Here is a 144179-nt window from a genome sequence, read left to right on the forward strand (position 1 = left end):
TTTCCCGTAAAATAGGGTGTACCCAATGTTTTCTTTTATTTTGCCTTCTATTAAGATACCACCACAACACAACAATTTCGTCGTCCATTGTGCGCGCAGGTCCAAATTCAACTGAGGACTGTCTGAATTTCTTCCGGGATCCGATGTAATGTGAACACTCTGTCCGGTGTCCGGTTTTCGGCAGATCTGCCGGTCCGGCGTAGTGGGAACGCTGCCTAAGGTCACTTTCACTGGCTGCAGCTTTCACGCGAAAGCTTATTTATTATTGTAACCTATTTTAGTGTTTAAGCTTTTCCTAGCTTGATCATCTATGTAGTTAACTTATGAGCTTTATGAAGGTTTCTGGAACCACCCCAGTCGCAATAAGTGAGTAAGTATTAAGTTTTGCATCATCCTGTATTAATATCAGCAAAAGTTTCAGATATGACAATAATTTCCATGAGTTGTGACTAATTCATGCTTTATACCTAATAAGGTAAGGTAGGTAGGTAATGTAATGAATGTTCTAAAAAATCAGCGAACCCTTTACATTTAAAATCAAAAATTCAGAAATTTTTCAGGGAAGCACAGAATTGCAGATGTAAAAATAGAATCCCACTGAAAGTTACAGCGTGAACTGTTCCTAGCGTAGCATTACGCCACATTCTTTTCCAAGTTAAAATAATCTAGATTCAAACAAATGCTCGCAAGAAGTGCTCTCTGCCCAGTTTGGAGTAAATTACCTTGTCTGCTGCAGCTGCCTCTGACTATTTCGCACAAACTTACAATCTCTCAATTCAACTTAAAAATTCGCTCGGCCACAAAAAATACAAGACCAAATACCGAGATTCCGATTGTCTTACTTATCCGTCCTCAATCAGTGTTTACATGTTGAGGCGGCGCGATCCACGTCAAAATAATGTCCCTATTAGAGTACAAAGCGAGATTTTCGAAGAAGCCACAGGCAAAAAATGTCAAAATCATCGGTCGCAGAGATTAGAGGAGCATCTGTGGATATCGAGACCGTCTCGCACGAGATAGCTTATCGCACCATCTCGGCAAGATTCTGACGAGAACGAAGAAAAGACTCACATTTTTATAGACGAGCCATAGAGCACCGAGCTTTACTTCGAACACAACCATGATTTGAATTTCCATTGTTTATGGTGGCAGACATGTGTCAAAGTTCGATTGGAATTTGAATTCGGCTCCTTTGTTGTGTTGTTCGTTTTGTCGACTTGTAAACATTGTGCGGTGATGTTACAATTCCGTTCTCAGTCCGCTGATGGAAGCTTGTATCTACGACGTTTTTTGTTTGTTGCACGAATGATACTTAGTTTCGAGGCTGGTATTCGACGAATAATTACAAATCATGCTCCCATACGAATTATTGGACAGTCTTACATAGGTACTCGTATAATCTTCACTGACATAACTGAAAACTGTTTAAATAGGTATATCATATACAATTGTTTATTACATAAGTACTTTAGTAAAAAGAAGAAGTAAAAACAAACATCAAAGTTCACTAAGCATCTGCTAAATTAACAAACTGAAAGCATCGGAGTGGGGGAAGAACACAAAACAATCCGACATTTTGTTCCGACACTTTTCAAAATTGGAACGTGACGGTTGCAAGCGCTCTCTGCACACAGACAATGACATGAAAAGGAAAAATGTAAACGGCCCTTTATTTTAAATAGGAGAATTGCGGCGTGGAATATTTTATATATTTTCTGCCCGTATGACAAAATGACCCCTAAGAGATTCAGTTTTAAGGTCTTCAATAGCGTGGTGGCAGTGTGTGATTAAGGATGTTTTGGTACAGACGGTAGTTAATTTAAAAGTGCGTTCTTGAACCCTTTCAGAGCATTGTATCTTTGTGCTCTTTGTACGTAGAGATGGTTTATCAGCGTCGCCGGTACATAAGTGCTGTTTTTTCATTCCGTAATGCTTTTACATTTCAAAGGGGTTAAGCGTTATTCAGACTGTCTGTCTGTTTAGAAAATGAGTGGGTGTCGGTTTAAATAGACTATTTTGGGCGGGTTAACTAATTTTGGTTAGAGGGAGCTTGATGTAATGATTTCAGATGCAATCAGGGGCCGCATTGCTTGCTGGTGTTTGTTTTTAATTAAAATATTTCCATTACTGAAAGAGATGTAGAGTTTAAAGCCTATGTGGAGATAAACATCTCTGAAGGACACCTGACGACGCCTTTGATATTTATTAGTATTTATAGTAAATTCAGTTATTAACAAATATAGGTTTGTACTAAAATTACTCGGATAACCATTCCTATTTCCTTCACTGCGGAGGCGGAGAGATTCAAGAGTCGCACTGGGGGGCTACTCTCGCTTGAAGAATATTGAAGTTTCCGAGAGCTGGCACCGTCACTTTTAATGCACCTAGATAGAGTCATTTAGATCTCTCTGAAACTTCGTCATTCGTCAACTAATAGCTATTCTTTGAATCGACAAAGTGCTATAAATGTATTCAAATTCAAATTCAAATAATTTATTTCGTAAAATTACATACTAGTTACAATAGTTGATGGGGAATCCTTTTAAGTATAAAGTACCTGTGCCAGGAAACCCCGCTCTTCCATATAACTACTAAGTACATTTTAAAAAGTTTACGACAGTTTCAGACTATGTAGTTATTTACATTCAAAATTAGACTATAAAGTAAAGAAGAAAAGAAAACAAAAAAAAAGCAAGTAACAATCTTTCTCATGTATGTGATGGATAAATGTGGCATAATATATAATAATAATAATAGGTAGAGTAAAGCTTTTATATGATATATATTGTGCATTATGCAGGGTGGTTCCCACATCAGTTCCATAATTCATATCTGAGATCCTTGCCAAATGCGTTGTGAACTTAGCACTAACTTTGGCGCTGCAACTCTGACCTTTGCTTATCTTATGCGGTAATTCTCACATTTAATATTTCAATATTTTTTATTACTAATGTATGATATTTATAAGTAGTTTTAGTTAAAACTTGTAAAAAGAAATTTTCTTCAGGTCCTTCAAAGTCCTTATCAAGTTAATTTTTATTGTGCACCACAAAGCAACATTAAATAAAAAAATATTTAATAACGTTAAACGTAGGTAATTTAATAACGTATGTAAAACGAAGTTAGTTGTTATTTTGGCAGAAATACCCCCTGTAGATAAGTACTACCTACTTATTTGTAAAATTCGTCACGTAACGTACAGAGAACATTAAAAAAACGTTTATATTTAATACGAGCTTAAGATTGTACGCTTCAAGAGATCACAAACCCAACACAAAGTGTTCTAGTAGAAGCCTTCTAGTGTGCCCGAGAACAACATTATAGAGCTAACTCGCGGCTGATAGATTAATAGCAGAGTAAATCACGCGGCCACTGTCTCGAGACACTTTCAGAACTAGCAGCCTCCATTCTGCTATGCGCTTTCAATATTCTATCTTAGGATACATATAGACACGAACAGGCAAACGCAGCGTGGGACGCCCTCCTGCCCGCTGGACTGACGACCTAAGGCGGGTAGCCGGTAGTGGTTGGATGAGGAAGGCCGAAGACCGAGTGTTGTGGCGCTCCTTGGGAGAGGCCTAGGTATGCCCAGCAGTGGATGATTATTGGCTGATGATGATGATGATGATGATGATGATGATGATGATGATACATACATATAGCTACTGGGGGTACAGCTCGGTTCAAACAACTTGATAGATCTGAAGTCGGCAGTGATTACGCACTGTACTGACAACAATGAAATGGTTTGGACCGAACTGTATGAAGTAAGCACCTATCCATTTAGAAGTTTGTTCATTTTACTTTGGATCTTAAAATTTATAATATTCTTAAATGTATCTAGTTCTTAAATGTATTTAAGTGTAACTTGTTTATTGTATATAGTAAGTAGGTGTCTGAATTTCGTATTAAACAGTAACGGATAACTTATGTTTCACTTGTTAGAGTTTTCAATCGAGACAGGATCAGGCCAAAAAAATGTAATTTTTATCGTATGTCAACAGGATTTAACATTATTTTTAATATACAGTAGGTCCCTTTATTGTTCTGGGTCACTCCAATGATTCATCTTTATTTAGCGGACATGTACCTTACTCTACTATGCTAACGGAAACGACGGTAGCTTTTATGTAGCTTGGCGTAATGGCGTTATATCGTTATATTCAGTAGGGTTACTTTAGATATACAAAAAAACTAACGATAGAGAGCTGTAATGCAATCGGTACATTAAATACAGTATAGATAGAGTCGTGTTTAGCGTAGCAACGGTAATGAAACTTAGTTTTTCGTAAGCCAGAGTGACCCCTTGTATATGATGAGTGTAAGATTTGATAACTGATACGTACAAACGGAATATTATTAGGTACCTAATTAATACATGTTTTTTTAATAAAAAAATAATTTTTAATAGGAAAAAATGTGAGAGTTAGGTACTTTTGGAGGGACATTATTAATAAGTACTTATGTCAACTGCTATTTATCTTCTGTTATTCGTTTTGCCATATTGACCTGGACATAAATATTATTGGGAACAACTTTGTATAGTTAAAAAAATATATATAAAAGGTAAGTACTTACTTACTACATAGCTTCAAAGTAAAATTAACAACTTTTATCCGTTGAAAAAAATGCGTTATTGTTCTCTAACCGAGTCCATATATTTCTTATCACTAACCGCAATAATATGAAATCTTTACATACCTACAGGCAGACACACATAATGTTCCTATATGTACGTATGTAATGGCAGCAAAGTTTCCCCTTCAGAGAGATTTATGTGCGGGGAGTAAATCACGGGGCTTCCCGGACAGTTCTAGGGACCGCTCGGCTTGTTACGTAGGTTCTATAGCTAATATGTATCTACTTTAGTGATGGGCCGAATGTGGTTTGAACCGAAGTTCGGCTTCGGCCGAACATTCGGTTAAAATGAAAAGTTCGGCCGAACATTCGGTATTTTTTTTACTTTTGTTATTGGCAGGGAAATGTACCCAAAATACTGAACAACTTCATAAATTGTCGCTGACATCCAAATACAGCTGTTTTATAAATTTTCGTTTGTCAAGAGGGAAGTATACCAAGGGAAATAGGTATTTAGGAAAACATTTGCTATCACTTGTGCATTCATGCCCCAAGATCAATGCAGTTCGCGACTGACAATATGTACTTTTCTTGGTGAAATTTTAATTTCGGAAGAAAACGGTTTTTGACGTAGGTACTTAAAAAAATATCTTTGATTTTGATGTTTTTTTTAAATACATTGTTTTTGTTCAGCAATGACTTGATTCCACACACAGTTGACCAAACTACTTTCATACAACCTTACATAGGTATTTTACGAAATTCCAGACACAGTTTTGATGGCCATAATTACGTTATTTGAGGTGCCTAAAAAAGTTTGAATCTTTAGCAAATTTTGAAAAAAGAAAAAACTATAAACCTAGTACTTAATTCGATATGTCGGTGAAAATTCTAAAAAATCATGGAGTTTGGATAATATTTAGTACTTAGGTTGTAGAAAAAAGTTTTCTCTTTTTTTTGGCCGAGCAAGTGCTTCCTACTTAATCACGTATAAGTATTTAACTTTACTATGAAAAACAGCTGTGTTTTTCGCCATTTCAAAGCGGTACAAAAAGTGTCCATGCATTACGGTTAGAAACACCCGCCAACACAAACGTTGCAATCAAAATTCCACAATGTATTTCATACAAAATTGTAGAAAAAGATGTGCCGAATGTTCGGCATTTGAACCGAATTTCGGCCGAATACCGAAGTTCGGTTAAACCTGCCGAAGTTCGGTTCAACCGAATGTCTACCGAATTTCGGCCCATCCCTAATCTACTTTCATCTACAATCGGGAGGTTGACTGGAAGAGATTGCTTTTTGGCTTTGGGTCCGACTGTAAGTACGTTTAGGTACTGTGTTAAAAATAATATCTTATTGTAAGTATTGTACTTACCTAAATCATTTAGGTGCCTACCTGTATGTGCAATACCTACAATGTTCTGAAATAAATACGACGTTACTACCAAACCATCATCAGTAATTGTCCACTGCTGGCCTCATCCACGGAGCGCCAAAATACTCTGTCCAAGACTTTTCGTATCCATAATTGATGAGTATTTAAATAGCTAAACATACCTACAATATAATATTAATGGTGTTCTAATTGAAGAAATATATTAATACAAAAATACACTATACATTAGGTAGTGCAGAAATGCAATATAGAGAAGGTAAAGTAACTTAAGACCAAACATAACAGAGTGTGACATGAAATGTGTATATTTACCACACATATTTTTTATACATATATTTCTATCTTTAAGTATAATATTATAATATAATAATAATTATATGTTATATTTATAATGTTAATATTTTAAGATATGTTTCTTTTATATTAGGTAGGTAAGGTAATTTAACGTAAGTGTATATTTTTACTAGGATATTATTTTTTATTTAATGAACCTATAAAACAATACCCATCTACTTACTTAATTAGGTATTATGAATTATGCTTTGTAAGTACCTACAGATTGCCTACAATCTCAGCGATCAGTTACAAAATTGTAATTTATAACTAGGTAGGATAATATTGAGTTTATGTTAGCATGCTTGCACCTCTAACAGCTTAATTACACTTTCCCCATTAGTTTATAGAGCAATTGCTATCCAATATGAAAATAGAACAGAAGGGACGCTAGGCAGACCGCCATCCATAATAAATACAAAAATGCTTCCATTGTGGCAAAGACTACAATCCATCAAGCGCGGGCCGCGGCGACTGAGCGCACGCACACTACCGCACGCTCGCCCGCCCAAAAAGAGAAAAAGAAAATTTAAAAAGAGAACACTCCCATTATCATGGTAAGCCCCGCCCTAACCGCCGCCCGCCGCTCCTCTCGACCAATGAGAACGCTGCGAGTGCCGAGCGGCCGGCGGCGTTTCCGAGCACGCCCGGGGAAGGCCGAGCGAGCGCGTTCACAACAAAAAGTCACACAACTAGTTTAGTGTCGGGTTGCGTCCCATCGGCGTCGCTTCGTGTGTCACGGGTTTCCACGCAGCTGTGCCGTGCGCTTGCGCAAATAACATGGACGCTGTTTTGGACCGATAATAATACGTTTTCACACAATCATACGCGATTTTTATCATATTTGCTTAGTTATTTTAAAACTTTACGTCGAGTTTAAAGCGGTCCTCACGATAAAGTGTACTGTGCATTCATTGAAAAATGAACCAAATACCGGGATGGAGCTCATGATTTCAGTGTGTTATTGGCTTTACACAACATTTTCAGTGATAAATAGTGATAGTGATCGTCATTTAAGTGATAACCAACAGATACGGACAATTAAGGTACGCCTAGTTTTTACTTGTTAACACAACTAATAGATACACAAGGATAGTAAGATCATAATATTATTATTATAAGTAAAATAGAAAACAATGTATTATGTGGGTAGATAACAATATTTGTTGTGTAAATATGCTTGAATTTTCACTGTAGGTAAGTATATCCTAGGTACTTTTCCTAGGGCTATAAGATTGTATTTTAAATTTAGCCATTATCAATTTGATAGAGATGATATCATATCAGAACCTAAACACATAGGAATAATAGTATAGTAGTAAAAATATAGGTATTTTTGTTGATAAAATATAAATAAGAGTGATAGGTACCTAGTACCTACTCACTTACAGAATAATGTGATTAGGTACAACTGAAAGTACAAAGATCTTATATATTATTATATCACCTAGGTAGTCTAGGTACTCAAGTTACCGTCGGTTCGCATCTTCGGCTCCCTATTTAAATTAAATAATAAATAAAAAAATATCAGATACCTAGTTACCATTATTTAGGTTAGGTTACATTTTCTAGGCACCAAACCTAGTCAGTTATTATTTTTAGCACATTATTTTATAGGTAAACACGTGTGTTTTATTAATAAGTAGATCAGGTGGCCGATATTAATAAAATATTGTTACATAGGGTATACTTATCTGATTATCAAAAAGTTTAATTATATTTAAAATTATTTTTTGTCATCCGGCGCATTTATACATAATAATATAATTTACCTTCTTAATATACTTACCTATTTAATCAAATATTTGGTTTTGAATATACTATTATATTGTAATGCGATATTTTAGTGGTAGTGTCAATTCAATCATCATCATAAATCAGTAAAGACGGTGTAATAATATAATAAAAATAAATATACGTTATAGTCATAATATATATTTAAAAAATATATATCGAAGCGAACAAAGGAATCTCAAGATGAACGACCAGCTGAATAGAAATAATCATTATTATGCGCTTATATTGGTAGGTATTATCTAACTGTTTTATTTTCCTAACAAATAACTTCATTAATTTGTTACATATAAAATAAATGTAGTACCCACCTACCTGATACTTACACAAGCCATTAAACCCTTAATTTTTAAAATGATTATAATGTATAAAAACAACTTAACATTTTGTTGTGTTATTTGACGTGTATTTTAAAAGGCATCGATCAAACCCCGATCGGGAATCCATGACTGTAAAAAAACTAAAATAGTCATGTTGAACCTACCTAACTTGTGCCTTCCCAGCATAGCTTAAAATTTATCTCGGTTTAAGGTCACTAAATATATTTTGTTTGGTTTTTTAATGTATACTTCTTAGTAAGTATAGACTTTAGGAGATTATCACTTGGGATGATGGTTAAATCCTACTTAACTTAGCTTGACAGTAGAGTGAGGCTGAGTAATGGACACTCTTTTATTTTTCAAGAAAATGCAAGATATTACTTTTAAGAAATAATGTAATATACCCGATATAAAAAAAAAATCGGTTATGAAATTTAAATCCATAAGTGGGCATAAATTTTTATACAATAGGAGAGATAAAAAACTAAATAGCTTTATACATATTTTTGTCTCATAATCATAATGTTAAATGTACCTAATGGTGTATGTAGTTTGATACTTTCTGTATATTTATATCCTTCTATCACAGGTATCACAAGTAATCTTTTATTAGGCCTACGTCCACCCGTTTAAGATAAGACGCTATACGTGCTCAGTTTTGTTGGACATGGAGGTTTTTTTATTTATTTTTTGTTTTTATTTTCGGCCAGTGTTGGAGGTCTCGTAGAATCAATTATCTTAATTGGACCCCAACTTAATAAGTTGGGAGATAGATAACCGCAGCTTATGTGTGAATTGCACTTGTTCATGAGTGATTTATAACTTGTTTATTTATAATGGAAGATAAACATTTTATAAATTTTGATTATTCTCATCGAAAATATAGTAGGTAGGTAAAAATACCGATATAGGCCTACAATTGTATTGAAAAAAATAGAAAGATACTTATATTTTTCATTAAATTATTCAATTATAAATGTTATTATTATGAATATGTACTTAAACCCGATATACCAGTCTTTTAGATTATAGCCGATATTATTAGCATAAATATAATAATTGAATGAGCGTCGTGTGAGAGTAACAATGTTTACCATTGCTCTGAAGTTATAGGCAATCAGCGATGATTTATCATCAAGATGACTTCGATTGGAAGCTCCCAGCCTGCCTTGTGATCCAGATCATGATAGTCATTCGTTCAGAAGGTACAGTGGCAAGGCATTGACACAGTTTTGAAAAGTATACAAGTATTTCCCAGAATTTGACTCTGCTTACAATATATATACATTTTTATTGAGTTAAAATATTATGACCAAATAAGGAACAGTAGATAGTACTTACATATATAAATAAATCAAAAAATGTAAAACCAGCAAAAAAACTTGAAGCTGGTTTCACAGCAGTGCATGGACTGTACCTCCTGTACACCGAGGATTATCTGCGCACACGCATCGATCACCGCTCGGCCTATCAGCGGCCGTTGCGTGGATCACTCCAACCTGTCCCACTCGTTTCATACGCAAATAGACTTCAAGCTAATTTAACTTATTTTTTTTCTTTAAAAATATTTTTACTAACATAGAATTTTGGGCAAAAATATAGATTTCAAGCTAATTTTATCTTATTTTTTCTGTAAAAATATCGTTTTATTTTTTTTGGCAAAAATCGGATTGAGTACTTACATCTACCATGCACCAGTGATGAACTACTGTAGGTAAAACGTATTACTATAAGTAGGTACTTATAAGTAGGTACAAAAGCTAGTAGCCACGGTTGTTGATTTCTTCAGCGGCGGAAATGATAAAAACTTTGATTTTGGGAACTAATTATACCTACCTATTGATAAAAAGGTGGCGTGATTTTTTGAGTTTCTTGATAACATTTTATTCAATAATTATGCTAGCTATTAGGTAATACATAAAAAAATAAATATAACGTTCCTATGTGACACTATGTTAGCCGTAGAGTAGACCTACATTATTTTTTTCACATAAAATTACATAGCTTTTAAAATTACATAGGATTTGTTTGAGCAGATTTTCTTAATATTTTCGTGGTTTACTTGTCTAAGATATATTCATATAGTTATGATAGTAGAGCTACTCTAGGCCTTTAATGTAAGTATAAATTTGGATAGACATCCTGCCGGTTTCACAACTCATAGAAAGCGTCAGGTTAAATAGAACTGTGTATTATGCAGTTTATATGTATCTATATTCGTGTATATCACTAGTGCTTATGACATAGAGCGCTGTAATTGGAAGAATTGACAATTAGCAGGTTTTAAGTTCATGCTAAGATAGATTAACTGAAAGAGAAACTGGGTCTTATTCAATTAAAGTTACTTTATTAATTATGTACTTACTAATCAGGCATTCCTACTCCATTCAATCATGCGTGCCTTCATAATTAACTAGGTATTGGTGGTATTAAAACTACATATTTATAAATAAAAAAACTGAATACTATTCAATGTAGGATCATTTGAAATCTTAAATTCTTATCCTATTGATACAAATCTATCGGACATTGTGTATTATGCTAACTTAATGCATATTATTATCATAGCACAGACCACAAGTCTTATCCTCTGCTGGATATGCCTCTCCTATATATCAGGCCTCTTCGTCCTCACTCTTCCTCATGAAGTAACTACCTATTTCTACTTGCAATCTTTCTACAGAATGGACTCCACTCCATGTTTTCATGCTACAAGTTTGGCCTATCTTATCGGCTCCTAATCTAAAAACCAGGTCTCAAGTATTAAGATAAAAGCGTAAGTCTTATTAAATGCGCTATCTCTATTTATCGCTGAAGTTTCACTGATATTGCCGAAAAATCACTAAAGTGGACGTAATTTGTGATAAATAAAAAATCTAAATATCGTGATTTTTTCAAGCGATATTACAGTTATCGGCAAATCGTTGGTCTGATCGAACGATTGCCGGCTAGTGGTAGTAGTTGATTGTGTACTTCTGCTACTTGCTTGTAATAGATTTGTGATATTTGTCTATTCTTCTATCGCTGGGATAAAGATCTTAAGTTTGGTGAGAGTTTATTTATACCTACTTGCTCGTTTATCTGTTACATACATGATCATAATAATTGAATTTTATTTGAAATAAAATGGTAGGCTCAATATAATGTTTTTATTTATTGCCTAGTGGTAAAATTTAAGCATTTCTATGGAATCCTTTTAGAGTAGAGTTAGATTTAACGAAGGAAAAAAATGTGGGTAGAATAGATTAAAATATAAATATAACAATAAATTTTGAAAAAAAATGTGTTCTATCGATAATTTAATTTAATTTTACAAAAAGCTTCTGAAGAATGAATTACCTTAGTGTAAAGTACATTTGCAGCGATAATTATTTATGCAGGTTCTTATTTGAAATTTGGTTTAGCATGAACTTATGTACTGCAAAATTACAGAGATATGTCAATGTCTAAGCAAAATTACAAAATTGCGCCAATAAAATGAAAATGAACAAAACAGCGCTACATCTCATGCTGAAGTTAGTGCTTAACTTCAGATTTTCAGTTGTGAAACTGTAGGTTTGCCTGTGACTTATTATGTAACTTTATAGGAACTTGTGAAATAAATCATAGGTGCTAAAGTTTATACATTATGCACTAATGTAGATAGGTATCCTACCTTTAAAGTGTACAGTGAATGTGCGTATTCCCTATCTCGCCTGGCTACAGCGACGTTCGGCCGGCGGACGTGCGTCAGACTGACTCACAATGACGCAAAAACTGATTATTTTTCCTCACAATGATGTTGATAATTTGGTAGTAACGAAAATGCAGTAGGTACGATTCAAGTAATGCCAAGATAGATAGATAGATAGAATATTCTTTATTTGTACACACACATAAAAGACTTAGTTATTTTAATAAAAAATTTATACTTACCTATACTTAGGTACCAGTAGATATCATTTGTTTATGTTTAAAAAACCTGTAGCTACCCATACGTACAAGGTAGTCAGCTGGGAAGGTATCTAAGATAGTCTTACGTAAAAGTAAAAAAATTAAGCTAACGCATTTATACTTTTCTTACATATTTTCGTTCCTAAATCTGTTTGCATGCAATAATATAAAATGGGCACTTCAACAAATCACATTGGTAAGCCCCCAATTAAATAATTTAGCTTATGTTTGATATCGATATGATAAATCGAGTGGCGTTGTCGCGATGTTATCACAATAAATATGGATTAGTTAAGAAATCGTTTTATCAGCAACAGGCGGCAAGTGGTTTTGATAAATGTTAATATTTTAAGCTTTAATACTTATTGATTTTTTGTATTACTTAGGTAAGTATTTTATGTAAGTACTTACTTATTCTTTCGAAGGTTAGTAGAAGTAGGTGTGATAATAATGTAACGGTAAATAAAATCCATCTAGGTAAAGGCAATTAAATTAACAATGATTATTCAATGAATATAATCCTTCGGTATTACTACCTACTAATTATAAAATATTGTTTTAGTCTATAGTTAATTGGTTATGAATTTATGATCTATATTTTCTTTTCCTACAATAGTTTCTCTTACACTTTATTTTTAATATTTCCTTGGCCCCCATCTGAATAGGTATGTTACACATTTTTTCTATATTATTATATTTTTTAATAAATCCTACACAATTATGATATTTCGGAACTCATTATAACGTACCTATTTGAATTTAATTAACGTCCTACTAAGTATCACAACAATAACCTATACAATTTTAGCAGAAGCATAAATATTTTTTAAATAAAATAGCATAATTTAGCACGTTTACGGCGGTACGGCAGCAGATTTTTCTTGTTAACATGTGAAGCGTAAGTAAAATGATAACAACTTAGTAGACTGAAATATCTTTATATGCAGACGAATTAAGTGAGGCCTTCTAAGTGCATTTTTTGTGATTAACTTGTTAAATTCGCATATATGTATTATAATTTATTAGACCGCATGATGAATACTTAAAAGTTCAGATCTATTAAGTATAAAGTAATTAACATTGGCCAAGTAGGTAGGTACCAACAACTACAAATAAAGTAATAAAGTAACAAAACATAGCAATATTTGACCAATCTAAATGATAGGCCTACACTACATATAAGTATATACCTACCTAGGTACTTTTCTTTAACTTTTCCGTAATTTTTGCTAATTTTATCAGCTAATCGAATTCAGAACGAACTTGTATCATGTATGATATACTATTGATACTGCAGTGATACGCACATTATATTCTTGTGATTATTATCAGTTTGGCCTTCTGATATGACAGGCTTAGGTATGTTTGCGATTTACCAAAAAAACACCGCTTTATGATAAAAATAGATTTTACTTTTTGACTGTACCTATGTACCTACTGAAAATAAAAATTATCACTTTATTTACTAGTAAATTATAAAATACTTTTGTACACTTATACGATAACTTATGTAGGTATGGGGTAGTTGATATAAGACTATAATAGGAAAGCTGGTCTAATACCTACTGTGTTTATGTATATACATGAAACCCATTAGGGCATTTTTCCCAACAATAAATGTAACGACATCCTAAAAATCAAACACATACCTACTTATATAATATTTTGTGTGTGTGGATTATTTTGTTATTAAATATTTGTAACTAATATTTTGTTTTTCTTTTCAGATCTCAAAATCATGAGCCCGCGCAGATAAACATCAAAAAAATCAAAATTAGAATGCCGGTAAAAAACTATGTGGCCAGTGACTTTTAGTGTTGTACCATAAAGGCGATGCATGGTTTGTGAGGCCGAAGCAGTCATGGACATGAGCGGTGAGGGGGGCGCGGGGGGCGCGGGCACGGCGCTGCAGCAGCGCTGGTACGAGAACCGGGTGAACGGGAGCCCCGCCGGGGGGGAGGGCAGCGACGTCAACGGCGACGGGTTCTTCCACTCGCCGCTGGAGGGCGGGCACCACAGCCGCGCCAGATACTACCACCAGCAGATGCACGCGCCCTACTCGTCCGCCGTCGGCTCGCACGGTTAGTTTTTTTCTGAAGTTTTTCTTTGTGGCCAGTGTTTGTGCAGAAGTTTGCGATGGTTACAACCTCATTGGTATGCTTTTTAGGATGAGTACAAGTTTTGGGCCATTTTGGTAGGTATAGGATATTTCAAAATTAAGAATATTATAGCTTCGCAACAATGTTTGCTACTGAAAATCTACATTTGTTATACGAAAAATATCTTAAATTAATTTACAGGTAAGCGGCATAGACATACAAAGGCTGTTAACTGTGTCCCTGCTGTATAAAAGGGCCTAGGGAGTTTGAACGCCAATGCTGCGGCGATTCCAACTCACATACAATATATTGCATTATGGAGGGCTACTTAATAAACCGAGAGATTGATAATTATGAAGTATTACAAGATTATATTATGTTGATTCTTGAGATAACGAACATTACGAGTATTTGGATTCACGGGTTTAATCTTAAGTATCTTGAAGTCATAACAATTTTATATCCTCTGTCGACCTCTAGTCCGCCGGCTAAACTGTCAGCTTAAGCAAATTGCTCACTCGAAACGGTAGGCAGAGGCTGTCCACCACTCGTTATCTCCACATCGGGTGATCCTCTGAGCTCCACAATTAATTCTCGGAGCGACCAGTCAAAATTGCCATTCTCGAGGTGACAGCTTAGGTAAACACGCTCCAAAATGAGCCCGGGCCGGAAAAAAACTAAAAAGTCATCTATACCTTTTTGTTTTTCTTTTGAGGTTTAAATTTTATAGCCCCCATAAAGTTTTTCATGGAGACAGGTGGCTCTTCTTTATATTTTAACTACTCGGGCGAATGCGCCGGAGTGTGGGTATATAAGGGTCGGTTCGGCGTGGCCGGTCGCCGGAATGATTAGAATTTATTTAGCCGAGCGTCGGTAGTGATGTGACACTTAAGTAACTGTGTCATTTCTCGGAATCGGAACTGGGAATTGATTTGGTGGGATTGGGCAGTAACGTGCGTGGTTTATGTGCTGCGCGGCGGTGTGGGTACGTTTGTAAGCCGCTATCTGCCGTGTCGGGTATCAGCTTCTTGCCTCGTGATGGTATCGGCTGGTGAATTCATTTGTTGGGAACACGGCAGCAACTCCATTACACACTATATTACCTAAAGTTCTGATAGCGATGTAAAGATTATGCTCAAGTTTTTATGTCAAAGATTGAGTTTACTTTTTGAAACTTGAACAGAAATTATAAGTGACTAATTATTTTTATCGTTAACAATATGTATACCAGGTTTCAGGTATGTAAAAGAAAAACAACGGTTTTAGTTTTTAATACTTATCTCTATATTCATAGAAAATATAGTTTTCCATGTTAGTTTACCTAACATGACTAATTATATTATGGCACGGCGTCATTTTGTAGCATTAATCATAATAAAACTATTCAAATCAGCTACTTTGTTTAGGAGATAAGCAAGTTAAGAAAAAATAGGTATGTAGAGGCATGAAAGCCTACCTCTAATGTATAGGTTTCCTTTTCTATTAAGGTTGCACTTGCAATATTCTTATGTAGTAGTCCTACGCAATCAGCTAAGAAGCATGTTACCCATCCGTGTTTAGATATATAAACATCTTTCGTGGAGTTAGAACAGACGAGGACGTGGCGGGCTCGTAACTCGATAGTCGCTGGAGTTAGAGTTAATTTATACTCGCGCCCGTGACGCGCCCGAATTGATGACGGATACAAAATTATTTATACCAATGCCCCTCACAGACAGCTTTTATTATTTCCCATTTTATTGCCTTTTGTGAGACCAAAATATTGAGTTGCAAACCGTTGTTTTGGAGAGGCTCGTGAGAAGTGCGCTCACAAATTCAGAAAACTTGCCCAACTTCAATAAATTTCAATTATTTATCACGTGCATCTCGGAACAAACCCGCTTTTCATACACAATTTATACTTTTGTTGGCGAAAAAATAAGAGTTGCGCCATTTTCTTTAGCCGGGCACAGCATTGTCTCGTATCGTCATTACATAATGGCGGCGCGATGGACACGCAAAAACAACGACAAAAACGGACATAATTCAATCGAGGCATTCGCACTCGTATCGCCAGCATATCGACAATTTCACACCTATTGAGCAATGACAATATCGGCCAGACTTCTGCCCCCGCTTCATTGGAGGAATTAACACCTAACGACCATTGTAACACGGACTGTTTTCGAATAGCACGTGAGAGGTTAACAAGTTGAAAGTTGATCGTATTCGGTTGTATTGGAGACATTTCTGTATCTACGGCTAAGTTAATAAAGTAGGTTGGTTAAGTATTTTGAAATTCAGGGTTTAATAAAGGTACCGTGTTATTATGCTTTAATACTTATAGTTCAATCGAATCCAGTAATCTTATACAGAACTTACCTATACCTAACAGGCAAAAATAGCTTTAAGCAGACACAATACACAGTCATGTAGCTACCAAATCAACCTAAAAGGTAAGTAGGTATAGGAAGGAAATGCTTAAATAAATTCATTTCATTGATTATTATTATGACAAAGCCTGTACTCATTTCTATGCTCTTTTTCTTTCGTCTGCCGCTCGTAAGTTCTAAAGTTTACGCACAAAGGAGTGCTGGCGGACGCAAATGAGATTTTTCCAATTACCGTCGTTCTGTTCGCAAAAGGTACAATAAATAGGGACAAGTCGGGGACATCACTACACGTTATTAAACTGGTTCGGGGATCGTTTTGCTCTAATGTCCCGTCCGCCATTCGCTTGATAGACCCGCCCGGGATGGGCCATTCCACCGCCATCGCCATTCCTGAAGTAGGAGCCCAGACAATAGACGGGGTAATGTAATGTATCTCTGTGCGATAATAGTGTTGAGTATTATGTTCTGTGTAAAATAATGCCAACATTAAAAGCTTGATTTTCATTTGACAACACGGCAGCTTTGTTTCGAATAACAAAACACTTAGCATAGCCATTAGAGAAGAAAACTAATCTTCCAATTTGTTAGCAATTTATTGTGGATGCGTGTGTCACCGCACGCACGCGGCGCGCCTGTGTGCGTGCGAGGCGCCACGCAGATTGGCGCAATTAGCCGCGGGGGCGGGGCCTGCGCGCGCGCAGACGTCGCCTCCTAAACACACACTAATACTGACACAGAATGGTGACACAGGAAAGTAATTAAACAAATCCGCAGCTAATAAAGCTATAAACCTAACGGACAAAAATAATGAAACGGAAAAATATGGATCGTGTCCCAACTTCGTCAAGAAATGAAGTCATGTAATGAATGCCAATTAAACAGGCGTGCTTTTAAAGGCATTTCAAGAATAACAAAGCAAAAACGAGCAGCAAAGTGTGCTGTAGGCTTTTTTCCCTACCATGAAACTGAATGGCTCAACATTCAAAGAATTCCTTTCCAATAGCTCTCCATGAACAAACATAAACAAAGCTATAATGAAATAATGGAAACTCGCTAAAACACATGTATATTTTAAGTTAGCCCAACAATACGCAGCAGTGCTTGAACAAACTTTGCCTATTATTTTGGGTACAGTCACCGAGCCAAGTGGTTTACCAAACAATTTGAACTTTGATTGCACGTGCCAGATTGATTTACACTACGGATATTTGCTTATAGATACCATGTTATGTGTTTGTGTTCGTAAGTTTATATACAAGTAATTTTACCTATATTATTTTCGGTTATTTTAAACTTATGTACAGAACATTTTTTAAATTGAATCCCTTTAATATGTATTCACTTTCTTTAAAATAATTTAGTAAATAAATTCCTCTAAGCATTTCTCCTCCAGCATGTACCGGGTACAGGCGAGTCCACACGCGACAGCGCTGGCTCGGAAATGGAATATTGGCGCGGTGGAACTTTCCAGACGCACACCAGTTTTCAACCTCCGCCTATTGTTTCAAATTCGAATTTAGAACTCTTTTTGGGAGCTGAAACCTTCTAGAACGTTCGAACGTATCTAACTATTGGAATGGAATACTTAACACTAATCTTATGGTTAGTGTAAATTGATATGGCATTAAATATCGACCGTACCTATAACATATTTATGCTTTGAAATTTTTATCTTAAAATCTAATACCTAGTGATTTTATAACTGCAAGCTAGTTTCATAACATTCGTGATGAGAAAATGTGGTTAGGTACCGACAGTAAATCGGAAGTGAGCATGTTAATGAGAGAGGAGCACATAGTAATTAATGAAGTCAAACACTACCGTTATCCATTAGATAGAGCGGTCGGTCCGTTTGTTCGTCACAATACATTTAACATCGTACAAATCTACGCGGAGTTAGGAGAACGTGACGTAATCTAACAATTTGATATTGTTTCTCCTATAATGTACTTAGATAGGTACTTATTTTGTTTTTTAAGTTAAATACCTATGTTTGTTAATATTAAAACTGACAGCATTATAACTAGGTTTCAAAAGAATAGAAGTAAGTACCTAATAAACAATAATTTCAATTCCAATCCAATTCTTCGAAAATAACAAAGACTATAATTTGTAAATTGTAAAATTAACGACATTTTGATCGAACTTCATGCATATTTATTTCTGTCCACTTATATCGATTAGTAGCACGAACTAGAAGCTATAGTCCAGTAGAGAGTGGGTAAAAGCGACGCTAGAAGCAAAATCGATGCCCTCCTACAATCCTGAACAACTTTTTGTTTTAGTTTTACAGCTGTTGTTTACTTACTTTACGAGTGCTGTTAAAAATTTGTGTTCTAATTCTAACGCTATCGATCGCAACTGCCTTCGAACACGAAGAGTTGACCTAATTACTTTTTAAATTAGAGTCTTCGATGAAAAAGCTATCCTATTTTTAAACTGCCGCCCAGGGAATCGAGGGGCGTTCTATTAATAGCTAATTAATAACTAGAGTTGCCTACGTCATGACGATGTACTTAATGTAGAATGTACGCACACGAGTTCCCATCTAGTTTTTTTTGTAATCGGTCATTATTAGGTCCAACAATAAAAAAGATCCCCAGTACAGCGCGCTCGAGTGGCCCCGACGCCAGCTCGTCAAAGAACTTAATGTATTCATTTTGCTTTTATATCTTTCGCGTGATTAACTATGATTGATTGCATCCAAATATTGATATTTGATATTAAAATCTGGCGATCGCGTTAGAGGGAGCGGGCGCTATGCAAGTCATAGAGTAAAAAGGAGAGGGAAAGCGCTTTCCGCTTCGTTTGCATGATAATGGGTAATTACGCGTTGGCGACATATTCGGACACGAATTCCCGCGCTTTTATTTTAGGCTCATGAATAATATTCGGGCATAATAAGTAACAATACCAAACCTATGGAGAAAACGTAATTTGCTACAAATTGCATTCGTAACATAGCTTGTTCAAAATCAAAATATTATACCAACTCAACTCTCCTGTATGTGCATTTTCCGTAAACGTCTGTTTCTTGGTACCAGTAACTTGACCAGATTTTTGTGGCCGAAATTCCGTTTAATTATTGTCTTTGCCTAATTCGAAGGTTCGTGAGGGTCGGCTGTGTTTCCGGTCGGCTGGCACAGTGACGCTGATACGCGTCGAGCTTGATGGATGAAGGCAGCCCCGGCATGCGGGGGCTACATTCCTTCCCCACAATCTCTACCACCAACGAAATAGAGACTACTATCCCGATGCTCTGCTAAGTAAAGTTAGGTAACCGAAGATTTAGTAATTTTGCCTTGCGGACGGAAAAGTTAACTATGTACCAGAAATTTACTTTGACGTAGATGGTGGCGCCACGGTAGGGCAACATGGTTTTTTGTTCATTAGTAATTATAAACTATATCTGAGTTCTCTATTGCTAGAGTTTTAAGGTTCACATTATTGATTGAATTAAAGTGTAGATGAGTCGGTGGTTTTGTCTCGATTTGTCATACATGCTGCGGTTGCCTGGACCCCGATGGGAATAACCGCAGTTATTCTTAGTTAAGCAGATGCTATGACAAAAATGTCTTGGGAACGCTCGGTCAGCCTTTTTAATTGATCAGGTCTCGGTTCGATCTCGTATCGAGATACGGGTTTAACATTCATATCTGGTCAGAGTCAAGATAATTAGATCTTGAACTTCAGATATACATGAACCGTCCTAAAAACGATTAATGGATTAATTCATGAAAACTTCACAAATGCAATCAAACAATTATTACGTTTGCATCTACCCACTACAGCTAATGGGCTCTAATGCCAGCATGCAAAGGCGTCAAAACCATTTTTCCTATTTTTTGTGGAACATTAGTGCGTCGCGTCGCTTACGGTGGCGCTTTCGTTTCGAGTGGAAGCCTATTTTCGCAGCACATTACCGAGGATGAATGATTTCCTGAACCAACATGATTTATGCCCACCGCCCGCGCTGGCTACCAGCGACATAGAGCTATAGTAGCAAGCTACTAAAGAATGGACACTCGTTTGCTTTGTAAAACAGTAATTTGTCTCTCTTTGTTGCGAGAGAGCTGGTTGGTATGCAATGTTTCTGGTTAGCGTCGAATTTTTATTTTACACCAAGTTTGTGCGCCAATTCTTCCAATGAAATTGCCCCCCTAACAAACGATAGTGATAACATTGATATTTTATATAGGTAGGTACGGTGCCCTGCGCCGAAAAGTATACAGGCGGAGTTTTTAAAATAGCGATCCCTGATGATGAAGGGATCAGCTACATCTGTTATAAATCCGGGGACGTGTTGTGTGTGATGTGTGTAGCAGTGGTGTTTAAATGTGGATGTGCTTGAGCAACATGTGAGCTAGAGATCGCTATTTTAAAAACTCCGCCTGTATACTTTTAGGCGCAGGCCATTTATAAAAAAGTAACATTATTGAATTAAACAATATAAAAGGACGAAACTTTGATTGATATTTTAAAAATATCTATTTTGCGTAATATTAATTTGGCGCCCTAGTTCTAACATGGGTTGTGCATCTAAGCCCCAAGTTTGGGCGCCAATTATTACCATAAAATTGGCACCCAAACTAGGGACCACTAAAGATTTTTTTCTATATAGAATAAAATTTTAATATGAAAACTACATAATTGAATAAATATAAACAAAAAACTATAAATCAAGAAAACCTATGATAAGTATCTTTTTTGGCGCCCCAACATGGAATTCGTAGACCATGTTAGGGCGCCAATTTGAAAAAAAAAACATTGAGTTGGCCTGACTGAAAAGGGACCGAAAATTTAATATTGCGAGAGAATAATCATAATAACACATAAATATAATAAGTCTTAAAATGTAGTGCCTAGATTAATAAACCACTTTATTAATAGATGAATACATTAAATAATGAAGAGTAGATCAGATAAAAATATCAGCAGCAACTATTAGCGTCATATTAGAACATAAAATTATTCACAACATGCTCACTACAAGTACCTACCTAATTCATGGTAGCGTAGAAACGAGGTATTCTCGTAAAGTTGGTCGTATTTGTCTGTTTCTGGCTGGTAAATCCGTCCGTATGCTAATCTAACTAATCTTTGACGTAACCATACTGCCACGGTCGCATGCTCGCCTAGTAAAGTCTCGCTATATTGTGGACTCTACAGAGGTTGAAATAAATGTACATTTATTTAAACATTTACCAAACTGTTTTAAATTGAGCCAGCTACAATATTTAGCTTCACTTGTTTCAATGTTATGTTGTCACCGAAATTATGATTTCGTAGATTCAGTCAAAGCATTGTACTTACTTTTAAAATGTATTGTTTTAAACATTGGTCATCTTCATAATATAGTACCTATACTTACATAATATTTATACCTATAGGCTTTGAATTTGAATATCACAAAATCCATACCAAATACAAAATTAGGTATCTGTAACGAAAATTGATTTGAAACCACACCTTATGTTTTATCAAACCAAGTCGTCTTTTTGCTAGCTCCTGGGTAAATTCTGCTTACAATTTTTCCCGGAATACCTTTACAATATTTCGCATAGGTGACCATAATTTTCCTTAACAAAGCAGCAGTGGACCCCAAGGGTAAGATTACGGCACAGTATCTGTTCCGGGACGGCCGACCTTCTAGCTCCTATCTTGTTCGTAACCTGACGATATCTATCGAGCGGACAAAATCACGGAGTTATCTTTCTGATAACAAGTAAATTGTGTTTGCGCGGAACTGCTCTTTGTTTGTTTTACGATGTTTAAGTTATCTTTAAATATGTCATTTTATTTGCTACCTACTTATTTATTTTTTACAACAATTTAGGTTTTTCAATTTAATGTCAGTTCTAACAATCAGAGATCTTGGTTTAAAGCTTATTTTGTGGATAGCTTTTATATTGTCGATGTTGACGACGTTTTTGATTTATTTAAATGCGGTGGTGGTTGTAGGAGCTCTATAGAAGTGCGCACGCTCGGTACTAGGCGCGCAGATCGCCGGGGAGTAGTTTACGAGACGGCTGCGCTGAGCCAAATACCCGTCATCAGAGTGACCGTCTGCTGCAGGTGCATTCCGCCATCTAACGCCTTTACAACCGCCAATTTTTATTATGATTAGTTACTTAAAGCTACATGAATTTCGAGACGGTTGTTCTTTGCGACTTTAATTCCTTATTTATTACTGACGAAGACAGTTATTACGATTATGATGCGAAGGTTATCGCTCTTTAATACAGCTATTTCAAAGGAATATCCACCGGCTAAAGTGTTATGTTTTACTTTTCCAGTGGTGTAGCTTGATTTTATTAAAAGACTATTAGGACCTATTAGGGTTAGCCGGCGTTAGCCTTCATAGCGACGGTTGTAAATTTATTACGTTTATACATTCATACATACATAGAGAAGGTAATAAAAGCGTATTAGATAATAACAAAAAAGTAATTTACACTGCCTATACATCACGATAATGTGAGTCAATGGCTCGAACTATGCCGACAGGCATCTAATGTAACATTATAATCTGAGACAATAAATCAGAGACAACATTATTACTTACTTAGTGGATATTTTAATCAATATTATTGCGCTCGCGGTGACAGATCGCCGCAATCAGCAGCTGGGCGAACGCAATCAATATACCCTGTGGAAGTATTCGATGAAGATATAACTTATAAGTCTATAAACTTATGAATTCAATTTAAATTTAACTTTAAGTAGGTAGACAAGCATCGCATGGTCGAGGTGAAACACTTTTTCCCAAGCATGCAGTTCATAGTTAGTGGCCGAGGCAGTAAGTGGGATTAAGTTATAGGTTGTCGACGAGCCGTGAACGGGTTTACGCTCATACCCGGGGAGCGGATTTGTGCCTCGATGCTCAATTAATGTGCGCGGAAATATGTGCATGCATTAACTAGAAATATGCATTTTTTCCAACAAAGAGAATTAATGCAAAGTGTTTTATTGGTTTATAAATAGCGAACAGCTTCAATTACGTTATCTTCCTAATTTATTGATACAGAATGGTTCCTCACGAGTGGTCAGCGGATTGGCCGCGGTCGCTCGCGTGCCTCGTTACTTTAAATACCATTTCTATCCTTCCTTAGTCGCGAACGGTTAATTGAAACCAGATATTTGCAATCTTGTATTTTCTCTTAATTAAATTTAGTATTCAGAGTAAATTACTGCGCTGCCTGTTTTGGTAATAAATAGTTAGGAATATTTCTGAGACAGATTGGATTTCACTTTTGCAACTTGTGTGTCAGCTGAGGAATTTGTGTAAAAAGTGAGAATAGTTCAGCGGGCTAATTAAATGCATTGGATTGGCACATGTTGGACTCCGAGATGTAATAATAGTGCAATATGGATCAGGTTACTTGTAGTTGTCCTAGCGGAGGCTGCCTCGCGCGGTACCTCGTATTTTTGTGCCGGCCGGTAATGCGCGAGTCACGAGCGGTTATGTAAGCAGGCTGCCGGCGCGGCGTCATTATAGGCATTATTACAGAAACACTCCGTCGCGGGCGCAGCCATTGTCAAGATTGCGGGGTCAGCCGGACCCGGGAACGCTAACAAACTTGTAATTTCGCAACAAACTATTCCTATGTCCAATAAATCGTACCTTGTAAAACAATTTACCTGGACAAAGAGTTTCAGTTGAGACGGCTCGGTCGGTTATTTCTTAGAACACGTTTACCGATACTCGTCGTGACCTGACACATACTTATTTATTAATTATGGAAATTATTCAGACGACTCACATATTGTGCTCATATCGTGTCCTCTGACATTAATAGCTATGTTTGCTCAATGAATAATTTAAGATGATCCTGACTTAATGTTGGCATGGTTACGTTATTTTTTGATTTATTCGTGTTATTATCTGGCGATTATATTACCAATTAGAATATAATCAGACGATCTATCATCGGTGGCATGTAGAGTCGTACCATAAATAATGTAAAGCACCATCAGTTGGCAATATCTGAGCCGGTGAAACAATCATCAATAAGAGCTACGGCCGCTGACAATCTTAAAAAATCAATCATAGTCGCGGGAGAGAGTGTGCGATCACGCGCCGGTACAAGTGGCCCGGGTCATCCATCAGCTGATAACTAGCACCTCGTGTCGCCTATGTACTGCATTAACATATCACTGAGAACTTTACCAGTACCTGGTCGCGATGACGTTATGGGGCACATTACCGAGACCTCTATATCCACAATATGATCTTGAACAACCCGATATTTATTGTGCCGTCGTCGAGTGCTGTGAGCTCGAGAATAATTGATCTTAGCATGCAGTAAGTTAATGTTAATTTGCAATGTAGTTAGAAGTCCGCAACAGTAGATTTGTGTCCGAGTCCGGCCCTGTCGCGTGATATATTGGTCCTAGCGACAGGTATTATTGCCGTCTTAGTTCATAATTTACTCGGAAGCTGCATTCGCATATGATTAAATTAGTAGTAGTTTATTACATTTTAAAAGTTGAGTAAGTAGTTGGAGTTCAGTGAACCGTGCGACTCATCGGCTGTCAGCGGAGATGTAGTGGTATTTTTTATAAGGCAGGTTGTTTTCGTGCTATTGCGCGTACGCAGGCGGCATAGTAAGAAGTGGTCCGGGTTTGATGGCGGCGGCGGCTTTGATCCGGTGAATCACAAGTGTAGCGTGACATATCCGCCGCGCTGGTGCACCGGGCACATACCGCGATGAGGCCAACCATTTTGTGCCTCGTTGTTTTTCTATGGCTGAGGGCTCTCCATGTAATAACTAGTTACAATTAATTCGCCTCGAAGAACAAAGCCGTTCGAGGCATCGGGTCAATATAAAACTTGCCTAACCAAATTTAAAACCGATAAATTCGTTCTAAGATCCGGTTTCCTTCCTCCATACTTGGAATTGATTCGAGAGGGCCATTGACGAGCCCTAAACAATGAAAATTTATTAAAATGCAATAACAATAAAATTCGTGTCCGGACATTATTGATGTAAAGTTATTCTCCAAACGCCACTTAATGAGAAGTGATGGGTTCGTAAGAAAAATAAAAATACTCACATAGTTGTTACCCGGCCGCGGGTTCCAATGAGCTGCATTGCGTATGCGCATCACACGCACTTGAAATTACATGTCCTGTATGCACGGACATTCTTTTCACGGAGAGGAGAAACTGTCGTATCATCTTGTTACAGAGAGAGCGGCCACTAGTTATGAAGACGCGATAGCGCGGACTCGGGTTTCTTAGTTGGACGTAAAACTTTATTTTTCTTATGCTGCCGCCGACCGCCTAACAATATCTGCCGCATTTTATGAACTGGTTTAGTGATGTGTGCAGTTCATATACGGCGGGTAATTTAATTTATTAACAGAGTAGAGGCTACGAGTTTAACTGGTGTCATCGGTAGCTGCGCCCGCGCCACCGTAAATCATCGAGACACCCACGTCGCCATTCGAATGTGATTGGACTGCTCAAACGCTAATCCTTCAAGATGGGCGAGCAGAGTCATTTGAATTTATACGATGTATAGGTGCAGCACAATAACACCATTTAGTTTGGAAGATTCATCTAAGTGACTGTCAAGTTGAGTGGTTTTAATCTGTTGCGCTGTTGCACTGTGGGAAAAAGACTCATCGATATACTTATTTGTAATTGAAATCTATAATGATTTATAAGTATCTGCACAAAATCAATTTAGGTGAGTAAGCGCAACGAACACGTACAGTCTTCCCTTTGAAAAAACCCAGTGAAAGTATCGAATACCTACAGGTAGTAAGTATATAGAGACTCGTACGTATACTCGTAGGCATTTCAGGCTTGTAACAGAAACCCACATGTCGTGTGCAGTGGTAAATAAAACGCATCACTCGGGCCCCGTCGAAGTATCGACAGGTCTTCCGACGCGACGCCTCACTCGTTGATATTCCCCGCGCCTGCCAACGACACTCGGTAGCCGTCATATAATAATAAGAAACGTAATACAAAAGCATTATAATCCAATCAGAACGTATCATGGCCCTGCCCGCCTGCGAGATCGATTTACTATTCCCGACGTGACACTCGTAAAATATTTTTGGACACCCAAAACGAATTATTTAGAAGTGGGCAGTCAAAATTCTCGTTTAAATAGCAATTATTTTGACTATTCAAGGTGGTTCTTTGTTTTGTGAGTAATGTACGTTGTGCTTGGTGGTAGGTAAATAGTGTTTTAATTTACATACGTTCGTGGCTGTTCGATACACAACCTACTTGCAAATTGCCTCAGCGAAAAATGGCTCTAGTTAAAACAAAGCCTTAGTATTTCTCATTACTTACTCGCAAAGAAGGAAATAACTTTGGAAGTTTTCCTACCCATGTTGTGTTTGAATGCCTTGTTACCTACTTACGACGGTAACTGTTACATTTCGCAAGAGCGGCAAACAGTAGCTAAAAAATTACATATGATATACTTGGGACAATAGCAAATGTATACGTTTTTAGTTCCCAAACAACAAAAAGACATTCATGGTTCGTTAAAAACATATTTGCAACGTTTTGGCAACTTTATTCGGTCATAAATTAACAGTTTTAAAGAAATTAACAAAAATATGATCATATCATTTCACCATCTATGAGGTAGCCTACTAGCTGTAAGAATTTAGACTTGCATAATTCCCACGTTATAAACGTATTAAATTTAAATACATTAAGCAGAAAACTTGAATTGGTAATAGGAATTGAAATGCGGGTTGTTTTGTACGAGGAATTTGAAGAATAAATATAAAGGAACTCTCCAAGTGTCTTCTGCACTTACTTCGGATGCAAAATGCAACTGGAACTATTAATTTTATCATTTTTAAACACTGTGATTATACCCATCTACATGAATGACGCACTTCTCAGCAATAAGCACGTGACGTGACTATTTGTATAGTAATCTTCTGAAGTTAAAGGTTTTAAAAAGGATAACCCGTAGATATCAAAGAACAATTTTAAGCTAAGCGAGCGATGCAAACGTTTGGGCACCTAAAATACTCAGCGTCGATACGGCGATCAATAAATTAAAATTAATTCGGCGTGCGAACGGCAAGATCCGATACGCGATACCGACGCCTACATTTATCATTCGCTAACACGTCGGACATTTCACAGGGGACGCTGGCCAGCCAAATACAGGCCCTCTGGTTATGAGGATAGAGGTCACGCTTAAGGTGATGGTATAGCACATAATGATCCAGTGGATGGACAGAGAATAACATGTCTAAAGACAATGCGAAGAAGGGATAAGTTGGTGTGTGTTTGGAGTGAGGCGTTAGGACGTGCAGAGACGCTGTTTGCATGAGGATGCGCTGATGTCACAGTGCAAATATACCAGCAGACGGAACGACGCGCGCCGGCCGCGGCCTTGGCAGTCGCAGTTCTCACGAGCCCGCGCCGCGCCGCGAATCAAACGATCAAAACTGCTGCACCATATTTGGGCGCCACAATAATACATAGACTCAGAAGAATGATGCTAACATGGCTGTAACCGGAAGGCGTCCTGCGGCGTACACCGGGTACATTACGCACATATGCGCCAGTTACGTGGCAGTTTATCGAAAGGGGCAATTTTCGCCTCGGGCCCGTTTGAATATTATAAAGAAGGGTGCTCACTTTCGATTTGACCACGCCTTAATGCTTTTGTGATGCCTTAAGTAAGCCCTTTAATGCGGTGGAGGCAATTTTATATTTTAAAAAAAGTTGTCAAGTAATGCTATTTAGTCTACCAAGGTAATGGAAAAATAAACACATTAATTACATTAGTCATCCATGTTGTGGCAAGAAAGGTTGACTTGCTCTCCTGGAGAATAATGAGGCAGACAGTAGTAGTATAGTGGCAGATGAAATAGATTTTCTCGCGGCAGCTGTCAGCGAATTGAAAAATTTTAGTTGCAACAAAGAGCAAGGGTTGCATAAAAACCGTTACAGCGAGTAAACAAGCCCGGTGGGAGAGTCGTCGTGAATTTGAACAACACTTGCAGCTCCCCGCCGCGACCTGATAAGATCTGACGCTGCATCTGCCGAGGGGAGGGGCGGGGAGGGAAGGGGAGGGGGGGGCAGGTCAGGGGTTCAATTCCGGTGTTTTGTCTCGGTGAGAACACTCGTCCAGATGAGTCCCCGCCGTGATTGGTTCATCATTTCATGTGTAATTTAATTTCGACCGGCAAATTAGATTCGGATTTGACATTTGCCGTCCAAGGAAAACTGCTTCATTTGGCTTATCTGCTCCTTTGAGTCCAATCTGAGTGGTAGATGAAGAGATAGGCCGAAGAGTACATAATTCAATTTCCGCTGCATTTACGTGTTTGTTTTCTAATCCTGCCGGCAAACACGAAATCCCCGAACAATCAGGGCTTAGTGACACACAAGCGTATCTAGTACAATGGCCAAAACAGGCGGCCTCTAATGAATAAAAAGCCGGTGGCCAGGTAGGCCATGTGGTGAGATGGCGCGATAAGGGGAATTATTCATACGCGCGTTATCGGCTCGCCATCGCCGGGGTATTGTGGGCCTCGGAGGGGTGGTAGAGCGCGCCCCGTGTGCACGGAGCCTAATGTCGCAGCCGAATCGATTATTGTTTTATAGTTTTCATAATATTTTACATCGTCTAATCTGAGGCTAAAGTTAACAATGTTATCTTAGTTGTGCCCAGATTAATTTACCTAATTTTATTCGATTTTTAACTTTTACTAAGTGCTAAACCTATTCCTTACAAGAACCTACAACATACCACTATCCACCCTGTCAATAAACAATTAATTGACAAACACTACGCATTGTTTGCTCTAAGTTCAGTCCCCTAGTCGCGTATAGTACGGGTGCCCTTGCGATACGGATCGCGGATGGCGATGCGATGCGATACGCGTAGTATCGAGCAGTGCGATCGGCACCTGGATCGATGTTGATGCGGGTAGTAGTGGCTCCCAGCACGACTGGCACTGACTTATGTTGCCTGCTGGTTGAGGTTTAGTCCGAACTTGTGCGTAACTGATGTACTTTGGGTTCAAGTGCTTTTTAGATTTGATAACTTGTACTTAATTTATAAATAAAGGTACCTAGGTGCTTAAGCCCAAATGAACGAAGACCAAAGTATAAAACTCTCACCCATTATACTAATTTAACCGTCTCTACTATACAGCGCTTGCCAATCAACGAACGTAAATTCGAAACACCCGTAATTTTCGCAGTCGGTTGACTGTAAATAAGTAACCATTAACTACCCGCAGGGTTCCGTACAATTGTCCTCATTGAACCGAAGGGATGGCCCCCTTCTAAACCGACCAATAGAGAAGCAGCTCAGACAGAAATCATTAACATGGGCACCCTACTGACGCACATATGTTTGCTTTCACTCTTTAAATAATAATTGTCGAAATGATTTTATAAAGGGTGGGGGTGATAGTTTATTGGTTGTTCGTACTTCTTGGCGTGGTTTATGGTATTCGTGTTTTTAGAAACAGATATTCCTTAGTAACATTGTTTTGCCGGTTATTGACTCTGTAGACCACCCAAGTAGGTACATTTCTAAACTTCCTACCGAATGTATGGTAATGTTCAGTTAGGTGAGTTGAGCAAGTATATCACAACGCACGTCCATGAACAAATTATCACGGTGTAGTCAAAACTGGCCCCATTATTGTTGGTAATTAATGAAATTTCCAGCTGGCCTACAATTTTAATTGTTCCATGTTATGACATGGCGCTTTTGAAACGATTTCGGAAAACTGAGCAGCGTTTCACGGCCCACGCTTCCATTCAACGTTGCACGAAACCAAACGCTGCTATTATTTGTTTATCAAATACGCATTAGTCTCATGAATATTACCCATTTTCATAGATGATGAAGATGTCGTGTGAAAGATTAGTGAGATAACCATGATATTAATTTGAATGAAACAGCGGGCGGGACAAAAACAGCCGAAATAGGGGCCTAATGGTCGCGGCTAACACTTAGTGGCCGCTGCTGTAATCAAGTCTTCCGTTTACATCTTTATCGCAGATGATGGTCACTTATTAAGTGCTTGTCATGTTACAATGCAATGACACAAACTTAATAAGAGCTCTTTGCTTTGATAAGTGACTTGCGATTATCTTTTGTGTTATCTTGCAGGATGGAAGGTTGACTGGAAGGTAACAGCGACTGAAAATCTGTTGCAGCATTCGGTATCATTGAAGGCTTTTCGCCGCTACCCACCACTTCAGACTCGCCGTGCTTGTACTTTTGTGTTTTTATTTAACCTTTGACCCAGTTCAATTTATTTTTAAATTGTGTCTAAAATATTTGTGTTGTATTGTTGCAGGCCGCAGCCTAGGCGGCGGCGGCGGGCAGGTGTGCCGGCCGCACTTCCACACGCCGCTGCACCCGTGGCTGGAGTCCAAGGCGCTGGGCGGCTCGTGGGGCGGCGGCTTCCAGCAGGACGCGGCGGGCGACAAGCCGCTCTCCCCCGCGCAGCACCCGCACCCGCACCCCCTCTTCTCCTTCCCCCCGACGCCGCCCAAGGACTCCACGCCCGACAGCGTGGCGGCCGCGGCGCTCGGGCAGCAGGACTACCAGGCCGCCGTCGCGCACGCCACCGCCATGAGCGTCGCCTTCATGCAGCAGCAGCAGGACCTGCCCCTGTGCGGCGACGTGAAGCCCATGATGGGCGCGCCGCCCAGCAAGCAGCGCGAAGGTGCGGCGGGCGACGGCTGCCCGCAGGAGACCAGCCAGCCCTCCGGGGAGTACAACGCGCAGTATAACGCGGGGGGCGACTACTACGGCTACCAGGGGAAGGGGTTTAGTGGGTCGCAGCAGCAGAGCAAGCCGCGGCCCAACAAGACGCGCACCAGCGCCGGTGAGTCCGCGCCCCCACCCCCCCCGCACTCGCCGCGCTTACCCGACCACTGACCGCTCCATTACCATGCGTATTCCATAAAACTGAAATACTAGCATAGACAAGATACGTCATTGTGGGACGTATAGATCAGCTTTCACTCGATAAATTGAATCAATCTGTGGCAAAATCAAATATCTCGAGCGCCGTTTCAAGGCTCGTTAATCTACAAGTTTACAAAACGGCCGCTGCAGCCACTCGAATAATTAGAATCTCACAGTGGATTGTCCCGGCGACAATAGCGATTTATTAATTTGATAAAGTGATAGTAATCTGGAATTTGATATTTTTAAATGTCATTGTCGAATAGTAATAATTAGGAGGAGATGTGGTCTGATAAGCGCCGGTCCGCTGTTCGTTGTCACTGGGTGTCGGCACTACTCAGCTACTCACTACTAACACGGGGTACTCGGTGTTGTCGCTTGTGCAGACTTATTGCCTGGTGGAGGTGGACTAACTGCACTGTTTCACTCACGATTAACATACCTCATATAAACTCTCTCAGGCTGTGATTGTTACTGATGACTATTTTAACAACGTGCTTCCTCATATAAAAAAGAAATTACTAACCGTTATAGTCTGTAAATAATTTTCTAAGCGGTGGCTTTCTCACATAATTTACGTCGGAACGAATATACTTAGGAAAATAATAAGTTAGCCGAGTGATCTTGTACGGGAGATTAAAAGGTGTCAGATAATAGGAGGTAATTCGGCGGTTCGGCTTGTTTACATGTTGGTCAAATGCAAATTAACTTTCGTTTCAATTTAGTTGTTTTATATGAAGTTCCTTGAGACCGGTTGATTACGCGGCCATTGTTCGGCGCTCGGTGGCTGTGAACCGAGCTTTAAGAGATGACCAAGTTAGTGAACGTTTCTCATTCTCTAATTGTAACCTCTATTGTTATTACCATAACAAAATAAACGTCTTAAGTGGATTTCTAATAAATCCGCACATTAAAAGTAAATGACTTGTAGAGTAGGTTTAAAATGTTTAAATAGATGTTGTCTTAAATCTTTTAGATGTGCTTTTGATAAGACAATGCCATAGTTCATAAATAAAATAATAATTTGGTATTTAATGTACTTACTAAACATATGAAAATGCATGCATATAGTATACATTCTGAAATAGGATATCAAATATGTTGCAATCGGTCACAGGCAGAAATGATATTTGAAATTATGAATACATCGCCTACGATTCAAGCAAACATTGTGTTTCGACCTTTATGAAGTTTACCTCGAGTATTGTTAAACCTGCATTGAATGAACATTTTGCAATCAAAAGTTGCCAGATATTTTAGCGCGTAGCGAGCAACAAAGCGTTGGCCAACCGTAATCGCATTAGCGTAATGCGAGCGCCTTTGTTTTAATATTTTTAATATAATGACTACTCTCATAGTTATGTCGGCGGGAGGGAACTGCGGTAGCCGTCACTCATTGTGTCTCAGTATAATATAATGAGACTAAAGTGTAAAGAATGGCTTTTAATATTGATTACATTATTTATTTCGCGACACGTTTTTTCCTGAATCAACGCGTTCACATTCGTCTCACGAAAAGTTGCGACGTCATCTTTGTCTTATTATTATGCAAAGATTCTCCAGATTAACTGCTTTCTAATCATAATGATACTTACGTTTGGATTTCACTTCTCAGATTAAGAAACAATTAGCTGATTCTCCAAGCATATTACAACAAAACATCTAAAACCGTGAACATAGCTATAGGCTCTATCTTTAATTTGAACCCCTGCCTGTCTGCTACAACGAACAATAAAAGAGCATTGGTCAGTAAAGCCTCGGCCCAGTTTTTCCTCCATCGAGAGGAGACGCGACAAGAATTTCACTCCTCCGTCCAATTCCTCGCTCAATAACACTCGGGCTGATTAAACGAATACCTTTAGGATGTAGCGAGTAATTGATTGTGTGTTTACAAGCGAACGTACAGAACCAATTTACACAGCGTTTAAGCGTCGTTAGCCGCTTTTTGTTCTAAGTATAATTATTGTAAAAACGTTAATAGTTCTTAATACGCATATGTGATATGTGCCTATTAGCTGATCAATTTAATCTGTTCCAAGTTGCAGCGCTAATGGAGTGTGCCGCTGCTAAACGGTCAAAGCTATCTGTGGAAAAAACTTGTGAAATTATTTAAGATAGCTTAGCGTCTTCTAATCCGGACTGCGTGATTAAATTTATTCTCGGAGCTATCTTTGGGATCTAGGTGTTTAATGTGTAATAGCCAGTAACAATAGCAAGGTTTTAAATGGTCGTAGAATCAAGGTGTATTTATAATTATGGGGCAGCAGCGTGTAAGAGCGAGTAGCAGGCAGTTCCTCTTCAGTGGAAGCAATATGGTAATGTGGCCTACCGGATGTTGCCCATTCCATTGTTGGGTGACCTCGGGCTCCTCGCCGCTCTACCGACATATTTCTGCTTTATAGCGAGGTTTTATGGAGTAGGCTGTATAGTGTATGGCGGCCTGCTCGACGGTGTAGCTCTAGGCATTGAAATAGGTGTGCTGTTCTAGCGTTATGGAATAAAGGGGTATAATTGCAGGCAGCTGTTTATATACTTAAGTAGCTTTATCATATTTAATTTTAGGCTTTTACAACGAATCGTGGGATGTCTCTGCATTTCATGTACCCAGTACTTTTTTTAAACAATACTGTCCGTTTAATTATAACGTTTGAAGAGCAATTTGTGCGCGCCGCACACGGTCTTGGCAAAAACGTGCGGAATATTTTGGCGTTTTCGGTTCCAAAGCGAGCAGGAAGTCGAGGGCATTACGCACAAGCGTCACGTGCCCGTGGCGGCTCAGATGCGATCCTGATGCGAGGCTGGGGGGTCACTCTATATGAAGAAAAGCGAAGTTTCGTAGCGCTGCTGCGTGAGCTGCGACTGTCTCGTTGTATTAAACGTGCCGTTCGTTAGTTTTTCGTCAGTATAGAGTAACCCTCGTGTTGCGATCTGCATGCGGGCCACGTCGGCTGCGTCTACGCGTTGGGCCAATTAGTGCGAACAGTGGACGCTGCTCTTAACGTAGTCGGTTAGAATTTAACTTTTATGACATTGGTATTAAGAATCGATGAATTGTAAAACACAATGTTGTCTAAAAAAATACTACTTTACTTATGTCTACACAGAAATATGAAAGGATTTTCCATCTAGCTAGGGTGTTCAATTACCAACTGTGCTATGTTTATATAAGGGAGAGAGACCTAGCGATCCAATAATAAAATTAATAATTTTATTGAAACTTATTGACACGTTTTTTAACACAGCAAATTAATAAGTTTCTAATCCTAACTTAATATTATAAATGCGAAAGTAACTGTGTCTGTCTATCTGTCTGTCTGTCTGTTACTCTTTCACGCCAAAACTACTGGACGGATTTGAATGAAATTTGGTATACATACGGTCTAGACCCTGGGAAAGAGCATAGGCTACTTTTTATCCCGGAATTCCCACGGGAAAACTTTTTAAGGCGAAGCGAAGCGCGCGGGAACAGCTAGTTTATTATATTCGTAATGTACAAAATCTAAGATGCAATTTTAAACTCACTGAAATATGCAATCGCACAGTAATAATAACATATCACTGGAAATATGCATATAACTTCAAAACTAACTACGCATATTTCTGGTTTTATATTTTAAAGTAAGTAACTTGGCAAAACTCTTTCATATATCAGCGGGCGGGTTTCTGCGAAGCGTCTTGTGAGCAGTTGCACTCGCCTGTACCTAGGTACTTTGTACCTACGTGCTACGTGGCACGCCAGTATGTATGAATTATTGCCTAATACCTACCTAACCTACCTAATACAATTTATATAATTTGTATGCTCGAGTATTTTTTTAGACCTACGATAATGTTTTTTTTGGTAATAAAAACTAGGTAGATAATTAGATTTAATAAAAAAATATGAAAGAAAACAAAATTTCAACTCAATCTACTTATTATAAGTAATTCAGTATGAAGAACTCTTTTAGAATAGAATAGAATAGAAAACGTTTATTATCATACAAAGTCTTTACGTAAGTAAACTACTGTGCATATGACTGACGTGCCAGGTATCCTAGAAATCTAGCGGAAATCATAAAAGTAATTTACTTTATGTCTATAAAAATTCTAGACAGCACGTAATTGCAATAAATAACAATTCGTAACTAACCATAACTATTCCAGGCAAGTGCTTAGGTAGTTGGTACCTACTTACATCTATGAAACTTTAAATCATTATTATTTACCACTCTTAAATTCGCAATGTGTTGGAGCTGTCAAAGATTCAGAAGCAAAAGACTAATGAGTAGTTCTCTACTTTTCTAATTTTCATACGTTCGCGGTGAATGCATCTAAGTAGCTTAGGAACTAAATATAGTGGCGGTCTAGGTAATCGTTAAGCTTAGAATTTATATAGTTCTTATTAGGTGAGTCATAAGAGTTAAATTCTGCCAGTATGATGTTGAGTCTGGCGTCCACAGTACGGCGACTAGTATACGAATCTCGTCACGGTCTGGCGGCGTCCACAATGTGGGATACCTACTACATACAATTGCATTTAAAATTTGCATTTTACGTCGCACTGCTCCGTGCTTAATTAAAATTATACCGACATTTATTAGGGGACGTTGGACCTTGTTGCACTTCAACCGATTTTGTTTCTGAAATTCTGAAATGTGCAACAAAAAACGGGAGTTTTGCTTTTAAACCGGGGCACTAATTGCACGGCGGCCATGCAATTCTGTGAGTCGTTTCAACGCGTGGTAATTACCGCGAGTCATATGCTAATGGCGAATGCAAATATCCACAAATATGAGCCACGCCGATGGCCGGCCACCGTGGAAAATGACTTCATTTCTACCGGACACTATCTCTTCTTATCATCTGTCCTATTTAACGCTATTAGAGTATACGCTGTGCATAATTTGTACACTCTAATAGCAACATCGTAATAGCTATGCTACCGACTAATATATGCGGCTGTCAAAAATGTTTAGTGCTAATAAAAATGTGCTCAAATGGTACTGTTCCAACTTCAGCCAAGGACTGTTTGCACATGTGTAATTTTAAAGTTAATATCTGAATAACATTGAAGAAGAGCAAGCACGCCGCAGCGTCCATTAAAGTGATTTCTATTTGCATACAGGCATGTAATTAAGGCGTAATAACGGCCGCTTCTGTGGCGCAACAAAGAATAACTTTTGAACAATAATTTAATGGTTTGTATGCAAAATAGCCCCATTCGCCGTTACGCCGTTGATGGGCTGATGCACTTAGTGAGAGCCGTCACGGTCAGTCCTTCATTTAAATGACCACAGTACGTGAACTACGTGTCGGGTTTTAATTCAATTAAGGTGCAAATTATCGAGCGCTAGTGTGAACAGCGAGGGTGAGGTCAACAGCGCTCGAGCGAGCTCCCATGACAAACTGCAAACGTCGCGAGAACACACCCGCCACCACGAGACCTTCAGTCTATTTCTGTATCCTACCGTTTGCCGGTAAAGGTCTCTGTATACCTACAGCGACTATAGGGTAGAGCGTATCCGGAACAATGTGTAGGGCTGCGTGGTACGCGGGCGACATCGAGTTGTTTTCCCGCGCGGGAGCCGTGTGAAAACTGCGCGCACTCGACTCTACCCAGAGGGCACTGGAGAGTGGCTCGAAAAATAAAAACCGCCCACTCGGCAACGTAAATATGGCAGATGAAAATCTTTTATCGCGGTCACGTCGCGCCCGTCACGACCGCACGTCACTGGAAGCAATAAAGAGCGAACACCATTCTAATTTTGAATAAACGCTCTGGAATTTTTCGCTTATCCTACCCTTTCTCCTAAAATGTTCAGTTACATGTTGATGTGTATCGTCGGCTCGAGGCGCACGAGCGGCCTCCGACTGTCGGCTTTCAACAAAATAGTCATCGGCACGATTGAACCGGATTGAACAATTAACACAACATAGTAATTAATCACAAATAGTGTTCTCTTTAATAATACGTGTAATGTCGATGTAAGAGGCTGGCCTGCTGTAAATCTGCCCGCGGCGGCGCTTTCACAGCACTAGATAGAGTCGTCGTCACAGAGACACGCGTTCATAAACCATCCATCCGCCACTTCTCCTGTTATTTCCTCCTAATAATCGTTATTGGTGTTTATTTATTACTAACTTCGGAACAAATTACAGGCTTTATCGACTAAAAAACAAGAACTAAAGAGTTAACCCAAAAAGTGAGTCGTCGGGTCGATCGCAATAACTTTTCGATAAGGCTCGACCAATTTAATTGCTGGTTCTGATCTGTTTTTCCATAAAAAAGATGAATGGGGTCGTCTGTCTAAAGATTAAAACGATTTTTTGTCGTTTAACTTAGTTTTTCTGTAGATTTTGGACACTTTCACCTGCAACGTCATCATTTATAAGATCCTTCATGTGTCGTACAAAATACGTCGTTATTCATTCAATCATGTCATGACATTATTCGAGGAAAGCGAGTAAGAATATAGTCCAGAAAGAAACAGATTGAGCTGCTTGAAATGACTTATCAGTATGCACTGAGATATCACACGCCGATATTATGTTATCAAGCTACTTCATAAAATCGTCAATGCCAATATTTTTTGGTACCAATTTAGAGTAGGTATTATGTATGTATTTAAATTATACATAAAATCAGAATATTGGTTCCGTTAAAGTTCATTTTAAATGTGACCTATGATGTATGATGATGTTCCTAATACCTACATAATTTCGTACGTAATTATTTATATTTTTTACATTTCAAATCGAATAGCCTCAAGTTCTCACGGTCGTTAACAAAGTAGCCAATATGTTTAGGGAGATTCAATAAGTTCTTAAGTGAGGATGCGAAAACGTAACGAGATTAAATTTTAAATTCGATCTCGGTAAATCATCCGTCAGTAATTGAGTTTAGAGGCTGTAGCGGAGACGGGGGCGGGGGCGGGGGCGGCGCGCTTCCCAGCTGTATCGCCTGCGCTTGCGCAAGAGGATGCTCAAAAACATCGGAAATTACACGATTAATTACAATCTATTTGTCAAAATTCCATTTTTATATTTTCAAGGGCGTTTATTTTCCCGGAGGAAGGCTCGTCTCGTGCGGTCAGGTTTTTAATCATTGCATGATAATAGAGTTCCGTTCATTGAATAATAATAATGTAGCATGTCCATTGAGTGTCGGTGACGCATGAGAATTAGTTACATTTCGCTTTCTTTGTACGAATTCGTAGATCTACAGTGCCTATTATAGTCGAATATGTTTCGCATTGACATTTTCCATAATCAGTTTTGATAATTTTAATGTAAAGTAGCGTACCTATAAATAAAGACATATTTAAGTATATTATTCTCATTATATTACAGGTAGTTAAAGCATGTTAAGTTTTTATCTAATTTTTAAAACTCATCTTTGATCAAAAAATGCAGTCTTCTTGCCCAAGGGTTTAATTAGAGTAACGTAACTTTGCGGATGATATGATTTGTGTTGAATATTGTTTTTTTTACTTTATCTAAAACAACATAGTGTTGCGAAAATGATTAGCATGTTCGTACATTAGTTTATTACTCTGTTCCGCTCTGGTTGTCCGGCGTACGATCTCAGACATTTTTGTAATCACCATTTATTTTTATAGTAATTCGCTTTATTGTTGGTGCAGTCTAGGAATTTGGAATTCATTTTTAATGCATTATTGAAAGTGAATATTATCGCCTCCCTATTATTTAGAGTTACCCATTAGGTTGATTATAAAATGCAATTGAAAAAAATGTGGACACTCACAAGTTTTGAATAACCAGTAATTTAAGTAACCAGTAAATTATTTAAAGGTGTTAAGTATTAAAAAAATCATTCGTATATACAGGTACCTTCGTTTGGAAGGTACTTTTATAGACCTAAAATAATAATTATTAAAAAGGTTCTATAAAAGTACAGTTTATTGCAATTAAAACAGAAGATTAAATCACGGCCCTTTCTCTACATTTCACTAATATTGTAATTTCAATATTATAATGTTCTCTCTGTCTTTTTCAGTTCGTTTCATATTACGTATTTTCAACTAACTACACCTTAAATTGCACAAAGCACAATCCAGTTTTATGAAATACCTAAGTTACATTTTCCTTTGCCAATCAATCAGTTAAGTTAAAGTTAAATTTATGCTTGAAATATAAATATTCATATTATTAATATTTTTCAATGTTGTATGGGTAGGTGGAGATGGAACCATGCCCCATTTTAAGTAACCCTAACAAGAAAAAAATATTTCTATACAATAAAAGAGCATATTGCAGTTGGTAGATTAGGATTACTTATATCATTAGGATTACATATAATAAACTTATAAGGTATTTATTATATTATTATGTGTTTAAGCTTGATTGCTCCGACTGTAATGCGCATGTCTAGATGTTGAACTTTGATTGGTACTTGTTTCTGAATGTGTTTTGTCATCTTCCGCAGCCTGCCAGGAGACAGGTAACTCACTGATAATGCCATCATCACAAATATTACTATTATTTCCGCCATTTTGATATATTTTTTGGTTCACACTGGTGTTGGTTTTGTTTTATTTGCTGTATTTTTTATGGTGTTGGAGTTCAATCTTTCCCCTAAGACACACATTAAGATATACAATTATACATACGTAATGCTTCATTTTCATAATCCTTTTTATAAGCAAAACCTTTATGTAAATTACCTACTATCCTTATACTTTACTTAAAAACACCAACAGAGAAACGAAAACGCTCGAACAACATCCAATTTAGTGAGTCAGGCATTTTCCTTTCACGACTATCTTAGCCCTTATAGCTTACGAAGTGCTCGAGTTTTTCCTCAACTAATTTTGGACTTTATCCGATGTGCAGAGGGTCGAGAATGCGTGAACTGCGGCGCGACGAGCACCCCACTCTGGCGGCGGGACGGCACGGGGCACTATCTCTGCAACGCGTGCGGACTCTACTACAAGATGAACGGCCAGAATAGACCCCTGATCAAGCCTAAACGAAGATTGGTGAGTGTAAGAATCCGACCAATTTGTCTCTTCCTCGGGGTTTCTTTCACAGTTAAATCGGACAAAGCAAAAGTCAAATTAAACGGTCACTGTGAAATAAGCCCCACTATTGGTTAGTCATTCACAAATTACTTATATCTTAGGCTTAAGTTTTTAATCTATGTAAGTCGCTTTGCATTACTCTGCACTAAAACGCCAGCATTGGATTAGCTAATCTAAATTCAATCTAATGTTAATGCTCAAGATAAGGCACCTAAAAGGCCTTATGAAATTCTGAGACCTCAAATTCTTTTACTCAAACGAGGGGATTCTCAGAAGTGGAGGCAGTTACATAATTTGTGGCCGGGACCATTCTAGGTGTCGTTGAAATAAAACGGGCAGTGAGAGGCGGGGGCTCACGACGCTCCGGCCACGGCGCTGGAGCGCTTCGCCGAAAAACCAGTACCTAGTCACACGAGCGCCATAAATAACCAGTGCGCTTAATCTGACCACAGATAAACAATGTGACATTCGGCCATCACGTGACGGCGGCTCTAACGAGTGGCCCGTGCGCACAATTGTACAATTTACCTTAATGCCCTTCTCACAGACATAAACTAGCGGAATGGCACCGGAATGGCCCAGAATATTTGCCTTTTGTTGGCCAAATTACGTAATACAGCGCACGTTATGGTTTCATTCGCCGCAGCACAGTCCGGCCCATGCCCGCGTCTGTTCCATGTTCATCGTCACGCCTCTTAAAACTGCATTATGCGACCCTACACATAACAAATATGCCGCTTAAATTTACATAATAGTAATGAAGGCTATTTGTAGCTATAATATTTCGAACAAACAGACATAATTTCAGTCCTGTTTCGCGGCGCTCGTACCCGGATGCTCGGCGGTGAAGTCGGCACGGTATAAAAATGCCGTTAGAGTGGAATGAAGAAGATTGAATTATAACTTTTATTTTCACTGTGGGAAATGCCGAACAATGAGCGCTCTCCGCTAATCCCTCCTTCGTGATACTTAATCCTTAAGAAAGTGCTCGCTCTCTGACTGAAAAACGCTGCGATCACTTCTTTTGGAGTACACCGCGGTAGAAAATAGTTGTTTCTTTCCATTAGAAAATAACATCTCATTTGCAATATGACGTCACTGAAACGCGTTGCGTTAAGGTTTAAGTTAATTAAAAGTTCAAATTTGTCTCGGCAATTAAGCGTCCGTTAAGAAACGGCGACCTTGTCTAAGACAGACAGTAATTAGGCGACTACTGCAGTGAGCTAAAACAAAGAAATTTAAGGTTTACCTCTATTTATAATAATTAGACTAGCCCAATTACCAGAGCGCACTTGACACCAATTATAAATATGAAGTGGGAACTTTCTCGACAATACAAAAATTGTGGAGTTTATTCGTCTAGGTAATTCAAGCTTTAATAAATATTTTCAAATTGTGATAATCAGTAGCAATAAGACTGAAGTAAGGACGGAAGTAGAGTCCATATTGGTCGACAGTAAACTTACCTCCATGGTTTCAGTGTAAATGTTTATAGCTGGCAGCGCTGAGCGTCGGGCGCGCGATTATGCGATAACAGTTTTATTTTCGTGCATAAAATTTATATATTCGCAAAACTGACCGAGTGAGCGCTCGTAATCTTAAAAGTTTTAGCATTTCTTTAAACAGTTGTTACAATCGTACATAAAACGTTTAGCTTATTAGCAGTAAGAACTCAACTAGAAGTAGTTCTTATGTAATTATGACAGGATATAAAATAATGATGTAGATATGGGAAGAACGAAAATTCTTGAATCCAGTTCTGCATTAGACCATCAACATAAGTTGGTGAGTCAAAGACGATTGCCTCAACAACGCATTTCTATAAACAGTTTAAATAAATGATTCCGTAAAACAAAGAGTTATTGAAGCGTGAAGTGCTCGGACAAGCAGTCTGGTAGCGGGTAGGCTGGCAGGTCGGCTGTAGATCGTAAACCGGCGGCTGCGCCCGCGCTACACAGGCTATGCGATATGACTGCGCTTCGATCATAATTTCGTTTCTCGCCTTACAACAAACTAAACATATTTTTTGGCGTCTTCATTTTAATTTTAAATACAAATAAGCAAGTAGGTATTATATATGGAAAAAAAATGTTAATTAAAATATGTTGAATTTATACTAATAATTAAACAAATAATCATCTATTATAAAATATGATAACCTACCAATAACGCCAAAATTAAAGTAAGTACCTTATTATTCAATTTTAAATAAATAAAAAAACTCAAAATTTTCTTTAGGTACCAATTTTGAGAAGTTTCATACAAAAGACATCAACGCGTTTCAAGTTCAGTAAGTTCTGCGAATGCCTACAGATTTACATTTTAATTTCTTACATGTAAAATGCCTTCTTAATTTTGTTTGAATATTCAAATCATCACGTTTGATTCACGATGCTAATAGGGGTCAAGGAACTTATCTAGTTGGTTTTCAACAGCTATCCTAGCACCAAATAAATTATTACAATAAGAATTCTGTATCCCTAAAATGTTTGCAGAAACAAAGTCCCACACTGTCTGGCGGAATTAATTTGTAATCCATTACGTCATTCTATTGGAGTGTATGTGTATATTAATTAACAGGGTATAAAGTTTTAAACATCGCAGTATAATCGACTTTCCAGCCAGTACTCCTAACCTAACCTTATATCTAACCTTTTTCTTAAAAAGAATATCGACGGTCGGGTTATTTTTGAATTTGGAACAGCAGCGGTAGTGTTGTCGAGGTTCGAGCGACAACTCGCACCGGCCATCGATCACGGGGTGTCGTCGAATAAATCGAATGAAATTGCGGTCATGGCCCGAAACGCACCACACACGTCTTATTAGCCGAATGTGAATCATTCTTTTGCTGTGGCTGTTTACATTTCGTTCGCGGTTTTGCGGTCATCGTAAAGAATAAATAATATCACATTTTGACCCATCGCGTTATAATTTAATAAAAGCACACAACAGGTTATTTGGAAGTGATTTACGTGGGAACTAAGACATACGAAAGGTTACTTTGTGTGCTCGTAACAAAATTCGTGACCTGTAGATTAGCATTTTAATTTAGATTCTTTTACATAAATATTTAGAGTGAGTATATTTAACTACGTCTATTTGAGTACCGTAGATAAGCTTATGCTATTTATATCCCAGCTTTTCCTAACCCAAATATGCAATGAAGCAATTTCTCGAAAGCCCACTAATATTTTGGATATTTTGACCAGAGACCTCCAGGAGTTTTTTTTTTTCACAAAAAAACACTAACAAGTACATCACTAGTGTCCCACCGTCGTCGTGAGTGACATACGAACTGTATCTTCTCCGCGGGGAGCCACGACGTAACATTTTTACTATCCCCGAGGCTTGCCTACCTGACGCAGACTTATGTGGCACCGAGCTACAGGTGGACCGTGAGACAGGTTGTAGGTTTGACTCCCGGGGGACTTCTGAGTCATTTAAAAAGTCATATTTGAAATGTTTTGATTTTTATCAAAAACTTATTTAAAACGTTGCTATTCTATTTTTATGATTCGTACCTATGGTACAGATTTACCGTTAGTAGTAGTTTAGTAGGTTTTAGATGCTGTTTCCGCAATGCTACTAAGCGTGTACAAAAGCCATGCATATTCAGTATAAATCTACTGAGAACTATGGCGTCCCACAGCGCAGGCTCAGTTTTATTGCATTTTCATAAACACGGTCCGTTTTTTCCTCCCACAGTCTCGGCGCGAGGGAAAAAAACAAGCACTTTTGTCAACGCCTTGATTGATTCGGTAACCTTCCCTTGTTTTAGCAATAACCCAACTCCTCGTTTTTTTTCTCCCAACGCTTCCCTCGTACATTTTTATTTGCCACGTCGAAAAGGTTTGACATATCACTAAATTCTGTAAGAAAAATTACAATTCTTAGGATTTTTATACCGGTGGTCGGGCTACGGGAGGTGTTATAAATTTTAAATGTTTTTTTCTTCCGAGTCACCGTTCATTGTGTAAGGAATTGTACGTTTTTGTGTACGTATTTTTATAGTTTGAGGGTTCTACCTGGTCTAGGCGCCATGGCCAGTGGCTGTGACATTTATGGCCAGGATATTGGGACAGCATTAATGTCGATATTAATAACGAGGAAACAAACCCACGGGCGATCATAAATTCTAGCGTTGTGGCAGTTGTGCTTGTTTTATACTCTTGTCAAAATATAATCTGACATGCTTTTGTTTTTTTCTTCATAACCATTTTGAAGAACGTGACTTATAAGAAATGTGAACATAAAAACCAAAAGGCAATACATTACGGATTTAATGTTTATTAGTGAATAATAAGCGTGTGATAGTCGGCCGGATGAGTTTGTTAATTTAGAGACGGTAGCTGTAATAGAATGAGCTTGTACACATTAAAAGTAGGCGCGCTAATCGAATGAAGCGGGGCGAGTGGCGAGTACACGGCGATCGATGCCGCGCGCCCGATTTCACGCGATCCGCGGAGAATCGATGCATCGCCGCCGCCGCCGCCGCCGCCGCCCCTACTTCCTATACTCACCTGATTAATTTAGTTGTTCTGCCGTGAGATCAGCTCACCGCTTTATAAATACGGCAGATGAGATTGCAGCTGTTAAGTATCATGTCTCGCCGATGAAGTTTATCGGGAATTCGAATTGGAAGGGCTCTCAACTGCACTTGCAATTCAACCTGCAATGTTTAAATAATTCGATACACACACGCCAACACCATAAAGAGTAGTATCTCGAATGAATGTCTCGGATACAATGACGAATTGAGGGTATAAAAAGCGAAGTACGCAACCGAGGGGCTCTCGTGTCCCGAGGCATATGTTCGATATCAAATATTGAAATGCGAGCTTATTAAATATGCTTATAACAGTGGCAATGCGTTCAGGAGAGGCAGCGTCATTAGTTACAGAGACACTGGCCACGTAAGCCAACAATTTGAGCGAGCCGCGAACGCCTCAGTAATTGCTGCCTGCCACCTCGCACCGCCGTTTATTTATTTCTATTTATAAAGCATTCGAGCGCTAATTATATTGGTTGTGGTAAAGCGTGATTTGTGCCGAGCTTTTCGGCTGCGGAACAGTTGGTGTTGGGGCTCCCGGCGCTGACGGGCTAATGACAGCGGCGGCTTCCTGCATGTTAATTGTGCAGAGGAAGTGCCTCCGATGGCGCACCGCATTATTTATTAGATCGACTTTTGGTGGTTCTGTTTTAGTTACGTCACGAGCCACTTACCCGTCTGTCACTCAGCCGCTTCGAGCCCACAGATTATAACGTAATACGGTAGTTTGCTCGCTGCTTATGCCATTTAGAATTTTAATGCCTTTAATTGCTCTGATGGGTCAGTCGAGAAGAAATAACGAACCTACATCAGGGCTCGAGAGAGCTGCTTTATGTATCTGTCTCAAAAGGTTGACAGCACAAACTTGCAGGCTTACCATGAATCAATTTAAAAAGTGTGCTCGATACAGTCAAAAAGAGAAATGTGAAGTCGACTTTATGAGCCGGGGTCCACTAAATCACTGCATCGCTGGTGTTGATTGTACACGGCGCGCAACGAACGCTACACTTCGTATTTCTGAACTGCAATTTGAGGCTTTAAATCAAAGAGGACATCTTCCGTCCGCGCGCGGCTACCGATAAATTAACTGTTCAGAAACAAGAAATTAAACAGCAATACGACCAATTCAATGGACATAATTTCATGTTTAAGGGCGAAGAGATTCCGGTACTTCTCTCGTCCTAAATACTAGTATGTTATTTAAAACTACTTTAAAAGTACTTTCCGTAGCGACCTACCTATTGATATACATCACATCATCATCAGCCTATAGCAGTCCACTGCTGGATGTAGGCCTCTCCTAAAACACATCACACACTAGATATATTCTACTTCTGTGCCAAAGGTAATCTATCTCCGAGGCAGCATTGCCCAACGGTATCGGAAGCTCTAAATCCCTTTAGCGAGTATTTTGTCAACTCGATGTAGTGTCGCCGCCCACGCGCCTCTACTCGAGTACACGGCCTGGCTGCTTCCGCGTCTGCGCCTGCGCATCATGCTCGACACAGGAGAATCACCTCTAAGTCTATAGCAGTAGGGGCTACGGGGTCTTAACTCAAATTCGAACGTCCAATTGGACATTTGATTCAAATTGGATTAACTGCTTTAATTAGATGATTCTTAGTGGAACCATTTTAATAGACTGTGTAATGTGTATGGATTGTTGGTCTGTTTTTTATTTAATTATTTATTTCATTAAAAACATAACAACCACTTTTTTTTTCTTTTTAGGTATGGACAAAATTGACTACTTAATTTTGTTCTATATTTTTGGGTAGTAGCTCCATTATAAGTGACACTAAGGCCCTCCGCCGCTCGTCCCTAAACACAAGGCCTATTGCATATGTATCGGCGCATCTCCTCGGATCACTCGGTAATTGACACGATATACCCGATACAGGATCACACCGATCCGGCCGAGATAGCCGTACGCAGCCGTAACAATATTTAGATTACACTTCCCGTACACATGGTATACAATACCAATTATTACCTTGACGGCTCCGTCAATCTATAGCGTCATAGGTGCGTTTATGAAAGATTACTGGCAGATTTTGCCGGCCAAAGTAGCAACGTGTTTTAAAACTCAGCATGAGGGAGATTATATATTACAGCCAATATGTGCTCCATAAGTAAGTACACAATATATTTAAACGTTAATCCGTCAAAAACTTACAGGTGAAATGAAACAAAAACTTTCATATTGAGAATATTTTACATCATAAACCAGGCAATCTGAAATATAATAGTGGTGAAACTAATGGTTCTAATGTGGGCAGTGTTACTGGGCGAGGAGATAAAGGGGCACGTATAGAGTGATCACATTGTCCCGTGTTAAGGACCGGTTAGGTCAGAGCTGGTAACGAGCGCGGTATACAATAGACCTTTTAGCGTCACATCGGACGCGCGTCAATCCGCCGTCGTCCGTCACACCCGCAGTGTGCAACCACCTTTATTATGGATATAGCCGTTATTAGACGCTCCGCTATCTGACGCATTAAGCGTAACAGCCTGCAGCACCGATTAGCATAATCGAGGATCAAATCATCATTGTAGATTTGGTATGTGGCTGATGTCCTTAATTCTAACAAACACCACAGAACGTTCCGCAATTTATAATTGCCACGCAAAGCTAGATGTTTTATTGATAAGCAGTGAATCTCGCGATTTTATTGCCGCATGGTAATATGACAAACTAAAGAATGGATTGACAACGGACTCCTAAAAACGCGCGCTGGTTCGATTCTTATGGAAATAAAACATACATATCCAGCAGAGTGACGTGCGTCCGGCGTCACTTAGCAGCGCGGGAATGATGTGACAGCGCTCGCCGAACAGAAATTCCTTTTTTAAAATTAAAAATAGAGCAAAAACCTTGCATCGTTTTGAATCTGTTCCATTGTGTTCACGTTTTGGAAAAATTTAAATGAGCGAATGCTGGCCGCTTTTTTGTGTTGCGGAATCTTGGATTCGGCGTTTAAATACATACACTTTCGCGGTTTAGCGCCATGTTTTTCCCACTTTTTGGGCTCCCCATGGCGGCGGGCTGCGGCACTTTGCCGAATAACTTTGCCTGATTATACTTCATTTACTTTTTCCTACTCTCTGATAGACAGTGAGACGTTAAGATACAAAACGTTATCAGTAATGTCTTGTATTCATTTGGTAAACATTCAATAAAATGTAAAGCATCCTCATGAAATTAAAACCTAATGCGATCACCATAAACAATGAGTCGACTATATCCTGGACATTAACGAATGTAATGGCGGTCCCGAGTAGTTTTTTGCGTGTCGGCGTTCAGCAGAGCATTGATTGCAGATATTTAGAGTGGCAATATGAATGTATTTATTCAGGGCGAGGGCGGCCCGCGACTAACAATGGCTGCTTGTCCACACCGTCTCCGCCTCAGGGTTGAAGCAAACAACACACACATTTAAAACTCGTAAATCTAATGAAATCATACAAATGCACGATTGTTAGCTAAATTTGGGTTTTATTATGAGAAATCGCCTTTATTTGTCTAAGTCTGAAAGTAATAAAACGATGCTGAATGGAATGAGCTGTTTGCGAATTCTCATCGCGGTTTCTCTAGTTATGCCTCGTGTAAAAATGCATTACGCAATCGTGTTCTAACAGTTTTGCAATATAGTATTTGAGGTTTTTGTGGATTGTGCAAGCAGTGCCAGCCCTAGTTCGGTAAAGGGTCGTGAATCAGGGTTGTCACAGCGGCCGGTGGTCCGTGCGTCAAAGCACGCGCGTGCGCCGCTCCATTCGCATGTATTTCAGCTTCCCAATTTACATATCCACTCTTAATAGTGTATACAATATAGTATATCCAATAAAAACACGAGAAAATTTACGTTTTCTATTTGCTACTGAAATCTCTGCACTCAGATTAAGATAAGATTAGCGGGTATAAACATGGGTTAATTATGAATAGCTGCCGTGGTTATCAATTTGACGTTTGATGTGGTGATCTCGCTGCTCCACTGGAAGCGGTTAGGTGAAAGAGAAGACGCTCTATGTTGGAGAGGGACGGGAGGGATAATTAACAACATTGAGACACCATTCTAAATGAGGTGGGTTCCCGTGTGGAGCAGTAACAGCCACCGACGTCGTCCGACGCGTCGTGGTCGTTTTGCGACAGTTTGCCATTGTGTATACCGCCCTTACCTTTGTTCGGGGCCCATATAAATTGGTCCGCGACGTTCAAAGCACTGACAGGTATATTTGAGTCGTCGGGTTTACTCGATAATTAATCGGTATTGTTAACTTGAACGGCCACCCTTGTTTACCGAACAAGGGAATCCGAAACGACTTTTGTTTCGCAGTTTTAATTTGTGTTGTATTTAGTTCGCCGTTGGTATTGCCGCAGCCATATTTGGATATTGGTTAATTGATTGAAGAACATAACTTAATTTAAGGCGTCTTACAAGGTTGTGCTATTTTGACACATACCATTATTATGATGGATATTACGCGAGTTTTTGCTGCACGTGTCTAAAATGAATGTCAATTTGGTCATAAATTTAAAGCATCACGCCAACGAGAACAAAAAACAATACATAGAGTTCACATGCGATGCCGTAAATCAATAGTCGGCCCGACGCCCCTCTAATGAATGTGAAAAAACTATTTATACATTTATACATTCTTCCTTCGTTAATTGAATCGAGCGTGCGGAATTACTTCACAAGACAATTGGGTTTCGAACGTGTGGCTAGAAAAAAGTTAAACAATAAAAAAACTATGCAATAACCATTTCACGGTGGCTAAGTGCGTAAGTTGCCTTTAATTAATTGGCTGGGTGAAATTGCAGTTGGTATGTAATCCAATACTGACGAGAAATGGTATAAATGTTAAGTGTTAAACTATTTAGATGATACATTATGTGGAAAATAGTCACATTTACGTACCGGTCAGCGCAGTGGATAGTGACGGTGGCTACTGCGCCAGAGGTCTCAGGTTTGATAGATTTTTCAGTTCTTTAACCAAATTGTTAAAGTTACATACAATGCAATGCTAGATACTAAAATAAATACATTTGATTAATACTAATAAATATACCAGACACATAGCAAACTCAATAAAATACCTACATGTAGTAACATAGTAGGGTTAATTGTATAAAAGCCATGCTGCTAATAAAGAAGGCCAAGTCATGGCAAGTGCAATAAAAATGTCGCTTGCCATTCTAAATTCGCCATACTTTCTTGCAGCTGTTTTTTGTGTAGTAATAATTATTAAAACAAACACTTGGCTGTATCACTTAATGTCGCCATTAGGGTCAGTAAGGAGTAAATGATACCGATAAACAAAAACCGGAGTCCGCTCTACCATCACGTCACCTGCCCTTTGTATACGATGCGTCGTACTAAATATACTTACTTTTTTTAAATTACCGTAGTTGTTTCATGTCCCATTAAAATACTTTTTTCAAATTTAAATCGAAGAATGACAGGCACAACGTTTTAAACTTGTAAACTTTGAGGTATAAAAAACAAATATGTCAACAATAATAAATTTGGTAGACATCACGTCATGATTCAAGTCCATTCTCAAACGACAAGATGCATCATAAGGACAGATGTACTTAAGACGTCGCGTTGGTGTAGCGTTGCGTCGGAGATGTTATAAAAGGCTGAGGAATTATGAAATGAAATTAAAGATATATTAAAAGTACCGCTCAAACATTACGTCTGTCCGAATATCGGGCTGTCTCGCGGGAAGCCATCCGTGCGGCTACCGGGCGCTGCCCTCGCGGTACAGCTCCAGTGTGTCTCATCATTAGCTAAAGGAGTTGTATCTACGGATTCTATCAAGAAATTTATGTGACTTTGGGTTGAGATGCATAAAATACATACTTGGCTCGATCTTCGCTTTTTATTAAAGTTTAATCCAGCACTTAAAACGGGCAGAGCCAGTATTTATTTACTAAAATATTATACCTACATAAGATTAGTTTTAATTATTTCGGAATTATTTCCATTGAAATGACAGAGTAAGGAGGTTGGTAAATTGCGAGGAGACGCAACGGGAAGAGCCCGTGCTACTGCCTGTCCATCAAACTTACATACGTATGATGGGAAGTTGAATAAAATGAAACATTAAATTAGTCATAGCTTGCACGTACTGTATTCAGCCATTCTTCTTTTGGATCTGACTCGAGTTAGCACCGTGTGTTTTTTGTTGCAAAGCTTTTTACGGCTCATTATGGAATAAGGATGTTTGAAATACGAACATCGCATGTTATTAGCAGGCTGACGTTGCAAACAGGAGCTCGTATACAGGCTGTTGCAAAAGTGGTATGTTTTTGTTTTGCGAATCATGGAAATTGTTGAAAAAAGACATGTGACCAACAAAGTTTCTATGGAGAAGCAACTTTTATCTCATTTTTTTATAGCTAGCGCCTTTTGGCTTACCATACCTTTTTTGAAACACCCTGTATAAATGAAACAGTGGGGTCGCAGTCCGCGGGTCGGTCACGAGGTCTCAGTTTCCGAGAACTGCTCCAATACTTTAATGAATGCAGAAATGGCCGCGCGGGTAATGATCTCGTTGCCTCTTCATCGGACCTTATCAATTCTCGTTAAAAATGATCCAGTAAAACCCCCCAATACGTTACCGAAAGCGAGTTAAAATCTCGCGCACACCCATTGTAATAACGTATACGCTCTCAATATTAAAATTTAACAAGGTATTAATTAAAAAAACTAAAGCGAAATATGTTTAAAATTTTCTCAGGGCGCGCTCGGCCCCCTCGTGTTATTTTGTTTTTAATTCCATTTTATTCGGCGCTGGCCGCCGTGGAACGCCCACCAGTGATTTAAAATTTTGATTTATCGGAGGCCGGCGCGGCGCAACCTCCTCGGTAATTATAAATATGACGCGGTGCTAAACTGCCCGCTGACCCCCTCACCTCGCATAGTATCCCGATCCACTAGCCTATCCAGTACTATTCACCCTACTCACTTTCCCATGCGAAAACCTCGCTAACTGTTGTCGTAAACGTATAAGAATTAGCATGTTTTATTGACGGGATTGGGCAGGTGCCTCGTATTTACAACTTCCGACTGTACGCAGCTTGGCCCGCGGCCCTGCGTTTCACCTCACCTGTTTTATTTTGATTAATTATTTCGCTGTTATATCTGGATTGTATTTACAATGTATAATGGGTTGTCTATAAAATCTTCCTACGATGCTATTACTGCAACTGATACCACGGTTAGGTACTTAAGTTTTCTTTAGTAGTACTTACTTGACGGAGCCAATGTGTCATTTCAGGTACACTATTAAATTCGGCTACTCAAACCGATTCAGAGCCATTTATCAAAATGACATAAAGTGCCGTGTTGCAAAGAACAAATTATGCAAAAAGTCAGAAGAATAAATCATATTTCGGGGCTCGCACGACTCGTATCGAGGTTCGGTTCCCGGCCGCGGCCTGTACACCTCCGGCCGATGCCATTCAATGCAAATTCGCTGATATCCAACGAGAATTACCAACAGTTAGTCGCCTCCCGGACATAATTTCTACTTGCTTTGTGTAATTTTGTTTTTAAAACTACCACCAGTTTTAACTTATGTTAGCGGGGACTCATTTTATGAGACTTTTAATGCCACTGCTTGTGAATCAATGTGCACCTGTCCTTATCGAGTCAGTTAAGTCCGCTTCCGACGGAGCTAATACACTCTAGTTGTTCCTATTATTTATTTTCAGTTTACAATGCAAAATTGTTAAGTAAGTAAATCCGTCACTTATATTAATGTTTTGGATTTTTCTTACAAACACTTGAACTGGTAAAGGTCGTAAGTTCGTAGCCAAGCAAGATGAAGCCTACGACGCGCGCTACGAAACTATTCCAAACGAACGCGTAGCGACATCTCTTGACGTTCTCGCGAACTAAACTAAACACAGATGAGAAATTATTTTGTAATAATAAAATTTATTTTAATCGTATCAAATGAGACAAAATAGTGTAGAATTTAGTTAATGAAATAATTAAAAAAAAACATTACGAAGCTATTCCAACCTTTTTGAATTTCGAACTATTGGGCCTCTAAGTTTGTAGTGTCTAAATTTCCTTTCTATTTCTTAATTTCAATATGGCGGAAAGCGGGAAAGTGCATAATAGTTGCAATAATCAGTAATGGTTTCCAAGGACCTTCAAGTCGTTGACAAGAATGATGCATGCCTTATGCCCTTCATCCATCATACAATGTGACTACTCGGTATTTGCATGCTATCTCGCCTATAATATTGATGGCACTGCACTTGATTTATTAAGTTGATTTTATAAGTTTTTAACTCTATCTACTTAAATATGTAGCACCTACTTAATTTTGCATGCGTTAACTTATGCCAGATATGCTTGGGGGGACCCTAATTTCTTCAGAAACTAACTGATTGCTGATATTTTGCTATTGATAAAGTTCAACTGCCTGAAATTCTGAAAAAATATCCAATTATTTAAATCGTATTTTATATCAGTATCTGTAAACGTATTTTTTCATAAATATATCTTTTAAAAATACTGTATTTTCACGCGTCTCATGTACAACTTTCTACTTGTTAGAAACTATATCGCTAGTGGCATCATCCATCAACTTCTGCCTGAACTAATTAGTCAAGTGTTTCAAGTAAAAGTAGCTGTTTCTATACGAGTTTCATGTCGCCTATTGTACTGTATGTTGAGAAATAAACCGATTCCGTGGTTTAGCCGCAACGTTTCATGTGAGTTGGTAATGTATGCAAAGGTCACGGACTGTTTCCTATATTTATAGACGGACTAAGCTGAAGTACCTACTAACTGTGGCTAAGTGAGTTCACAATTGATTGGGTTAAAGTTTTTGCCTATTACCAGCAACTCTATGTTTACTAATATATATTTATGATAAATTTATATGGTCACTATTATACCTCAGTACTTACAGCGTTACGTGCTGAGTTCCTATATTAATTAAGTGCAAGAAGGAATACTCATTTCGCTGTTAGCAATTAGGTATACGATGGACGTCACGGCCGGCAGTTTCGATTACTATTCGAATGACGCGATATCGATCTCTTCTTACAGAACCGAGACCAACTATTTGCTCGGAACCTCGTTAGTGCACGTCTCTGGTAGAGAGGTAATAAAGGCGGAATTGGCTTGTAAAGTTGGTAGTGGTAAGTTGGTCTATCAGCGGCGCTGCACACGAGCGGCCGGCGGTTTGATGTGTCAATCCGATCGGTATCGCCCGATGGCTCCTATTGGGCAGCCGCTACGCTTTGTTGTTACTAACGGATTTATGAAATCCGACGGCCCATGAACTACAATCGAACACACCTACCGACTCGGTCAAACTTTCCTTTCCCTCTTACCGCTGTCCGATCTCAGACAGATAGATCGGTGATCGATTTGCATAAAAAATATTAAAAGCCAAGTCCTCGGGAAGAAACGGAGAGCGCAGTAACAAATGGCGATGCGAAAATGAATGGGTTTAAATGAATTTCACACGGAGCCCATTTCCCTGTGTTTCATGGCAGGCGGCACACAGGCAGCGCGCTACGCTTCGCACACAAATAAATCGTAAAGCGAATTTCCCAACATGGCTTCCGCGGTTCAGGCGGCGGCCAATGGGAGGCGCGGGGGGGCGGGGGGGGAGGGGACGATGCATCTTCGTGTGAAAATGCGAAAAATTTACGAGCATCTTCTTTGTTATGACTCCAGTCAAGTTGTTCGTTGTTCGATCCACGGACTCGGTCTGACTTGTACGACACTCGCGTAGCGCTCGTAACGTCGGTGGCGAGGTTCGTGCTCGACACGTTTTTTCAACCTCATTTTACTGCTCGATTGAATTTTATTACATATTTCGTAAAATGTAATGTCGTAGTTTGAGGTAAACGAAAGCCTCGTAGGACACTTTGAAAAGCTTATAAAAAGCATCATTAATTTCTGATGATTCGTGCAAGACCCTTCATAAGGGTAGTTATTTCTAGATACTACTTACATACATGTAAACGTAGAGGCACAACGCATACCAACCAACCCTTTATATCATAAAATACCCATACAATAGCACCCCTACTACAGCACAGCTGAAACTGCGCCCGTGTGAGTGAACACGATGAAAATCTTTATTTTCACGCTCTATCTCTCTTTATCTAATCGGCCGGGGCAGATAAGGACGGAACTCCGGAAAAACTGGCGAGGGGTGAGAGGTAAAGGCTACATCGATTCTGCGCTTTCACTGCTAGGGGCCGTGTAAACCTTTAAAAACAGGCGCCATTGCCGCGCGATTGTCATCTCTAACTGTATAGCGACTAGACGGAATTTTCAGTGAGGAGTAATCTCGGGTAAATGGATTGCCTCCCCCTTGGGGTTCCCGTAGTGGGATCTAGATGGCGTAGATACGCTGATACGGCGCGGCTGTGTGGGTGCTCGTGGGCACACGCTGGCTCTGTGTTTCAGCGCATAAGTTCGTACTTTCCGGCTACAGAGTTGTGTGTATGCCTACGTACTGTAGGCGTATATCAAAGCAGTTTCCGGGTAGGTTAAATTTTGCTTGTATTGCGAATATATGAGGGGATGTCTCCATCCCTTTTTGTAATATTATTTAATGTTTGAACACAGATAGGTAGGTAGATTAGCGAGCGACGGCGGAGGCTGTGATTTGATTAGATTAGAAGGTGTTCGCTGGAGGGTCGCGAGATAGCGCGATGGTATCGGGGGGAGCCTATTATGGAAATATGTTTTTAATGTGGGTGGTTTATTGAATTAGCCGAAGTTCGTGCGAAGTGATGCGAGATTAATTCGGTTGATGTGTTCGTTACTGATAAATTAACAGAATGTTCATTGGTTTATTAACATAATGGCTGTATGTATTGTTCGGTAAACATATTATATTTTTCAATACGAACGTGATTTACGGCACAATGCGAATGAGGCGTAATTAAATGTGGGCCGTTTTAAATTCGTAAAAACATTGTCAAATGGGACGGGATCGATTATGGTAACTATAAATAGGAGTTGTCCACTCGGCAGAGACACTGGTCCATTATGTAGGCACAATCAGCGCGGGGCAACAAAGGGATGTACTTTGATCCGGTGACAAAGAAGCTCCTTTGCGTGGCGCTGGCTTTGAGTTTACACAACACTGAAATGTTAAGTGGCCGCCATTATCCGCAGGCTGAATCCTGCGAGTATCTCTTGTGCCTCGTTTTTATCTCGAACAATGTCGGCATGCGAGTGACATGTTTTTTCCCGTTCAGTTGTTTTTTGAATCTCTCTGTACACTATCGATCGGCCGTGGAATGTTGTTGACAGTGAAATGGGTTTGATAATTAATAAAACTCTTCTGTGGGAATACGGGAGGATTCTTAGATGCGCCGATAATAAATTCAAACGGGAACCGTCGAGTTTATTATCTGTGCGTGGAGTATTAAATGTGAGGGGTCCATAAAGAGTGACCCGAATAAATCCGGCTATAAAATTTACGAGGTTTTCCAGCGATTTCAGCGCTTGAGGAGCGAAAGTAATTCGGCTATAAAATTACGAGTAAACAGCCGTTTTTTCCGTGGAAATGCGCGCCAGGGGGTACCGGGGGGTGTCCCACGCTTGACTCCTGTAATCGGCTTAGCGGCGACCCCTCGGCGCTGATTTACTGGTGTCCCCCGGGCGGGTGATGCGTGCCGTTATAATACACCCTGATGAGAAACCTTATCTGCAGATTATAAAATTGGTTTGGGGGTAATTGAGTCATAAAATCTGGTATTAATCAACAATAACATTAGCTTGTCTGTAGATCGATCTAAGTCTCTTAAGTTATCTTTATTTCAGGTGTAAAAAGCCCATATCATATCCTAATTACATTTACATTTATAAAATTAAAATTAAAAAATACAAAAGTAAATATCCTTAAAGATTAAAGACAATATTAATATATATATATATATATATATATATATATATATATATATATATATATATATATATATATATATATATATATAATTATGTATATAATAATAAGATTTCACTTTGAATAAAGTTATGAATTTGGAATTCCAAATCAAATGAATATCGACGACAATAAATGGCTCTGACTTGTATTGATGAAATTCACTGGCTTGGTGGCTAGCGCACAGCATCTAACAAGAATTAATACATTCTTTGTACGATGACGCGGTGGACGTCGATCGATGGAGAGCGGTATGGGGCGGCTAATACGGACAACTCTAATCTCATTCGTTTACAAAGGAGCTGCCATGACGCGGCAAATATTCACGCGAACCATTTAATATTTAGATATTCCAATATGCAGCTGTACTGTCGCTTACAGCGATCACTTTTTTTTGATCTGATATTAATTATTACATCATATATTCTTGGAGGAATTACATTACATGTCTAATATATTATGTTCCAACATATTTCTTAGGGTTATGATTAAGAATCCGACTTTATTAAAACTTAAGACATAACATGAGGATTACCCTATGATTCATGATCCAATAGTACAGTTACCTAAATATTTCATTGAAATAACTAACAATAGAATGTTCATTTAGTGCAACTGTACTTTGCAAACCGATATCTGCCATAGATCCAAAACGCAAAACTATTGCGATCACGACTGTACCGCGTCTCGTCGGCAAACTCGAAATTAAACCGAACAATCACGATAACCTCGCTACAGCCACATACCTACGAGCTCTATAGGAACTAGCTGAAATACGAAGCGAAAACTTACTCTATCAGCACACCGCATAGATACTAGCGCCGCCACTGAGGTAGGAACGGCCTAGAGTTTGAGATCTAGTTACCGAATCTCGGGCCAATCGAGCGGGACTCAAGCGTAATGTTTTATTTCCTTTGTCCGATAAATGACATGACAAATGAATGGATTTATTATGAGTTGGATTGCGCGCGTCTTTTATTTTCTCGGCCGGTTCGGGTCGAAATGCATTTTTAATTGAGTGAGCCACTTTGTGGACTCAGTAAAATGGCCACCGCATGCCGGGACCCTGTGGCCTGTTCCAGTTCAGTCTTGTTATTGTCACTGACACTAAAAAGAACATAAAACTTTACTGATTTGTTTTTTATCCTTTGTGTATTTGATTTAAATATAACTTAATAAGTACCTAAATCTAAGTATTACACAATAAAATTATAACAAAAAGTATGATATGATACTTACACACTAGGGCATGCAATACCGGAACAATTTTCAATACCGGTATTGAGTTCCGGTATTACAATTGAATACCGGGATCCCGGTATTAATACCGGTATTAGACTTCCTTGTAATAAATGGCATATACTGTGTTTAAAGGTCGTATACATCAAAATAAAACAAGAAAATGCAATCATATTCTGTATTTTGTTGTAGATTTTTACGAGAAATCAGTTTTAGAGTTTAAATTTTAGAATAAACTATTTTTTTACATCCGGTGCCGGTTTACGCATGGTCAACAGTAGATTTCTAGCAGCCGAAAACTGCATTAAACGGTTGGGAACAAGTGCGCTTTCACAGTATATACACACACAAGGCTAACTAAACCTTAATCGCTTTATTTATAGCCTAAAAAAGTCCGATTCCGGTATTACTTCAATACCGGTATTAACTTTCAATATATATATATATATATATCCTCCTAGCCGTATTCGGCCATGGCGACTGCGTTCAAACTCCGTGTTTTATAGTTGCTGAAGGTTCCGCTGGTGTGCCCTCAAGTGACTTATATAGCCAATCTTGGCTTGGAACGTTCGTGCACACTGGGCACACGTTAAGACACCGTTTACATAATTATAGTTTATGGCCGCTGGTGGTCGGGCCATTAACTCGTCCCGTTTTGTATCGAGATCGAGTATCCTCTTGTCTTCAAAGTCGTTTGTCTTGACTTGGATTATTTGTCTCCACAGTGGACGATTTTGTGCCTGACTTTCCCATTGAGAGGTTTCGATATTGCACCTCTTCATGTGCCTCTTTTGGACATCTTTGTATCTTAGGAACTGGCCGCCTTGTTTCCGCTTGCCGTCCTGAAGCTCAGAGTAAAAGATGCGTTTGGCAATTCTCTCTTCACTCATCCGGGAGACATGTCCGCTCCATCTTAACTGTCGTCGCATAAGGTAAGCCTCTATTCCGCTGACCTTGGCTCGTCTCAGCACCTCCGTGTTGCGAACATAGTCCGACCACTTGATGTTCATAATCTGTCGTAGGCATCTAAGATGGAATTGGTCCAGCATACGGATGTGTTTTCGGTATGGGCACCACGTCTCTGACGAGTATAAAAGGTTTGGGAGAACGATCGCCATGTAGACGGACACTTTTGTTTTGAGCTTGATGTCGTGTGAGCGGAAGACCTTGCTGCGGAGTTTGCCGAAGGCTGCAGAAGCGGCTCCTATCCTCCCATTCAATTCGAAGTCAAGGTCGCACTTCGATGTAATTGTGCTCCCCAAGTATTTGAACTTGTCCACTTGCCTAAGGACACTATCTCCGAGTTTAATAGAGAACGTTCTTAAAATCAGTGTAAATAAAACCGAAGTAATGGCCAATACAATCGACGGCCAAACTTTCAATATCGGTATTGAAAAAAGCGGGAATTTTGTATGGGATCCCGGTATTACGAATACCGGTATTGCGGTATTGCATGCCCTATTACACACACAGAATGTTTTACAGTAAACTAAATATGATGTATGTTATAGAAAACATTGATGCTTGAAAACCGGAAAACCCGCAATGACTACAAAAATTCGTTAAAGGTTTTGAATTTAGAACAGAAGCCGGTTATTCGTTGAGAACTGCCCCAATATTTTTTGTTTGATTGACGTCCAGTAATGGGCAGGTGCGTAGGAACGATAGCTACTTACTTTTTCGTATCGACCGGCGACGGGGCCGCGAGCTTTTGACAGTCGTTCATTTTGCATCTTGAGGTTTTTTTTTGACGATTGTTTCAGGGTGAATATTTATGGTCGTATTTGCATTTGTGGCCCCCTCTTGAAACTGTTACTGTAGCTGTTAAAAACACTGTTGGGTTGGGGGAAGTTTTACTTGTAGTTGATATTTTTTATTGCTTTTGTTTACTTGCCTGCTTTAAATACCTTTGACCCGTGCAATTTATAAGAATTTTAACAACTGCCTGCCATGGAACGTGCAACCCTAATCCATCTTTTTTCCTGATTTCCCTAAACTTTCTCCTCTATATTTTTTTATTAACAATCAATTTTCTCCAGTCGTTACAGAGTGCGGCGCGTCGGGCCGGCACGTCGTGTGCCAACTGCAAGACAACGACGACGACGTTGTGGCGACGCAACCAGAACGGCGAGCCCGTATGCAACGCATGCGGACTCTACTATAAGCTGCATAACGTGAGTACTCTTACTACCTCCATGGCGTAGGGAATACTATTCGTGAGGTATAAGGATAACTCTTAGCTTACGATACCTGTAGTTATAGGATGTAAGTTTGAAATAGAATGAGATTCTTCTAGTGCCTCGTCCTATGCTTTTACATCAGTGAGCAAAAACCATTATTAACAACTCTCTCATACCAATAAAAATAAAATACCCTCTAAATTGGGTAAATATAACCGCGGAGTTATTCCCAGAGGAGCGCCACCCCGTCCCGCGGGAAGACTTGACACTATCTGCTTGACAGATAACCCCACATAAAGGACCACCCCAATAATTTAAATAACATCTTTGTTTCCATAAAGTATAGGTACTGAATTAAGGGACATAAAAATTATATTTACAAAGATGTACAGTAAATTTTGTGCTGCATTATCTGAAATCCCATTTTCAGCGGTTCCGATGTGTCCTCACCTGCCTTTTATGTCACACGAAGGACGAGGCCGCAACGGATGACGATAACATCAATATTTGTGCTGGATCTATGTCATTTCTCATTACATTGCTCATTTACAAAAAAAAACAAAAGACACCACTACAATGGCACTTCCGCAACATCCCGCAACATTCGGAATTTAAATTTTAATTGTCACACGCCAGCTGTCAACGTTTGAACTGCAACTCTCACGACACTCACAACCCCGTTTTGAAGCGAAACAATAACCAATCCTCTCATGCAAATTCTGTCATCGATACATTGGGACTCAACAAAACTGTATTACACAAAGACGGTAAAAGCCGCCCTTAAATAAGGGCACTTGAGTTTTTTTGCTGAAATGTATACTTTATTGGCCTTTTAAAGGAGGCAACAATGCTGTTTGTAATGATTCGGAAGTGGCACAAAGGAAATGCTACTTCAGTAGTCGAAGGGAATAATGGTGGAGGTACACTGGGAGCAATACAGAAATTGTCAGGGCCCGCCTCCTCATACATATTAACGTTTGTCGCAGCATGAGCTACCGTCGGCTCTCGGTCTGTCACTGATCGCCTCTTAATATTCCGCGGGCATGTTAATATATTGTTAACATGTCCACGCTCAAATTTATTCTTTATGGTGGTTGACTTTTAAATTATATTTCAGTATTTTAAGGTCAGTAGGAAATACCATTAAAATAAATATGCAAACATTATTTAATACTCACAATAACTTAACTTGAATTTGTCGTAAATTAATATTCACTTTGGCAATCGTTACCTTTCTTACAATATATAATTCAACGACATTTTTAACGACAAAAAGGTAATTTTCTTATTGCATATGTAATTTGAGAGATCTAAATGTCCATTGGGTTATTCAATACGATACAGTTTATGAGATTGTCCGTAGCGAGCCGTGATCGATTTCACACAAAAAACGCAATTCATACAACAAAGCTTCGGCTTATTGTGTGATTTACCGACCCGCCCGCGCCCGCCTCGTGTTGATACTTTATACTAAATGCATTGTTTGATATACTTCTTTAAAAAAAAACAGTTATATACGGTTTCAGGGTGGGTCATAAATATTAAAGATGAAATAATACTTAGGAACCTAAATTATTTCAAGTCAGTTGGTATTGCTTATTAGGTAAGTACCTATTTACTTTAGTTTTTTTTTATATTTAATTTAAATATAGGTAGGTACGCTAGTATATTTAATATTAATATATACTAGTATTGGTTGGTATTAATTAATAAAATAAATCACGAAGCTGACATAAATGTTCGCAATTTGTTTACCCAATAAATGATGGCATAAATATGTATTAAAACTGCATGAAAGCTACAATTCACAACTTCACTCTTCAAGTATGTTTGCATCATTTTCTTTATGTTGTTATTCGATTGTAGAGTCGCTACAAATGCCCCATTGTGGTCCAAATTGCCCCTCGCCGTTCTGTTCTATAAAAAACCTTGCAAGGATCTTGAGAGTTTACTCTGAGTATAATTTGGGGCTTAGCGCTATTGTGTTTTATTGTTTTTCATAACATCACTTTTGATAGGAAATGTTTCTGATATAATATAAGTAAGTAGTTTATTTGTTTCATTGATTAGATTTGATTGATATGGGAAAGTTTGGAGTTGAGTGAACTTTTACTCGTTCTATTTGGTGGGTTTCATATTAAATTGTTTGTTTTAGGTTGATACTTGTAATTGAAAAAAAGGAATAAATATATAACTACCTAGACTTTTTATGTTAGGACTTAGGACATTAATCTAATATTGACATTTCGAAATAAGATTTAAAATGTGTTTGTTGATTCTTATAAATGAAATAGATGACATGAGTAAGCACCTCTGTGACAAATAATGTCCGTTGGGAATCCACGTTATAGGTACCAAATTGAATTCAATCGAAAATAAATTATTTATTTGGCCATCCACAATGGCTGGCTAATAGGATTAGTATACCGCAGTGCGTGGGTTCGATTCCCGGCCGTACCTGCCGACGCGACCGCAATATTACATACACAGGACGATCCGTCTGTTCGTGGTACCCACTTTTTGTTGAATTTGTTTATTTAATTTATCACGCTCGTTTATTCGTTACTTCCTCCGTGTTATAGTCGATTAGCTTTTTGTGGGCTATCCGTTTTTTTCTCGGCCAAACTTTAAGTTTCGATGAAAAGAAAGTTACTTTTGCGGTCGCTTGTTTTCTTTCTTTAGCAGGCATTTGTTTTATTTATATCGAAGTGAAGAAGCCTTTTACAACCTGCCGGAGAGTGTGAAGCGATTCAAACTCACTCGAAACTATAATCATAAAAACAATGATTAAGTACCAATAACACGTTTTGGATCTGTTCGCCCGTTTCGTTAAGTGCCTTCGATACAAAAGTATTGGATTACCAGTCATATTGAGAACTAGAGAGAGAGGGAACATAATAACAGTTCAAATGATACATTTGGAATACAATGGAGCGATCAATTCAATTTTTGAATCGAGAACGCTCTTCTAGTTTCTTTTTTTTTCGGCTAAAGTGCTGTTTTGTTCAGCCAACATCCGAGAGAATTTGACAGTCACCGTTTTTTCTCGTGTTTTTCTTTTATGAGGTTCATTTTGAAGGAGCTTTAGCTCTCGCACGGCTACAATAGCTAATGGATACGAAAAACGTTTATGGAGATTATTTCAAGAGTGCATTTTGTGCAAAAGTTTTCAAAACAAAACAAACGGGGAGTCAGGCTTTAACTAGCGGGCTTTGTTTAAAAACAGGCTTAATTTACTCATTACATTACAGTACATGCGACTGGCCACTGGCCAAACGCGACGGGTACATTCGGCCGAATGTTATAATGACATCAATTTGAATATTCAACATTGAACAGCTATCCCATTTACATAAGTTCGGCGGTCCGTACAATTCGTAGCAATGTAAATGCCCTTTATTACCTACAGCTCATTGTTTTGTTTATTCTGTGCACAAAAATACTGTTGCAAAATAGGTTTTTTTTATTTATGTATTTCATTCATACTTAGGGTTTGTTTAGGTTGGGTACCTACTCTTGAGCGTTTATCAAAGTAGTTTACAGTAAGCTATGATTGGGAGCTTCATTGGTTCAAGTTAAAAACTAATTAGATATTGATTAAGGAACGTCTAATTCTGCCAAAACACGATCACATAAATAAACTATTACAAAGGGAATAAAGCGGGTGTCCGCGCAGTAGGCCGGAAAGATTTTATCTGTTGGCAATACAGAAAAAAATGGCGCCCACCGGAAGAGTCCAAGCGGCGCGCGGCGCGTTACTATTTTTTTCTTTTTTGTTTTAAATGGCTTTTTCCCGCCAACGTTAGGCCGGAAATGCGTTTGCGTAGAACTGCCCCACATTTCTGAACTTTGATATGCCCAATACAGTTTATATCTGAGCAACTTTGAATCTTAGCACGGACACTTAAAAGTAACGAATCGCGTGAACGCGTCCTTGTAAAAGCGCTTTTGTGAAGACGTGTAGAGTGTAACGCTAAATAGTATGTTTTTATTCATGAGCCACAGCTCCCATTCTGTTTAGTAAGCAATTCCCGTCTGATTTACCGTTTTCGTAATAAATTTTGTGAAAATGGGTAGTTTTAGTTCACAAAGCGATTAAAAGTTAACCAATGTATCTCACTTCTTCCATGTTAGAGGGTTCCTTGGCTATAACTATTTGTTCTATAATTAATTATGCTTAAGATAACGTATGTAATTACTAATTACATTTAGATTTGTAACCTACATTTAATTTATGAGTATTTTACTTAGTTGTATAAAAATGCAATGGCAGCTGCATAGCCCAGTTGATATTTGGATGGAGATAAGGCAGCGTCCTTCATGTAACAATCGTAGCTTAGGTCCAGACGTACCTACCTCGCAGTACATTGCACAATACTATTCATTGCCACAAGCTTTTGTCGCTCCTTCCTTGCTATTGATTCGTTATTATTATTATTGGTATCAATGGCAATAATTCAAATGTTACAACGTGCAATTTGTCCTCTGGTTTCGGTAATCATTGAGTCATAGCTGCTGTGCTTTATAATTTACTTTGATCGTAACTTTTACAATACATTAATAAAATAATACTTATATCATAATAATATAATAGCTAAGAACACTGTCGATAACGTCACTTGTGAATACCAAAATATTGCCACCTATAGCCAGAAAAAAACAATACAATAATAAGACAAACACAAATTAAACTTAAAACACACCAATATTTCGGTAGCGCATAAAACAGAATCATAATGACTGAGTGCGTAATGAAAGATAGACATCGGTAGTTACAAATAGACGTGTCTGCTAGATTCTGTATCCCGGTAGATGGTGCCGCACAGAGATCATCAGAGATCTGGCTGAGAGCCACCGAATCTGCTGCCATCTAGTGGTGATCTACGGCCGATCAGAAATACACGGCTCTAAACACGTCTTCGTTGCTTGGCTGTTGACTTTTTATAGTGAAACAGGATAATATTAAAATATAGTGAAAGAGAAAATGATCTGGGTATTTGGCTCAAGATGCGGAACAGCAAGAGTTTTGTTTGATGGGAAATAAAGATTTTAAATTTATCAATTAGCATTGTCAAGAAAACCAGATCAGGATACAAAATGGATCAGTCGTCTATGACATTAGTTAGGTCAGCCGATGCCGCTGCCGCGCCGAACATCTGTAAACATCTTCTGATAACATCTGACGCTTGACACAAAGCGGTGGCTCCAGATTACCATCTAACTATCCCCCTCCCTCCTGCCGCCACTTCCGCCTCTGTCTCTCTAATTATTTATTTATGGGCGACTATCACACAATCGATGCGCATGAGTGCAGAGCGACGCATGCTGCACAATTTACGCCACTTCAAATTTAGAAGCAAGGAGACGAAGCGCTATCGTGCAGGTGATCTCACGGTCTAGAATTCCAGCAATAAGTAATTTGCTTTAAAAATAATACGTTTGCGTTGATGTCGCGAAATTACTCAGTGGTTGTCAGGTGTGACAATTTTTGTTGCGATGCAATTTTAATTTTTACTTTAATTAAAAGCTGCAGTGGAAGTGGAGTGTATTTTATTGAATCTTTTATGAGACGTGCCTTTAATAACAGTAACGTTTAGTACTTTTCTACTACAGTTTAGTACTTTTGTACTTGTAATGAATGGTAGCGTATTTTCCAGTAATCTGCTATCCATCATTAAAAGCCAGCTGATCACTGAAATTGTCAAAAAATACTTCAAAAATATGGGAGCGATGTTAATTTCAATTTGAACCATTAACTGTCCATTTATAACCTCACCACAACCGTTACCACCGAAATTCGACAAAAAATATTAAAATATTCTTATGACATCTCACTCGTACGCAGCCAAGTGGTCGGCTCAAGGTGTAATTTGATTGAAAGCACCAAAAAACTCATATAATCATATAATAAGTGGAGGAATAATTACTGGGGCTTAGAGGCAGGTGGACGCGCACGCGCCGCCGCATTTATATCTTCAAATTATAAAGTGGTTTGGGAAATTATTGTGGGTTATTCGAAGAAACCACATAAATGTATTTCGTTCAATTTGACTAGCGCCACCTTTAATTGAATTTCTGTTGCATTATCGTTAAAGGAACACGAGGCAAAGTGCACTCTATGTATATCTGCCTCTATAGTGTTGCACGACGACGACGACGATTTATCGATAACCACTAAGCTGTTAAAGTCCACGTCGCCGTTGACAGTTACGGCTACTCGTTGCAGCCGCGTATGAATGCTGGACGGAGGCTGTGTATGAATTAGTGTAGCGTGGTAGCGCCCAAAGATTTAGTGCGGACGCGGCGCGGACCTAATTGGACCGCGCTCCAGCCGAGGGCGCGAAACATTTAAATTTATTGTTTTCCATAATTGTTTTTGAGGTGTGAGCTGCGGTTAGCTTGCCACATATACCATCTTCATTAAAATGACTGAAAATAAGGTAGCTGACATAGAGATGAATAGCAATGCTAGTTAAGATGTAAAATATTGCAAGAGCGACTCAAGTTAGTGTTTGTCAGATGTGTTTTCTTCGCTGTAACTTTTGTATGAGCTATTAAAATTTAAATACAGTACGACTAGAATTAACACCCAAACTTATAATATGATATTTATGAGCAAAGTGTTATATATTATATAGTTTTGTGAACTCGTGAGAGAATACGCGGCGAGGGGCTTCTGTGGAGCCGCCATGCTCTGACAGCTGGTTATGAACAACAAGAGCTAAAACAAATGATTCCGACCAATCTCGATATCGCTCGGACGATAACGTCTTTATTGAGTCGCAATCAGATTAAATGGTTGTCGTGTTGAAAACTTAATTACAAGTAGACATCTCGATACAAAATTAATGGGATTTTATAGTACTATTATCGAAACAAGTTGAATTAATCTCAAGCAGATATTGAGTAGCTGTATTTATTACGTTTCCACAAGAATCGTGTCGACATTGATAACGACACGGTAGAGTTACAGTTGCAATAAAAATTGACGTTCATTGTCGTATACGAGAGTTCTTTCGATGCGAGAATCACGACCGGTACCGTTGCTACGCGGTGTTGCAACACTGTCTGTCACAAATGAAATGTTAAAATAATAACTGGGCTGTAGGGCTGCACTATAAATCGGCGAGGTCGATAAATTTGGCGGGTGTATAAATCGCCGTTTCAATTATCCCCCGAAGAAGCAGCTGTCTGCGGGACGTGGCGAGTATTTATTTTAATCACGTGAACACATCAAACTGTTTCGACGCGGCGGTGTTTTATCGACATATCTCGAGGCACATCCTTAATTATGAAATTCGCGTCGTGAGCCTGTAAATCATTTCAAATCGGCAGCTTTGAGATACAGTTAGCTGCCGAGCGTCGAGTGGCTAGTGATTTTATTTTTGCTCTTCTGTTCGAGGTTTAGTTCATAACGGAGAGCACAATAGGAAAAAAGCAATGTGATAAAAAATTGAATGAATAAAGTTAAATTAAGATAAATACTCGAAGTAACATTACCTGGTCCCAAACGGCTGAAACGATTTTCTTAATATTTTATAAGGTCATATTATAAAACATTAAGAAAATCGTTTCAGCCGTTTGGGAGCTACGCTACCACAGACATGCTAAACTTATAACAACCCTCTTTTTCTGTCAGGGGTTAAAAAAGATAAAATATTTCTATCTACGAGTAGTCTGCCTAAAATTTAACATACGTAATTGAGACGAAAATAAATAAAAAATGCAATAAAAATTACAACCCGCGTCATCTGTGTCGGGCACGCTCGGCGCGGCGGCGGCTGCTAACCGTCCAGAACTAATTCAGCTGCTTCACTGAAAGCCAACGCTTTTTGTCACCGCCCTCGTCAGCAGCTCGTGAACGGGGTGTACTCATTTGTCAAATGAGATGAGAAAAAAGTGGCGTCTTCAACTTTTTACTGAGTTTTTACTGGTGCCGCGACGCACTGGGCTTGGGTAATATGCAGATTTACGGCGCCAAAATCCTATCTTGATTCTTTTTCTTACTCAATATGCCTGAAACAAATATTACCAACTATCACCCGTGCCATGGTCTTTTTTAATAGTTCACTATCAGTCATAAATATACAGTTGGTTGATTTTCAATTAGCCGTTTTAATTTAACTGGTTCTGTAATTAGGGTGACATTTTTTATTTTTAAAAGCGGACAAATAGTTTCATCTGTCATAAACGAGTAATGTCACCAATTTCCTTTAAGTTTTGATGTGACGTTATTTATTTTTAGATTGTGTTAAAAGTTTTTTTGATGCACAAAAAGTCGTTTTTAAAATTATAACTTACCTTTACCTACATATTTTTTTTCGATTAAGTTGATAGATAAGAATCTCATTTTCAACCATCGAGTCATAGCCAAAAAAATTAAATAAAAAAAAAACTTATTTATTTCTGAATATGTTAACAGTATTCTTAAAGTAGGCACTAGAGCGTAAGTACATGTTATTTGTAAGTAGTAAGGACTACCGGTAAAGTACAAAAAACTATTACATTGCTAATTTACTTAACTACTTTAACTTGAAATTTAAAAATGTCTTTCCTATAAATTTTATTTCTACCTAAAACAAAATAAAAATAAACGTATTTCCCACCGCTCCCTGGCAACACAGATTCCGCGTAGCCTCGCGTGTGGCGACCGCCAGTGTTGCCAGTTCTGCTCAATTGCCGGCACATTTCTTTATTTGTGCCATGCCCCATCTCTCCATGAGGGCACAACTTTTTAATTGCAATCTTTGCGACTGATGGCCGATTTTTTTTCTCTCTTTAAAATGTTTATGTTAGTTGAGAGTGGCTTAATAAGATGAATTGCTTTCAATAGTCTGTTGCAATTTATGATTTAACTTATAAGATATAGATAGATAGATAGAATATTCTTTATTTGTACACACACATAAAAGAAACTTACATAACTTAAATACTATAAACTATGTACAAAAATGGCGGTCTTATCGCTTAAAGCGATTTTTTCAAGACAACCTTAGGGTGGAAGGATATTTTGATTAAAGAGGGGTCAAGATATTAGATATTTATAGAATTGAATCTGAAATAAGCTTTAATAGATAAAAATAACGTAAGTACTGCAAATTAGCATCTAGTTTCTCACTACAATTATAGAACAATCGACTTTACGACTATAACTTTAGCATGTGTATTATTAAATATACTGTATTTTCTGTGTATGAATGACTAAGTTTATGACTTAGCAGGCACGACCAAGGAAAGATAAGTTATAACACCTTTATTGATCATTGTATGAGAATCCGCTTTATTCAAATTTATGAATCATTGAAACAGCAACATACAGTAGCCAATTATGACTTTTTTAAATAATAAATATTTCCTACGATCATCTGTAGAGGTTTTACTGCACTATTACTACTTATACCTTGGTACCTCAGTATCTAGACTAGGTACCTAATCAATATTTTAATGTATTTTTTTAAATTTAATAATGAGCTCTAAAACTAATTAACCTAAACTAAAAGTTTTTTTTAAATTGGATAGTTTTCTGTTATTATAATAATTTAATAAACTTAATTAGTCTAATGACATATTAATAAATTGTACAGACAATAAGTAGAAATTGATTAGAGTCGTAAAACAAAGCCGACAGTTGTATCGGGAAATTACACGAGCGATAGTGCAAAACAAATAAAGATACCGCAATTCTCAAAGATACCATGAAAAAAATGCATATTCTACTAATGAAAGCCGTAAATATTCATGAAAGTTCAATTAAAGTCATATAAAAATTATCATTTGTGTTAGTAACGATGGCGGCTTTATAATTTAGCGATTAATTAGTAGCAAAAACTTTCTTTAACGCTTTAATAGCGCTATAGACTTCAATAGGCTGCTAAAGACCGTTTTTGCTGGGTAATTGTTACATAGATTTTTTCACAGCATAATTTGTAATCAATGCTTACTCATTGTTTAGTTACTGTCTTTATCATAACTTTACGTGGTGTGATAAATGACTGGGATACTGTGGGTGCTGCGATCGTACAAAAGTTGCAGCGAACTTTTATAGGAAGAATCGATCGAATCAAAAGTGATAATATTTATCTATTTCTGATCATCATTATTATAATTGAAAACACCTGCAGTACCTAGGTGTCTAGCACAGGTCAAATATTTAAAAATATAAGTAAAATGCCCGTCATCACATTACACATAATATCATTAGAGATGACATTTGATATTTCTAATAGGTATGCCATTGTTCAATTAATTTATTGTTGCAACACATCAAAGACTTTCTGCCGAGCTGTAAATGCGAGATTTTAATTTACAATTCATTGTTCGAGCCGAAACGAGACAAGGGCGTTTTCTTTACGTCAATTAGTAGGCTTTCTCGCGGTGGAAAAATTCGCATTTTCCATGGCAGCATTATGGAGCCTGTTATTTTCTCATTTGAACGGTTTTATGTCTGCAGTATGCAGCAGATGCGCACAGATAGTGTAATAACAGCCGCTATTCGTCCGATAGTGCATCTAGAAACGTAAGGCAATTATTCGCACGCAATCGCGTACGCACTAATTTTGAGTCACTGCTGCCTGCGCCTGCGCAACGCGTGAAGCCTCCTGAGCAAGCCTTTTTGTTGTTAGGTACTTAATTAGTTTGAATAAATCCAATTGTATCGGGTAATGCTACATGCATTATTATTATACTTTTCCAGGGATCAAAACGTTGGCATAAAACCACTGTTTACAAAGCTCAAAATTCACTGTATACATATAGTAAGGAAATACTGCTCTACATCGCATAAACGAAGCCATGGTTCCCTTCCCACGGACATGCTTCGCCCTATCAAGGCACGCACTTAGCAAGCGAATTCCTCCATATTGTATACGTACTTAGTAAACACATAAACCATGGTTATTGCAGCAACTTGTAAAACCCGTAAGTTCAGACCTTCCCCAGATATGAGAATTCAGCTCGGAATTTCCTCGCGTGGCTTTTTGCTTTAACAGTTTAACGATTTCAGTACTAACCTTATTAGATTTTCACTTTTAAACCGAGTCTTATATGTTTCGGTTGTTTTTTTTTGCATGTTTTACGGTTTACATGAATGTGGTTAGTCCTGTCGTATGCAGTTCATATTTAGAGTCAGTGGTAATAAAATAAGCTTCAAGCTTGAAACGTTTTCAGGTTCTGAAAGTGTAACGGCGACTACAGGCAAACTAGCATTTGCATATGCATGTTCAGATAAAACAAAGAGCTTATAGTATAAAATATTATACAATTTTAATGTATAAAGTCTCTGAGTCCGGAGAGCCGCGAATAGTTTCCCAGAGTGCAGAGAGTGCGGGCGCGGGTTGCGTGCACACTACACATTACGGCGCAGTACATGCACCCGGCTTTATGAATCGCATGAAACGAAACTTGCCCTCCATCGGACAAAGGCTACAATCTTTCAACAATATTTACAGCTCGTAGCTTTAAAACAATTAACTATTTAACATTCTTATTTTTACTTCTGTTCTCTTTTCAAACATGAAAAACGAAACTAGTATAGACTTCTTTCTATTACTTTTTCTCGATTTTAAGCTACATAATTTTAATTGCCGCGCTTCTAAATTCGAATAAAAAATAAAATAATTGCCAAGCATTGCAAGATTGGAGTAAGCGATACTAATATCCTACTGATAGGCTGATGTTAGATAGCGGTGGTTACCTAAACTGTAAGCTATGTAGAGAACGGAACTTGCAGTGTAGGTAATTTACTTGACATAATGGTCAGTTATTAAGCAATTTCAGCCATGTCTGCATCGCTGCCGCCCGCCTTATGTCCATATGCCTCTACTATGTGATTGTACTCCAATGTACATACATTAGTTTATGTACAACGTTCTATTATTGTGGAATGATAGGCCATGTATGGCATGGGACATTTGCATGAGAGTTCTGCTAAGATGGCGTTTGTTATAGGAACACTAAGTTAGCATGCCATAATCCACAATCTCGAAATTATGATCTCGATATTATACCACGAGTCAACGATTATTTCTGGTGTTTACAACTAGTTTAAAGATAAAGACAACATAATCGACACCATTTTACACTAACAATTTCATTATTATACAAAGAATAATCTCTAGGTTTCGATAAATATGAAATTCTATTATACTTACATAAGAACAGAAACGCAAACGACTCTAAATTACAAAAAATACCGCAAAGAACAACAAGCAGCAGACAGGACATAGAGCGCAGCCTGTGACCCAATTCCGCTGTCGCATAAACAATTCAACGTCTAAATCTGTCACCATCTGCAGTGTTGTTAATGCATTTTATATTGGCACAATTGGCGGCCGCCGCCGAGGTATGCGTGTGGGCAGTTCGCGGTACCGCATTAGGGACGCCGGAATTGGCACACTACGCAGTGACCTGTCGCGTCTGCAACTCTGGATGTGCGCTTAATTAGCTGTTGCGTAACTCGTACTGGAGGGTTGTGTTGTGCGCAGATTTAAGCACATGCAAATAGGCCTAGAATTGCGGGAGCTACAACTTCAGTGAAAGGAAAGCTATACAAAACCATGTAGAGACCTGTCTTAATTATGAAAGTAGCTAAATTTGAGCAATCCTTATCTATTTATCACTTGAGTGTGAAGGTAAGAGATTTTCTCCAGCTATAACTCTCCAACCTTGAACCTCTTTAAAAGTTTGAAATCAGCTCGTGGGGTCGATTCACCAGCGGCGCCTAGAGAGGGCCACTCTAGCTTTTCGAAAACGATTCATGGTGGCTTTCTTGCGTTGTAATAAGCGTGCCGAAGGCATGGCAGCTCTCCGATAAGTTATATATTTTTCGTGATGCTAAATTGACCCTCTGATGGGTCGGTGAAATCGTGCGTTCACCAGGCGCTTCCCGGGACTGTGATGAATAACGCATTGTCAGTGGCAGCGGCTGACGACAGCTTCTCAGAACCTGCAGTGTTGCCAGCGCGAGTAGCGGAATTGGGCCAAATTAAGACTTCACTTGATTCCACCGCGAGGTCTTATAACCAACAATTATTGGATGAAGGGTTCATCAATGTAGGAATTATTATTTATCTTACAAAAATAAACAATGATAATTATGTTTAATACATTTTGATTGTCTTGGTTAACCTAGTGACAAGAATAAGGCAACTTGTACAGTATAATACTAATGAATACTGGAATTACTCTTTTCTTTACACATATTACGGTGTCGTGATAGTAGATGACATCATACAATTGGTGCAACACTGCAAATCAAGAGACTATAGCAACATTAAGACTGACATGCACAGACTGACCGCGAATGTTAACCTCTGAATTAATTAAGGAAACATGTAAACTCGGACCCATGTTTTTTAATGTCATTTTGTTTTATTACGGTTACATAGAGGTCTGTAATATAAGATATGGCAATGGGTACCAACAATAATTTGGATTTTATTCAGAAAACCCACCGAAAAGTTGTTATCTATTCCACATCATCACACAGTTAGCTACGAGATAGCTTCTTAGCAATGAGCCCACCTACTTCTACCTGTAATATTGTTAGTATCCTATTATACTGTATCAGATATTTGTGCAAATACAGTGTTTTATATAGCATTGTAAGCATATATCACAATATAGAGTGCACGCTGGTCACGGATGCATCACGCGGTAATTAGGATGCGCGGCGCGGCGGCGGCACCGAACACCATACAGCTGCATACATTTTTTGCGATCTATTGTGCCTTGTGCACTTTATGGCGGCCGGCGGCTCTCTTTACAAGCCTTAGTTAGCATGCTAACAGGGCACCAACGGCTTTTTTGTAAAGCTAAACGTCATGTCAAAGCAACAAAGAGGATACACTATTATAAGTGTAACCGTGAGTTGCAAAAGCGGAATGAAAATAATTTAGGAAGTGGTTCTTTTTTTGCTCTACGTTTCGAATGTTGCTGAGCTCAGCCTGTCTATTTTAAATCCGCTCTCTCAACAGGCTAATCAAGTTTCCAAATAATAATATCATTTATCTTTTGTTGCAGGTAAACCGGCCACTGACGATGAAGAAGGAGGGCATCCAGACCCGGAACCGGAAACTGAGCAGTAAGAGTAAAAAGAAGAAGGGCGGCATGGGCATGGGCGGCGGCGCCTGCGCGCTGGCGCTGGGCGGCGTCATGGGCGACATGATCAAGCCTCTCGGAGACGCTACTAAAGGCTTCGGTGGTTCTGCTTTCCCTTCGGCTATGGACTTTGGTAAGCAAGCCTTTTGCTACCAGTAATATCACTCGTTTCCCTTTCTATTAACTATTTTAATTCGCTTTCAAATGCTCTCTGTCTTGTCGCACACAATCGGAGGATTGCTAACATTGACTGACTAATTGCACAGTAACTAATTTACACATTAACGACATGTCTGTCAAATAATCCAACCAATATTAGGACTATACTTAATTAAATCCAAATAATTATAAACCATCCAATAAAAGGATTATTTTGGAAGATGCTTTTTTCTAAAAACTTTCTTTTTAAAATGCAAACCAAGTGACCATTATCACTAAGAATGAAAAGTATAGCTCTCTCGGTCTCTGTCAGACTCAACAGTCTAGGTTACCTCGGCCACCAGCAACCCTGGTATCAGCAGCCAGCTCTTTCAACATCACTCTTCCTCATCACCCCCCACCCACCACGTCACCCCTACCAGAACATGCCTAACATTCTCTCTCCCCCCACAGGCCAGCACCAGGTCGGGCTGGTGCACCCGGCGGCGGCGCACATGTCGCACTGGTACGGCGCCCCGCACCAGGGCTTCGCCCCCCCGCCCGCCTCGCACAACCCCTACCACCACCACCATCTGGCGCAGCTCAACTCTATGGTCAGTATTCAATAATCAATACTCAATCATTTATTGCATCCATAAGTTATACAGGTGTTCATCATCTAGTATGAGGATTAAACTAGTGCTATGGAACGTGGGATGTAACTATTCATACCTACATACATATATGCTCACGACTGTAATCCCCGAAAGGGTGATCAGGGGTGTCTCACAAACGAGCACTTGCACTTAACTGATAGGTCGCGAGCCGTAATGATATCGATGTTATGGTATTTAGAAGGAGATTTCATTATTTTCCGAATGACAAAATGCTCCTCCCAGTTTTGTCAAAATCATTGATCACAGGATTACGTACTAAGAAATAGCATTGCTTAATCAAAAAAAGTTCTGTTGTATGAACGTGGTATCCTAAGATCTCTTAAGCAAATGTTAGAAAGAAGATGACGAATTGGTTGATTACAAATCATTTTAACAGTGTTTTATTTTGTCCACAGACTGGCTGGAGAAGTGAGTACACGTGATAAGTATATCGACACTGTGGGCTACTGTAAGAACAAACACACAAACACACGACACTCCCGACCTCGCAACGTCGGACGAAGACCCGATACTACTCGACGGAAATCAAATGCAACATTAACTTTTCGCTGCTGTGATTTCAATCTAGGTGATTTTGAGATATAAACTGTATTATTAAAGTACGAAGCTTCAAACCTTGACACATCAGATAATGTATAAGACTGTTGGTCAGAATTGATTTTTAAACAGCACTGCTGAAGTCTTGAGTAAAGTAACATATCTGTAACTGTAGAACTGCTCAAGAGGCGGTGAGGACTCGATCCAAGTATTAAACGTGTTTTACACAAAGTGAAGTAACTAGCGAAATTGTACAGTATTATACTAGTAATTAAGGTCGATAATGACTTAGATCGATTTATGTGTAAGTAATTAAGTATTGTTCAAGGAAAACAATTTGTGTATTTTGTACATATCTTATTAATTTATATTCCGTTCCTGTATAGATATTGTTTCGTTGTGTAAGTTATTGAACTGTTCGCGGCGCGTGCGCAGGAATTGTGATGTGTTCAGACAACAACAACGTTTTAGATTTTTTGTACATTTTATTAGTTTTAGATGATATTGAGAAGCGCAATAGTTATTTATGTAATTAGGATATAATGATCCAATGTGTATATAAAATAGCCGATTTATTAAGTAGTATTTTTCAGATTATTATTTTTATGATTTTACTTACATTCAACACACGAGTACTTATGATATTGCCCTGTATTCGAAAAATAACTGGCCACTACATTGGATTAGCTAATTAAAACATTGTGTAATATAAAAATTATATTGATATGTCGTGAAAAATGTAAAATAAAATTTTGTATAACAATACCAATTTAAAATTAAGATTGAGTGGCCATAAAATAAATGAAATTTTATAGGGGCTGTTCTTGAAGAAATATAACCTGAATGCAAATCATTTTAAATAGCCATGTGTTATACGTGTTAGTATAATTTTATTTGAAAATGAAGGACATTATTTGAATGTATGTAATTTGAGATCGTTATGTTTCTTTAAGATCAAGTTCCGTAGATCCCCAGGAATAAAACTGTACATACAATAATATGTAAATGAGACATTTATAGAAAATAAAAAGCATAATAGATATTAATTAATACAAAACCGTGTTAAATAGTGGTCACTACAAATCTGCCTATTACGATATTCTGTACCTAAAGTTTTTTTAGTTTTTAAAACAAAACATTGTGAAGTTGTGTATTTTAATGAAATTGTGAATAAATTATCAATATTGATATTATCTTTGCTTTCTTAATTAAAATTTATCCCCATAAGTATCAAATTATAGTAGGTAGTAGGAAAGTAGACCAAGAATCAATTTACTTTTCATCCTCAGAAAAGAAAGTTTATCGAATGAAAATCATCACCCTTAAAAGCAAATAAATCGAAGTGACCATCCAATTACATAGCGTCTTAGGCCGCGAGTCGCCGTAAGTCACCGGATCAACTGCGCCATTCTTCAGAAAAACTCCGCCGAAACAGCGCTTATCTCGCAGCAAATTGAAAACGCAGTCGCCCGTGAGATTGTGACGCAACGGCCAGCCAGCCATATGGACTATTCAATTTTAATCGCATTTCAGAAGAATGGACATCGGATAAAACGCTCCCCCGGGATACTCGCTTACTTAATAAGATGGGTTTTATTTGCGGTTTATCGCAGCGGATTTGAGGGGTGACATTGTTGTTGCAGCCAATGTTTGCGAATGATCTTTTTAAGCCACAAGGAAGTATATTTTTCGGTCGACTTGAGCATTCCGTCACACGTGCAGATGTGGCTTTAAGTACCCGATGATGCATTCCGGGCTCCGTACAAAGGGTATTGACGCAAAAATCGTGTGAATTTAAAGTGAATATTCACGGTTCCAGCGCATAAGTCACGGGCGTGGAGCTGTCCGGTGATATATGCGACGCTAGCGCGGGAAAAAATGTCGCGCGAAAAAAAGTGCGCCATCACTCTAGAGGATTTATTGCACATGGCAACACCGCGGAGTATTCGTCGGCCAACACCCGCAGGAATGCCGTGTGTTACCCCCCGAGGTGACAAAACTTCGCACTCCACTAAATTGCTGGCATTGGCGCATATTTTTCGAATTGCAACGCTCATGCAATAGGTCAAGTAAACGGAGTATAGCCGATTTAATCTTATTAAGGCTATTTATTCTTGCTCGCTGACGACTATCTATCAGTTGATCTTTATGATGACCATCAGGCTATCTTTAAATAGAGTTACTTACTTACTTATTGCTGTGCACAGTACAGACAGACCAACCTCATTTTGAGATCTGTAATCTAATTTCCAAGAAACAAATAATTCCTTTTTCATTCATGTTCCTTGCAATGTTTACTGGAACTTGGACGGAATAAACAGGATGGAAATAATATTTTATGTTATACGTAGCTTGCAATAATAACGTTATAAATCGCAACCCTTGCCTAGTCAAATGTGTCGAAGACAATAACTGGCGAAATCCTTTAAGGACACCCAGTCATACGGCCGGTCACTCGAGAGGAGCGATCAGCCACACTCCACCGCACACATCCTTCTGATCCGGGAATCAATCTCCGACTTACTAAATATACCAGCAGCCATTTTCACTTTGAATAACCTAAACTACACTCTATTCCAATGGCCAAAGATCCAGGAAAAACGTTGGAATGGTTATATCGAAAACGGTCGGATTTTGCAGCGTTCTTATCTAGCTGACCCTTGCTTTGCTCGGATTCGAATGTCACGAAAGATTTGGTGCTGTCTCGGACTGAAGATGCTGCTGTCGTAAAGGAAAGCCGACAATATCAATAAGTGGTGGTGCATGTGAATTGAGAATGATGACAATACTGTGAGGAGTACGCGTAGATAATTGTACTTGTACATGTCTGTTAGGTAGATTTCTAGAAATGGTTTTAAAATAATTGGTAAGTATATAAAGTTTACAAAGCCCTATTTTCAGTATTTGATGTAAATCCCGATCACGTAGCCTAACTAATCTAAAGAACAGCACGGATAATTATTTAGGTAGGTATTTGTTTGTACTTTTAACGGATCGAAGAATGGTGTGTGTAGATTAATTCATATTTTAATGTTTTTGTTTTTTATTTTAAGTTCAAGAATAATCGTAAGGAATAAGTTGGTTATATTATAATAGAACATACATCAGTAACTTATCTACGAATGGGTGACGAAAAATAAGAAATTAAATGAATTGGAAATCTCGCTCACAAATCAAATAAGAAACGGGGGGGCAATGAAATAAAAACGACATAATTTGCCGTAAATATCTTACGGTCAAGTGGCTGCCGTATCCGGGTGCGATCCGGTCATTATTCTGCGCGTTACCGTCACTCGGCCGGGCCACGGATAAGCCGAGTCACCCGCCCCACCCCGCGGCACCCAAGTTAGTTGGAGCTTTTACACCGTTCGAGAAGTGAAAACTAAACAAATTTCTATGTCGTTGCTGTCTCTCTTTGGAATCTGAAATTGAAATCCACGGTGATGATGCACGTAGATAACATAACAATGTGATAAATATTATGATCATGAAAAATCATGTATTATTTTCTTCGAGTTTTTGCTAAACTAGTTACAAGCGAGCTTTTCTGTTTCTTGGTTTTATGATTAAAATTATTTATGTCTAATATAATATCGATAGCTGTTAAGCTTCAGGATAGACTCACGATTTTAATGCGATGTAATATGCAAACATTATTTAATTCCATTCCTAACTTACATGTGGATCAGGTTACATTTATAGTTACAAATCCAGTTACATAAAAGTTTTTATTATTTTAGATATTTACACCATAATTTATCCTGCTAATGAGCCGGCTATATAAAGGCGACAAAATCCTACTACTACTAGACTATGAATATTTAATTACTTTCTTAGTTTGAAAACTTAGATAAAACACGTTCCGTAAATAATTTCAATTCAAAGAATTCTGTTCCAGGGAAAACTATTTTTGGTGATAACAGATCTAATGCAAGTTAATTTTAATGAAACATCAAGGATTATACCAAGCTACAGATAACAGGAAGGTTACTCTATGTTAACCAAAAAATTACGAAAGGGAGTTGTTATGCAACGAGATAGATAGTCGTCGTGGTTAGCGTAGCTGGGATCCAAACGTCCTTTTTTAAGCTAGATTGACCCTCCATAATCTATTGGTACTTGACAAATGCAACGAACATGTAATTATTTGAGACTGGATACTTGAGGGATACGAAATGGTAAGGTGGTTGTTAGGAAAACAATAGGCTAGAGATATAAGTCACCCGTTATTGTACATGAGGGCAAATATACCAATTATAAGTACCTTAAATATACCTATAATTGTAAGACATTTTTGATACCTGATCCCCCGCTATATAGATACACAACTGTCCTCGTATATGTAATAAGTACTATATTTACGGATATGTATAATAAACAAAATGACTTAAATATTGAATGTCTGTAACTTAATAACGTTGCGTTTACACCTGCCGAGCCTCCCTCGCTCGTTAATATTATAATGTATACGGAGAAACGGCCCTAAATGTATTCGGAAGACGAACCTCGGTAATTATAATTTGGTGGTAAACGTATTGAATATGTAAAGGAGGGTTTACACGCATTTAGCGTAACGGCTTCCACCATCCTGTTATGGTACTTTCTGCACTTGCTTCAGCATTTTTTTCAGGATATAATATTATGTCTGTAAGTTCTAAGACATGGACTCCATTGTTTTCCAATTTCCGATACCGAAGATACAAAAAAATAAAATCTTAAATGGAGTTCACTACTAGGGTCTTCATTATGGAAATAATGTGATTCTAAATGTGTTTTTGTACCAAGGAGTAAGAACCCCCCTGTTTTTTTTATACGAGTAATTTGTACTGCGAAATATTGGAATTAATATTAAAGTACTTAAATATTTTTTTGCTATCAATGCATGCATGCATATTGAATTATTGCAATTTAACGAATATTTTGACAAAAACTTGTGCATCATCAAAATGTGACATTGTTGATATAAAATTAATTGACTTTCCCCAGTTATTATGCCGCTTGATGTTAAAATTAATCAGACGAATAATGTATGAAGACGTGGCGGTAGGGCCATTTCACTGAATTATTTTGATAACCCTGTCAGGTCGATAATTTTTTGTATACAAAGTGACACATAGTGAATACATAATTATTAAATATTTATTATTTATTTCACTTAAATAAATCTTGTTTTCAGGACATCTGTACTTACTGTCACTCAACTATTGCATTTTTTTTTTTTGTAATTATTAGGTGCTGCTGAATTGTTTTAGTTTGACCCAGGCAGGCCTTAGCACAGCCAGAATGTAAATAAGGCATTAGAAATAATACTTTACAATAAGTGTGAATCCAAGTAGAAAATGTCCAGTGGTTGTGTCCAGCCAAGTGTGAGCTAGAGGTTGTAAACCAAAACTTTTCAGCTGCTTATTTGTGAGTGTGTGTGTGAGTGTGTGTGTGTGTGTGTGAGTGTGTGTGTATGTGTGGGTAAGAGGCAAGAGGCAGTCGTTACGATTATGCCGTAAATTGTCCCATAAAGCCAAAAAATACTTTTGTGTTATCAAAATAGTCTGTTCTGGGGTAGAGATCTTTAAGTAAGTCTATCTATCGTGGATATCAATTACTTGTGTACCTGAAGTAAAACTAACACAATTATGCAGGTATAATGTTCTACGTATATCAGTATAGAACTACGAATGACTGGCGATGACGGTGACGAATATAAAATAACTTCATCAAGCCACATACGCACAATAGGGAGTCCCTTGCGTCAAGCCGAATTCCCATTTACATGGTCGTGCTTTAGTCGCTGCATTACATAAAAAACAACTGTCAACAGAATCGGTCCGAGAGCCGTTAATCCCACAAAACCTCCTCAAGTTACCGAACGAAGCTAATGATAATGATACACTTTCGAACAGTGCACCTGTACGAAAGCTGCACCCATGTCTCTGAACCCGCTTCATGGCACGAGCCAGTGATTCCAACTACACAAAGGAAACATTGATATACTTAATTAACTTAAATATATCACAATTGGGAAATAAATCGATAAAATGTAATAATAATAATGTGATTTAGTGATAGAAAATTGTTTCTGTATCGACGATTTCGACTGCTGGGATTCTCTATTTATGACTGCCAATTCCTTTCACTATGTGTCACTTTGTATACAAAAAATTATCGACCTGACAGGGTTATCAAAATAATTCAGTGAAATGGCCCTACCGCCACGTCTTCATACATTATTCGTCTGATTAATTTTAACATCAAGCGGCATAATAACTGGGGAAAGTCAATTAATTTTATATCAACAATGTCACATTTTGATGATGCACAAGTTTTTGTCAAAATATTCGTTAAATTGCAATAATTCAATATGCATGCATGCATTGATAGCAAAAAAATATTTAAGTACTTTAATATTAATTCCAATATTTCGCAGTACAAATTACTCGTATAAAAAAAACAGGGGGGTTCTTACTCCTTGGTACAAAAACACATTTAGAATCACATTATTTCCATAATGAAGACCCTAGTAGTGAACTCCATTTAAGATTTTATTTTTTTGTATCTTCGGTATCGGAAATTGGAAAACAATGGAGTCCATGTCTTAGAACTTACAGACATAATATTATATCCTGAAAAAAATGCTGAAGCAAGTGCAGAAAGTACCATAACAGGATGGTGGAAGCCGTTACGCTAAATGTTATAATATGACTGCCAATTCCTTTCACGACGGTGACGAATGCTATACGTACCAGCTCAAGAGTTTGTTACCGACACGATGAGAAGAATAATGTGTGCAGCCATTCAAATTTTAACGCTGCATCGAAAGATACCTCGCTAAACCAACATTTCAACGGTAAATCAATGTGTGAAAACCTTAAGAATTTGTCTTTTTTTTGTTATACGTAGGAAGAAATTTATCACTTTATATTGCTAAATTGTCCATTAATTAAAGACGTTAGGCTGCGATCAATCATGCGACGAGCGGCGCGCGCGCAGGTGCACGAGCCCGCCGTGTCAATCATAACCCAGCTCACCACAAACCACAACCACTTTGTAGATTATATGACACTTCGCAATTAATTTCACATCACACCGTGTCACATGCATTTGTTTTTAAGAATTAATAATTATTTCGTTTTTTTTCTCAGTTTTTTCAACATTCATGCTTATAATTTATACGGGAGCTAGCCTGGCTGAGCTGAAATTAGGGGGATATGAACAAAGGTTTCACTCGAGAGAGCCACGTACAGGGGAGCCCCCCCCCTCAGAATAGAGTATATTAGTTTTTTTATGCATATAGCGTGCAAAATATATACCTATAAGGCTATTAAGGTTTTACATAGGTTTCGGTTAATTTATAATACCTACTTACTTCGAAATCTTTAAATAAAAGGTTTTACATAATATATTACATCAGTAATACCTAATTAAAAATACTCGATACAGCATGTGTTACTTTTACCTAGTTCTCTATGAAATAGTCGTGAATTAAGTATATACCGTTTAAATATGACTGTGTAACGTTTACAGTTTACAGCAAATCCCCATATAAGCAGCTTCTATTCACATGAGGGTAGACGAGTCTAATGCCGTCTTAGCCGATTTTCCTTGCGCTTGACTGCAGTGTAGAGTTGCATTATTCTCGGATTAGCTTTGTTCTGTATGTTCTGATGTGTGATTGGCTGATAGCATCACTATTATGTTTAGCTATAGACCTGTCAATCTGACATGTCTTGGAGCACTCAAATGTACTATACGATGTATAGGGTAGGGCGCAGTTGGGTAACCAATTTAGGATTGATGGTGTGTGAATCTAGATGCAGATGTATGCTTGAATATGTGCTTGTTAGTATTAGCTTTCTAGGTATGGGCAAACACGGATGGTGGTAGGATTGATATGATAGGGGTATTTTTTTACATCCTCGAATAAATAAGTACTTAGGTCATACAATTCAGAACTTAGTATTTGACCGAACGCACTGAAATAAAAACCTATACTGATAATATTGCAGTAAAAAAGACCATTCAATTTTATGAATTCATTTCACTCACTATAACACTATTAAAAATAACAGTCAGTAATAAAAAGAATATTAATTTAACCGCAGTCCTTGAGACAGTTACAGTACCTTGTTTTAAACAAATAGCACCTGATCGATTCCCTTCTTGCACCTTGACTTGGAACGATCGCATCGCGCCTCTCTGTCACTCGCGTGCGGGCAGATACACCTGTCCCTGTCGCACGGAGGTCAAGCTGCGATTTAGGGTGAGGACCCATTGGTGCGTTGCACTGCGTTGCCCTCGTCCCAAAGGAACTGTCATAAAAAAAAATATCTGTTCCTTTAGATTTAGATACCTACATTGTTACTTACCCTTGCTATAGACTGAAATAAAGTTTTTTTGGCCTGAAATAAAGTATTATTTTTGTGACGACGCTACGGAACTTAGCGCAACGCGCCAATGGGGCCTCACCCTAAAGGATGGTGTAAAATAGTGACAGGCAACCCTCGGGCGATTTGGTTTAACGAACTTTTGTAAAGGATTATCACACATCCGATTACTATAAGTGCATCTAGTATGAAATAAGCTGATGCGAGTGTCAGCCGATAATGTAAGGATAAGGGATGGTCTTGTACGTCGTACATTCTGCTGGTCATGTCTGTGTCTGTAATTTTTATAATCCATTATAGTGTAAAAAGGTTACGGCGAATGCGATTACTCGCTTCAAATGTGTTTAAATTGATTATGGCTTGTTAGCACCTCGCCCTTTTTATACTATGTAGTGTGCATTCCAATAATGAAAGTATTCCTGAAGGTCGAAAAACGCACTATACTTAACATTCCCTAAATTCAAATGTAGGCTTATTTTCATAATAACTTGCATGACTCTTCTGTTAATGTTAATAAAAAAATACTTAAGTAATAATTTTATTTCTCACCACTAACACGCACTAGGCCAGTGTGTTAGACTAGGCCTAAAACCCTTCCTTCATTGGAAGGCGACCCGTGCCCCATTGGGGACGTGATGGGTCGTGATGATGATGAATAATTTCTCAAAGGAAAATAAGTGAAATACATTGTATTCATCGAGAATTTAGAGGAATGTGTTTTCGTTAATAAGCTTTATAAAAAAAACTATTTAGTATTTTGAGTTAGCGAATAGCACGCGTCCTAACGAGATCGCGCGACACCGCGCGCGCCGCGCGGCCTCATTACCAGCACGAAGCTGCAAGCCCTGGCCAATCGAATCCCGATCTTAAAATCACAGGAGAAAAACACTATTTGCCACAAACCCAATCATTACCAATTTCACGAATAGGTTTCGCCAGATAAACGCTTCCGAACAAAATTAGACTTAAAATATTGAGATTGAATTTTTATAATCGCTTGCGTTTCAGGATCAAGCTTCCCAGTCAGAGGAGTAGGAACGCTATTGTTCGGGGTTTAAGGTTTACCTTAGGTGTAGTGGTATCTAAGGTTGCGAGATGAGGGGACACGCGTTCGAGTCCCGTCAAGAACGCGACAATTTTCTCATTGGAATACTGGCGCTGGTGCCGTTTGTTTCCTTTATGTCACCAATTAAAATTGTTATAAACATTCGAGTAAAATATGCGTTAGCGCGCTAGAAATAAGGGGACACGTTTGTAGAGAAAGTAAAATAGTTAGATGATATCTATTGGAATTAAGAAGCTTACTTTTATCAGTTTGTTACAATAAATTACATATATTTACACGATCAGTAAAGTTACTTACATTCTTGTAAAACGCTACTATTTATCAAGTTGTAATGCTATTGTTTGATTTGATTATATGTAGGTAGTATATTTTTTATTATATTTCAGTTTGAATTTTGTATATGCACTTTTAAACAATTAAAGTGCATAAAAAGCTAACATTTCAGAGACGCACTGTCACTACGGCTAATTAATTGAGAAGTTGGAATAGTCGTTGTAAAGTATTTGCATAAACAAAACGTCGAGCCGCAGAATAAGAACACGATCCCGGCCGCGACTCACATGGAATAAATCGAATAAAAAAATCTATTTTAAACGTTCGATCTGCGCCCGAGTCAATTAAAGATTTCCGAGAACAGAGCCCGCGAGGGTGCTAGTGGCCAACAAGAAATAAAATCATAATACCTATCCCACGACCAACAGTTTTATATGTAAAGTCACTCGTAAAATAATGTCCGACTCAACTCAACTAAAAAACTTTAGATGCGTTGTCGATAATGTTGTCCGGCGTGTTAAGTGCTCGTTACTGGTATTCCATGTTTCAAGTAACTAACTGCTAGGCTTTTGATAACTGCACTAAGGAGAAATGAAAAAGTTCCAGTGACGATAGTACCAAATTACTCCTAAACGCAAAAGACTCAGGTACATTTGAAAATATTGAAGTACATTTCAGAATATTACTATCGTAATATTTATATTTAATATTATAAATTAAATGTCTTAAAACGTGGGGTCATTTGGTGTCATCATTTTGTACGTGGAACTTTATCATTTCTCGTGATTGTATTAATTAAAGTCAGTATTTATATCTTATTTTGAATTGAAACTGTGTGAAAAGTTGCACTACTTAAATTACTTAATAGTCAAGTACTTTTTTTTTTAATCTCAAATATATTTATATACACAATTAACATACATATAAAATCTAAATATCTTTCTTAAGTTAAGTACTTAAATAAATAATCATGTACCTAGTTAATGAAAAGTTTAAATAAAATAAACAACAGATACATTTCAAAAACATTACTATCGTCGTTATGCGTACAGAAGAAGAGTAAACAAAGACAATAAAAGAATAGCATACAAAAGCTGAATACCTAGCACAGTTCAATACAAAGCACCTCAGCCAAAGGTCACCTTTACAATTTTTATAAGTAACACTGATTAATATTTAAAGTATCAAAATTTTCCAGACTCCGACATCAAATAATTTCTTCAGTTAGAGCAGGCTACTTTTCGTATAACCAACGAAAAATGTGGTATTGCAGCCGTGGGAATGGATACCTATCTACCGGTGCGTTATGCCTTGTTTCCATATTTTAATAACCAATAAGGTTGAAGCTTATCATCCCGATATGTTGAACAAAGCTGGTCGGCCACTAAACAAGGTGTTTACGACACAGATTCGGATCTTGCCACAAAATGTGGCCCCAAAAAAATGTCTGCCACGAATAAATTATAAGAGAGGAGAGTCCCTCTAACATGGCCTCTTCGTGTGTCCCTTAGCCCTTAATTGGGCCATGTAGCAGGCAAGACTAAAAACTGAACATTAGTTAGGTATTCCGAGAATTGTACACTTGTCGCGACTGCGCTGTTTATTTTTAGAGCACAATACAGCGTATGAAGATAATTATCTTTGTCTGGTGAGCAACCAAACGGAATGCGTTTCTAATTTGCGATTTGGTTGGCTGAAAATACAAATACACTGAGACGAATGCAAATTATAACGTTATTTGAGACGTCGAATAAAAAATGGTACGTTAAATGTTATATTTACCTACTTAGGTAGGTACCTAGTAAATGTTATGTAGGATTTCAGGGATTTACAGTTTTCGTGCAATCAAATATGTATTTACTTAGTTAGCTACAAACAAAACCACGTTGCATTGTTATGTTATAAATAAATCAAACATAAAATGTCTAGCACGAAGGTACTCATAAAATATGTAAGTTGTGGTGATGTTTGCACTTCTTGCATTATAATATCCACACAGTTGACCACCAACTACAATAAGGGCATAACAATAGAAAACCAAGAACCGAGCGCCAAACAAGATTTCCATCAAAAGCGTAATTTTCATTCTTACAATTTCATGAGGTAAAAAACAGGCTAATGTCGCGACGAAAAAATTTACAAAACAGGTTGAGTTAAAGGGGGGGGGGGAGGGTAAACATGATTACCCCCCGCGCCCCCTCCTCACCCCGCTGCTGCGACACAAACGGGGCTAAACGACCCATTCAGAGGTGATTTGTTGGCAATATGCTTGAGATTTGGAAACAAAATTTTTCAGCATTTTCTTTTTTCCATTCCGTTATGTTGCATGCCTGCGCCTGTAATGTTGCTAGTTTATTTAAGTGAAATAACTGCTTCTAGTGGAATTCTTAACTTGCTTATCTTAACTGTTGTTGAGAAAATTAAAAGTGTAAGTAGCCAGCACAGGGCGACCGCCTAGGTTATTTGCATGACTAACTGAGACATTTGTGATAGTTATGAAAATTCAAGTACCTTAGTTAAACAGAATTATTCACATGAAAATATTTTTATTGAAAGTCACATAGGTTTACGTCGAATATTATCATGTTAAGTACCCGTTGAACCTGGTACTGATATGGAATATGGAATGTTTTAGGATATTAGTAGACTGTGGCCATCGAACCAAGCCCAAGAATATTCTTCCCGGCACTGATTTCCAATATGTTTAAACGGAGTTTACACCATAACCTCGGTTTCCACTCATACAACCTATTAGCAGATCATGTCCTATTTCCATACGAGCGCGCTATGACCGAGCATACTCCGATCGTGAAAACCCCGCTTTATTTTTTTATTTTTATTTTTATTTTATTTTATTGGGAAAAGCAAACAATTGTACAATATATAGCACTTAAATAACAAAGATCAAATAAAATTAGGTAATTGTACAACCAGCACCGCTTTCCACAGTTAAATCATACACAATGAAATACTTAAGATACTGTTTTTGCTACAACAACAACATAAAAGAATACATCAAGGTTGTTTCATAAACACTGTTGACTAATTTATTATTAGGTAGGTACATCCTACATCCTCATTCAAACATATAAGCTAAACCACTGTTTATCCCATACGTCTAAATGAAAATGCAGGCTACTTGTTAGAAATAATGTTTAATATTGCCAACTTGTATCTACCAGGAGACAAATTAAATATGTCAACATCGAGGAAATCCTCGTTGTAGGAGTGCACTAGTCTATACAATGGAGCTCTCTTGCCTGCATTTGTTCTGCATAGGTTGGTCACAAACAATTGATGAGGATATTTGTCTCTGATGCGCTGGGAAGTACTGGGTATTCTATAGTATATATTGTTTGTGATGTAAGTACAATCAAATTTATTGTGCGTTACGTTGTAGAGAAGCATACAGTCCAAAAGAAGTCGTCGATCTTTCAAGGAAAGTAAAGAGTACTTAATAAGCGAGTTGTGGTATGAAATTCTGGAATTATGACATCTATAATTTACAGAACGAATGAACTTACGCTGCACCGATTCAATACATTCACTGTACTTATCATAGTAGGGGTTCCAGATGGGCGTGGCATATTCTAATTGAGACCTAATTAAGGATTTAAATAAACTTAGGTATGTAGTTGAGCGTTTAAAGTTATTGCATGTGCGCATTACAAAACCGTATAGCTGGAAGGCTTTATTAATAATATTGTTTATGTGTGCATCCAAGTTAAGCTTAGTGTCCAAAATTATGCCGAGATCCTTTATATCTGAAACCTTTTCAAGTGGAATGTTAAGTAAGCTGTAGGTATATTTTACTATATTTTTCTTCTTTGTAAAGGTTATAGTTTTACATTTAGGTATGCTAAGCTGTAATCTATTTTCAGTACAATAAGTAGACAAACGGTCAAGATCTTGTTGAATCAATAGTGAGTCCTGATCTGTATAAACCCTACGGTACAATTTGAGGTCGTCAGCGTATAAAAGGTAGCTGCAATGTTGAAAACATTTGTGGATATCATTTATGAACAAAATGAAGAGTAGTGGACCCAAAATGGACCCCTGGGGCACTCCAGATGAGACGGTGATAGCGGAGGAAGAAGTGAAACCATTTATAACCACCTTCTGTGTTCTGTTGGTGACATAGGACTTAAACCAGCGCAGTAAATTGCCTCGTATACCGTTATAGGCAATCTTACGCATAAGCAAAACATGGTCCACCTTGTCAAAAGCCTTGCAGAAGTCTGTGTACACTGCGTCTACTTGAACTCGGTTATCCATACTTTCAAACAAAAAGTTAGTATACACAATAAGATTGCTTATAGTTGACCTTTTTTTAACAAAACCATGTTGCTCAGGTATTATGATAGGATGCAAAGTAGGATAAATGGCGTCGTGAACAAGCCTTTCGAGTACCTTTGACAAGGTGGACAGCAATGAAATAGGACGGTAGTTTTCCACATTATGTTTGCTGCCATTTTTATATACTGGTACTACGTTAGCAGTTTTCCAAATTTGAGGTAGGGTCCCTTCGTGAATACACCTGTTGTATAGAATAGTCAACGGATCAGAGATGACCTCTGCAGTATGCTTAAGGAAAAATGGTGGAATACCGTCAGGACCAGAAGACTTGGTCACATCAAGGGATTTAAGGGCTTTAATAATTTTGTCTTTGGAAAAAGTCAAATCAGAAATAATATCATTACTTGAATTATCGAGCGGAAAGGTCATATCGCAATTGTGTCTGACTGTGTTACTCTTTTCGTATACCGAACAGAAATATTGCAAGAAAAAATCACATACCTCCTCAGGCTTATCGGTGCTTTTGTCTAGAAAAGTTACTGTGTCAGGGACACCACATTTGCCTTTGCGACTTTTTACATAAGACCAAAACAATCTAATATCATTTTGCAACCCATCTTCTACAGAATCTATATATTTATCAAAACAAGTCTTACACATTTTTTTAAAACGGGTACGATACAATGAAAACGTTTCATAGTCTGACGGATTATTATATGTCTTCCACTTTATCCACGCCTTATTTTTATTTTTAAATAGATGAATAAGTGGACGGGAGAACCAAATGGGGAATTCGCTTGATTTGACCGGCCGACAAGGTATACGCTCTTTTATTATTTTGTACAAATGTTCATAAAAAGTGTTTACGGCTATATCTACAGGTGAGTCACTTAACACTTTGCACCAATCTATGGAACTAAGGTCATTATTGATTGTCGCAAAATTAGCTTCGAGAAACCTATATCGGGGGGCTGAGTGACTTGCCATGGGCTTGCTGCACAAGTTGATGGGGACCAGCAGGCGGAGGGGCGGGTGCTGCGCGTCCGGCGGCACGAGCGCGCCGAGCGGGGGCTCACACGACTTTATGTTACAGTTACTGCAGAACAAGTCCAGTGTACGTTCATTGATGTTTTTTAAGTAATTGTGTTGCAATATGTTCATAAAGGATACAAAATTCAAGAAGAGTCGATCTATGATACCACTGTCTTTAGTCAGAAAAGGTTTCACTGAATGCAGTCCATCCAGTTCCCAGTTGATCGTGGGCAAGTTAAAATCTCCTACAATGTAAAATAGATCTATGTCGGACGACATAAGGGTGTTCTTAAAATGTTCAAATAATATGTTATAAGTGTCATAGACTTGTTTAGGCGGAATGTAAATTGCACAGAGAACGTGTCGCTTGTTTTGTTTATTGGAGGGAAGTTCAATAGTTACGTGGTCGATGTTAGGGGGCAGCGGGTCAGCTGCTGCGGGCGGCCGCAGCGGACAGCGCGCCGCCTGCAGGCCGCGCCGCACCGCCACCAGCACCCCGCCGCCGTCCTTCTTGCCTGTAGCCGAGCGGTCCCTATCACACCGGAACACCATGTACCTACTGTCAGTGAGTAAATTATCCGTTATGGTCGGTATTAACCATGTCTCTGTTAAGACAATTATATCGTAGCATTCAGACAAAATATTGATGTACAGTGTGTTTAATTTGGTTCTTAGACCTTGACAGTTTTGATAGTAAATAGAAATGGTTTCATCCATTGGTACTCACCCTAACGTAAACAAGTGATTCCTTAGCTAAATAATAGATTATCATGTGAACTTGTGTATATTTTTTAAATACAGTAATTACAAAGATAAAAAACACAATAATAGTTTTCAGTGGTAATTGCTTTAAGCGATATTTAGGCTTGATAAGTTCATGCAAGTTTGGTAGTTGTTTAAAGTAAGCATAGATACACACATACAAATATATTTGATATTTGAGAGCACAGGCAAACTTCTTAGTTATTAGTTCATATCTGATAGTTTTTTGGAGATAACTTATTAGTGTAGTGTAAGCATAGGCAATTTTTGTAATATTTGTTTTGTATTTGAAAGTCACATTGAAATTGAGTAGCTGATCGGAGAAAGCAAAGGCACTCAAAACAATAATTATTAAATGCAATAAGTGTATATTAATGAACCAGTGTATAGGACATATATGGAATCGGTGCAGCAGTTGTGAGTTATGCATACATACTAAATATAGATAGACAAAAAGGCACAATATACTAAGCGATACGGGGTTTGAGTTTAGTGAGATCCTCCTCACAGCGGACAGCGAGCACGGGGGTTGTTTCAGCAGCGCGCACGAGCACGGTGCCGTGCTTGACCCACACAAAGCGGTATCCGTTGGTCTTTGCAGTTTCTCGTACTTTACGAAAAATTGATTTATTTTTCAACGTCAAGTGCTCGTTGACATACACCTTCTGCTGCAAACCAGGTATGTTCAGACTCTCAGATGTAAGTTTTCCCTTGACTTTTCTAGCGGCGGAGACAAAGTTGTCCTTCAGCTCTCGGGTAGCCAGCTTGACAATAACATTCTTCGGCTGGGTACTTGTTGGGTTCGCTTGTGGAACTCTATGTACCGAGACAACATCCTGGGGAGCTAGCGGATGATTAATGTTGTCACCTAATGTCTTGACGATAGACAGTAGATTTTCTCCTCGCTTTTCCGGGAGGTTACTTATCTCGACATTATTTTGTCGTGCCTGTTGCTCCATATCGTCCAGTTTTCGCTCTAGCTGGGAGATGCGGGAGTTTTGTTGCTCAACCTGTTCGAGTTTGTGTTCCATGACGCTCACCTTCTTACACATTTCATCGGTTTTTTTGTGTAAATCGTCGTATTGACCGCTCATGAAGGACATAGCGCTTTTAACTTCCTCAAACTCTTCCAACATTTTGGTAATCTTCAAATCATGCTTGGAGAACCAGACATCTAACTTGCGCAACACACTTTCTTGAAATGCTTCGAAGCTGCTACGAAGAGTCTCAGTGTCAGTAGCACTTTTGGGGGGAGTGGGCTCTTCCGGGGCGGACAGCTCGTCGCACGACATGTCCATGTTGGCACCGGCGGCGCTCGCGCCCGGCAGGTTGTGGACACGGCGCACGGGCGTGTTATCGCCGCGCTTCTTCGTATTTATTTTCTCGCTGCACTGGGGACACTGCCACAGGCGGCGAAGGTTAGGTAGGTTGGCCTGGTAATACGCTTGTGTCATACCCACGCATTACTCTCTCACTTGCACGTCGCTTTACTCTCACACTTCATGCAGTTGGTGTGCGCAGGCGCAGCGGGTCACTCTACCTTACGAAAGCCAAAGTCTTGGTGCGTCGCTGTGCTGACCACGACTCTAGCTCTTGCAAAGCAGCTCTCGTTCGTAATTTGTCAAGGTAAAGTAACCCCCCCAGCACCTCGTTAATCGGCGCGCAGCACGGGGCGGGCCGCGGCGCCCTCTCGCGAATAAACAACTCAACTACAACATTTAATTATCGCCTTTTATTAAACCAGACACGCTGGCCGATAACAAAACGTATACAATGTACTGTTAGATTCGATTATCCGAAGACGCTATCGGGATGCCGTGAACTGAGGGCACTGTCGCAGAGATGAAGGGAGTTTCATGATTGCATAGACAATCATTTCCTCTTTTCTTACATACTCGTACAGGTATCTACTCTTTCACTGCTAGGTGAGTATGTAAGCTACTGAGTAGGCCTTAAAACCCTTCCTGCATAGCATGGAGATCCGGTGCTCCAGCAGTGGGGAAGTGATGGGCTGTGAAGATGAGTCTATATTTTGATATTGACACTTATGGGATTCAGCGATTAGCATACGATGCATCGAAACACCTAGATAGGGCCAAGCTGATTATGAAATCGAGTCTGATCGTTTTATCCTTCTGTAGTACTTCGACTAGGTATTGCATGTAACTACCTTCTTCAATTTAAAATAACCATAAAATGTAACACCCAACATAAAAATTTACCATACAAACATAGAGTACCTACAGTAGCTAGCAAAGTTTGGTGTTTAGAAAAATGTTATTCCAGCTGTATTAAGACAACTCTTGCTCGAATTGCTATGTTTATATCATGTTAAGCGAAAGGTTATAGCAAAGCTAAGGTATGGCAAATACATATTTCCAAGCAAGGATATTCATAATCACACCAAGGTATACGATATAAGTCAAAAACAAAAGCAGTTCTCTTAAGCTGGTCTGGTTAGTGCGCGAGGCAGCCGCCCCCCGCGCCCCCGGAGCCCTAGGGCTCTGCGCCGGCCCCGCCCTCTGCTGGCCAGGGCACGGCGGACATAGCTGGCAGGAATTGTAACATTATGCCTGGTACAAATTAACGCGCAAGGTGTGGTAGCCATGAGTTGGCCACAATTTCCGCCGCTGTCGACTGGATGCCATCCAAATGTTCAAATCAGGTGAAATATGCGCGTTATTTATTGATACTTCTCACTAGGATTATTTTAATAGGTTATCTGTAGAATACTAATAGGTACATTATTTACATTGTTTATAAACCCATGTATATGCCCGAAAGTGTGTAGAATAACATGAAAAGTTGGAGAAACTTTCACACGCTTACTGAAATCTAATGTCATCGATTTTGCATCGCAATTGTAATGAGATGTTATTTACTGTGGCAGATTATATCCATATCTATATATCATTTAAATATAGTTAATTCAAAATAGGTAAAATACTGATACAATAAATAAGCCTTCAGTTATTGTATCCTATTATCCTAAATCTCTCGAGATAATTACTACAGGACAGTGGAGAGGGCGTGAAAAAAATTACATATATATAATATTACTATGTTATGATTAACAGACTGCTCTTTTTGAAAATTAAAATAATGAATAATTTTATACGACCCTACCATACCACTACTACTTACTATACTTCTAAACGAACTTTCTGCGAACTTACGCTAGCCTTTACCATTGATCGAACTTTACTACATTTAGTAGTAAAGTTCGACTCAGTACCACATTAAAACCTATCCTCCTGTAACCCTTTATGCAAAAAGAAAGTGCCGAGCAATTCCTTCGCACCTCGAGAGGTGAACGCACCGCGATTCTTTTTTCAAAATTCAAATGCGATTTGAAGAGGCTCGCACATCAATAATTACAGCGCGAGAGTATCGGGGCGCGCGCACGCCCTCTGCCGATAATGCTAACGAGCAACGCTATCCGATCGACGGTATGGCCATTCTCTTATATGTTTTATTACGTTTTATTGTATTGCGGGGCCGTATGGATCGGCTAAGCTGAGAACTGTTTAAGGCGCTAGTAATAAACGAGCTTTTTATTTAAGCTCACGAGCTACAATTCGTCTTGGCAGGTTTTTCAGTGGGAATCCCGGGATGGAAAGCAGTATAAGTAATATAAGTATACCCTCTTCTAAAAACAAATAAACAACATAAGAATCAGTCACCTCGTTTTGAAAGAGTTTTTTACAAACCTTGTAAATAACACAAGAATCAAATAACATCGTAGATAAGTACATCAATACTTATTTTTTTTTATCAATAGCATTAAAAAAATAATATATACTGTATTTATTTATGAAAGCTGGAACAAAACCATGAAATACATCAACTAACCGCCCCGTGTACCGTATTGAGAATAGCGCAGCTCGCCGTGGCCGCGCCGGCGCAGGCTAGATGGCCTCCTCATCTACCATCTTTATAAATAGCTGTTGCAATCGACATTAACACCTCCGGGCCGCTTATGAAGAACAAAGCTGTTCATTATTGAGAACATTTTGCAAACTCTTGTTGGAATAACTGGCGATGTGGCAGATTGGAACGCAAATCGAAATGTGTTGTAAATAATAATGTGAATTATTTACGCAGGTTGTGCGATGTATTTCTTTTTGAGGAGTTTCTAGGCAAAATTGTAAAAAATCCAGCATAAACCTTATTTTTTTAGGATGCCGTTGTTGGACCTGGACTCAGTTTGTCACTACGGTGATTTGTGGTGGTGATGGTGGTTATAATTGGAGAGTCAGATTTACGACAGACGCTGACTGGGCATGCAGTGGGGTGTGATGGATTTAAGGAACATGGGGGGCTCATTTCATGCCTCTTAGGATCCATAAACAATATCTTAAAAACCAATCATACCCATTGTCATTTACTCTATTTAAGAGTAAGAGTAGCAAAATGAGTACCATTTATTTTATTAAACAAAGAAAATGATTAAACAATTCACCAATCATACTTAAACATCCACCCACTACGATACTTGCATTATAGTACCTACCTAAACAACTACAATGTTATTAAACATTTTTTGCAGCCACTGGGGGAAGTTCAATCATATTTTATGAGTTTTATGACAATCACTTCCTCTACCCGAGCTTGTGGAAAAAAGTATTAAATTAAATGAATAACCGACAAAGTATGAGGCTATTTTTATATGGTCTAAAAAATCATTGCAAGCTGCATTCAAGTTAGGATAGTAAATTGGTACTAGCTTAGTAAGTTATTTAGTTGATTCGCAAATATTGATGAAGTATTTGAAAAGCAGACTTAAATCAAACATAATTTATGTATGCTTAGTTATAGAATTCTATCTTGTATAGTAAGTACAAAAATATTACTTACATTCGTTTAGTTTTAATCATTTTGTTTCTTATGTTATAAATACTTACTAATTTGTTGAATTTGACTAACCACAACTCAAATTCTTGCTTGGGTACATGGAATACCCTAAAAATTCAACTGAACTATCGTAAGTCTTATAATATTCTACAAATCCGTCATAATCATATTACTATTTAATTTATTAGAAAATAATTATGTTTTTACCAACTGTATTAAATTAATCGTAAGGCTATTAGTGGATATTCTTGCCCACCCTGGCCCCTGGCCGACAAGCTTTGTTACAAGTAAAGTGACTCAGCTATTTCCTATTAAACTTCATAACAAGGAACAAGTCATCAAAATAGAATTAATCGTAATTTGTACAAAAACAAAACCATTTATCTACTTTAGAATAATATTCATGATAGTTGATGATTTTTGTGCAACTAACAACTAACTATGGACCTTAGGTCAGCAGGATAAATTAATTTCTAGATAACCAACATGTAAAATGGTATGTACATGCTGTTACTAGACTGGTCTAAGAACACCTAGATATGGTGTGGCACATAACATAAGATACATAAATCAATTTACTGACTCTAAGTACTTAGTATATTTTTTTTATACACGGCGATGTCGAAGCTCCATATTTCCCTTCATTTATTAAAATCCATATTGCAAATGGCCAACGCACACCATTTAAATGTTGTAAACGTCCAGCTCACGCATAAACAACAAACAGAGAAAAGCTTTTCTCATTCACAAAACCTATTATGTTAATTTTAAACACATCGAGAGGCGATAAGATCGGTTCGCAGCACACCTCCCGAAACAATAGTTAATAATATGATTTATATCGATACGTCGCTTCGACACGTCCGTACATCGGTTTAGTATAATCTCTGGTGAGATCGTGGTGTACCGGCTGGACCAATGAGGACGGCTGATGATGCAAGGACTTCTGTTAGTCAGTGTAAGCATTCACCGCACCAGTTTAGAATAAGAATCTTCACAATTTAGCATTATATGTAGGAGTTGAGCTTGTGTTTTTTCAGCAGTTAAAGATTGATTACTGTGTGTAAATTTGACAGTATTTTAAACACTTTGATGGACAGTCGATTAAAATATTGGATATCATAGTATACGGGCAATAGCTTCTTTGGTCAGACCAGGTATCCACATCACATTTCTACATCTTGTCCCTTTTAGATTAATTAACCCGTAATTCTGCCATATGCAATATTCCATCTGTATTCAAATATCTATCGTCATCTCACGAACAAAGCCGTTTCGTCACTATCGACGGTTGTTTTCCCAAAATTTAGCAGCACCTTTGTTCTCGCGTCTCGTTGACGAGTTACCGCCCAGAGTCAGCCAATAGGCAATTAATTCGGTAAGACTGACTATTCGAGTGGGTACCTATTGCCGCGGCATGACTCGGTGCTTTCGTTCGCCCACTATCCGTGTTATTATAAAATAATGAGAGTCAACCGCCCGCTGGGATCCACAATTGCCCTCCTTAGCGCTAGAGAGCGCCGCCCGTTTAGCTATTTTAATTTTTAGTTTGTCTACTAACGGGACTGATTTGAGCTTATGTTGGTGCTGAGAGCTTTTATTGTTGGGGTTGTGTCACTGACATTGCATGGGAATCGGTAATCCTATAAAACATGCTCGTAGATTAATTTGCTTGTAGGCATGTACTTGCTTCATGTATATCAAATTAGTTTTCAAGTCCACATAAAAAGCTAAGTAAGTTTGCCACTCGAAGCCACCTAGTGCTTTGACACCATGTAAGTAGTAGGCAGTGGAATGAAAACCGCAGTATTAATGAATTCAGCCAAAAGCTTGTTGAGTCACAAATGTACGGCTCGACGTCACAACATGTGTCTGGTCGGTTGTGGCTTGTAATATCCCCCCCCTGTAGCGACCCTTCGGACTCTAACCTACCTATTTGAGACGTATTTTTCGCCCTAACTAAACTGAAACGGAACTGAAGAGAAGTCTTGTAACGGTATACGTGCTTTGCATTATTCGTTTGGCCAATACGTGATCGTCTAGTCTAGCGGTTAGGACTCTACATTGCCGAAGTAACTCAAGTTCTTTTAGGAGGTTGAGAGAATCCCTACCCTAGCACTAATCCCTAGAACCCTAGTTCATAATCCCTAGTTTATCTATTTGTTAGGACAACAGAACAAAGCTCAAGCAATAGTTATTTCTTAAAACATACATGATTTAATTTAACAAAAGTAATTTAAATATATACAAAATTATCTATAAAAAAAGGGTTTTTAATTTGAATAGAAGGTGCGCCCCGCCTCGCACACCCTATGAAGGACGACCAGATCTGTCCACCAGACCCATCTACCTTCTCTAGCCCACTGGCTCTATTCAAACTGTTTTTTTTGTCAGTCAGTCAAAGCCTAGGAAAGGATCTATTGATTGGGATCCAGATGATGTTAATAATATTTTATTCAGCTTCACAATTCAGCACGGATATCTCCTGAGCCTACTTAAGTATTTATTCGACACGGATATTTCCTGAGTCTACTTATGCATTTATTCGACACGGACACTTCCTGAGTCTACTTAATGTATCAATAATGTGTAATAGTTATTCGGCACGGATAGTTCCTGAGCCTACTTCTGTATCCATAATAAGCAATAATTATTCGGCACGGATATTTCCTGAGCCTACTCTTGTATTTTCGACACGGATATTCCCTGAGTCTACTTATACATTTATTCGACACGGATATTTCCTGAGTCTACTTAATAATGTGTAATAGTTATTTGGCACGGATATCTTATGTATCCATAATGTGTAATAGTTATTCGGCACGGATATTTCCTGAGCCTACTCTTGTATTTTCGACACGGATATTCCCTGAGTCTACTTATACATTTATTCGACACGGATATTTCCTGAGTCTACTCATGTGTATCGTCACAGTACAATGTCTTCCAATAATGGACATAATTAGAATATAATTACTATCTCCCATTTCAGCTTGTGTCAAGAGCAATCACTCAAATGTATCTCTATATTGTAGATCTCAGAGTTATGTGACAATTAATATTTTATCGATGCTGGCTTGTGTCTACCATGGTACCTACAAGTTGTTCGAGGTGGTTTCCCTGCCTCTAATTAACTTCATCACAGTCAAGCTCAACATTACTTATTAATAACTAACTGTCATCATCTCCTCCTGTATATGGTATGTATATTGGTCAGTTTGTAAGAAGAATCCAATTCAGCAACTGCTTTCCTTTACCCAAGCTGATAAGAAGTCATTTCAATTTATTTATCGGTAGTAAGTAACTCATGTACTATGAAAATATTTTCCTATCTTATTCCAAACTTAGTAAATTTTATTTAGAATAGAATACAGTTGAAACTCTTACGGTCGCCAATCGCCTCAATGACCCTAATTATAAATTTTGTTTAATATTATCAACATCTTATCCAAACCCAAATCAATAATTATTAATATTAGCAGAATTAAAGGAGGATAATAAGTATAATAAATTATTACTAATCACTTCATATGTAAAAGTTGTCATGGTCACAGTCAATAATATATAGCCAATGATATCCATTTAACCTTCAAAAGTAAAATTGCATGAATATTCACTATGGAAATATTTATTTTATCTTTTCCAAATATTTCAGTTAACTTAAAATAGTGTTAGTGCTCCTATGGCCGCCATCCAACACATTGACCCTACGGGTATAAGTATCTAATTGAAGGTATTTATTTTATTTAATCAGACAAGTAGATCACTTTAGTAAAAGTAAAGTTGGTGCTCAACTAGGTCGGCAACTGACTCATTGACCCTATTATTTATTAATTTTGTTTAATATTCTTAACATCTTTTCCAAAGCAAAATCAATCTTTATTTATATTAATAAAAGGGTATAATGCAGGTTTTTAAGTATTATAAATTATCATTAACTTGCTGAATATATAAGAATTGTCTTAGTCACAGTCAGTCAGGGGTACAAGTTATGGCCAATATAACCATTGAATAAAAGGAATACTTACTAAATTACATGAATTCTATTCTGTTTTCTGATACATAACTAGTAATTGAGGTACTGAAGTAAATACCTATTGAATTCCAATAAAGCAAACTTTACATACTTAGGTGGGTAAGTAAATACCAAAATCATATCTATCACATCAATGAGTAAGAGGCCTAGATCCACTAACTATACATCAATAACATTCACCACACATGAGATACAAAAGGATAGCATGTTTTCAATTCAATAACCTAGAGTCTGGCTACCCAATGCGTGTCCTGAAGAAAGCACAGATAATTCAAAAAAAATATATGTGGTATCACTGTCTATTGAAGGTAGGTGTAGTATAAAAATGATTTGATACTTGAGTATTTTTTACACTACGACTGTCCATTTGACAATGATTTACTCTTACCTAATAGTTTTGAGAGAGCCATAATTAATAGCCATTTATTCTTACTTACTACACATATATCTATCTGGGGGAGGATATATATCTGGGTTTGATTCGATTTTGTTACCTACTGTTGATTGTTATATCTTGTTCTTATTGTGATTTAAACTATTTACCTACTCATCTATTTGTGCCTAGCTTTCTTGTATAAATTTAAAAACGCTCCGTGCGGCTATACTACTCATCTACTTATTTTGTTTCATCAAAATTCAATGTGTATGAAGTTGGTTAGTTAGTTGCTAATAAATCATCGTTGCTTAGAGACGTGTTTTCCTCAAAACCTGCACCTATACAAGCGAAACTCAACCTTATATACGTAACACCTACTTATTCCCAATATTTGACGGGGAACAAAAGCGCCAACATTTTTCGATGGAGATAAAGATCCGGATCGAGCCATTTTACGTAAGCATCTCTATTCATGAAACCTGTAGTTTGTTAGTGGTTGAACTGTTTTCTTCCACGATTTGCAATCGTAGAGGAGGGCGCTCGTTACGCACTGGTTGAACAGATGGGTCTTAGTTTGGACAGTAAATACGGAATTATTTACTAATCATTTTGAAAATCCAAATATTCATTTTTATCAATTCAAATAATGAAAATTTAATTTCGTTGATTCCTTTAATGTTTCCAAGATTATCTATTAACATAAGAAAATAATAAATAACTACGTCGAATCGAATAACCTTCAAAGATCAAGATTACACAGTATTTCTCTCTAACTATACCTATAATATCTGAGATCGCCTGTAAACATTGTTGTTTTTCTTTGTATTAAACTTCTTTTTCTTCTTGTTTTTCCTTAAATTTGCTTATCATAATATGTAGCAGCTTTCGAAAGTTACTTCTTGTTCTTCTATCCATATTTTACGGTGTTAATAAACTATTATTGTTGAAGAATTTATTTGTTTACAAAATACTGACATTGGCTATCATAGACTATGACAGCTAATTAGTCTATGATAATGTGGCCATAAAAAATTAAAAACAAAACGCTCAAGTCGGAGATATCCTGGTTCTAGTCTACTCTCCCACAGTCTAAACCTAACTGCTTAGCATCTAAGTGGTTTGAAGATGAAATGCATTTTATACAACCCCACATTTTACACAATGTTCCTAGTATCAAGTACCTAGTAAGTAAGTATAAATTAAGAATCTGGGTTTCTTAGTTCTGAACTAATGTTTTGAAAGCAGATTTATTTTGCAAACAATACAACACTTAAATGTTTGTTGGTTTTGTTGCTGCCTAATTGTTAAGTATGGTTTTTTCTTTTATGATAAACAATACTTCAAATACCTGAATTTACCAAGTGTAGCTAAACCCATAATAAAACCATAGAGAATCATTAAACTAGTGAATCACACAAGTACACACAATAATTATTCAAGTAGAAACATAGTATTTTATGAAAATATGGTCCGGCCAATTTTCATCCCGGTGGAAAAATGTTTAAAATCATTTCAAATATTAAGAATACAAGTAATAAGTAATGTTTATAATAACCACTCTTAGAGAATCAAAGTAGGTTGAGCTAGCTGTAGATTTTAAATTACTTAAGTACTAAACAGGAATGCTGATTCAAATAAGAATATAATTTTGCTAAATAGATTCATAGCTTAATATGAATAACCTGAAGCATATTCTTCATTCTGGTTTCAAGACTGAATAGATAAGTACATGCTTACATGAGAACTAGATGGAGTTGGTAGAAATAAGTTTATATAGTGTATCTCAGGAGATAAGTAAATAAGTACCGACTACCTAGGAATATGAATCTTCTTGTAACCTAAACAATTTCAGAATGATCTAATATGTTACCTAATAGATTTACTTAAATTGCAAGCACTTATCACTGAATAGGATTCCACATAATTATGTTATATATCTGATGAATCATCCATTATTATTACTTAGGTACTTATTCAGATTGTTGTGCAAGCCTAGTAAGGTTGTAAACCAAATATGTTGGAACATAGGTTATGATCCACCACAATGAAACATAGGTACACCTAATGGTCTGTATTATGCTAATTACTGTTCTTTACTGGGTATGCAAAGACTGCTGGGTGAAACAATTTCAGGTAGATAGATTGCTGTGAGTAAAAGTAACATACTTAAATACTTGACTCATTAGCCATCATCTCAATAGAACATACTATTCAATATCTGTACTATATTGATATAAGTAACTAAGTTTATTCCTTCCAGGTAAACAAACATAGCTTGATGAAACAAGTGGGGTAATTTTCCCATAGTCGAATGTACTTATGCTTGTAAATTGATTGTTTTATGTGATAGAATCTTTAAGGCTGATTGATGAAGTAAAAGGTGGTTTCCTTGGGTCTCTCCTAATAAACCTAGGTACCCTAGCAGCCTTCAATTTCAAAATGGCCAAGATGCTGAACAATTAATAATGGGGAACAAGTGGATTTTAGGTTATGGAAATATTCGAATTTTGAAACTAGAACAAAATAAATAGATATTTTGATATTATGAATGGAGTGGAATATAGATAATAATATGCTGTGATACCTCGAAATAGTGGTTATTATAAAATCCAATCGACACTTAGCTGAGGTTCCTTGTTGCGCCGCCGCCGGCTGGTCGAAGCTGCAATCCACCGTATCCACACACTTATAAAAATACATTCTCTATCCCCTTTTCCCTTTAAATAAAACTCTAAAATGCAAAGGCTTGATGTTATCACACGAAATCCCGCGGGAAGACCCAGGGCCAGTTTTCTTTCCGAAATCTATTTATAGCCTCTCCTGACCATCGACTCCCTTTTTTCTTTTTTTTCTTTCTTTTCCGGTTCATCCATCGAACTTTATCGATTCAACTCCATCCCCAAGATCCTAGACTACAGGTGGCGCCACTGAGCTAGACAATAACACAACTATTAAATATTTTTAAGGTAATAAACCGATGGACTATTGTTCTATAATTATTGATAATTAATATTATTATTATTTAACTAGTATTTACTAATTTCAAGTCCTGATTCGATTAATTAGAACTAAAAGATACTCAGTTGAGCGTCAAGGAGGCGTAGTACGTAAAGTGTCGCGTAAATTAGTGTTGTGCAAATCTGATCCTCATAATAATAACTTATCACTATGGCGTCATTCATTTCAATAATCAAACAATAATTAACAGAGCCGTATAAACGGTTGAAACATAATATAACCGAATCTAGTATGATATCTCTTTAAACTCTAAGCGTCAACAATAAGACTTGTACTTATTCTAGGTATCTGTCGATTCGAACGACACAACACCCCCCGAACATTACCATATAAGGAAATGCGTCATCGAGTCTAACCCAATAGATGGCACTAGTGTGGCATTTCTACATCTCGGTATGGTTGTGTTTTCCAACCAGCGTATAGTCTTATTTTGCTTATAATAAAAATTTCGCCCATCTATACATAAATATTGTAATAATGTATAAGTCTGCTACGGACGGACTATGTTGAATGTTCCGTTACAACCACCCCCTAAATTTTTAGGAAATGCAATTGGATAAAAATTTACCTATCTAAGACTTATACATTATACATGAATAACGGTACATGAAAATAACAAACTAATATCAGAACCTTACAATACAAATAAGTTTCGTTACAACCACCCCCTAAATTTTTAGGAAATGCAATTGGATAAAAATTTACCTACTTAACTTGATAGACAATGATAACTCTATATCTTAGTGAAGGTGATAAACCCCAATACTCTCATATTAAATTTACTTAATTCATAGTATTGTAACCAGTGTTTTATTGTCACTTAGTAATATTAAAACCAGGATATTCGAGGTAACAGTCGCTGTACCCTTCGCTATCTCGAATATGCAACGAGTTCGAGGCCCCCTACTGCAGATAGATGCCACCCACTCGGCCAGCGCACCCAATGAGGACAACAAAGGTGTCATTACCCGACAGGCGTGCACATAATCAATCCTATCAGGCAACTCATTTGATAACTCTCTTATAAGAATTCATCAAACGCCTTATATGTTTCTCAGTGATTTCTCCATACGATCGATGCATTGGGTGAATTGCTTACTGTTTTCTTCCCAATGTCTTTGCAATTAAGAAAAGAACCTAAGTAACAAAGTTAAACTAAATACTTGAGTTGAGACCCATATCCCCTCTCAAATATGTGATCGATTAGAGCCCTCACTGTAGATCCTCACCGAATGTCCAGTCAAGCAGACACCATCTACGACACAGGTATCATTATCCAATAGGCTTACACTATCAGTAGTCCTGTTGAACAACTCATTCGATAGCCCCCTTATAGAAGCTCACCAAATGCCTTATGTGCCTATCAGTGGTTTACCCGAATCGTTTTACTTTTCTACTTGGATTAACTCCACTTCAACACCTTCACAACACTTTTATCAACAGAATTTTGTAAGGTAAATTTAAGAATCCCTGGGTCTTATCACCTTCAGCATTTACTAAACCTACCTAGCTTTATGTAAACCTGTAAGCTATAGTGACAACAGGATAAAAGTTTATAAGAAAAACAAATAACTGAACGAAACTTTTAACGAAAAGAAATGCATCTCTGAAAGTACTTCTTAATTATAGCTTAGTTACGTAAATATTAATTAATAAATTACGGCACACTAAAATTGTAACCAGTGGTAAGCGTAGACAAAGTATTCGAGATAACAGTCGTTGTGCCCTTCGCTACCTCGAACACGGAACAACTTCGAATCCCCCACTGCAGATTAATATCGCCCCACCAAACCAGCACTCCCGCGAAGGCGACAAAAGTATCATTATTCAAGAGGCTTGTATTTTTAGCCTAATGAATAACTCATCTGATAGCCCCCTTATAGAAGCTCACCAGACGCTCTATATGTCTCACAGTACTTTCTTAGAACGATCGGCGCATTGAGTGACATTTAAATTAGTTCCTCCTCAATGTCTTTGTGATTTATGCAAATCAATAATAACTCATTAATGAAAAATATTTGAGTTGAGATCCAAAGTCACACTATTCCCTTCTCAAATATGAGATCGTTGAAAGCCCGCACTGTAGACCATCGCAGAAAGTCTTAGTCGGTCGAGACAATAAAAACGACAAAGATATCATTATCCAATAAGCAATGCTACTAGATAACTCATTTGATAGCCCCCTTATAGAAGCTCGGCAAATGTCTTATATGCCTATCAGTAGTTTATCCGAACTGTTCAGCAGTAGGTATGTATTTAAAAACCATCACTTATCACCTTCACAAAAAAATATATATTATAAAATGTAATCTATCACGGTAAAGTTATTAAGTATAGGAAGAAGTACTCCAAAACTACATTCCATTTCATTACCATACCAAAGTATAGTCACCGACATTAGCGCGCCCAAAAGTATAAAATTTACAGGGCCAATGAATAAATGACACGGTTACACGGTGTGACCATCATCACTGTACCTTCAGATAACCTGTACCTAAACTTAAATCCAAGTAGAAACTTATTTACTATCCTCTTGTGTAAGTACACAACACACCCCCTTGATTTAAGAATTTATCCACTCTCCTAATCACTAATCATAATAACAATAATCCTATTCCAATCCATAACTTTTAGTTTAACCCAAAATCCTTTACAAAATCAATTAGTTATTTAAAGGAGTGCAATGAGAATTTAAATCAGCTATACTCAACCTGCGGCCCGCGTACAATGACTTAAACGTGTTTGTGGCCCTTACATAAAAAAGGTTGAGTACCAATGATTTAAATGGTGTATCACCCCCAAAATTAAACAACTCTAAAATATTTATCTATGTTGATGAAATACTTAGGTAAGTTAGGCACATTCGTTCACTCCAAGACAGTCAAATTTAAAATGCATTCAAATTGTCAAATTACCTAAGCTCTTATCTATTCCTGTAGATGAATACTCTCACCCCCACGTGTGTAACAACAGAACAATACTTAACCCACATTCACATCACGACCGTCTTTCCTATTTTATAGTATTGATTGACTCAATTCAATCACCTCACTACACTCTCATTCATAAACATTCCTACATTTTTAAACCATATTTACTAATTTTAAGACACACCCCCACTCTCATATGTCACCTATTCCTAAACACACCCTACTGATGATGATGATGATTATAAAATTGGAGCAGCCCATATTTACTCACTTTAAGAGACACCCCCACTCTCTTATGTCACATATTCCTAAACACACCCTACTGATGATGATGATGATTATAAAATTGGAGCAGCCCATATTTACTCACTTTAAGAGACACCCCCACTCTCTTATGTCACCTATTCGTAAACACCCCCTATTGATGATGATGATGATGATTATAAAATTGGAGCAGCCCATATTTACTCACTTTAAGAGACACCCCCACTCTCTTATGTCACCTTATTCGTAAACACCCCCTACTGATGATGATGATGATGATTATAAAATCGGAGCAGCCCTAAGGATACCTATTCTGTGACATTTACCTAATATTATGTTGAACCGCCCGATGATTATGAATCTTGGCCATCATAATCTAACACATCATTATAATCTAATACACATATTATAGTTTATAAAATATAGCATGAGCCCTTTAAAATATACCACGTTTGATTGACAGATCTTCCTGGTAGATGACTATCGACAAATAATTGTAAAGTTTTACGTCGACTAAACCATTTGATTACCGACATAGCTGTCAAAATATGCAAGCTGAAGTGGCAGTGGGCTGGTCATATCTGCCGAAGAACCGATAACCGTTGGGGTAGACGAGTTCTCAAGTGGAGACCACGAACAGGCAAGCGCAGCGTGGGACGCCCTCCTGCCCGCCGGACCGACGACCCTAGGCGGGGTGGCGGGTAGTGGTTGGATGAGGAAGGCCGAGGACCGAGTGTTGTGGCGCTCCTTGGGAGAGGCCTATGTCCAGCAGTGGACGATTATTGGCTGATGATGAAACTATTTGACTTTGACTTTGACCTATGCCTGCTAAATAAAGTTGGGTTTCCCTTGAAAGCGAAGAAGTGACAAATAAAATGTATGGATTTGACAGCTGTCATTCTAATCAAGGTATTTTTAAAGAACTGTAACATACATTCACTAGGCTCACCCCCACTATCTTATGCCTTCCAGCTTCCTCTCCTGGGAACAGTCCTAAACACCCCCTATATGTGATGACGACATTGAAGTAACCCTATGAATACCTATTTGTGTGTAACTTTTAATCTAATGATGTTACGGCCGATGATGATGATGAACCCAAGCCACCCTAATTTAACACATTGATAAAATCAGATATAAGTAAGTATGTAAATACGAACATAGTTTCCTTCACTAGCTCATTTTATTTACACCGTAATCTTATCATTCCTCTATCTCATAATATCCCTAATGTCGTGCACATTATTCACAATATCAATCCATACTCAATCGCACCTACACGCAATTAGCAATCCAGTACCTATACTATATGTAGCTAGCACGCACTCACGCGCAGCCTGTATTTAGGTATACACTGCAGGACACGAACCTCCTCCAATTCCCCAACAACAGAGAGCCACCTCCACAATCTCCATGCACATAAATTTAACACCACAACACACATTGAACACCAAAAACCCGAGGATCGAACTCGAGACAGTAGTCAAGGTCACTATCCACCACAACATTCGGTAGTGTAGCCAGCTAAGTATTTACATACTTACATGTAGAAACATAAGATCATAATATCATAACCTCTCTTTCTCCACATGCTAGGTATCGATTTCCCCCTCCTAGTTCCAATTATATACCTAATTACCTATACCTGCGTACAACGAAAGGAGTGACATATCCACTGTACCCAACACACGAACAGTGCCTCCGGCATCGGCAAACAGCCACTAACTGATTCCACTACATAATCTTTTAACCACGGTGACAAACACCTAAGTGACAATCACTGGAGCTGGACAGCTGTTTGTCACTGACACTATAATAAGAAGTAACATTACCTATCATTGCCTAATTAAATAGGTACATACATGAAAGTCATTGAACCTGTACAAAACAGTCTTTAATTTTGTCGACACGAATGCGGTAACTATATACATATTCAGTTAACCCCACGAAAGCTGAATATACTATTACTAAAATCCACAAAACTCATAACAATAATATTCGCTAAACTTACAACAGCCCTTTCCTTTGTCCGTAAGGTACCTACACGTCAGGTACCTAGAACTCACCTACATCCATACCAAATTCATGACACCAATCCCCTTCTATCGTGGTTAAAAGTCACCATGACATAAGACCCAACACTAATCCTATCTTTTCTATGCTGGCAAAATTTATTTGTCATACATAACTAATTCTCATTACACCCCTTTCTCTAGCGTTGAAAGTATAAATATATCAGCATATAAACATACACCAAACCTATAACAACACTCTTCCTTTGTGGTTTAATTACCCACATAACGGACTACCTAAATAAATGAGTAAGAAAATTATACAATGCAAAATATTTTAATATGTATACCAGCGCCACCTGTGTTAAAACTCTTGAACTGCAATTAATCATTGATATCTACAGGTAATCAGGTTCGAACATCAAATACAGCTAGCTAACTTCTTCCTGTTGTATCCTTATTTACCTTTTATTTAAAGGTAAGTAGAAGTATAAAATAACAGTAGACAGACAGTACACTTGGAATTAAACCTAAAATCGGATGCACACAATCAAAATAAATTTGCCATGAGTAGATATATCTCATCCGCCGCTGTGAAACTGACACTTATTAAAATGTGTCTACTATCTACCTATAATATGTGTATATGTATGTATAAATAACAAAAAATCTATTCCCTAGACAATCGTAGTCGTAGAAAAATTAAATAGGTAAACAAGTACTTAGGTACTTACTAAAGTTTGCATTCACCAAAACATCTGTTAGTTATAGCTACCTACCACGCTAACTTCGAACGGTCTTTGACCTTACTAGTTTATTCTCGTTTACTTAGTAGGTACCTACTTTATTTTACTATAGGTACCCCTTTTCCTTTATTAATTTAATGAAATAATTACAGAAAATGACGCAACATCCATGCGCCAAACCTACCAGTTTCAAGTGCACCATGGTAATATCGGTATAAATGAACCATGTAAAGTGTGCGCAGCTTCTAAATCACAATGTCATGCCTTTACCAAAATAATAATGACAGGACGCTACCTATAACCTATTTGATTGTTTTACTAATGCATTTGTAGGCAACCTACACGTATTTTAAGCACACTAAGTTTGAATGCAACAAATTTGTATACAATAGGGTAAAAGTACCACATATCGGCACTTCAAATGTTTCAAGCAAAATGTATACAAGTATACAAATATTATGCTAAGTTTTTTTTTTTTTTATTTTTTATTTTATGTAAAGGGTAAAGTTACCAGTTATTGACCTTTTAAATGGTTCAAACAAAATGTATTACCTAAGTGTACACATTATATATTTTTTTTAATTGTTTTTTTTTCTAAATGCCTATTTTATTGTACGCCTACACATATGATTTTCCTATTAACGTTTTCTCTCAATCTCCTTCCGTTTCACGGCAACAATTGTAGGCTAAAAGCCTTTTAAGTTTTTGAATAATGCAAAACACAAATAAAATAACGTTCCTAATAACCCGATCCTGTTTCTAATAATTCTGATCACCCTATCCTGGTCACGGCACCAATTGTAATATCCCCCCCCTGTAGCGACCCTTCGGACTCTAACCTACCTATTTGAGACGTATTTTTCGCCCTAACTAAACTGAAACGGAACTGAAGAGAAGTCTTGTAACGGTATACGTGCTTTGCATTATTCGTTTGGCCAATACGTGATCGTCTAGTCTAGCGGTTAGGACTCTACATTGCCGAAGTAACTCAAGTTCTTTTAGGAGGTTGAGAGAATCCCTACCCTAGCACTAATCCCTAGAACCCTAGTTCATAATCCCTAGTTTATCTATTTGTTAGGACAACAGAACAAAGCTCAAGCAATAGTTATTTCTTAAAACATACATGATTTAATTTAACAAAAGTAATTTAAATATATACAAAATTATCTATAAAAAAAGGGTTTTTAATTTGAATAGAAGGTGCGCCCCGCCTCGCACACCCTATGAAGGACGACCAGATCTGTCCACCAGACCCATCTACCTTCTCTAGCCCACTGGCTCTATTCAAACTGTTTTTTTTGTCAGTCAGTCAAAGCCTAGGAAAGGATCTATTGATTGGGATCCAGATGATGTTAATAATATTTTATTCAGCTTCACAATTCAGCACGGATATCTCCTGAGCCTACTTAAGTATTTATTCGACACGGATATTTCCTGAGTCTACTTATGCATTTATTCGACACGGACACTTCCTGAGTCTACTTAATGTATCAATAATGTGTAATAGTTATTCGGCACGGATAGTTCCTGAGCCTACTTCTGTATCCATAATAAGCAATAATTATTCGGCACGGATATTTCCTGAGCCTACTCTTGTATTTTCGACACGGATATTCCCTGAGTCTACTTATACATTTATTCGACACGGATATTTCCTGAGTCTACTTAATAATGTGTAATAGTTATTTGGCACGGATATCTTATGTATCCATAATGTGTAATAGTTATTCGGCACGGATATTTCCTGAGCCTACTCTTGTATTTTCGACACGGATATTCCCTGAGTCTACTTATACATTTATTCGACACGGATATTTCCTGAGTCTACTCATGTGTATCGTCACAGTACAATGTCTTCCAATAATGGACATAATTAGAATATAATTACTATCTCCCATTTCAGCTTGTGTCAAGAGCAATCACTCAAATGTATCTCTATATTGTAGATCTCAGAGTTATGTGACAATTAATATTTTATCGATGCTGGCTTGTGTCTACCATGGTACCTACAAGTTGTTCGAGGTGGTTTCCCTGCCTCTAATTAACTTCATCACAGTCAAGCTCAACATTACTTATTAATAACTAACTGTCATCATCTCCTCCTGTATATGGTATGTATATTGGTCAGTTTGTAAGAAGAATCCAATTCAGCAACTGCTTTCCTTTACCCAAGCTGATAAGAAGTCATTTCAATTTATTTATCGGTAGTAAGTAACTCATGTACTATGAAAATATTTTCCTATCTTATTCCAAACTTAGTAAATTTTATTTAGAATAGAATACAGTTGAAACTCTTACGGTCGCCAATCGCCTCAATGACCCTAATTATAAATTTTGTTTAATATTATCAACATCTTATCCAAACCCAAATCAATAATTATTAATATTAGCAGAATTAAAGGAGGATAATAAGTATAATAAATTATTACTAATCACTTCATATGTAAAAGTTGTCATGGTCACAGTCAATAATATATAGCCAATGATATCCATTTAACCTTCAAAAGTAAAATTGCATGAATATTCACTATGGAAATATTTATTTTATCTTTTCCAAATATTTCAGTTAACTTAAAATAGTGTTAGTGCTCCTATGGCCGCCATCCAACACATTGACCCTACGGGTATAAGTATCTAATTGAAGGTATTTATTTTATTTAATCAGACAAGTAGATCACTTTAGTAAAAGTAAAGTTGGTGCTCAACTAGGTCGGCAACTGACTCATTGACCCTATTATTTATTAATTTTGTTTAATATTCTTAACATCTTTTCCAAAGCAAAATCAATCTTTATTTATATTAATAAAAGGGTATAATGCAGGTTTTTAAGTATTATAAATTATCATTAACTTGCTGAATATATAAGAATTGTCTTAGTCACAGTCAGTCAGGGGTACAAGTTATGGCCAATATAACCATTGAATAAAAGGAATACTTACTAAATTACATGAATTCTATTCTGTTTTCTGATACATAACTAGTAATTGAGGTACTGAAGTAAATACCTATTGAATTCCAATAAAGCAAACTTTACATACTTAGGTGGGTAAGTAAATACCAAAATCATATCTATCACATCAATGAGTAAGAGGCCTAGATCCACTAACTATACATCAATAACATTCACCACACATGAGATACAAAAGGATAGCATGTTTTCAATTCAATAACCTACTCTCCCACAGTCTAAACCTAACTGCTTAGCATCTAAGTGGTTTGAAGATGAAATGCATTTTATACAACCCCACATTTTACACAATGTTCCTAGTATCAAGTACCTAGTAAGTAAGTATAAATTAAGAATCTGGGTTTCTTAGTTCTGAACTAATGTTTTGAAAGCAGATTTATTTTGCAAACAATACAACACTTAAATGTTTGTTGGTTTTGTTGCTGCCTAATTGTTAAGTATGGTTTTTTCTTTTATGATAAACAATACTTCAAATACCTGAATTTACCAAGTGTAGCTAAACCCATAATAAAACCATAGAGAATCATTAAACTAGTGAATCACACAAGTACACACAATAATTATTCAAGTAGAAACATAGTATTTTATGAAAATATGGTCCGGCCAATTTTCATCCCGGTGGAAAAATGTTTAAAATCATTTCAAATATTAAGAATACAAGTAATAAGTAATGTTTATAATAACCACTCTTAGAGAATCAAAGTAGGTTGAGCTAGCTGTAGATTTTAAATTACTTAAGTACTAAACAGGAATGCTGATTCAAATAAGAATATAATTTTGCTAAATAGATTCATAGCTTAATATGAATAACCTGAAGCATATTCTTCATTCTGGTTTCAAGACTGAATAGATAAGTACATGCTTACATGAGAACTAGATGGAGTTGGTAGAAATAAGTTTATATAGTGTATCTCAGGAGATAAGTAAATAAGTACCGACTACCTAGGAATATGAATCTTCTTGTAACCTAAACAATTTCAGAATGATCTAATATGTTACCTAATAGATTTACTTAAATTGCAAGCACTTATCACTGAATAGGATTCCACATAATTATGTTATATATCTGATGAATCATCCATTATTATTACTTAGGTACTTATTCAGATTGTTGTGCAAGCCTAGTAAGGTTGTAAACCAAATATGTTGGAACATAGGTTATGATCCACCACAATGAAACATAGGTACACCTAATGGTCTGTATTATGCTAATTACTGTTCTTTACTGGGTATGCAAAGACTGCTGGGTGAAACAATTTCAGGTAGATAGATTGCTGTGAGTAAAAGTAACATACTTAAATACTTGACTCATTAGCCATCATCTCAATAGAACATACTATTCAATATCTGTACTATATTGATATAAGTAACTAAGTTTATTCCTTCCAGGTAAACAAACATAGCTTGATGAAACAAGTGGGGTAATTTTCCCATAGTCGAATGTACTTATGCTTGTAAATTGATTGTTTTATGTGATAGAATCTTTAAGGCTGATTGATGAAGTAAAAGGTGGTTTCCTTGGGTCTCTCCTAATAAACCTAGGTACCCTAGCAGCCTTCAATTTCAAAATGGCCAAGATGCTGAACAATTAATAATGGGGAACAAGTGGATTTTAGGTTATGGAAATATTCGAATTTTGAAACTAGAACAAAATAAATAGATATTTTGATATTATGAATGGAGTGGAATATAGATAATAATATGCTGTGATACCTCGAAATAGTGGTTATTATAAAATCCAATCGACACTTAGCTGAGGTTCCTTGTTGCGCCGCCGCCGGCTGGTCGAAGCTGCAATCCACCGTATCCACACACTTATAAAAATACATTCTCTATCCCCTTTTCCCTTTAAATAAAACTCTAAAATGCAAAGGCTTGATGTTATCACACGAAATCCCGCGGGAAGACCCAGGGCCAGTTTTCTTTCCGAAATCTATTTATAGCCTCTCCTGACCATCGACTCCCTTTTTTCTTTTTTTTCTTTCTTTTCCGGTTCATCCATCGAACTTTATCGATTCAACTCCATCCCCAAGATCCTAGACTACAGGTGGCGCCACTGAGCTAGACAATAACACAACTATTAAATATTTTTAAGGTAATAAACCGATGGACTATTGTTCTATAATTATTGATAATTAATATTATTATTATTTAACTAGTATTTACTAATTTCAAGTCCTGATTCGATTAATTAGAACTAAAAGATACTCAGTTGAGCGTCAAGGAGGCGTAGTACGTAAAGTGTCGCGTAAATTAGTGTTGTGCAAATCTGATCCTCATAATAATAACTTATCACTATGGCGTCATTCATTTCAATAATCAAACAATAATTAACAGAGCCGTATAAACGGTTGAAACATAATATAACCGAATCTAGTATGATATCTCTTTAAACTCTAAGCGTCAACAATAAGACTTGTACTTATTCTAGGTATCTGTCGATTCGAACGACACAACACCCCCCGAACATTACCATATAAGGAAATGCGTCATCGAGTCTAACCCAATAGATGGCACTAGTGTGGCATTTCTACATCTCGGTATGGTTGTGTTTTCCAACCAGCGTATAGTCTTATTTTGCTTATAATAAAAATTTCGCCCATCTATACATAAATATTGTAATAATGTATAAGTCTGCTACGGACGGACTATGTTGAATGTTCCGTTACAGGCTATCTGTGCATCTTCACGCGTGGCCGACTGTACGCATGCGTGCGGCGGCGCGGCGGCGGCGGCGGCGCAGGCAGTATGAACTACCAATGAAATTAACTTCCAATTTTGAAATGCTGATTTGAAATAATTCTAAGGTATCCATATTGGTCAGTAAATAGTTGGATGTTGCACTTGTCACAGGACAGATCGTTTGCTTATGATGGAAAGGAGTAATAAGTACCTACCTATACGTATATATTAGTCAGTTGTTACGAAACTGATAGAGCTGTTAACAAAGTTATGAGTACTTATTTACTCATAAGATTATTTCTCATAAACTCTTTGGTAGGTACACCGGTAACGTAACGGCCTTATAAACTGTGAGCCGCTATCTTCGGTATATTGCCATCTCTTCAAAAAATCTTCTGTTCGTTGTTTCAATGTTTTTTTTTTTTTTACAATATTTTAACAAAGTTTGGCGAATTAATAGCAGTTAGTAAAAATATATATAACTAACAATTTTAGAATACAAAATATGTACCTACTTACCTACCTATTTGGTAGAAGTTTTGTCCCTGCGAGATAGGATTCGTAATGAAGAAATCCGCAGGAGAACTAAAGTTACCGACATAGCCAAAAGGATTAGCACGCTGAAGTGGCAATGGGCTGGCCACGTAACCCGCAGAACTGACGACCGCTGGAGTACAAAGGTTCTGGAGTGGAGACCCCGTGTCGGCAAACGGCGTGTCGGTCGCCCCCCAACCCGTTGGTCTGATGATCTACGGAAGGTAGCGGGAAGCCGCTGGATGCAGATGGCGGGTGACCGTTTGGGGTGGCGATCGTTACGAGAGGCCTATGTCCAACAGTGGACTATAGAAGGCTGAGAGAGAGAGAGATAAATATTTATGAACTTTTCTACGAGGTAAAAGTATTTACAAGGTACAAGGTAGGTACCTCACACCTTAAACATTTGCCACATAATAACAAACTTTATCCCGATTCTCGAATCATACAACCACCGGTAGAAGTAATTAAAATCAGCCCCCCGGCCGGCCGCATCGGGCAGTTTCATTAGTATGTAAATAGAGCAGCCTGTAAAGCATAAAATAAAACCACCCTGTATCACGCTGAATGCCTCTATCAACCCTTCGTGACCGAGGAATGGTGTGCATTACCTGTAAGCTAAACGCGGCAATAAAATAAATACTTACATGCGAGTTATAATTCATTCTGTCTCCTGTATATTGCCTACTTTTAAAACACAAACCCTCGGTTTTAATTTAAGAGCGTCAACTGCTCTGTGATTGGCTGAATGCGCGTTAAGCAGTACTTTAGTTAGTTCACGCCTAAGTAAAAATCACAAATGATATTCCTATACTTTTAACAAAAGACTGAAAAGGAGCTGTTTCAGGAAGTGATGAGACAGTTTGCTCATCACCATCACCTGTCTGTAGGTTAGTCATAGATATAATATCATATACATAATTATTATCAATAGCTCTTTAGCTCTACCAAAGCTGTCTGCTGCTATCAATTCAACTATTACTGAACGTAGTTATTTTAATCGAAGTATCTATGATACACGCAAAAGTTATAACACGCTTTTTTTGAAACTCGTGAGGAACCTTAGATATTAATTATGTAACTCCTAAACTTTCTGCAATACTTTATTTAATATAATTTACCTGTGTTTTTTATCACAGCGCAGCATAAACCTGGCGACGTTCTGTGGAGAGTGAGGCAAAGGTTGTGGGGATGGAGTGGGAAGATCTCGCTGCCGCTGCCCAAGATCGAGTCAGATGGAGAAATCTTCTCAAAGCCCTTTGTCCCTGCTGAGGGACGTCAGGATGGATGTATGTACAGCGCAGCATAAAAACAGTTTTTCACAATTTGCCATCGACCAGGGTAGCAGAAACTCAGTAGGGTTGGCTAGTTCATCGCATTCTAATTAATTGTTATGGGATCTAGTCGCCGCGTCGAGCACGCCTGCCAACTGCCCGCAGACATGAACCGGCGACATTACCGACCCAGGTACGTATATCATTACTGAACTATGATTGCCGAGTGTTGCTACTAAATTGTTACATACTTTAGAAGTTTTAACAAGAAAATCTACTTAGTTTTATAGAGATTTTACAAACCTCTACTGGACAGGTAAACCTATACTATGTTTGGGAGCGATGCACATTTCTATAGCATAAAAAAGGCAGAATTGGGCAACGGAAATTAACAACGACAGACAATTTGTTTCGTTCTTAGTTGTTATACCTTCTACTTCTTCCGCAGTCCACTGATGGACCTATGGCCTCTTCCTGAATCCAATCATTACGAGACACCTTTCGTAAGTCGTCACCCCATATAGCCGGAGGGCGTCATACAGATCGTTTGCCTTTGGGTTATATGTTAAATTATGATTCGCGGACTCGGGTGTACCCTCGGGAAGCGTCATAGCAATCTTTCTTGGTACAAAAAAGTCTGCCAATTTTTGCGGGGGGAAATTTTACCGTTTACCTTGATTATGTCCCATGGGACATGTCATTATGAGTTTAAATTCCTAGCAATAAGGGTTATGTAAAGTGACATTTAATAATGAACACAGTGTCGTCGACAAAATCTGTGATCAAATCCGGAATCCGGATATTCTATGAATTGAAGCTGTCATTTTAGTTTGTAAACAAACCATTTTCTATGAAACGAACGCTTTGCCAACTAGATTGAGTCTAGTGAAAATTGAGACTGCAACTAGTTTTTATAAATCGGTGGGCCTTTCTGGCCTACCACCCCGCCAGAGAGGAACGTCTGCCAATTTCGTCTCCAGACCATTCATACTCAATGCTCTCAACTTATGTCACAACTTAGATTTTTATTTATTTATTTACGAATTTGAATATTATAGAGTTTCAGACTGATTTTTCTACAACCTATAATGATCACATTCTCAGATCCCCAAGGTTACCAGAGCCGATCTTATACTTGTACCTTTACACATAGTAGTACATGTAAGTACAAAAGTGCCTACTCACCGTGGTCTGTTTAACTCGCTCGACAACGAGGCATTGTGCCTGTCACAGCGCGATCGATAGTTAATTACTTTTCATTAGACAATAACCGCGAGTGCTGTGAGGTTGCGACACTGGCGGCGAGTAGGGCGGCCGAATTTTAAGAAAGGATACAACAATAAATAGTTTTTGTAAATAATTACAATAAATAAAGACTAGAATAGGATAGGCGGCGTTACGCTTAAATACGCTATTTTAATATCAAAGTAAATACGGAGATTATGGTGAACATTTAAAAGGATGTCTATTCAGTACGAACGGATTATGATAATGCAACTACATAAGTGCGAGTCGGTTTTGCCCTACTATAGCCAGTCGCTTCAATACGATACGCCAGCAAAAATGACTTGGTTTTTCATTGTGTTTGCATGTAGCTTAATTCATTTACTTTCATTAAAACTAGCTTATTTTACGTATAATTTTATATTTAATATCCAACTAGGTATATGCTAACTCATGAAACTCTGGTCACTCCGCTATATTTAATATGATTTTGATTTCTTTTCGGTCAACGGTCAATAGGTTAGCGAAACATAATGTCATCGGGTGAAAGGTAATTATGCAAAACATTCAATGTGGCTTTTATAGTGCTATTAGCAGGTTTTGTTAGAGTAAATTGCACATAGATCTATAATAGCCACCTTATATTGGTGTTACATAAAAATCGGACATAAAAACTTGATCGAAATTTTTACTATCACAAATATCGTTTTTTACACTGCGTTAAAACACTATTAAAAGCTCTAAAACTGCTATTAGAATAACTAGAATTTACTTATAATACCATAGGTACTTACCTAAGTAAAATTTGATGTGAAAGTATTTCTTTAAGTATAATATTTTTAAATTTATACCGTTGGTACTGGGGTAGGTATTTAAAGTACTCTATTTATACTATTGTTGCGTGAGTGTGTTTCGTGAGCTTTGTTTCATGAATTTCAGTGAATTGGTACTAAATACTAGGTCGGTATAGTTTAGTTTTATTATGCTTTCTCACAAATAAAGCATTTAAGCATAAATTATATTTAGTTCTCACAATCTTTTACACGTATCTCTCTGACTTTACTGTTTAATAAATAAATCTTTAAATGTGCACTGCACTGCAGTAACTAAAGACAACTACAAAAATATTTGTAACAACAATTTTAAGTAAATTACAAATAATAATAAAAAACAAATGAATCTATGACTACTTGCAATGTTAAAACAAATACAATCTTTCAACCCAATATTCTTGTCTGTCTCCTATAAAATAAAATGAAACATGTCAGAATCCATCGAATATTTGTCCAAAAATAAAGCCGGTGCTACATTGTCCCGTCGGATATCAGCCTGTGTTCGTTATCGCGACAACAATGACTTTCTGACTCGGTGGACATCTTCAAACGAAACATTTTTACAGCTATGTCCCCAACAACACCACGTTTTTGAAAATTGAATTATTAAACCGAGTTTTGTTGTAAATTGTTATTCATGTATACTGTTAAACGATAAATCAATTGAAAAGTGTTATAACAGTAGTTAATAATACGGCTGGGCAAATGAAGACCTGGCTCTCCCATCTGTAAACGTGTCATAGGCTTCCTATCCGTCTATATTATTAAAGTCCAATTATAGGTATATAACGCCAAATACCTAGTAGAATTCTCAGAAAATTTTAGATTTCCTTGTACCAAATACATCTATGCAATGTTTGCTAGAATTTCCAATCTAACGAAAAGCTGGATTTCTGTGTAAAAGCTTCATCAGAACTTTTGCGAACACAATGCATCTCAATTTTGGATCCGAAATCGGAATTGCAGAAATTCGGTCTAGATATCGGATCGACGACCACTGGGCCCGCGCACTACCGAATGATATAGAATATGCTGAGTTTTCAGATAAAACACTAATTTAGGAAATGAACTGTTAAAACTCTGACATGTGGACGATATCTTGCAGCTTTCTGGCAGAACCAATGGACGTGGTCAATGGTCATGCAAATAAAAAAAATGTTTAATTCATAACTAATTAAACGATAATATTATAATAATTTATTTGCACTTATAATCAATGAATTAAATGGTATAATGTGCAAGTGCATGTTTCTTCAAAAAAATTGGTTCGGATTATTAACATTTTTGAAAATGGCGATTAATCTGTAATCTCTCTGTACTGCGGTATCAGTTGTTTCGGCTACACGTGCTGCAGCTCGATTGTTAATTGACTTCTGACTGGAAGTGTTTCGGCCAGTCATCGCCAGGGGTCGCCACTTGCGGCGCCAGCCCCCTCCCCTCGCCCCTTCACCCCGACCAACTAAACAACACCATGTTTTTTACATGCAGCCAATTATGAATCTCAATCGAATAGATGAATTCCAATAGAGGCGTTTTGTTTGGAAATCGGTCCACTGAATATAATACTTTTAAAAAAACTCGCACGAGTTAGGACACCTTTTGTTGTTGAAATAATTAATGGGTTCACAGCCGCTTCGCAATAAACAATTCGCCCGACGTTTGTTGTGCGAAAATAAAATAAAAACCCACTTAAGGAAGTTGCGAAATTAGATTCATGCGAAAGTCGCGTTATTATAATTTCGACTCTTCCCCTAATTATGTATTTCAATTCTAATTGGACATGCATTTCGAGCAAGCGTGTACGCACATCCTTTGCGAGGACCGTAAAAAATCGATTTGAATGCAAATAACGGCGAAAATTACGCGAAACGAAGTCAGTTTCGCTTTCGTCCGATCGCATCTGTTTAATTGTTCTTTATCAGGTATCAGTTGGCAAAAACCTAGCGAGGCTTCCAGGTTGCGGTGCGAAGTAGTGGAAGGGGTAAAGGGGGGGTCGATTGCACAGGCAAGATTATGAATTTTGATAAATGCGGATGTGGCTATAACTAATTATGCGACGCACCGCTACAAGCTCCACTGTTGCGGCCAAATGCGGTGTTCTCACGCGAAATACGTGTCTCAGCCATCCGTTAATCAGACTGCCATCAACGTCATGAGTTCCTGAAACTGCTACGTTCAACTATTTGTGTAGGTAACACTCGCTAAGTAAATAGCGCATAGCCTTGGCTACAAATTAGTGCGATAAAGGCTAGAAGTTGGTGATCGTATAGACCAGGGATCCCCAAACTACACTCACGGGCAATGAAAAGGTTCCACTGAGAAAAGCACCCAATTACTTCTAAACGGAAAATCTAGCTAAATGACGTCTTCAGCAACATTGCACTAGGTACATTTAACAGAGTATCAGGATACCATCACCCAAAAACAGTAATATTTTGTTCAACTTTTAAATAAAATCTTTGAAAAAATTGGCATCGTTTCGTGTCGGCATTTTGTGAGTGGAACTTGTTCATTGCCCGGGAGTGTATTTTGGACAAGCGACGACCCCTTACGAGACAATAACATACTTTAAACTAGTTTAAACCAATGTAAATCTGTGTTAACTATAGAAAAAATATATCAAAGGAACCATTTTTCTAATTAGATTTGTTTGCTGATTGGCTTTGGAGATATTTAATTTTTCTGCAATATTTCTGTATACTCTTGCAATTTAAAATTATATAGATATCTAGTAATATAACTTTAACGTTACATAGAGCAGGTGAACACATGAGGTCTCCTATCGCGTAATATTATCGTCCATACATTACAGGAAGTCATCATAGGTACCAAACATATTAATTAGTATAAATTGTATCAATTTTACATATTTTTTACCTTAATGTAAAAACGATTAACAAAGTTACACTTTAATAGGTAATTACAGTTGTTAAAATTCAATTAAGTTGTTTCTATTAAGATGATAAGTGTTTTTCAATGAGTTTTGCTATAAGGGATGGAAAAAAGTTATTAGAACTACTTAAAAATTAGACTCAGGTACTTAACACACATTTCGGGCTTCAAGGCATTAAAACATTAATTATTTATTTAATTCTTAATTGTAAATATATTACAAATAAAAGTACAAAGGGTAGACTTAATGCTCAAGGCATTTTCTGCCAGTCAACCCGCAGGAGGTACAGGAAACATAGGTAATAAGGTGTACAAAAAAAAAGAATAAAAAAGTATATAAAATAGTACATATAAAATAAACTAAATCGTCACACTATTTTTATATTTAGATTTAAATTCAAGGACCTACTTGCTGTTCAGAAAAGCCCCTTTTTTTAGAAGAAGGGAGATGAAATGTCCTGAAAATTATTGGGTAATTCAGACTATTCAATAACATGCATGCATTCAAATTAATATTTCTGCTTTTTTTAATCAGCTGCCTCCAGCCACCTGTCTCAGGTCACTGGTGTAGCAGCCGTAGGGTGCCCTATGATACGTGCCTCCTAGATAATATTGACCTTAGTAAATATAACATAACCTATAAAAACATTTCATTGTATAAGCCCCAGGTGAAGTCTAGTAATTATTATTGAAAATTACTTTATAAAATTACGTGTAAGTCGATAAACCGACGGCTAAATTAGCCGATCAATATGTTGGGCAGCTTGTTGACAGGTTGATGGCGACCGCGTTGAGACCGCGGCGCGACGGCTGCCGGCTCCGGAGTACTCGCGTGACGACAAGGCGTTGCGGTTTTACTTTTTAAATTGTTTAGATGAGGTAGATTGAATTTATTTAGAAATTAAAATTTGGTAGGTTAGTAAATTATTATGGGGGGATTAATGCTCGATGGCAATAGAAGAGAGTATAAGTTTTATGTGTATTGTGTTTATATTGTGTATAGCTTTAAATCCTCAAAATAGATTAAGCCGTTCAAAATCAAAAGTTTGGTATTTCTTGGATATTAACTTTTAGAATTAAATTTAATTCCGTTTTATGCATACATTCAGGATTAGCAATGACTTTGGAATTAGATACAAAAGTCCTAAAACAGATATAAAGTAACACAAAGTTACTACCCACTGTTTGCCGTATGTCGTTATAATTTCACGAATATTGAAGAAACAAAAAGCAACGTAAAGGGATTGTGACTTTCGTTAAAGTCCTAAGTTTACTTTATACCTATTAACAAGTCTGTAAAATCGTATATTTCCTTACAGCATTTCAGCACGTCCTGGCCACATTAGCTGGTCGGCTCACGGCGCCGACATAACTCATGGCCAACATTTCCTCCTATACTACAAGTTATAACTATTTCGATAACACTGCCATTTCTAATTTACGAGCGAGAAATGCATTTTGAGCGTGTAAGCTGAGCCTCAAGCAAAAAACATATGCGGCAGCTAATCTCACGTGATCATGACGCCTCGCCATGCGCACTCCTCAAACATCTGGTTATAGGAAATTGTGCGACTAATTAGATTCCTTAGATTTTGCCCATTAAAACTGACAGCCGACAGACATTTGGTGATGATTAGATTGTGGTACTTGATTTATAGGAATGTGTTGTGAAGACAAAGTTGTAATTCAGAATTGAAACTAAATAAAATATATAAAGGCATGATACAAATTATTAGTAGGTAGGTGCCCTGAATATCTGACAAGGAACCGCTGGGGCTGCTGAAATATCTAGTCTAGTGCAGGCTGAAAAGTAAATGAACCGTATGACTCCGGCCACCGAACCTCGCTTTTACAATTCTTGATGAATGGTCTTTGGGGGAGGCCTATTTCCAGTACATAGTAGAACTTAAGTTTTCAGCTATAGCTTTTAAGTTTGTATCGTATGGCTTTTTTAAATTCTAACAGACGTTATTAATCACACATGCTTTTTGTTTTTACTAATTAAAACAAACGCGAACACACAATCAACCTTTTCAATTCATCAACTTTCGATAAACACCGATAAAATATTTTCCCAACACTCGCATGCGATGCCATCAGTGATCGGGGCTGATGCCGCGTCCGGGATGATGCATTAGCGACATTGCGGGATGGGAGATAGCGCCACTATCGCCATTGTACGCACCCAATCCGCCAAATAGGAGCCCATTCAGGATATGGACTCTCCACTGACGAACAGTTCAGTGATTTGGCTAAGTATGTTTATTCTGGCAGTCAACATGGATTTTGAAAGGATCCTGCTACGAATAACTAAACATGAAGGCATATTTAATAAGTAAGTTTATTAATTCAGGGCTTGAAACCTTAGACCTTAGGTGTTGGGTGTAACGATAAATTAAATTTCTTTCCTACTCACTACTCAGTAAGTACTTGTTTCATAAATAAGGTTTAGCAATAATCGTAGTGAGATTGAAGCAATAATATGAGCGTGGTGTGTGACCGACAGCCAGCATCAATTGCACAAATAAATCACCATCCCACAGACCACCTCAGTGGCACAATGCATTGACATTTCATCTATAGCCGTCCTAGTCTCACGAGCGCCTAAACTCGGCATTAGTAAGCGCGGGCGCAGCGTAGAGTGCCCGAGATTTGTCGAGATTGAGCCCATTTTTCGTCCAAATTGCGCCCTTTGTTATGCAAAGCGCGCGGGCGCCGTGTGCGGGCGCACTAACATCCATTTGTGCCCGGCCCTCGTGTGACGCCGGCCTTATCGCACATCGACACTGCACCAACATTTTTACAATGCTCAGAAGCGACTGATTAGAATATTTCATCAGTCGTGAGACTGTCTAGGCCTAGCTCTCACTCATTTTAATTATCCACACAAGTACAGTCAACAAAAAGACGACTGCGGTGCAGTCATTGCCTCTTCTGAATGCAAATAGATCTCGACAGAAAGGTGTAAATGAAGTGGAGTGTACGGACAGGAATTAACATCGAACAATGGAGCTCGTCAGGACATCTTTATGTCGATCGAGGAATGTTCTCAGTCACTTTAATGCACCGCAGCAGGTTAAATGAATTACCTGACATGCTAATGAAAATTGCAGCCTTGCTATTTGTCAATTATCTTGGTATGGCTATTATGGGCCTTCATAGCTGCTATGGTAGGTATTTACATAATTATGATTCTAGACTATGAATCTACGAGCGGTATATAGGTAGGTACTTATTATTTTTTTCGTACTTAGTCATTTGCTTAAGTAAGTATTGTACTAGCAATTGTCTAAGTGCAGGACAGCATCATCGAAATCACCTACCTACATCACCATGGAGTGAAGATTATGGACACTGAATGTATGACCATACTGGCTGATGTTGACTATACACTCATCTTTCAACGAATGTTCATTTATAAATTTTCACCCTGAGTAGGCTGAACAATAGGCAGTGAAAGCTTTATTGTTTTCCATAATATCCAGGTAAGTACATAAATATAATTATTCAAACAGTTTTTGCCAATGACATAACGGTAAGAAAAGATTGTATGGGATCCTAAATCTACATTGTGGATAGGATCAGACTTTTTTTCTAGATCAAGATTGGACAAGCACTTTTTAGGTTCTAGCATTGCCTTTACAATTCTTATAAAAGCGTATTCAACCACAGATTTTCTATTCCCAGCGGAAATTAAAAAGCTATTATGAAAACCATTGTCAGTGTTCCAGGCATTGTTAGTTTATCATCCGTTTGTGACTAGATGCAGATGATATCAGGGGGTAATTAAGTTATGCTGATTCTACTTTATGCAGCCTCTTGAGCTGTTGCTGTTGTGTGGAGGTACCAACGTGGAGGTACAGGGAGGTTGTTGCAACATAGCAAAACACGATCGTTTTCAATACAATTGTTATTTTTTACGGAATTAGCATGCGGCCTCGGGCATACAACAATACATCGAAGCAGCGTAGTTAGTACCACTGAGAATTAACCGCGATGGGCTCGCTGCTCACTCGGAATACAATAAACAATACAAAACGTCACCGAGCAAAAACAAACTAGAAACTGCATCCCAACATGAAGAATAGGAAAATTGCTTTTGTTTAAAAAATCTATTTGTTGTTCTGTGGAGATGAGCGCGCCTACAAGAGCCGGCGGCGGCCAATGAGGCGCGCGCGCCAGCCCGCCCCCGCGCGCTCGGCCAATCAGCGCGCGGCCCGCCGACGCACGAGCAGTTTCCTTTTTTAAAAGTTCAGGCTCGACTTCCATCCGATTTCCCGCCTGGACTTCTTAACTTATGGACGGAAAAAAATCACTGATTTATTTATTAAGACACCGCTTTTTGCACAGTTAAATTATGATGTTGCCTGAAGACAGCGTTATGAAGGATTCCCAGCGGTATCGCTGAATATTTTACAGTTTTTACTGGATTCAAAACGGAGCAGTGAAGGAGCCGCACTATTGTAATTGTATTTTTATTGACTAGGACGTGTCCGCCATGGCAACTGCCCGCGGGAGATCGATCTCTGCGGACGTGATTTGCGGCGCGCCACATTCATGATGAAATTTCCCATATTAGTAATCCAGTCTCGAGGGGTTCCATCAGCAGATATCGCCCGCGCTATGGAATACATATTAGCAACGATCATGTTCACAAGCTTTAAACCAGCAATTTATTATTTATTAACGACGTTATAGCTTGTTTTCTAGTTTTTACATCAATTTTCCTTAATAACCGATAGGCATAGAAATAAACCGATAGGTTACAAGTTAAAAGTGGGTAAGTAAGTGTCTGTCTACACACTTATTTTAATTTTATACGGGTCGTATAAATACTTGAATTAAACGTGTTCGATCACTCGGTAAGTATATTTAATATTAGACACACGGTGATGAAAATATGAATTTCTTTGATTTTCAATTGCAGTGAGGTAGATAAACATAGTTAAAACTTAATAAAGATATAGATAAGATGGATGCTCTTGGCTAAGATAAGATACAGATAGGCTGTTCGGTTAGACCCTGTAATTATGACGCAAGCGCGTCTCACAAATCGATCGATAAAATTGATAAATAGCGATCTAACCGCTATCATAAAACAAGCACACATCGAAAACACATATCATTTGCCTAATTAGATTGGGCGTTAAATCGCCCAACAACCATTTATAATCAGTTCATTTAAAAATAATGCGGCATAAAAAAAACTCGTCAAAGATATTGTCAGGAGATAGCGGCTGTTCGCAGCCCGCGCCTGCACTGAGACTTAAAAAAGATACACTGGAGGCGATCCGTGACTCCTCTTTTTGTTTTATTATTTTTAATTCATATTATCGTACGGCTATCCCCTTTAATTTTGTTTTTAAGTATGGCCCACGGTATGCTGGCAGCTACGTTTATGGATACTCTGAATTCCGAGCCGTATAGTCCACGGGGCGATTTAGGTTTATGTAAATGTGTGACGCAGGTGCGAGCCACGGCCATAGTGACAGATGTGGGAGTAGGCCGGAACCACCGCACTGTGTACTGCTAGAGACAGCACCACGAGTTCAACAACTCCATTAGATACATGGGGAATTAACAAATTCGGAAACCTGATTGTCGCAGTAAGAAAACATTAGGTAGTTAAGATCCAACTTGTTCTTCATTATATATTCTCTATATAAAACTGCATAATAGTGAGGCTAGATAGAGAATAAATAAAATAAAATGGCATAACAAAGCTAGTTCATAAAGTATCGTCCAGCAAACAGCTCCAACAAGTGCATGAACCCAGCTATAAACAAAAGAGAGCGCGAGCTCTCAGCACCGCTTGTAAAATATTGCTAATGTAATGTTAACGAGATCGGTTATGTAAAGATGCAATATTTTGCATTTAATAAGAACGAGTACATAGCGTGCTGCGAGGCCGAGGGCGAGATCATCGGCCGATACTGGCCGGTATGAAATTATTATTGGTTCCCTCGCGGAGGTGAGCTCGATCGGCCGCGACGAGGAAGAATCCCAGAAAGCCGATAAATCTGCTCGATAGGGGAAACGCTGTTGCTTAAACAAGATGCTATCCTAAACGCAGAACTCGAGTAAGTAATAAGAAATGTAAATTCGTATGTCTGAACTTTATGAGCGGAGGCCTGGGGGCTGGGCGGGCGCGGCCACCTGTCCAAGCGTTTGAATATCGAACTCCATGATAAACGATTGCTCCGAACCACACGATCCGATATTTATGTGATCACAGAGCAATGTATGTAATTAAGCATGTTAATATTGCCGGCCTGTATCACACCTAGCCGAGGCCCGCTCGCTCGCCGCCATTGTATAATTGAACACCTCCAATGATTAGTTATAGTGTTAGTACTGTAGCTGATGACTGTAAATTGTAGCTCTACGATGACTAGTTTACGGGTGTACTTATCCAATGTATAGTTTAGGTACTTTTACAGTAACAGTATTTTGTGTAACTGTGTAAAGCACTCCAAGTGGTAGACGAAAAGTGGTGGCTTCTTCTATTGATAAGAGAACTGTAGGTATAGTATACATCCGTCACAACCTGGGCAGTAAGTAAGTATGGCTAGCCTTATTGATAAACCCTAGTAGGTACAGAGCTCTAGTATTTGTTAGCAACATCAACATGCTAAAAAAAAAAGAGGATAACACTAACAACACGGCTCTTTGAACTCTACCCTGTGAAATAAACACATTCCGCTAAGTAACATCAACTTAAACTTGATTACAGGCTTCTTGCACGATAATTCTATACAGCATCTCAAAACCTATACTCAAGAATAATCCCGGGTATTTTAGTAATTTGAATAAGGGTAGCAAAAAGTAATACTTAAAGAGGACACACCAAGTCTCTCGGCGCTGTGAACAATGAGCCGGCTCATAAATAAATAAATAGGACCAAATTTAATAACAAGCCTTCCCTGACTAATGGCCCCCAGGAGGCAGTGCTACATATATTATAAATGCCCATCGATTTTATAAGTTTTACGCAACTTTCTTAACGTTGTATTAAAACTTTTAAACACTATAATTTGAGGATCGAAGGCACTCTACAGAGTTTTTTGGGTATCGAATGGTTTGAAGAGTGTAGAGTGTTAAAAAGGAAAAAACTTACATTCTTACGATCATTTTGATCTCATTTTACCGACCGAAAGATAAAGATACATGCTCATTGATTTTACTTTCCGAGAAATCCGTTTAATTTAGTGGTTTTCTTGTTTAATCAAGTAACTATCGACAAACACTTCATTTCGTATAATTTCCTCTTATCGCGTTGACGTAAAGCATTACTAATTAAAGGCAACACCGTACCATCGCCTACTTGATAGTCGAACAGGTTTGGGATAAGCATTGACATTCCGGCAGCGAGGAGGAGCGGCAATAAAAGCTGAGTACATGCCGGAGTAATTGTGAGTGCAGAAGAAGCAGGCCACCGCGGCCGCTGGAAAAACTGCGGAATGCACATAACACCATCCCCGAGCCCCGAGTGTCGCGCCTCACGCCGCCGCTGACACCACCGCGCAAAAACAACTACAACATTCCATCGCCTTGCGATTGAAGTGGTTATTCATGCCATTGTCATTGTTATGACAAAACTGACAAATTTTCCCTGACGAGGACGTCTGCCCGGCCCCGCGCCGGTTATTGCGGCACTCGCTGCGTCCATCGGCGGCAAATAGTGACGATCTGTTTTGGTCGTCTCGTGCATACAGATAGCGATCTCCTGAAACGGACCATAAAGATGTCGATGCAGAATGACGCGTTTGCGAGGATTCCGGAGCCATACCAGGCGACCGTCACGGCGGTGATAGCGTGGCATAGTTCGTCCTCGCCGCTCGCGCTGCTCAAAGACATACCAGCGGCAGGGGCGAGGCGGGTGCATGTCGCGGTGAAGTCTTTATCCGTCGAGTGAGACTATGTCTTTGCGAGCCGCGCCGCGATCTAGATCGGCGTGCGGCGGCGCCGGCGCAGCTCGCACGTCCCCGCGGCACGATGCTATCGTAAAACGTTGTCCGCGCGACAATTGCTAACACAGGCGCCGAACAACAACGCGAATTATTCAGGGGCCCTCTCGCGGCATCCGACGGACCGCTCTATGTGCCGCCGCTGACCTCGACGCATCCGCCCGACGCCGCATACCGCTTTCCAACCGCATCGCTGCTGCGCCGATCACCTGACCGAAATAACTAACGATACTTTGTAACGATTCGAGAATCTTCGAGTACAAACGAAATATCATCAGACGTGGTGGATATACATATATATACCCTACCTCTAGCTGTGTACATATTATTATTAAAGTAAGTTTTAGTTTACAGCACCGGCGTCCTCAAAGGAGATGGCAATTACACGTTCTAAGCTAGAAATGAGCACGATGAGGATCATGTGGGATAGTCATGAAGACGTGGAGACACGCGGAATGGTCGCAGCAGCAGGAGATGTGGATGTTCCTGGAAGTGCGGGGGCGGGGGGGAGGGGGTGCGGGGGGCGCGTGCCGTCACGTGCCGCGGGAGTGTGGCACGTCGCTCGCGGGTCACCGGCGACCAACCGCGACATGCTCCAAATATAATGACGATCGCTATCACTCCCGCCAGCCAGGTAGGCAAAATGTGTCACCGCAAAAGATGAGTAGCGGTCCCCGAAAAAGCGCCATCATACATGCGGCGGAGACCGCCGGGCGCGCCGCGGCATTCCCGCCTTTTTTCCTGTCACCAGCGACGTATTTATTGCAACACTGATGTCCCGATGGCCACGATCCCAGATTTGACAACGATTCTCTCGGCCGAAGCGATACCGAAACTCCTATTGTATCTGCTTTTGTTTTTTTCTTGCGATATGCCAGAAGCTGGTTTCATATTTAGTAGCTTCACGTCGCTTTAAATAAACTTTATTAGCTTTGGGGAGACTTTTACCTATTTATTTTTTGGAAACTATGTAGGAGTCATCTGCATTTTTCATTGTTTCTTTCTAATCATATACGTATTTTATACCATCCAACATATAGGAGGTACAGGATATAATATAACCAGTCGAAAGGTGCAAAACAGATTTAAAAAGAAGAAAGAACTAAGTACATACAAGTCTTGATAATTAATTTAATAGAAATATTCATAAAGTAAATTCAAAGTAATTAAGTAGGTATACAAATACTTAAGTAAATAGGTAATATCCAAAGAGGTAAGTACAAGAAAATTATATTTATCTAGTTAACTGCCCTACATCTTTTAGAACTCATCATCTTTTTCGTCATTCAAATATAGCGCTAGGACAGGTAGGCGATGACTACAGCAGTGTATTCAAGTGGTCAGTTATATGAAAACCTTGGCTACAAACCATCCCGTGCCCAGCTACTGAACCCACGGTCCAGACCACCGATTCGATATGAATAAATTGCATAAATATTTATCGGCACGCATTATACAGTCGCGCCACCGCCGCGGTCTAGAGCGCCAAAACGACTGCCAGGACTCAACTACAGCATTCCCCAACCACCATAATTGTTTTTGCAGATTGTCAAGAATCTTATCGAACAAAAGGCACACCGTTAGTGCCATTTCTGAGACGCAGTTATTCATAAGCGACAAGAAAGCTGGTATCGACCGCCCGCTTCAAATTATTATCGGCAACATTTATTTGGGAAAGGTCAAGAGCTGGACGGAATTAGACGTGCATTGGCCGAGCTTGTCCCGAGCAGGCGCGGTGTGTCGCGAGATCGAGGCGTATCGCGGTCAAACGCAATACATCAGGTATGTTCGGCCGACATGGTGGCTGTAAATCAAACGCTGGTCTATCCGTCGCTGGTCCTCATGGCCAATATGGGTACCCTGCTGTTTCAGCGCACAAATTTACGATCGCCTCCGCGCCCGGGACCATACTACACGAGATCCCGATCGCTTCCCCCGTGTTATTTCAACAAAATACGTGATTTATACAAAACTAAAGACGCTGCGCTTTCGTACATTTGCAACGCTAATATATCTCTCATGGCGTAATAAATATGACATTGAATTGTATGTGAATGTAAAGCCTTGTGGGAATAGGTGCGTCGACCGTGCCTGCCTACTTAAACATTCCTTTATTGGCGTAAGGAGCGCATCTCGCGGATCGATCTCGAGTTGTGCCCGAGCTAACTTTGCAAACATCAACCGTCTTAAACTGAAATCGTCGTACTTTCATCAGTTGGCAAGTTTTAAGTAGCATTTGTGTTATCTGCGCAGTGAGGCTTGCCGTGCGCGACGAGGCGCGGGCCCGGCAACACGATCCTTCCCTTACAACACGAATAAATATTCCTTTTATTCCAATTTGTCAGCTAAGCCACTCTCAGCGGCGAGTTATCTCCGTATTCCACGGTAAGCTCTCGCCAAAACAATACGGACTGTTTAAAAAACGTGCATGAATACGACATTTATCATCGTTGATTAAATACCATTGTTTTGTATCGGTAGACTTGGGGTCTCCGCCTCGTGGTCGTTTTGCCTCCTCTCGTGTCTCGCATTGTAACCGCGGAGACAATAAGTCTGTTAAATTGGCCCCCTATACTCGTTATATTATATGCTGCGCAACTTTTATATTTACGAGTATGTTGGTGGAAGAACGCGTGCTTTGCGAAGCATTCCTGTTTGTTTTGTTGTTAAAAGGAATTGCGAATATGCGACTACATATTTTGGTCTTGAAGATAATTCCATTTGAGACTGCTGAGACAGAGCTTTGCCTTATCAACACCTACAGTGACTTTGGTAAACTCAATTGACAATTCAGCTGCCTATAGGAATGTACAGACATGAATTGTCGCTCAGATTCTAGCTACGGTGAGTATTGTATTTCAATAGCTCGTATTTTCTGGCTTAGGTTGTATCTATTTTTAAGAAACCTACCTGCTGATATCAGGAAATATACATATTATTTAGGTTGGAATACTATCCTATCAGATACCGTCCAACAAACAGGTCAATGTCAAACCTACCTACCTATAAGAGTTACTGAGCAAGGACTAGCACTAGCAAATTAATATTATTCTCTAAAGAATATGAATAATAGTATATGTGGATATAGATAACTAAAATCTATAGATAGATTAGTAAAAACACATATCTGTTTATACGAGATTTACTTTACGAAGCTAGGTAGTTGTACTAGGTATATACCTAGGTAATACTTTATCATGTATTATAAAAAATGTGATAAATGGAACTAGGAGAAGTGATTCTGAGCTAATGATTATTTTAATAAACTCGCACATCATACACCCGCTCATGACCCTCTCCACAGGTTTATTATGTAAATAAGGAACATGAATGAAAAACACTAGTATAATACAGGTATTTCAACCTTCTTATCCTAATCTATGAAACTAGAGTATTCAGAGACAACATCGGGCATGTTTGTGAAACACGTTCCTTACATAAAATAAAAATAAATAGCATCGTGTGACTATTCCAGCTTCCAGCCCCAGTGAAATATGCTGAGCATAACTATGTCATGTCCGAGCTTCCAGCGTGCTGCAACATTGCAACTGCTTTTTAATAATTCACAGTACCATTTATGTCTGCGTCCGTAAGGAGGAACCAGCTAATAAAAAGCACATCATAAATTGAGCGCATTGTGTTCGTTCATTCTGACTCTCCGACGAGAGTTCTTCGCCCGAGATTCTGTTCTTATCGCCGCAAGTCTGGGCTACCGCCGTAATGAGCGCAAAATTAAATGAGAAAATATGACATAAATTATAAATCCAAATTCCGTTCAGATTCATCGATAAAATATGAATAACTGTCATAACATGGCCCTCATTTGGGGCGCAACGATACATTACGGCGGACATAATTAATTTTAATAAATTAATTATGAAATTAAAGAACTAACCCGAACCACATCGTGCCGTATTGAGAGGGTTGCGTAAAAAGAAGAATGCCGCTTTGGTAATAAAAATGTAGCTCAGACAAATATGTCCGTGCGTGGCGGGGGAAAAACTGAGTCGCCGGCGGTGTATTATCATCGTTAATTAATTTATTTTATTTTATTAGCATCAATTAATCGTTAATAAACGATGCACCCGCGGTCGGTTACACTTCGATAGTTTTTCCAGCGAACGATACAGTTCAGGCAATTAGCATGTTTAATGCAGAAATTATTAGCTGTGTACCCTCGCCGACGGATATTCTATGAACCCTATTACCAAGAATGCAGGCCGATTTGAAAAAAGCTATGGCCTGTCTTCACCGCCGTCGAGGCAATATATGTTATTGTTCCAGCATATACATTCGAGAATATTCGAGATCAATTTACATTTAATAAATGACAGCGAGTAGGTGGACGGACAGCCGCGGCCCGCGTCGGTAGCCCTTCGCTTGACAGCACTCTAAATTAACTATGCATCAAACACTCATTCATAGGTAATAGAATACAGCCATGATTTAAACAGAATATTGATGTGGCCAGAAAAAATTAAATAGCTTCACAATTAGGTATATCTATAACTCAACTCAACTTGGCTCTGAATGGTAACAAACATTTAATCTCGCAGCATCTTTCAGTTCTTCATGAAGAGAATCTAGCTTCACTATCACCTATAGTGCATCACTCAGTAACGCTAGCTGTTACAGCGAATACCTAGGTATATGTATCCCAGCTGGAAAGATATTGGTGATATGTTGTGGGTTATTTGCGGACATGTGTGTTCATCTATGATACATTTTTGTATACGATACCCAGTCTACGAATCCATGACGTGGTGCATTATCTTTTCTCGAATATGTCAATTTGTCTTAGCCCTTCTTTATGATTAGCATTAAAAAAATCTTGGTTTTTCGGTGATGTTTTATATGACACTTCGAAGCGAGAACGACTCGTGGTTTGTAGGAGGTAAAGTATTATAGGTCATATCGTTTGGAAGACATTAAAAAGGAGGCTTGATAGAAAGTGTTGCCAGCTACTAGAAATAATAATTTAAAACAAAATCGTCACGTGTCTTTTTAAAATAGTTGAAATAGTAGTCAGAGAACCATTATTCAAATTTCTACTCATATGTCGGTTGTTAAAAGTTTAAGAAGTTTTTCAAGTAATATTCATAGGTACTTAGTACTTACATGTCATTTTAACTTTAGATCAAATATTATATGATTTCATATAATATGTATATCAGTATAACACGACTGTATAGATCTATGGATCTGTGTGTCTATCTATGACAACATATCGTCAGACTTTAATACGGGTTTTCTATAATAAGGTTTCTTTATATGTACATGTTGTTATTAACATTACTTTATTAAAATCTATATTTTTAGACATAAGAACATAGAAGTTTTTAACACATTGACCGTAGATTTTAGGTGGCCTTGCTGACAAAAACTAACCTAGCGTTGGTAACACAAAAACTGGGTTATTATTGGAAAAGCGCCATTTTCAGCACGTGATAAAGTTGAAGTGCGCCTTCCCGGATGCGGGTGTGAATCGATGGGTTTCAGATTATCTCTCTCACGGCGCCACGTCATAAGCACAATTTAATGTGTTGTAAAATTAGTACTCAACCGAAGATAGTGGCACATTTTTATGTATCACATTATATCTATACCATAAAATGAGAATGTAAGCAATGTGAAGAAATGTTGAAAGATTTAGATAATTTCAACTTTAGTTGAGTATAATTATACTCTATTGAAGCATTAGAATCTAAATAACTAAGTAATAGTACTGATTGCTAGTATCAGCTACAAACATCCTGCTGAACAACTAAAAAAAAACATTTAACAAAACAAATACGGAACTGAAGTTCTCATGATCCTTTATGACTGTGATGAGACAAAAACCATAAAGAACATAAAATAGTGTCCAAGAGCGAGACAGTGGATTCTTTTAATTAAGGACAATAAAGTGGATTTTATAGCAGTGCATTCGTGGTTTGTGCCCCCCGTCGGAGGCCGGGGCTCCGGTAGCGGCCCGGGGCGCCCCGCCGCGCCCTCCGCCACTTTACCACCCATTACCGATGCAGGCTAATTAGAAGACATAAAGCGTCTTGTTATGAGTTGCCTGATTGAACTTCAATTTCCCGTTTAAATGTTTGATAATTTTTAAAGTTAAATAATGAATGCTTCTGAAGTTAACCTTATGAAGGAAAAATATCATTATGATTGTAATACAACTCATGTTCACGGCATGAACCCTAAGTTGTCCATATGCCAGTCAACTGTCCTACCCACTGAGCTACACACATACCTCTCAAGTTTAATGCATCGCTCGATAAAATATGTTCGGTATTCCAGCCTAAACATGCTCTCTGTTTTTTGTTCGGAATCTTCGAATTCTGACCTCTAGTTGTGAGACAAAACTGATCTTTTATAGATAGGTGAAGTTTTTTATCCCCAGGCCATAAAGGCAACATCACTATCTATCATATTTGAAGCATCGACATATAATCGTATATCTGCGCTCGCTCCGAGTCGTTGATAAGTGACGATAAGCTAATGGCCGAGATAGGGGCGCGCTACCGAATCCGATACGAGACGGAGGACGGTAGCCCTCACTCACACTCAACATACTTTGTTTATTGAATACCTCAGTAATTACCGTTGACTTTAGATTTGATGTTAAGACAAACGATAGAAAAACAAATCGTTTGAGTGTATCTGTAGCAAGGGTTTCAGATTTCTCCCAGCGTTATGGAGGACATCAATTGTGGATCAAACGACGTTTCTTTATAATTTTGACATTGTCTCGGGGTTCCTGGAAGAGGCCCGGCGGAGTGACCCGGCCGGGCCATCCGTCACTGCTTTTCACTTATAATGATGTTAAAAATGTTACCTAACAGCCCTCCGTGTCCACCCATTGTACCACGGCTCAATATTCAAAGAAAACACAAAAAAATCTCTTTAAAAATGACTTCCAATTTATTTGAAGAAAAAAAAGCCCGATTTCCCATGACACCAACCTGGGCGTTCCGTTTATTTGTGTTCAGACGCCATCCTTCTTTGTATTTTTGTGTCGTTTTTTTCATGCACAGCTTTGACATTTGGGAGTCGGGTCACTTATTAAATTAGCCTTTGTATTTAAATGAACAATTAATTATGTGTGCTCTCGTTGGTGGTTCGCTCTTTGTCGAGTGGAAGAAGCTCGTCGGATTATGCGCACTAATTCAAGTGCGGGCGCGCGTTGAATTCTAATATACGGAGCTTCCAAAACTACCTCATTTACGAACTAATTCTGATGCTTGAAAATATAACTGTGACTGAGGCTTAATTTTATCTGATCAATCGCAACTCTACATTTGAAATTGGAAACTGTTTCGTCTAACTGAGCCTCATTAAGTAATGCCCATAGTGGACGTCTCAGGATTGCTGTATGCATGTGCTATGTTTGGTTAATTGGTGGTGTTGGTGGGGCGCGAGGGGGTGCGGCAGGGGCCGGCGGCGGCGGGGAGGGGGGGGGGGGGGGGGTAGATTAATGAGCGGCTACCGCTTGGCTTATCGGCCGCATCTGGCGCATGACTGATTGTCTGTCGTATGCTCGCACCGGCCGACGACTAGTGCTGGGAGACGAGACCATCAATATACCTGCTCGTATCTATTAAGTACTTATAGGAAATAAGAATTTTGCGATTAATATTGCGGAAAAATAGAGCTTCAAAAACTAAGCTTTAATAAGTTATCATCAATCAATTGAAAGGGCAAAAGCGGTAGCACATATTTGCCTAGGATGAAAACAGGCCTTACCAAAAACCACCTGACATTCTTCGCAAATTCAGTGAAAACTTGCGCCTGAAAACAACAAAGTACACATAAACCTCCATCGATTTTCACATAGCACTGGTATCCCAGCACTATCTCGTCGTGATATGACAGTGCGACGGGCGAGAGACGTTCTCGGAACTGGGCCCATCGGCATACCGTACGCACGACGTCTTCAGTGGAGATGCGAGCTGCATGCTGCGTACAGTAACGTAGCTACAAATAGCTGGGACTTGTAGAGATGTAGTAGCAGAGTTTAGATAGGCATAACGTAAAAGGTAATTTTTATATATTTTCTTTTTTGCAATTTTTCTATTACTTTTTTATCGAGTTGGCAGAGGGTCATATAGGCATGTTTACACGCATACCTTTGCATACCCTTACATTACCACTCTGAACCTCCTGAAGGTTGAGTGGCAGAAAATGGGTTTAACATTTAGTCCACCTGATTGTAGTTACATTATTACTGTAGTAAAGTGCAAATAAATTATTAAATATTGTTTTTTTTTATATTAACTTTAAGCCACACAAGTCACAATTTCTTCTCTATGATAGACCTGGCTGTGTACGCAAGTTGTAGCACTGGCGGGCCGCATTCCTGGCCGTAGGTCCACGTCTTTCACTGCGTTCTCTTGAAATATTTCCGTTTAGATTAAACGAGCCACAGTTCGGGGGCGCAGCAGCATCGGGATTAATGTCCAACATCAGTTATTTGATTGTTGTCCCCAACTGGGCGATGTAGTTACTAATGAAGCACATATAACAGGCTTGGGAACTCGATACTGTGTATCGCTACTTTATTTCATTGGCTTTTGTTTGTGATGGCGTGGCGTTTACTTATCTTTCTCTTTACACTTGAAAAAGTGGCGGCTGTTTGTTTCTGAATTTCTTATGAATGGTACCTACTCATACAATTAGACAAACATTTTTGTATCAGCTGTTCCGGGTTGTATACTTTTAAGAATTTTTACTATTATATACCTACCTACAATCTAGTTAATCTATAAAAACTAAGGACAAGCCCAATTTTTGTGTACCTACTTCTTGCAAATAATAGCTATTTATTTAATGTAATCGCCTCAATTTTCCACACCTTTTACTGCAGAAAACATCTCATAAGTCACAAACAAAAATAAATTTTATGTATCGTACCCTAATTAAAAACATTTACTTAACGACATTAGGTAGTACAGTATACCTACAACTCACTGCGTTACCCGTACCTTCGACTTTATAACCACGAGATAATGAAGAGTATCTAATTTTCATATCACAGAGTCATCCAAAAAGCAGTATCAATTTAAAAGAATATCACTTGTCGAGCGACACTTTAAGCGTAGGTTGTCAAGAATAGGGTTCCGTAAGCCAAGAAGCAGTTTGGATTGGGATGTGATCGAAACTGGATCGTCGCCGGCTCGTTATCCGAATGTGTTTGTCAATCGACTTCGGGCTTTACGACTCGCAGGGTTAATGGCGACGTGTGAACCAAGTATTTGTTTGTTTAAATTAAGCATTAATTCCAGCTATAAAAGTTTTTTCTCATTCAAATATTTTATAGCCAGTTTCGTGGAACGCCTGGTTAAGAGAGATACATATTTGACTATCGATCGCATTCTTGTAAAAGTTTATGCTCACTGTGCAGTGGCATAATCAAATATATATTTTTTACTGAATATTATAAAGCAAGTAGGCACAAATAAAAGATAACAAGAAATATGTACCTACTTAATTACAATCGGAGAGAGGCGACTACTGTCAGCAGCCCAGATAACGCATCTCTCCAGCCGTCCGATACACGGATTTAATTTAAACACGAGATAATTTCCCCCATTTTACAACCTTTCATTTTATTTAATTTAGGTAATTTACCGTTTGGGATGGAGTATCTGGAGTCGTGGCTTACCAGTTCAATCTGTTCTCGGAAATCGTAAGGCTGCGTGCGCGCACATACCGTCCCACTAGTACATATGTACGGAGGCTGCTATATGCAACATTACGCTATGTTTTATGCATGAGGTCCAGCATGAGATGGTGCCGTGTGTTTCGCCATGTTGTCGACTGTTGCAGATTTGCTTACAGCACATTTTGTCTATTCTTTGTGTACTTCAATTTTTACTGTCATATTTTTTATGCCTATAACTTTTAATTTTGTTTTCATTTCCGGTTTTATCTGAAATCTATTAATGCAATCGGTATTTTGTTAGTCTATAAAACCACTAAAACTTTTATGGTCTGATTAGGAAAGCTGAACACGCGTATACTTTAAAGTTCGTGTCCGATCGGTCTTTAGCGGAGATTATAAAACTCAGCCAGCGCCGCGGGTCACTCGATCTATTTCCACGTCATTAAAGCGAGTACCAATAACAGATGGGTGCGGACAGCTTATTAATACAGTTGCGGTCAAAAGTTAACCGCGTTTAAGTCCCTCGCATCGCCAACGAAGATCCATCACAGTCGTCATTATTCACACACAAATTATGTAATTTCAATAAATGGAGCTTATTGAATAGTGATGAGCGCTGGTAGGCGAGCGCGGACGCCCCGCGGAGGCTGCGGGCGCGAGTGTACCCGGCCCTCCTGCGTCCCGGCTCACCTCTGTGTTTGAGTATCCATTGCTCTCCGATCCAGCATTAAAACTGTTCTTTCATTATGTATTAAAGAAATACAGAACAATACAAATACAATTACGTTAATAATTTTAGAAATTAGCTAAGAAATAATGGTCATATTAGCAAATTTGAAGAATTTCCACATTTTTAAAACACCAAACAGGAAATGTATTGAAAACAATGTGAGTTTTTCACACACCGTGGTACCGGGGCTCAGTGGGACCCTAATTGTAATAGTAAGTGTTGTCCAAAATGAGGTTATTTTGTTTGAATAAATCTGGTGAGCTGGGAAGGGTCGACTGGGTGTTAATTAATATCTCTTTAATAAGCAATCTCTTGCGTGCATTATGAGTTGAAATAAAAGAACCATTATAATAACTTACAGTCTGGTATACCTACATAATATATTAGTATGAGGCTTATATGAGGAGATTGTTTCTATGCTACTTATTCTTATTTTAGTTGGCGATGCATCGTTTGCAAAGCTTTAGGAGCATTTAAAGATAGCAAGAGAACTAATAGGTTTGAGAATGGTCAGTCCCGTTGCCAGCTCAGAGTCAATGGACCAATATGTTGGTATCTGATGCATGCGATGTGCGTAGGCCTTATCTTTGAAGTATAATTTATCTTCACTGAAGAAAGAAGTATAATAATAATAGAACGAAGGCGTCGGCCATAATTGATTTATAGGCAAATATTAAATTTGTTCTCACTTGGCACCTCGAGAGTCTATCATGCTTTCATGATCTTGACTGATGAGCAGAACTAAACTATATTTGAGGGTCTGTTATGCCTCTAAAGTTAAGTTAAACCGGGCACTCAGGCTTTTTAGAAGGACGAACAGGCAAAGTGCATTGAACATAAAATACTAAACAACCCATTAAATCTTAAGCCAGCTCAGTAACATACTTCAAACATAATGAATATTAATCTCAGCTTTATTTGCATTCCGACCCAAGTGGAAATGTCAACAAAATGTCCAAGTTAAACATCATCAAACTTATCAAAAACACAATATACAAAACTGAGGCTGTTCTCGATAATGATCGCGGGGACGAGCGAACAGTCCATTTTTTGTGGGTTGACATCGCGCTAATAATACTCATGAGAAAAATGCGCGCCGGACCCGCGTCATCCTCCTTTTGTTTTTAATTTCTACCTCAGTGGCACCGATTTAATTGGCCTCTACTCGGCCAGCGCACCTTCGTATTTCACCTCCACTCGCTTCATTTGAATATTTAAAGCATTTCGGCTCCCCGGCGCATTATTTTCTTTATTTACAAATATTTATATATTTATTTTAACCCCGGTGTCATTTATTTGGTGACGTGACTTACCGATGTCGCGTCCTTCCCAGTATCGGCATAGTTAACGCGTCGAATTCTCCCGCGTTCCATTTAAAAGTTTCGACGTTGTTTGTTTGTTTGTGTCGTTTTTGTCGCTCGGCCGGCGTGTGGCGCGTTGCTCTTCGTTGTTTTCTCGCCAACTCTTATCTGAGACAAGATTGCTCGTTTTTAAATGAAGTTATATCGCCCCGATTGAAGACCGAAGCACGGAGGCGAAGCGAATTTTTAATTAGTTTCCGAATATAGGGAATTCGAATCAGGAATGCTGGATTCATGTAGCGAGTGTGCGCGGTTTCTTAATTGAGACGTGAGCTCGTAACTCGGCCGAGCCTGTGAGCGAGGCCTGCTGCTGCACCATTTCACCCAATTAGCTCTAATTAGTGCCCTTCATTGTATGTGAACATTTCAGTTTTTGTGATAGCCTTGTCTTCCAAACCATACTTTCATATTTACGAATCATCTTAGTTTTTAAAGGAACTGCTAAATTACATTTTATTTGTGTAATTATTTGTGTAATTATCAAAACCATCTACATTAAGTAATCTACAACGATCATTGTATGGCAGGTAGCCATGGTCAATATGGTCATGTTAATAATATATGCATAAAACATACCTAAATGATTTTGTGCAGTTTAGACGTCCTGCAAGGTACACGTTCTCACCTCGAGCCGCCATAACTCAGCTGACTCTGAAAAAAGAACTAAAAATATACAAAGAGAAAGTAAAAAAAATATTGCATTTTATTTATGAGTCGGTAGGTGTTAAATATGTGCATGTGTATTGAAGAAATAAATATAAAAAAGGTGTGATGCTAATGGCAACCGTCACGAAACACATAAAATAGTAAAACTTGCGTTTTATTGCGAAAATCACAAAGCAATGGTTGCAGCCAGCAGCGTTGCATACCTTATTTTGCCCGAGTTGTATAATATATGACTGTATATATGGAAAGATTACATCAAATTCATTATTGGCAAAAGTAGGTATAATTGATATTAATAACCCAGGAAGCAGGTGTAGTGTTGTAAGTACCTTCCTAGTTGCAATTCTTAGTTGAACTTTTTTGTTATAAGGTATGTCTTATGGATGGTTTACACAGTGCGAGTTAGCCTTCCGAGTATCTGCAGTAACTCGCACTGTTTGTTAACTTTAATTTTTACGTCATTTGGGACATCTTGTATAAAAATGAGAGCAGAGAGAAAATAGATAGATTAATATCCTCGAATATAATTGAAGGAAGGAAACTTTATTTTACAAATGCGTACTAGATGCAGTCATGTCAAAAATAGAGTTACTAGAGTCAATTCTGGCTCACTGGGCTAAGGCACTTATTGAGTATGATTTACACCCGAGTGCCCTATGCAGGCACTATGAGTATACTGCAGCAAGCACCCATACACACGCAGCACACAGGTTATCATTATCACGTCTGTCTAATTTTGTCAAAGAGCTCTCACCGTCCATTAAGCGTGCCTGGGCGGGGCCGGCGGGAACTCATCGGTGTTTGCTGCACACGGCCTCTGCATCTCGAGATTGGTCTCAGGACTTGGTCTGAAATATAGATAGAACATTAAAATTATTTAGTCAAAAAGACTAAAGCTTGATTAATGCTCGTCACCGTGATGAAAGGCCATTCAGATAAGCGCCATTTGCTGAGGGTGCAACAGACGTACCTATACAGGGTACCCCGTAAATAGTGGACCAACGGAAAGGGGGTGACTCAGGGATCAATCTGAACAACTTTAGTTCTATTACAATTGTTCATATTGGCTCCCTGAGTCATTCCCCTTCTGTTGGCCCACTATTTACAGGACACTGTATGAGGAACAACTGACATAACGGTAAAATTCAATTAGTTTTTTTTTCGGTTAGGTAGGTACCTAATATCCACGTTTATAAGTTACTT

The 144179-nt window shown here is 38.2% G+C and overlaps 2 protein-coding genes and 2 long non-coding RNA genes across 6 annotated transcripts; 1 reads left to right on the top strand and 3 right to left on the bottom strand.

Moving 5' to 3' along the window:
* Positions 1–7004: 7004 nt before the first annotated feature.
* LOC105391196 (GATA-binding factor C) lies at positions 7005–77337 on the top strand. 3 transcript variants are annotated; one of them, XM_011562638.3, is made up of 8 exons: positions 7005–7356; positions 14085–14438; positions 31145–31678; positions 40597–40748; positions 60555–60689; positions 74715–74925; positions 75405–75544; positions 76003–77337. In XM_011562638.3, the coding sequence occupies exons 2-8, from the start codon at positions 14195–14197 to the stop codon at positions 76027–76029; spliced, it is 1443 nt and encodes a 480-aa protein (XP_011560940.2). In that variant the 5' UTR covers positions 7005–7356; positions 14085–14194; the 3' UTR covers positions 76030–77337. The 3 variants fall into 3 exon arrangements, with proteins under 3 accessions (XP_011560940.2, XP_011560941.2, XP_037978342.2); XM_011562639.3 differs by lacking the exon at positions 7005–7356 and adding an exon at positions 11294–11471; XM_038122414.2 differs by lacking the exon at positions 7005–7356 and adding an exon at positions 11302–11471 and having other exon boundaries at positions 40597–40742.
* Positions 77338–92418: 15081 nt separating this feature from the next.
* Positions 92419–93405, bottom strand: LOC125490298. The gene has a single exon (XM_048629121.1). It carries the CDS (start codon positions 93403–93405, stop codon positions 92419–92421), a length of 987 nt encoding a protein of 328 aa, XP_048485078.1.
* Positions 93406–100913: 7508 nt separating this feature from the next.
* Positions 100914–113416, bottom strand: LOC125490312. Its single transcript, XR_007267590.1, has 2 exons — positions 113359–113416; positions 100914–101065 (listed from the first exon to the last, which is right to left on the bottom strand). It is a non-coding gene; the product is annotated as an uncharacterized LOC125490312 (long non-coding RNA).
* A 28342-nt stretch (positions 113417–141758) lies between these two features.
* LOC125490342 lies at positions 141759–143842 on the bottom strand. Its single transcript, XR_007267609.1, has 3 exons — positions 143731–143842; positions 142887–142961; positions 141759–142418 (listed from the first exon to the last, which is right to left on the bottom strand). It is a non-coding gene; the product is annotated as an uncharacterized LOC125490342 (long non-coding RNA).
* Between the last annotated feature and the right edge of the window lie 337 nt (positions 143843–144179).

Source organism: Plutella xylostella, chromosome 22, assembly GCF_932276165.1.
Source record: "Plutella xylostella chromosome 22, ilPluXylo3.1, whole genome shotgun sequence".
NCBI classification, from domain to species: domain Eukaryota; kingdom Metazoa; phylum Arthropoda; class Insecta; order Lepidoptera; family Plutellidae; genus Plutella; species Plutella xylostella.

What these genes read in the sequence shown, in the direction of transcription:
- LOC125490298 (XM_048629121.1), bottom strand. Translation starts at nt 93,405, where the DNA reads ATGACACAAGCGTATTACCAGGCCAACCTACCTAACCTTCGCCGCCTG.
- LOC105391196 (XM_011562638.3), top strand. Translation starts at nt 14,195, where the DNA reads ATGGTTTGTGAGGCCGAAGCAGTCATGGACATGAGCGGTGAGGGGGGC. An exon ending in GTCCGCCGTCGGCTCGCACG is followed by an intron (nt 14,439 to 31,144) that starts GTTAGTTTTTTT and finishes GTATTGTTGCAG; the next exon opens with GCCGCAGCCTAGGCGGCGGC. An exon ending in TCTACTATAAGCTGCATAAC is followed by an intron (nt 60,690 to 74,714) that starts GTGAGTACTCTT and finishes CTTTTGTTGCAG; the next exon opens with GTAAACCGGCCACTGACGAT.